At 52.9% G+C, this 111,680-nt stretch overlaps 3 protein-coding genes across 4 annotated transcripts; all 3 read right to left on the bottom strand.

Moving 5' to 3' along the window:
- Positions 1–778: 778 nt before the first annotated feature.
- Positions 779–50,235, bottom strand: Fat2 (FAT atypical cadherin 2). The gene is made up of 24 exons (XM_048333894.1): positions 49,930–50,235; positions 35,456–38,733; positions 32,505–32,819; positions 30,260–30,318; positions 28,073–28,384; positions 27,170–27,380; positions 25,830–25,969; positions 24,557–24,838; positions 23,689–23,899; positions 18,189–22,247; positions 17,265–17,461; positions 16,458–16,611; positions 13,464–13,697; positions 12,932–13,315; positions 11,675–11,889; positions 10,196–10,333; positions 9,929–10,072; positions 8,492–8,689; positions 6,199–7,012; positions 5,264–5,409; positions 4,002–4,452; positions 3,267–3,420; positions 2,393–2,853; positions 779–1,368 (listed from the first exon to the last, which is right to left on the bottom strand). The coding sequence occupies exons 2-24, from the start codon at positions 38,706–38,708 to the stop codon at positions 854–856; spliced, it is 13,047 nt and encodes a 4,348-aa protein (XP_048189851.1). The 5' UTR covers positions 38,709–38,733; positions 49,930–50,235; the 3' UTR covers positions 779–853.
- A 22,252-nt stretch (positions 50,236–72,487) lies between these two features.
- Sparc (secreted protein acidic and cysteine rich) lies at positions 72,488–88,331 on the bottom strand. Its single transcript, XM_048334384.1, has 10 exons — positions 88,183–88,331; positions 82,209–82,280; positions 81,495–81,560; positions 80,415–80,502; positions 77,451–77,572; positions 76,345–76,465; positions 75,440–75,573; positions 74,950–75,097; positions 74,276–74,423; positions 72,488–73,661 (listed from the first exon to the last, which is right to left on the bottom strand). Exons 2-10 carry the CDS (start codon positions 82,263–82,265, stop codon positions 73,517–73,519), a joined length of 1,029 nt encoding a protein of 342 aa, XP_048190341.1. The 5' UTR covers positions 82,266–82,280; positions 88,183–88,331; the 3' UTR covers positions 72,488–73,516.
- Atox1 (antioxidant 1 copper chaperone) lies at positions 84,322–110,468 on the bottom strand. 2 transcript variants are annotated; one of them, XM_048334385.1, is made up of 5 exons: positions 110,365–110,468; positions 106,833–106,908; positions 104,354–104,521; positions 99,081–99,084; positions 84,322–84,368 (listed from the first exon to the last, which is right to left on the bottom strand). In XM_048334385.1, the coding sequence occupies exons 1-3, from the start codon at positions 110,368–110,370 to the stop codon at positions 104,397–104,399; spliced, it is 207 nt and encodes a 68-aa protein (XP_048190342.1). In that variant the 5' UTR covers positions 110,371–110,468; the 3' UTR covers positions 84,322–84,368; positions 99,081–99,084; positions 104,354–104,396. The 2 variants fall into 2 exon arrangements, with proteins under 2 accessions (XP_048190342.1, XP_048190343.1); XM_048334386.1 differs by lacking the exons at positions 84,322–84,368; positions 99,081–99,084 and adding an exon at positions 103,705–103,798.
- Between the last annotated feature and the right edge of the window lie 1,212 nt (positions 110,469–111,680).

The following is a 111,680-nucleotide window of genomic DNA, read 5'->3' as shown; positions in this document are numbered from 1 at the left end:
CTGGCCCTGCCTCCCCTCGGCCCCCAAACAGCAGTTCCAAGTTGTCTGAAGAGGAAATTGTCCCCTTGGATCCAGACAGCAAGGCTGAAAAGTGCCTACGGAGTTTCAATGAACTTATGTCCTTCGTGCCTTTGGCCACCAAAAGTGCCTGAGAAACTTGGGGCGGGGGGGGGGGGGGGGTAAAGAACCCAGAGTCTCTCGTGAGGTCTTAAAACTGTTTCTTCACAAGAGGAAAGTTTGGACATGCGCATGGCAGACCCAGGCTGGCCCGGAGAGATGAAGAGATGAAGGGTATCCCTCTGCAGTTTGGGTCTAGAAGGAGTGGCACTTTGGGGAGACTGAGGCCGGTGGGGGGGGGGGGCGCCTCCTAGCACAGTCGCAGAAGGCCCGAGGCGCAGGTGGCTCGCCTGCTGTTCCCCGCTTGCCCACTAGGTGGCCCCTGGGTGGAGCCGGTGTCCCGGTTGCCTGTTGAATGAACATCAGACCGGCAAGCTGGTCCTGTCGTCCGGGCAACCAGGGTGGCAGGTTCAGGATACAGCCCAGCCCTTCCGGTCCAACCCGGGAGGGAGGCAGCGCTCCCCGGTTGCCTGGGTAACCAGCTCAGAGCATCCCTTCCCTCCTGGACCCCAGGCTACGCTTTGCTTTGCCTTGAACTCCCCCCTCAGCTTCCTTCCATCTTCAGTGACCAGCTGGGGGGCCCCCCAGGAGCACATTTCAAATGGGGGGGGGGTTGGACCAGGAGGGTGGTCCCTCCCTCCTTTCCCCAGTCACACCCCAGTCACTCCCTAGGAGACTGGAAGATACGGGGTGCCCCCCACCCCCCGACTGGCGCCTTCCTCTGAGAACATGAAGCCTAGAACATCACTTCTTCACAACTCCCGTAATCACTCTCCACCATGTCTGAGCCTTCATAGTTGGGGGGAGCCCGGGGTTGGCCCCGACCTGCAGGAGGTCCCCCCTCTACCTCACAGTCAGCGTAGGAGGGCCCAGCCCTGCTGAGCCGCATGCTGACCCCCTTGTAGCCCCCCTCCGCCACGCAGGGCCCCCCCACTCCCTGCCGGAACTGCGAGTGGTAGTAGCTGATGGCGGTGTACTCGTTGAGAGCCGGGGCCAGCAGGGGCTCCCCGGGGCCGGGGGCCAGGGGAGGCAACAGGTCGTCCAGGTTCTGGTTGCTGTACCGGGGCGGGAGGGGCGCCCGCTTGTTTTCCAGCTCCAGGGGGAAGGGGAACCCCCCGTACAGGCCAGCGGGCTCTGCGTGATGGGGGGGCGATGGTGGCCGAGGGTCCTGGGCCGCTTCGGAGGGCGGGTACTGCCAGCGGTCGCTCCTGGAGTACGTGGGGGGCCAGACTGCGGTTCTGCCGGGGTACACTGTAAGGGAACGGCAAGAGAGAGTGAGTCCCCCCCGCCCCCTCTGGGGAAGGTTCCAGAAGGCCCTGACACTCCTGGGTAGCACAGGGTCAATCTCGGCCTGTTGTCTTTGCCAAGCCTACGTAGAAGCTGGGGTGGGGTGGGGGGAGGGCAAAGTTCAAGACCTCAGGGGTGTGTGAGTGTGTGTGTGTGTGTGTGTGTGTGTGTGTGTGTGTGTGTGTGCATGCATGCTCTGGTCCTGGGTCTTAAAGTCAGGGCCTGAGTTGCTGTCCCTCTTTCGGTTATGGCTGGCGTTCTACCACTTGAGCCATAGCTCCCGTTCTGACTCTTCTGGGGTTCGGTGGGGCCTGGCTTGATGATCGAGCCTCAGCCTCCGGAGTGGCTGGGATTGCAGGTGTGCCCCTCCAGCCCCTCCTGAAGCCACAGGCACCTCCTGAGGCTGTCCTACAAAACCTCTGCCTCTCGACCCGAGACTGGGTGAATCAGGTAGGACTTTGTTCATAGCCTGACTCCAATGCTGGATCTCAGAGGGCAGAAATCCCCCCCCCCACAAAACCCAAGCGCGGGCTTGGAGATGCCACGGGGGTCTGTCACAGAGAGGGGTAACACGAAATGTGGTTTGGAAGAGGTGGGGAGCCCTTGGTCTGTCGGTTCTACGCCCGTCTCTGCTGCTGAGAAGCAGAGTTAGAGCCGAGTCACCGATACTGCGTAGACTGCTTGGAACCACTGGCGAATAGGCCAGAGGAATCGACCGAAAGTGCTTCACCAACTCACCTAGACCTCTTCCCTTTCACTCTAGGGACTCAGCCCCAACCCCTAAGCATTTATCTAGAAGATTCTGGAATGGAGAGCCTTGGAATCTAAGGGAGATGATCACGGTGCTGTGAAATGAGCCACAGACCCCGGCATCAGAAACCTGGCACGGAGACACCTTGAAGTCTAGTGCCCTTACCCCTAAGGATCCGATCGCGTGTGTCTCAAGGGTTATTTAGGGGGTAGCCCCGGAAGCTTGGGGTGTACTGACCCATCTCCTCGCCAGACCAGGCCCTTTTCATGATGCGCTGGTGGTCTGGGGGTGGAGGGGCGGCGGCGGAGGTGGGCAGCCGGGGCGGCACGCTGCAGACCACGGGCTGCTGCTTGGAGTTGGGCCCGAAGGTGACCAGTTCATTGGGAACGGAAGTCTTGCTGGGCTCCGGCTGGTTCAAGTTGGTGCAGGAGCTGGTGTTCAGAGGGTCGAGCTCGATGGCTGGCAGGGCTTGGGTGTCCACCCCAATGCTCCTGGCGAGGAGATCGGGGTCCTCCATGGCCACAGGCTTGTGAGACTTGCAACGGCGGCAGTAGAGGAGAAACCCGGCCATGCCGACCACCATGACCAAGATGGCCACTATGACGATCAGTAACTCCTGCTGTCCCCAGTCGCCCCGCTTGATGTTGGGCGTGATTAAGCAGTGTCCTTCCGAGCAGCCCCTGGCCTCCATTTCACACCTGTCGAGAGACAGAGGCATACTCAGGGTTCCCGGTCCCTGAACTGTTCCTTTCCATCTCTCCTTTTATGAGATGGGGCGGGGGGGGGGGGCGACATTATCAAACACACCAACTCTTTATCCTCCCCCAGGAAATTCCGATCTACATGCTCGTGGGTGACTCTTTAGGGAATGGGCGTGTCCATTATTTCCAGCCAATCAGATCTAGAGATGGAATGTTCTCTCCACCAATGAGGTCCCCCAGGCCATTGGTGTGGAAGCCATCAAGACACCCAGCTGCCCTCTCTCCCAGTCGCTGCCCGGCCACCGGGACCATGCTGCTTTACCAAGAGGTCAGGGTGCAAAGGTCACTTGCTAAGGGGGTCAGACCAAGGGGTGAGGAGCCCAGGGCAGGGGGTGTCCCCTGGGGCTTACCTGTCCCCTGTGTAGGGGTGAGGGCAGTTACAGGAAGTTCCCTCCGGGGAGGACAGGCAAGTCCCCCCTTCCAGGCACGGCGCAGATGTGCAGTTCTCTCTCTGTAGTTCACAGTGTCTCCCGGAGAATGGTGGGGCGCAGTTGCAGATGTAGCCTGTGGGGGAGACAGGAAGGGCACACAGAGGGACGGGCTAGTAATGAGGGGAGTGCTGGTGGGTTGCGTATCTGTGTGTTCATGTCCACGCAAAAATCTGTTTTCTTTTTTTGCCAATCCTGGGCTTGAACTCGGGGCCTGGGCACTGTCCCTGAGCTTCTTTTGCTCAAGGCTAGCGCTCTACCCTGTGAGCCACAGCGCCACTTCTGGCTTTTTCTGTGGATGTGGTGCTGAGGACTCGAACCCAGGGCTTCATGCATGTGGTTTAGCAGTAGAGTGCATGCCCAGCATGCATGAAGCCCTGGGTTCGAGTCCTCAGCACCACATCCACAGAAAAAGCCCCGAAGTGGAGGTATGGCTCACGTGGTAGAGCACGAGCCTTCAGTTAAAAAAACAAATGAAGAGAGAAAAGCTCGGAAACAGTGCTCAGGCCCTGAGTTCAAGTCCCAGGGCTGGCACAATTGAGAAAAAAGGAGGAGAAATAAAGGAACGGGTGTCAGGCTGCCACAGGGGGGCGGTGGAGAGGGGTGGGGGAGCCTGCTTTGCGGGCTGCACAGCTTTCCGGGGTCCCCCCCTCGTACCTGTGGCGGGGGCCGGGGAGCACGTCCCCCCGTTGAGGCACGGGTCCGGGCTGCAGACATCGCCGTGCGGGCAGCACCGGCTCAGCGCCCGTCTCTCCAGCACGCCCGCCGCCGTCCGCGCCGCCCGGCCCACCAGCTCCAGCCCCTCGCCGTCGACCACCACGCCGTCCAGGCAGCCTCGGAAGCCCTGGGCGACGCCGGAGGACGCGTGGGGAGGGCCGAGGCCGCCGCCCAGGACCAGGCGTCTCTCCTCGGGCCCCAGGCCCTGGCAGTTCCCTGGGATGCGGAGCGAGGTGTTGCCCGAGCTGTCGGCCAACAGGCGGACCCAAGAGTCGGTCACGTCTAGCCGCAGGGAGTGCCACCGGCCGTCGTTCACCGGGCTCCCGGAGGAAAGGTTGCCATAGAAACCACCCGGGCAGCGGTATTCCAGCTGCGGTACGCCCCCGGCCAGCTGTGGAGAGAAGCCATCCTGGTGACCTTGTTCACAGACCCAGCTCCAACCGCGTGCTTTGCATTTGCACGTAGTGTGCGTAGGTGCTTAGTTGGTGGTGGTGGTGGTGGTGGTGGTGGTGTGTGTGTGTGTGTGTGTGTGGTACGCTGGTACAAGGGCTTGAACTCAGAGCCTCACACTCTCACTCTACCATTTGAGCCACAGTGTCACTTTGGGCCGGTGGCTCCTGCCTGTCAACCCAGCTACTTAGGAGGCTGAGATCTGAGGACCACAGTTCGAAGCCAGCCTCGGCAGGAACGGGAGACTCTTATCTCCAACAAACTACTGAGAAAAAGCCAGAAGTGGCGCTGTGGCTCAAGTGGTAGAGTGCTAGCCTTGAGCAAGAAGAAGCTCAGGGACAGTGTCCATGTCCTGATTTCAAGCCCCATGACTAGACACACACACACACACACACACACACACACACACGGAGGCTGTTGGGGGGTAGGTAGGATACTGCAGATGAGGGGCAGGGAGAAAGAAAAGGCTGGCAGCAAGTAAGTATTGCTGAACTCATTAAATCTATCAAGCCACGTGATAGGTCTTCCTGATGTATCTTATTTGACACGGTTCGCTCTAGATCCATCCACTTTCCTGCGGATGACATAATTCCATTCTTCTTGATGGGTGAGTACTATTCCACCGCACACGGGTTAGCCCATTTGCTTACAGCGAGCATCCCTGTCAACCACACAGCAAGTGGCCCGACCTCCCCACCTCGTGGGTAGCCAGGGGCATTGACAGGAAATCTCTCTTGCTGGCAGCACCTTACCTTCAAGGAAACGGATGCTGTGTTGTTAGTGAGGAGGAGGAAGGCCTGTGGTTGGAGAGTCTTCATGTAGAACTGGACCTGCCAGTCCCGAGCTGGGGGCGCCTGGTACCGCACGTAGCTCTGCCCGTTGAACCTGGCGGCAGTGCCTGTGGAAGCAATCGCAAGTGTTTTCATCTATCATGCAGTTTTCTCTCTCACTGGACATGTCATGTCCTACCTGTGGCTTTAGTGACTTGTTATTAAGTACTTTCTGAGTACTTAGAGTACTTGGTTCTGAGTACTTTCTCTGGATCAGGCTCCTGCCAGCTAGCAGCTGGAAGTGGGTAAGTACTCTCTGAGTACTTAGGGCTCTCCGTTCTGAGTCCTTTCTCCAGGTCAGGCTCTTCTTAGCAGGCAACAAGAGGGTCAGACTCCATTCCTACACTAGCCCTGCCCACGAATCCTCCTACTTAAATGGGAGAGCTGAGATTTGAACCCAGGCAGTCTGGTGTCTCCGTCTAAGCCCCGAGCCATGCCGTGAAACTGATTTGCTGAACTGGAGAACAACATGGCCCGGTGCTGGCTTACTACTCCAGGACTCGATGAAACCATGGCACAGTGGCCGGGCACCAGTGGCTCACGCCTGTCATCCTAGCCAGTCAGGAGGCTGAGATCTGAGGATCGTGGTTCAAAGCCAGCCCAGGTAGGAAAATTCGTGAGACTCTTATCTCCAACGAACCACCAGAAAACCGGAAATGGCGCTGTGGCTCACAGTGGTAGGGTGCTAGCCTTGAGCAAGAAAGAGCTCAGGGACAGCGCCCAGGCCCTGAGTTCAAACCCTACAACTGACCAAAACAAAAACATGGCACAGAGTCAGGGTGGGATTCGAACCCCCCAGCGTTGGCGGACTTTCCCCGGGTGGGGGGTGGGGGTGGGGGAGGAAGGCCGTGTCTCACCGTTGCAGGAGCAGCTTCTCTCCAGGCGGTGTCGTGGCGTTAAGATGCTGAGCCTGGCTGTGCTGTAGGGGGGCCCCACATTGGGGTCCAGGTGCACCGTCGTGTGGCAAGATGGATCCTGGCAGCTCGGCCCCTGGCAAAGCCCCACGGGCACGGCCGACCTTATCTGAATCCCCACCGACTGCTCCATCTCCTTGGCTGCGTGAACGAGGCTGGACGCCCATTCTTGGAGGTGGTAGAATGTTCTAGAAGGCCCTTCAAAGACCAGGAGCAGATCCACACCGGGCCCCGCCGCCGAGGCAGGCTGCAGGCTGGCCAGGTGGATGTGGGCGCGTTTGACGTCTAGCTTGTGGCTGAGGAAACGCTGTAGGTTTCGCCAGTGATCGCTCACCAGCTCCTCCGGGGTGAGCTGGTGGAACCCCACCCAGAGGGCCTGGCGCAGGGCCTCGCGCCCCACGTGACCCACGTGGAGGTGGACCCCGGCGGTGGTGGCGAAGGTGCCGTCGCTGACTGTGACGTTGAAGGAGTAGCGGCCGCGTGGCAGTACCTGGGTGACCAGGATCTTGCCGTCGGTGGACCCCACGGAGAAGCCCCCACCCAGGGTCTGCTCGCCCGCCAGGCTGTAGGTCAGGGTGTCCTGAGGGTCTCGGTCCGTGGCGTGGATCTTCCCCACCACGCCGCCCTGGAACTCCTTCTCCCCGGTGGTGATGAAAATCTCCAGTGGGAGGGCCGAGGGCGGGTAGTGGCTCGGCTCTGTGACGTGGACGTGGACCCATGTCACGGAGGACAGGGACGGAATACCGCTGTCGGAGGCCTGGGGGGCAAAGGAGATGCTGCCCTTAATCCGGCACCTCTGCTCTGAGGCGGGGTCCCCCGACCGTGCCCACCCCAGGGCAGGCTGTGGCGTCCTCATTGAAGAGCACAGAGCTATAGATCTTTGCATATGTGGTGTGTGTGTGTGTGTGTGTGTGTGTGTGTGTGTGTGTGTGTGTGTGTGTGTGTTGGGGCTTGAACTCAGGGCTGTGGCACTGTCCCTGAGCTTTTCCACTCAAGGCGAGGGCTCTACCACTTTGAGCCACACAGCTCCACTTCTGGCTTTTTGGTGGCTAATGGGAGATAAGAGTCTCCCGGGCCTTCCTGCCCAGGGGCTGACTTTGAACCACAATCGATCCTCAGAGCTCAGCCTCCTGAGTAGCCAGGATGACGGGGTACAGGTGCCCTGTGAGATTTTATTTCTTTATCTTTTCATTGTCTCTAGAACAGGAGCGGTTCCTTTCGCCTCCCAGGCTGTAGTCCTGGGATCCATGGGATATGCAAATGAGAGACTGCTTGATTGGACGGGTGGAGCATGGGCTATGCAAGTGAGAGACTGCATGATTGGATGGATGGGGCATGGGATGTGCAGATGGGAGACTGCATGATTGGATGGTTGGAGCATGGGCTATGCAAATGAGAGACTGCATGATTGGATGGATGGAGTATGGGCTATGCAAATGAGAGACTGCTTGATTGGATGAATGGAGCATGGGCTATGCAAATGAGAGACTGCATGATTGGATGGATGGAGCATGGGCTATGCAAATGAGAGACTGCATGATTGGATGGATGGAGCATGGGCTATGCAAATGGGAGACTGCATGATTGGATGGTTGGAGCATGGGATGTGCATGGGAGACTGCTTGATTGGACAGATCCATGATGTCACCCTTGCCAGCCCTGGAGCCCATTACTCGTAGCCCCGTGGGATGCACTGAACTGGAAGTGGAGGGGTGGGGTGATGTGGGGGGATTGGAGAGGATTTGGGGGCGTTGAAGAGAGGGAGGAAGCTCTGACCGCCATCTTGGCCACTCCTGTGGCCAGTCCTGTCCCCCATCCCACCCATCGGGCGTCTGAGAGCTCACTTGGCCCCACACAATTCCGTAAGGTAGGCGTTGTGAGCCCCTCAGTTCCAGAGAGCCAATTCTGGCCAAATCCAAGGCGAAACGAGAGCCGCAGTGATGGGTTCTGCCCGGGCGCCGTGCTGGAGTCGCGTGGGCTCTGGACTTGGGGCGCTCCTTCCTAACAATACTGAAAGCCAGCTGCTTCGCCTCTGCGTGCCTCGGTTTCCTCATCTGTAACGTGGACCTCTATCGTACCTGCCTTAACGAATGTGCTATGGATTGAGAGCAACGTGGCTATTGTGGGGAGTCCCCCCCCCAAGCCCCCTGCCCAGCACGCCTACGGGGCCCTACGCCGCTCCCACTCACAGACACTGGCGGAGGGTGCGTGTCTGTGGGCTTCCGGCCGCTCTCACCTCGATCTGAAGCTGATACCACACCTGGGCCCTCCTGCTCAGGGCCCCCGTGGTCACCAGCCACCCGTCGGGAGTCACTCGGAAGGTGGCGGCCATGTTCCCCTGGGTGATCCGGAAGGAGTAGGGCGGGCCGTTCTCGGGGGAGTCCGGGTCGCTCACGATCAACTGTAAGACTTTACTTCCCGCGGGGGAGTTCTCCTGACACAGGGAGCCGAGGGGGAAGGGAGGGTGAGTCCCGCTCGTCCCCGTCCCTCTGCACCCCTCCTCCCACCCAGCTCTCAGCGATCTGCTCCAGGATCGGCCTGGACTACAAGCCGGCACTGCTCTGCTCTCATCCACCTGGGAGTGGTTGCTTTGCAGCTTTGGACCAGAGACCAAAGGTGAAATCCTACGAGGTGGGGTGGGGGGCTGGGGGGTTCCCTTCATCCAAGGCCCCCCCACAGCCAGGGAGTCGTGACTAGAAATAATGGAATCGCTGGGCTACGTATGGGGGATTTCTAATTCGACTGAACAGTCACGAGTGGTCTCTTCTTTAGAAGACCAGATGATACGGTAGACATCGGACAGGCAGATTCAAAGACGATTAAGAATTTAAGAAGAAAAAAAAGGGGGTGTCGGGGGACTCTCCCTATCATTCTTGTCTATACTGTGGGCATACCGTGATAAAAAATGTCCATGTGGTTTTAACTGTCTCTTTAGAATCACAACCTACAAACCTACAAACAGGACCTAGTTGTGGACAGACACTGCGAAATGCCAACCCAACGGATACTATCTCGCTTTCTTAGGAGCAAGATACTTCTGTTCAGGCAAAAAGTGGCACTCGCCTCAGAAAAGATGCCCCTCGATTACCAGGAGAAGGGCTAAGATTGGATGCAGCCAATTAAAATCATCTGTGCCAGTTGCTGGTGTAAGAAGAGTAAGCATCTCACCCAGTTCTGACCTGGTGGAGTGTCTGAAAAGTCTCTTTTGATAAAAACAACCCCTCTGACCCTTCAAAAGCATCCTCTCCTATTTGGGTTTGGTTTTGTTTTTGAAGATTATTGGTTGAGGATGTGATGGTAAACCTTTGGTAGCCACTTTGTGACTGTGAGGAAGGTGAAGGAATTTCAAGGAAGCTAGCCCAAATCCATGATAGCCTCTTCCTACTCAAATAACCAGTTCTGGAATGGAATTTTCCACCCTCCAACATCTATGGAATAATGAGTCTTTGTTACTTAATGAACTTTTCCCTAGGGAATCTGATACCTGGAGCCAAAGCCTGCTAATACATATGCAAGATATCTGCAAAGTAGAGCACACCTAGGTACTGACTTTGTACCATGATCCTCAGCCCTCAGCCTCTTGAGAAGCTGGGATGGCAGGCGGGAGGCACCGGCATCCAGCTAGCTATTTCAGTGGACTGAGGAGGGAGCTGCCGGGCAGTGGGATCATCACCTGGACCGTGGTGCTGTAGTTGAGCTGGAAGAATCGCGGGGGGTTGTCATTCACATCAGCCACATGGATGTCCATCTCAGCATCCGTGTGCAGTGGGGGCTGCCCGCTGTCAGTGGCCCGGAGCCGCAGGGAGTAGCTGGGTGTCTGTCACAAGAGACCAAAGCGGCAGTGACAACCAGGTCCCTTACAACATCTGCCCTTGGACCCACGGCTCCTGTTTCCAGAAAAGTAAAATGGGAGACCCCCCCCCCCTGTCGTGTGACTCACCTGCTCCCAGTCCAGGGCCTTAGCCACCTGCAGCTCCCCCTTCTTGGGGTGGATGGTGAAATGCTGGAGCTGGTTCCCTCCTACGAGGCTATAGGTGATAGCACTATTGAGGGGCCCGTCCTCATCGGTGGCTGACACCTGCAAGGGGGAGGAGGGAGACACAGGGAAGGGTGGCCAAGGATTCGCCAGTCGCCCATGGCAGCGTCTCTGTCCCCAGCCGTGGTCACCAGGCTGGCAGCCCCTGTACCACAGACATCGCTGTCAAGGGATAAAATCCATGGACCCCAGTGCACCATGCGTCCATTCATTCATTCATTCACTCAGGGAGCAGGTTAAGGGAGATGCCTGCCCCTAAATGCGCATGTCTGAAGAAAACATAACATCCGGGCTGTGTGTGGCTCATGGGTATAGAGCACCAGCCTTGAGTCAAACAGTCAAAGGACAGCCACCCAGACCCTGAGTTCAAGTCCCACTACCAGCATTTAAAAAAAGAAATAAGATGAGGAGGGATCTGGGGTGGAGAGATGGTTTCAGGCGGAGGACACAGTGTGTGCTCAGAGACAGATGTGTACTCAGGCTGCAGATGTGTACGTGCCGGGAAATGGAAGAGAACCGGAAGGGGTGGGTCATGGAGACACGGAAGTGGGGGGGGCGTGCGTATAAAGGCATGACGCCATGTCCCGCCCCGTCCTCCGTTGGCATCCAGGTCACATGCTGTAATCTAGAGTCTATCTCTTCCTCCATCTTCTGTCCAGCGCATTCTCTCCCAACCCAACCCCATCCGATGGCTCTGATGGCGTCTGTCGGGACTTGCCTGAGCAGCTGCCGTTTTGTCTCATGTGTGGTGTATTGATTTATTCTTATTTTTACATTTGTGAGCATGCCCTTATTCTGGGGCTTGAACTCAGAGAGCCTGGGCATTGTCCCCGAGCTTTTTGTGTTCAGAGCCAGTGCGACACCACTTGAGCCACAGCGCCACGTAGGAGCAGTTATCTGTCAGTCAAGGTGTCTCTTTCCTGGCCAGTCTTTTCCAGGATCTTATTCGAATCCTCCCCCCAAATCTTTGGTCTTATAGTCTATGTCTGCATTGACCCATCCTTACCCTCATTTATTCAGATTGGAGTCTGTGTGTGTTTATTTCCCCCCAGTCCTGGGGCTTGAACTCAGGGCCTGGGCACTGTGCCTGGCTTCTTTTTTCTCAAGGCTAGCACTCCACCACTTGAGCCACAGCAACACTTCCGGCTTTTCCTGAGTAGTTTATTGGAGATGAGTGTCACACACTTTCCTGCCTGAGCTGGCTTTGAACCTCCATCCTCAGATCTCTAGACTCCTGAGTAGCTAGGATTGCAGGTGTGAGCCACCGGCTCCCTGTTGTAGTGTACTGATTCGATAAATGCATCCATCTTCCTAGATGGCTGGGGAGGTGGGAAGGGGGGAGAGGGAGCCACACCCACAAAGAGCAAAGCTGGGGTTCCTTACTGTGAGAATGACGTCGCCCACGAAGGCGTTCTCTGGCACGCTGGCACTGTAGCGGTCCCTGGTGAATCTGGGATGGTGCTCGTTCACGTCTGTGATGTTGACCACAATGGTGGCCACGTCACTGAGGGAGGAAGAGCCCTGGCGGCTGCACTCGATGGACAGGAAGTACTTGGGGCTGGCCTCAAAGTCCAGGCTCTGGTTGACATAGAGGATTCCTGGAACAAGAGTTGTGAAGAGGAACTGGGTGCCGGTGACAAACGCTGGTCATCCTAGTGACTCAGGAGGCTGAGATCTGAGGATCATGGTTCAAAGCCAGCTCAGGCAGGAAAGTCCGTGAGACTCTTAACTCCAATGAACCACCAACATAGCAAGAAGGAGGTGGAAGTAGAAGTGGCGCTGTGGCTCAAGTGGTAGAGTGCTAACCTTGAGCAAAAGAGCTCTGGGACAGTGCCTAGGCCCTGAGTTCAAGCCCCAGGACCAGGAAATAAAAAGAGTTAGAGGAATAAGAGAAGTCACAAGAATCACAAGGGCAGAGGACAGGGGGGTGTGGGCTACCGGAAGCAGCTCCAAAGTCCCGGAAAGAGGAGGCTCCTTTATTGCCTCTCCTCATCACCCTCTTTCTTTTTCTGTCCATGAGCTTCTAATGCTCAAAGCTAGTGCTCTACACTTGAACCACAGCGCCACTTCTGGCCTTTTCTGTGTATGTGGTGCTGAGGAGTCGAACCTAGGTCTTCATGCATGCTAGGCAAGCACTCTACAACTAAGCCACATTCCCAGCCCTCATCGCCTTCTTTCTTGTCCCCTCCTTTCCATCTCTTCCCATTTACCTTATCGTTCCTGAGAGTCATCATGTTTCCCTGACTAACTTCTTGCAAGTGTGTGTGTGTGTGTGTGTGTGTGTGTGCACATTTGTGCATGCATGCACCAGTACTGGGGCTTGAATTCAGGGACTGTCCCTGAGCTTTTGCACTCAAGGCTAGTGCTCTACTACTCTGAGCCACAGCTCCTCTTCGGGGTTTTCTGGTGGCTCATTGGAGATAAGAGTCTCATGGACTTTCCTGCCTGGGCTGGCTTTGAACCTGGATCCTCAGATCTCAGCCTCCCAGAGTGACTGGGATGACAGGTGTGAGCCACTGGCGCCTGGCTCGGGAGATGGTTTCTTATTTCCTTCTCTCTTCGTGATACTGAAGAGGAACGAGTAAAGCTTCCCCCATGACCGGGTCCCCCGTTGGAATCAGGAAGCAGCCATCTTCTTACCTGTGCCGGCATCCAGGCGGAACCTGCCCTGCTCATTCCCACTCAGGATGTGGTAGGTGGCGTCCTCCACCCCTGGGCGCGTGAGGGCGGCCAGCTGCAGCACCTCGGCGCCCGTCGGGGCGTCCTCCCGCACCTGCACGCTGTGCTCGGGGCTCAGGAACACGGGCAGGTAATCCTCCAGGCCCACCACGGAGATGGTGACCGTGCCCAGCGTGGACATGGGGACCGGGGTGCCCAGGTCTGAGGCGCGGACGGTGAGCTCCAAGGCCGCCTGCGGTTTCGCTTGGAGGGGCTTCTCCAACCGGATCACGCCCGTGGCGGCGTCGATGGAGAACTGGCCGTCGGCAGAATCCGTCAGGGAGTAGACCACCTGGGCATTGGCACCTGCAGAGAGATTCCCCCAAGGGCGTGAGGCCTGTCGATGGCGCCCCTGGTGGCCGGGAGTGGGTACTGCAGCCAAGCCAGGGAAGGCCAAGGGAAGAATTATATATATATAAGCGGCGGGAGAGGGGGGCTGTCCTTTCTCACTCACCTTGGTCAGGGTCCCTGGCGAAGACCACAGCCACGGGGGTCCTCACCGTGGTGTTATCGAAGACAGCCACGGCGCAGTGGCTGGGGAAGAAGCGAGGGGCATTGTCATTGACGTCTTCCACGCGCAGGATCACGTCCACCTGGCACGAACGGCCGCCCCCATCTGTTGCCTTGGCAACAAGGCTGTACACATCCTTCTGCTCGCGATCGAGGGCTGTGAGGGTGGTCAGGACCCCTAGGTGGAGAAACGACGGCAGCTCAGCTTCCTGTAGGAGGTGTCAAACCTCTCCTCCTTCCCAAGCTGGTCTCTCTAGAGAGCTATAGGAAATAGCCATAGATTTTTCTTTTTCCTTTTTATTGGTCAGTCATGGGGCTTGAACTCAGGGCCTGGGTGCTGACCCTGAGTATTTTTTTTTTTTTTGGCTCAAGGCCGGTGTTCTATCACTTGAGCCGCAGCTCCACTTGTGGCTTTTTGGAGTTTAATTGGACATAAGAGTCTCAGGGACTTTCTTGCCTGGGCTGGCTTTGAACCTGGATCCTCAGAGCTCAGCAGCAGTCTCCTGAGTAGCTAGGATGACAAGTGTGAGTTACCAACACTGGGCAAACACAATGTGGGTTTGTTTCTTGCTGTGCAGTTCTGGGGCCTGAACTTGGGGTCTGTGTGCTAGCTCTGAATTTCTTTTGTTCAAGGCTGTACCAATCAAGTGGCAGCTCTACTTCTGCCTTTTTTTTTTTTTTTCAATATGAATCTCACTGACTTTCCAGTTTGGGCTGGCTTTGAACCACAGTCCTCAGAACTCATCCTCTTGAGTAGGCAGAATTCAAGGCATGAGCCACCCACACCCAGCTGTGACAGAGCTTTCTGTTCTGACCTTGACACTATCTGCAAGATACATAAAGAAAAGCAGGATCAAAAGGAGGATCATGTTTTCTTGAAACAGTAACCGAGAAGTTGGAAGATACATAGGGAAAAGCAGTCTGGCTAGGTGCTAGCGGCTCACGCCTCTAATCCTGGCTTACTCAGGAGGTTGAGATCTGAGGATCACGGTTCGAAGCCGGCCTGCGCAAACAAACCCATGAGAACTCTTATGATCTCCAATTAACTAGCAAAAAAAAAAAAATCAGGAAGTAAAGGCATGTTTCAAGTGGTAGAGTGCCTGCCTTGAGAAAGAAAAACAAAACAGCCAATAGACAGCATGAAGCTCTGAGTTCAAGTCCCAGTACCGGCACAGAAATAAAAGCAGAGCCGCATCAGTGGGGGGAATGTTTGTGATGCACCCTTCCCGGTTCTGCATAACACACACCTGCTTTGCTGGCTCTTCCTTACCCTGAGCCTGTTTATTTCCATTCTCTGAGCAAACAACAACAACAAAAATCCACCCAGTTTGCTTTCCTTTCAAGTCCACACAGAGGCTCCTGCAGCTGAACAAACCACAGCAGAGAGAAAGATACAATGACCGGAGTCACCCAGCAGGCTGGGCGGCGGTCAGCGAGTGCACAGAGGCCTCCCGTCAGCCCAGAGTCCTGGGGACATGGCTCTTGCTGGCCACCTCCCTGCTCAGGAATCTAAGCCAGGGATCCAAGCCAAGAGCTGGCAGCTGGTCCTTGTGACCTGAGTTGGCCTTGCTTTACCCGGTTATCAGAAGACAGGCGTCTTGCCTTGGGGGCAGGCCGCCACTGGCTACCCCATCTCTCCACTGGGCTCAGCCAGCCTTTCCCAGGGAATTGTGGCTTTACCACCCCTCCCCCCTCCCCCGGGGGCTCTCTGCTTCCTCCTCTCTATTCTGTCTTTAGGTAGTAGAAACCACTGTTGCAATGGATATAGAACAATGACACCGGCTGAACCCTGATGAGAACTGGGTACCCTCAGCATCCGTTATTGCCTGTGTGATCTTTACCAAAGTCCTAGGATTCTTGGACTGAGCATGGAAGTAGTCCTGGCTACTAAAATAGGTATGGTCTAAGACAGCCTATACAAAGTTAGCGAGAGCCCTAATTGAGAAAAAACAAACAAACAAACAATAACAAGCTAAAAGCAAAAGAACTTCCAGGAACTGGTGGCTCACGCTCGTCATCCTAGCTACTCACGAGGCTGAGATCTGAGGATCGCAGTTCAAAGCTAAGCCCTGGGCAGGAAAGCCTGTGAAATTCTTATTGCCAAGGAGCTACCCAAAAGCCAGAAATGGAGCTGTGGCTCAACATGGTAGAGCGCTAGGCTTGAGTAGATAAACTCAAAGACAGGGCCCAGGCCCTGAGTTCAAGCCCCAGGATTGGTGTGCCCACGTGTGCACACGCAAACACACACACACACACACACACACGCACACAGGACTATGATGTGGCTCAAGTGGTAGAGTGCTTGCTTAGCAAGCACAAGGGCCTGAGTTCAAATCCTAGGAGCTTTTACCCCTGTTGCAGCATAGAGATTTCACCCTTGATTGCGACAGCCACTGACTTGAATCTTCCAGTGGTTTTAAAGGTGTCATTTGGCCCCCGGTTCCTGACTGAGTCCTCCAGAGATATTTTCTTTAACCCTACTCTGTAACCTAAGTCAATTGCTCCTCCCCTTCCAGCTCTGTGCAGGTCAACTGAAGGTCAGAGTCTCATGAACTTTCCTGCCAGGGTTGGTTTTGAACCAGGACCAGTGTCTTGAGTAGCAAGGATTTACAAGCATGAGCCACCAGCGCATGGTTGCACCTTGCATTTCCAACTCAGCACATTGGTCACCACCCAGTCAGCAATCCAATTTCTCATTTGGTTATGATCTAGATCTTGAATTCTCCATCTGGTGTTTATTCGCCCCACCCTGCTCCACCAGCATTTAGCCCAGTGCTTGGCACATGGCACCATGTCTGTTTGAGGGACGCCTGTTTGCTGATGGATGGACAGATGGGTTTGTGGATTCCCCTGCTTCTTTCTGGCAGCACGGTACTGGACACTTAGTAGTTAACACATCAGCCTGTGGTTTTTTACCTCTGCAGCTCAGGAGACTCACCTGTGTGAGCGTCCAGCTTGAATTCGCTCGCCCCAGGGCCATGCAGAGAATATGTGATCTGAGCGTTGGCATCTGCGTCCGCGTCCGTGGCCGAAACTTTCAAAATGGAATGTCCTGGAGAGACATCCTCAGGGACCTTGCCAGTGTAGACAAGCTAGGATGGAAAGAGAAAGAGGGAGGTTGAGGGAGCTGTACTCAGATCCAGAGAGGGGGAGAGAGAGACAGGGAGAGCGATAGAGAGGCAGAAGCAAAAGGAGTGAGGAAGTACAACTGGACAGACACAGAGAGACAAAGAGAGACAGAAAAGCAGGGAGAAGAGAGAGGGCAAGGCAGGCATGTAGCACAGGATGAAAACACATCAGAAGATGGAGATTAAAATCCAGAAGTGGGCTGGGTTGCTGGTGGCTCACGCCTGTCATCCTAACTACTCAGGAAGCTGAGATCTGAGGATCAAGATTCAAAGCCAGCCCAGACGGGAAAGTCTATGAGACTCTTATGTCCAATGATGCACCAGAAAACCGGAAGTGGCGTTGTAGCTCACAGTGCTAGAGCGCTAGCCTTGAGCAAAAGACCTCAGGGACAGTGCTCAGGCCCCGAGTTCAAGCCCCATGACCTCCACCACCACCACCACCACCAACAGCAACACAAAATACCACACAAGGAATGGTTTCCTGCCTCCAATAGGAAGAAGCCAGGACAGCTCAGGTTAGTGACAGCCAGCCTCACAGACGGATCTGTCTTTCTCCTGCCCTTACCTGCCCACCCCTCCTCACTTCCACGTTCCAGCCCATCCCTCATCAGCCTCACCTGGGAGCACTGTGGGCTGTTATCATTGATGTCCAGGACAAAGACTTCCACAGGGACAGAAGTCTGGAATTTTCCATCTGACGCTGTGATTCGGAGCAGGTACGTGGCGGTGTGCTCGCGATCCAGGGTTTCTTTGGAGGAGATTCTCCATTCGTCGCCATCTTGATGGATGCTGAACTGGCCCAGAGGATCTCCCTCTGCAAAACAGAAGAACACGGAGGCACAGCTCAGAAGCCGAGGCGCAGGAACCAAACTGGGCTTTGCACCTTGCTGGCTGCCCAACACGTCGTTTTTGTTAAAGGATTGTTGAGAAACACACTCCACCCGCCCCTTAACGAAGAACCCACAATTCGACACCAAGTCCCTTTTGTGGGGGGGACAAGAAGTCTCTCCCCACTTAAGTACCTTCCCTTGCAGTGAGATGTTCACTGGAAGAAGTCCTGCCCCCAAATAATCAGCAGGAGGAAGGTTCCTACATTTTTTTGTGTGTGTATGTGTGCTGGTCCTGGGACTTGAACTCAGGACCTGGGCACTGTCCCTGAGCTCTTTTGCTCAAGGATAGCACTCTACCACTTGAGCCACAGTGCCACTTTCTTGGTGCTTAATTAGAGAGAAGAGTCTCGTAGACTTTAATGTCTGGGCTGGCTTTGAATCACGATCTCCGTATCTCAGGCTCCTGAGTTGCTAGGATGACAGGCGTGAGCCACCAGTGCCCGGCTTACAAGGTACTTTCTAAGAGCTTTTCCCATGTGGGTCTTCCAAGCCTCCCTGAGTGGAGAATAAGAACTGATTATCTAGAATGGTAAATGATTGGCTGGAAAGCTCCCGAGGCAGGACTTTACACCATGTGCCTTAGCGCTTTTCTGGCTAGACAGGGCTCAGGGCAACCTGTTCTTTCCTATCCCCGACGACACTGGTCCTTACCTGTGATGTAGCAGATGACCTGTCTGTTCTGCTCTGAGATGTCAGCATCCAAGGTCTTCAAGGTTGCGACCAGCTCACCCGGCTCACTATTCTCCACCACCGAGCCTCTGTAGTCTTCTAAAGCAAATCGAGGCGCGTTATCATTTTCATCGGTGATGGACACCTCAACCAGGGCCTGGGAAGATAACTGGACGGTCCGTCCATGGTCAGAGGCTACGACATAAAAGCGATAGGTCTGCTGGGCCTCGCAGTCAAGTTCCTGGAGCGTGGTGATCCAGCCACTCCCACTATCGATGGCAAACAGCTCGTGGATCTGGCTACCAGACTCAGCCAGAAGCCTGTAACTCACCTGGCCATCAGTGCCAGTGTCCTGGTCATTGGCTGTCACTTGGATGACCGTGGTTCCTGCGGGCATATTCTCAGTGAGGAAAGCCTTATAGGGATCCGCCTCGAATACAGGCTTGTTGTCGTTGACGTCTTCCACCTGGATGTTGACGGAGACCAAAGACACCAAGTCCTTGTCCTCGTGGGGGCAGTGCGCCATCAGATCAATCTGGTACCATTTAGTGGACTCGTGGTCGATGGCTTTCCTCACCTTTAGGACCCCGGTGTCTTGGTCCAAGGAGAAAACCCCATCCTTGTTGCTCTCAGGTGTGGTGCCTTCCACTAGACTATAGATAATGGGATCCTGTCCGGCCACAGCCTTAACAAACCCAATTTCAGACCCTTCTGGAAGGTCTTCGGATGCAGAGAAAGTATACAGAGGCTCCGAGAATTTGGGCAAAGACACTTCGTTAGGAACGACTTGAAGTCGGATCGGCACCAACGACTCCCAGTGAGGGGGGCCACCGTCCTGGGCTTTGATCTGGAAGTCGACAGCCCTGTTTTCCAACCCCACCAGGCTCTCTTTCACCTTCACCACTCCAGTGCTGGGGTTGATGGTGACGATCTCCTCAGCCAGGACTTCCGGGGAGTCCACGGAGTAGGTCACGTCTGCATTCCGGCCTTCGTCGGCGTCGTAAGCCAACACCTGGATGACCGGAGAGCCTCGGCTGACATTGGAAGGGATGGACACGGTGTACCCCGAGGCCTTGAACTGTGGGGCGTTGTCATTTTCATCAGTGACAATGATTTTCACCGTACAAAAGGCCACCTTCCCCCCTCCGTCCCTCGCCATGACCTTGATGGCGACCACTCTCTCGGTGGAATTTTCCCGATCGAGTTTCTGCAGCGTGGTGATCTGACCTCGGGGGTTGATGGCGAACTTCTCCCCGGCTAGCTTATTGATGATCGTATAATCGACCGTGCCGTAGGGACCACTGTCTTTGTCGATCGCCAACAGCTCGATCACCTTGGTCCCCACTTTGGCGTTCTCCGCCAATTCTGCCTCGTAAATGTGCTGCTGGAACTCCGGGCTGAACTTGTTGGCATTCGTGGTGTTTATATACACAGGGACGGTGGTCCGGAAGACCCCATCAGAAGCGCCTACCCTCAAATGATATGAAGAGTCCAATTGTTTCTTGCAAAGGTTGAACATAGAAATGACTCCTGAGGACCTGTTAATGGAAAAGTGGCGGTCCTGATTGCCGGAAAGAATCAGGTACTCTAGGCGGGAGGTATCTCCCAGGTCAGGATCGAGGGCCTGGACTTTAAGAACCAAGTGTCCGCAGGTCGCTAGCTCGCTGACGTTGGCTTCGTACTGAGGCTGTCGGAACTCGGGGGGGTTGTCATTGACATCCGACACATTCACAATCACCAGGGTTTCACCAGTGAGAGGGGGGTCACCTCTATCCACAGCTCTCACCTTCACGTGAAAATATTGCTGGACTTCGTAGTCCAATTCCTGAGCTGTGAACATCTCCCCGGTGCTCCCGTTGATCCGGAAAGCTTGGGAGCCCCCCAATCCATCTTCTAGGATCTGATACGAAATATCTTGATTCTTCCCAGAGTCTTGGTCAGAAGCTAAAAGTTGGATCACAGGGGTCTGCGCGGGGAGCCCCTCGGAAATCGAGGTGGTGTAGACCAACTGGGGGAACGTGGGGGGGTTGTCATTCACGTCGTCCACCAACACTTCCACCGTCGCTTCCGAAAAGGAGCCCAGCGCCGTGTCCGTGGCTCGGACCGTGAACATGTGCTTTCTCTGGGACTCGTAATCTAAAGGCCCCGTCACTGTGAGGACTCCGGTCTTGAAGTCGGTGGTGAACAGCATCAGGGGTTCTTCCTCTACGATGTTGTAGATTAGCCGGAGGCCTTCGGGACTCCGAGCTTGGGTATGGAGGATCGGGGTGTACAGTGTGATGTTTTCAGGAACTCTGACTTTGTAGTAAGGACTCTGAAAGAGGGGGTTGGATTTATTTCTCACGATCACAAGCACCTCTTCCTCTGTCTGCAGGGAGGGGGTCCCCCCATCCCGAGCGATCACTTTGAGGCGATACTTATTTAAAGCTTGGTAATCAAAGGGTTTCTTGAGGGTAATGTCTCCTACATAGGGGTCAATTCGGAAATAGGTATAATCTTCGGCCAAGGCAAACCTAACGGTCCCATTGGCTCCCAAGTCTTCATCTGTCGCGGATACCTGAAAAAGGACATCTCCAGGCTCGGTGCCATCTTGGATGGTTGTGTAATAGGGCAGATGCTGAAACACAGGAGGGTTGTCATTAACATCCCCCACAGAGACCCTGACCAATGCCTGAGCCACCCTGGGAGGGACGCGATTGTCCCTCACTTCCACGGCCAACACGTGAGTGTCCTGCTGTTCTCGATCCAAAGCCACGCCTCTCGTTTGCAACACCCCTGCTGATTGGACCATGCGAAACCTGTCCGTGCCGTTCAGGAGGAAGAAGGACAGGGTGTCATTCAAATGATGATCCTGGACATAGAGGATCACCAGTGCCTTCCGGTCCTGCCTGTTCTCGTCCACGCTTGCTCCGTACACCTCCCGATCGAAGCGTAAAGTCTTGTCATGGATCTGGGCCAAGGAAATTTTAACCAGTGCGGTGTCTTGATACAGACCATCAGAGGCCCGGATGGAGAGTTTCCGAGCTGCCCCTAGGAGAGCGGGGTTCAGCACAGAGAGACGGCCGCTCAGGGGGTGCAGGGTGACAGCTTCATCTGCGTTACCGGTTTTGATGCTGTAGTGGATTTCTGAGTCCTCATCGCTGGCTCGAACCACAAGGAGCTCCATCCCTGAGTGGGGGGGTCCCCTGAGCACCACTTCGTAGATCTGTTCCGAGAACCTGGGGGGAGAATCGTTCACATCTCTGACCTTGACGATGACCTTGGCAGGCCTGGGTGCAAATAAGATGGGATTTCCTTGGTCGTGGACATAGACGTTGAACTGGAAAGAGGGTGCGGTCTCATAATCCATCTCTGACGCCACGGTGAGGGTCCCCATACTGGGGTCAATGTTGAAAAACTTCAGGGCTTCCGGTGCTAAGATCCGATACACCACCAAGGAGTTGGCTTCTTTGTCGGAGTCGGAGGCACGGATGACAAAAGGCTGGTTGTTCTCATCCACGATCATGCTATGCAAGGGAGCCCCTTCACTGATAGAGCCCACGAAGGTGGGCTTGATGAACGCGGGCGCATTGTCGTTGTCGTCGATGACGTACACCAGGACCACGACGTCTGTGAAGGCCCCCGCCATGTTGCTGCCCCGGATTTTCAGGTGGTAAGATGAGATTTTCTCATGATCCAAGTTCTTCTGGGTGGAAAGGAGGCCAGAATAGGGGTTCATGGAGAACACGCCGTCCTTATTTCCTTCTCTTAACGCATAGGTGACTTCCGTGGGACTGGTGGCAGATACGAGGAGGATCGGGGAACCACGAGGGATGGATTCGGGGATCTCGATGAAGTACTCAGGTTGTGAAAAGACAGGGGCGCTGCTGTCGGAGGGGTAGACGTGAATGGTCACTGTAGCCAGGTCGTGGCTCCGTGGGGACCCTTGATCTTCTGCCTTCACGGTCAACGTGTACCGGCCGTGATTTGTCTGATCGAGTTTCTGGGCTGCCGTGATGATACCCAGGAGGGAATCGATGTTGAAGAAATCCTCGCTGTTGCCTGAAAGAGAAGATGAGACCAATGAAGTCCTCACATTCTCAAGGGACAACATTTTGATGATGGTGGTGATGGCCATGGGCTTGAACTTAGGGCCTAAGAGCTGTCTCTGGGCTCTTTTTTGCTCAAAGCTAGAGCTCTACCACTTTGAGCCACGGCTCCACTTCTGGTTTTCTGGTGGTTCATTGGAGATAAGAGTCTCACGGACTTTCCTGCCTGGGCTGGCTTTGAACCATGATCCTCAGATCTCAACCTCCTGAGTAGCTAGGATGACAGGTGTGAGCCACTGGTGCCCGGAGAATACTCTGATTTCTTGAAGATACAATAAGTAAACATTGTGTTCTAGGTGGTGGAGAGCAAACCCTGTTCCTCTTTTTCTTTCCATAGTAAGCATCTAGAAATGTTCCGTATTATTAAAGGTAATTATTATTGAATGCCACTAATTATGAATTACCATCATTACAAATTACCCTTAATCATTCATTGGAAACTGGGAATTGTCACTTTAGTTACATTAATTACTTAAAATTGACACTTATCAAGAATAGTAGTAGCTGCTGGAATGTGTATAATATTTATATGTATTAATGTATTAACAGACATTTTGTATGTGTACGCATGCACGCGTGCGTGTGTGCGTGCGTGTGTGTGTGTGTGTGTGTGTGTGTGTGTGCGCGCTGGACCTGGGGCTTGAACTCAGGGCCTGAGTGCTGTCTCTGAGCTTCTTTGCCTCAAGGCTAGAGCTCTAACCTCTTGAGCTACAGCTTCATTTCTGGCTAAAAAAAAGCCAGTTTAATTGTAGTTCAGAGTCTCATGGACTTTCCTGTCCTGGCTGGCTTTGAACCATGATCCTCAGATATCAGCTTCCTGAGTAGCTAGGATGACAGGTGTGAGCCACCAGTGCTTGGCATATTTTTCTTTTTGAATCTTCGCACCCACTTTCTAGCAAAGGTAATACTTCTGTTTTTGTGAAGCGGAAAACCATAAAACACATGCTAAGTCATTATGTGACCTAAGCAGAAAGTAAAAGTTACTCCTAAAAAAATAACTATAGCATACAACCTAATAAAATAAAGAACTTACACATCCCATCTAATGTACATACAGGAAGTTGCGTATTTTCAAATCTTGCACAGACTTGACAAGCATCTTTCACATATAGGGTCATTCAGTGGTTTACATCTTGTGGTATGTAAATTCTCCCACAAACAAGAGAAAAAGCCCAAGAGCCTCTATCTACAACTGACTAGCAAAATGCCAGACTGGAGGTGTGACTCAGGTGGTAGCGTACCCTCGACTTATTTATTTATTATTACTATTTCCATGTTTGGAAGTACACTAGCTCAGGTCATTCTAGTGTCCCAGGATGTTCTAGAACTTTCCTTGGCCTACACTTAGAGAGTTTGGTACTTGATTAATGTGATCATCGATTAGTTCGTCTCACCTTTCAGGAAGGAGTAACGGACCTCAGCATTGGCTCCCCGGTCAGCATCCACGGCCCGGACCTGGAGCAGCTCTGCGCCAGGGGCTGTCGTATCGGGGACCCTGGCCTCGTAATGAGGCTGCGTGAACTTGGGCGTGTGGAGGTTTCCGTCTTCCACGTGAATCGTCACCCACACAAAGTTCCTCTTAATGGGCATCTCTTGATCTCGAACCTACGGCCCCAAAGCAGACCAGGATGAGCTTCAAATGGATGGGAGGAGGCCAGGCTTCATAAACTCCATGCAAGAGAAGGAGAAAGGGAGAGGCAGAGAACCCGCATCTTCCAGGTTAGGCCTCGGGAGAAGTTAGTCCTTTGAGACCTTCGCATAGGACGCGGGAATGGAAAGCGCTATCTGGCCTTGTGAACTTGGGAAACACGCCATGAAATGAAGCGAAGACGGTTGCCATCATTCCTGCCTGAGGCCTCTCAGAGGCTTCGGGATACACTCACGTGTGGATCCTGGTGGGTGTGTCTAACACACTCCAATGTGTGTATCTAAGGCTCGACAGGAAGTGAGATGAACCTCGGGGGTTTCATCTGCAGCCAGAGAACCCGTATGGGGGGGCTCCTTGCTGGGATGAATGAGGTCGGTGTCTGGTGCAACATTTAAGGAGGCTCTCATCCCCAAGGCAACTTAAAAACACAGGCACGGGAATCCAGAGACAGATTCCTCCTTAAATGTTGTGTCCTAAAGACCTTCCTGACTGCCAGAAAATAACTGCCCAGAGTGTGATGGCTCATCAGGTAAAAGGCCCTTCCATACAGTCCCGCCCCCCCCCCACACCCCAGCAAGCAGATACATCTGCACCCCGTTTCCAGCCTTGCTCACCATCACTGTCAGCGTGTGCTGGGAGGGACCGGTGCCCGGGTCCAGCTTTCCCACCGTCACCAAGGCGCCACTGCCGGGGTCCAGCTGGAAGAGGCCGGCGCTTCCTGGGTCTTGGCTGCCCTGGAGGGTGTAGATGAGGCCCTTGCCCTTGTCTTCATCCGTAGCCTGGACTCGAAGGAGCTCCACCCCAGCGCGGGTGCCCTGAGGGGCCCGCACCTCATAATGGGGCTCCAGGAACTGAGGCCGGTGGCGGTTGACATTGGCGATCATGAAGATGTAGACCTAGAAAGATGGCGCGCGAGGAGGTGGGCAGTGAGCGGCATGCCGACCACATTGGGGGGGAGGGGTGCTGCACCTGTCTCTACCCTCCCCCCGGCCCGTCCCCAGGGCCTGGGCACAGGGCCTGGGATCCCCAGGAACTGCTCTGTGTAACAAATAACTGGCTGAGTGAAAGAGATGACTTCACAAGCAAAACCAGGGGCTTGCGAAAACAAATAAGAAATCATTCATGGGCCTTTCCTCCCTCCCTCCCTCCCTCCCTCCCTCCCTCCCTCCCTCCCTCCTTCTTTCCTTCCTTCCTTCCTTCTTTCTTTCCTTCCTTCCTTCTTTCCTTCCTCCCTCCCTCCCACCTTCCTTCCTTCCTTCCTTCCTTCCTTCCTTCCTTCCTTCCTTCCTTCCTTCCTTCCTTCCTCCTTCCCTCCTCCCTTCCTCCCTCTTCTTTCCTTCCTTCCTTCTTTCTTTCCTTCCTTCCTTCCTTCCCTCCCTCCTCCCTTCCTTCCTTCCTTCCTCCCTCCCTCCCTCCCGCCTTCCTTCCTTCGTCCCTTTTTTCCTTCCTTCCTTCCTTCTTCCCTCCCTCCCTCCCTCCCTCCCTCCCTCCCTCCTTCCCTCCCTCCCTCCCTCCCTCCCTCCCTCCCTCCCTCCCTTCCTTCCTTTCTCTCTCTCTGTAGAGTAGAACTGGGGAGCCCTCATCCCTGACAACCATTCTTTGTGGCCAGAATAGCTCCATGGCATCCCACGTTTAATTAGAACGGCTCATTTGGACAAATCTCATGTTTAAAAAAAAGTCTAGAGCGGAGCGAAGATTCTCCCATGATTGCAGACGTGGAATGTTATTAAAGCGAGACTGGAGCCAGAACGCGGACTTTAATCTGAGCGCTCCTGGAGGCGTGCCACACCCACCGGAGGCCCTGCGTGGCTCCCGTCCAACCACGGAGCCCTCCCTCCCTCCCTCTCCCTCCTCTCCGGGCAGGGGTTGCTGGCTGGGGCCCGTCACCTGAGTGGCAATGGTGTGGAATCCATCGGTCACCTCCACCGTCAAGTTGTAGCTGGATCTTCTCCTGGCATCCAGAGTCCTGGCGATGACAATGCTGCCTGTGGTCTTCTCGATGTCAAAGTCCATGTCCTCATCACCATCTGGGGGAGGAGGGGCCGAGGAGATCACATGACCTTGATGACAGGCCTCAGGCACCCAGCTTGAATGGGTCTGTGGCTGCCAGATTGAGAGCTGGAGATACAGCTGGTCACCTTGGCTGACCTTGGCTGATCAAGTCTCAAGGAAGAACCTGAGTCAGAGGAACCTGAGACTGTTCTAGAAACTGACCGGTGGGTGGCAGTCTGAAGTTTAGCTCCTTGGAAATCTTTAAAAGCTACAACGAAGTCGAGTGCTGGCGGCTCAAGCCTGTCATCCTAGCTACTCAGGAGGCTGAGATCTGAGGATCGGGATTGAAAGCCAGCCTGGGCAGGAAAATCTGTGAGACTCTCATCTCCAAGTAAACCCCCAGAACTCAGAAGTGGAGCTGTGGCTCAAGTGGTAGAGCAGGAGCCTTCAGCAAGAAGAAGCTCAGGGACGGTGCCCAGGCCCTGAGTTCAAGCCCCAGGATAGACACACACACACACACACACACACACACACACACACACACACACACACACACGAATGGCACGAATGGGAATGAGCATGGGGCTCGTGGTACTGCTCAGTGATAGAGCACGTGCTTAGCATTCTTGAGCCAAAAAGAAAGAAACTAAAATGAAGAACATAGTACACGGACTAGCACACTGAGCATGGCCACAAACTTATTTCAAATTCATAGTTGACCAACTAGTTCTAGATTGACTCTGGGACTTGTAGGACCATTCATCTTAGGTCTCCTGGGTATTTAAAGTAACTAGGACACTCCCCGGCTCTGACACCAGGAGTCACCAGGAAAATTGGGGAGGTGGTCCACCTGAGATCACATCCGTAATGGCACAATGGCTGGCATAAATCAGTTCCCTGGCACTCTGGTGCAATCCTAGCTGCTAATCAGGATAAGATCTGAAGGACTGAGCTTCAAAGCCAGCCCAAGGATGGAAAGTCTATGAGCTACCCCATCTCCAAAACAACCCGCAGAAAGCTGGGCTGGAGGCGGGGCTCGAGGAGTAGACTACCAACTGAGTGAGCAAGCAACTCCAGCGCAGAGCCTTGAGTTCAAACCCTGCTATTGAAAACCCCTACCTGAGAAAAAGGGTAAATGCCCCTTGGGGGCAAAAGGCATGAGCATGAGAGGGGGTATCAGAGGATATCCCCTGAGGACCAACGCTGGTTTATCCGATGGGAAGAATGGGGCTCACCTGAGATGTTGAACCAGAAGAGGCCGGGCCTGCCTTCTACACTGATCACCCCTAGCATATGGTTGACAGGGTCGGTCTCCATGACGGTGAAGCTGTACTGGGCTTCCTCAAAGACGAGGGGTATAGGTGACGGCCGGGGCTGGGGAACCCACTCAATGTGTAGCCGGACGCTGGTTGAGAGTGGCGGCTGCCCATGGTCGGTTGCCTTGATCTGAAAGGAGATGGGCACCTGTATTTGAGCCACCGCTGGAGCTAGCGTTCCCATCTGCTCCGTCATTCAGCAAGTACACACACGAGGGAGGACTGACCAGACACAGACACTAGGGCTAGGTCCTGGACGCACTGTGGGTGCCTAAGCTCTAGAACGTGCTGGGTTGACCACACTAATCAAAGCCACTAGTTTTTTGCTGTTGTTAATGGTGGTTGTGGGGCTTGAACTTGGGGCCTGGGCACTAGACCTGAGCTTTATTATTATTATTATTGCTCAAAGATAGGGCTCTACCACTTGAGCCACAGCGCCACTTCCGGTTTTCTGGTGGTTCACTGGAGATAAAGAGTCTCAGGGACTTTCCTGCCTAGGCTGGCTCTGAACCACTATCCTCAGATCTCAGCCTCCTGAGTAGCCACTGGCGCCCCACTTAGGCACATCTTGATCCCCAAACTCCCCACCTCACCCCTTCACTCAATGTTCATCTGGAAGGAGAGCGTGGATTCCCTACTTCATTACAGGATTCTGATCCTCGGGTGAGAATGAGGATTCCCAGTCTCCCAGGAAGGTGACTGACACGCGCACTGTACGGCCCGCCGTCTGTCTCTATGCCTCTCTCTTCTCACAGGAAACTTGCCAGTCCATTCTGCCCCTCTGACCCCCCCCCCCCACAGGCCTCGTCTGTCTCCGCTCACCGTGAGGATGTTGTATTCTCCGGCTGCAAAGGGGCTGCTGGATGAGACCACGCCAGTGCCCGGGTCGATTCGGAAGCCCTCCTCATCGCTCTCTTCGATACTGTAGGTGACACTGCCATTGAGACCCTCATCGGGGTCTGAAGCCACCAGCCGGTACACAGGCCCAGGAGACACGGGGCTCAGCCTCTCTGGGAGGCGGACATTGAGGAGCTTGTGGGAGAACACGGGTGGGTTGTCGTTGACATCCGAGATGCACACCACCACCCTGGAGGTGGACTTCAGGGGGGGTTCCCCATTGTCCAGCACGGTCACCTGGGAACGGAACCCAGCGGGGAATAGCTGAATTATCAAATGCAAACAAGTGCGTCGGCACTGCCACGCCCACAGGCGGACGAGGGCTTTGCTCAGGCAGGGGAGAAGGCCATTTTATTCACGATTCAGGATTTTCCCAGTGTTTTAGATCTGCGGGAGTGTAGTTTAGTGGTAGAGAACTTGCCTAACTGCACAAGGCCTTGGGCTCAATCTCTAGCACCACACATCTATATTTCCATTCACTTGTCATCTATATCTGTCAAACTATCATAATCATCTATCTACCTATCCTCTATCTCTATTATATCTATCATCACCATCTATCTATCTATAGATATACCATCTATTATCTATCTATATCTATTATATCCATCATTTACGTATTTGTCATCGATATCTCTCACGATCATGATCATCATCTGTCTGCCATCTATCTATATCCATCTGTTATATTTACCATCGTCTACCATCTATCATTTATTGTCTGTTATATTTATCTATCATTTATTTGTTGTGTCTATCTACCTGTCCGTCATCATCATCTATCTTTCACCTATTTATCTATACAGCTTTTGGATTTTTTTTTTTTTTTGTCGGTGTAGGGCTTGAACTCAGGGCCTGGATGCTGTCCTGGGCTCTTTGGGCTCAAGGCTAGCGCTCTACCACTTTTAGCCACAGTGCCATTTCCAGTTTTCTGGTGGTTCATTAGAGATAAGAGTCTCACGGACTTTCCTGCCCAGGCTGGTTTTGAACCGTGATCCTCAGATCTCAGCCTCCTGGGTAGCTCGGATGATAGGCGTGAGCTACCGGCGCCCAGCTTATCTATCTGTATCTACCTGTCATATCTACCGATCAATCTGTCTGTCTACATATCTATCTTAGTATTTCCAGGTAAATGTCTGTTATTGAACTGCGAGCAATGCTTCCTGCTTCTGTCCCTATGAGTCTTAGGAGGCCATTTAGCTCTTGCTTTCTAACAAGATCCGTTTCTTTTAAAGGAACAGAAAATTGCAAAGCTCACAAGCTTGGGAGGCAACACGGATTCAAAAATCTTCTAACAAGTTTGCCTCCCTTCCTGCTGGTGCCTCAGCATTAGAAGAGATGCCTGCTCAGCAAGTATGGATGGCTCGGGTGGAGAGACATAGCTAGATTTCCCACCTGCCATTTTCCTCTCCTGATTTAATCCCCTCTAGCTCACGGATGGACGCCTCTCAGAATGATGGATATGCGGATGCATAGGGGACCTTAAATATGTCCTAGAAAAAAAAACATGGGTGTGTGTGTGTGCGTGCTTGCACACACACACACATTCCAGTACTGGGGCTTGAATTCAGGGCCTCACCACCTTCGTTAGCTTTTTACACTCAAAGCTAGTGCTCTCTCAGGTGAGTTACATCACCACTTATATAGCTTTATTTGTTTTTTCTGATTAATTGGCCATCAGAGTCTCACTGGCTTTGCACCAAGCACCTCAGATCTCAGCCTCAAGACTAGCTAAGATTGCTGCTGTGAGCCCCCCAGCAGCCAGGTTCTAATCCTGACTCTGCTACAAACCTAGCACTTGACCTTGAGTGATTCTGTCTCAGAACACACAGCACACGGTATGTTCTTCCTCCACTTCCGGCGTTACTTCTCTACCTATGGCTCCTGCCCAGCCAGACATGGTTTCGCATTCCCTGTCTTCTCGGTACTGAAGAATTAGCAGAGACCTGAGGACCTTCGCCAGCAACTTCAGAAGGGCTCGGTTCATGTACGTTCGCTTCCTCGAGCCACAGCCTGAGTCAGAAATGTGGCCTCAAGGCTTACGTGGGAATCAGAAATGGCGTCGGCCTGGGCTCCCTTTCGAAGGCAGTGACGGGGCTGGCCGGCACTCACCTCCAGGATGTGCTCCTCCTTGCTTTCTCTGTCCAGCGGCCTGGCAGTAGATAGGAGACCTGAGAGCAGAGAGGATAACAGAATATGAACAAAGGGCTCCCAGGGACAATGATCAGCATTGCACTCAATGTCCAGAGGAGAAACTAGTATGTTCAGGGGAAATGGAACTCTGGATAAAGAAAAGGAAAAGTGAGAAAGGAAAAGGAGAGATAAGGTGCTCATTGGCGTTCCAGCCTTCACTAGAAAAACACTTGGTCACTGGTTTAGCCTCAGTAGCTTGCCCAATCAATTTGCTCACAAAATCAGATCCCTAACTAATCAGCAGCCTGCCCAATCAGATATCTGGCCCAAACAACAACCTATCCAATCAGCAGCTTCTACCGTCAGCCCAATCAGATGCCTGACCAATCAGCAGCCTGCCTAACCAGATACCTGGCCAATCAGTAGCCTGCCCAAACAGATGCCTGGCCAATCAGCAGCTTGGCCAATCAGCAGCTGGTCCAATCAAAGTCCATGCCATCAGAACTGTTCTACGGAGTCATGGTATCTATCAGCACATTGATGAAATCTGTTTGTGCTTGGGTAGCTTCTGTGGGGACGAGGGTGGGCTGTGGTGTAGGTGTGGCTGAAATAGTGGACGTGCCAACCTTGAAAGAAAAAGCGAAGTCAGAGTAGAGGGCCCTAAGTTCAAGTCCCAGTACCAGCACAATTAATTTTAAAAAAAAATAAAGTTCTTAACTAGTTCCTACTGGGTGCTGGGGAACTGAAGACAACTGGAGAGCAAGAACTAGTCATGGTCCTTATTCTGGGAAATCTTTGGGCAGATCATTCATGGACCAGTCAGAAATGAACTGTGACCCGGAAGTATATATGGCACCAGGAAACCAGGAAAGAAGGGCTGGGCCAGGCCCCTGAGTACAAGCCCCAGTATTGGTGTTTTCTCTCTCTCTCTCTCTCTCTCTCTCTCTCTCTCTCTCTCTCTCTCTCTCTCTCTCTCTCTCTCATTCATTCCTATCAGAAGATCTTCTCCATGAGAATGAAACAGAACATCTCTGCCTTTGAGGGCATCATGCCAGCCCTTGCCATCGGGGAACTGTTGATAGTAAACACAAGTGGGATTTAGAAGATCCTGAAAAGCTACTGCCCCAGGCAAGAGGTTTCTGAGCCCTTCTACAAAAGGAAGGACAGGTGAGCCCCAATGTTTAAAAAAAGCACCTTAGGCCTGTTTTCCTAGGAAAAAGAAACAAAAGCGTTGGTCCTACTAAGCAGACTATAAAAGAACCTTTGGGACTTGAACCCACGACCTGAGCATTGTGCCTTAGCTTTTTCATTCCAGGCTGATGCTCTATCACTTGAACCACACCTCCGCATCTGGCTTTTTGTTGGTGAACTGGAGGCAAGAGTCTCACGGATTTCCCTGCCCCAGCTGGCTTTGAACTGTGGTTCTCAGGTATCAACCTCTGAATAGCTAGGATGACAGGCGTGAGCCACTGGTACCTGGCAGAATTTGCCAGTTTTTCAGGTGGGAGACAGCGGCGCCCACCTGAAGCCTCTGTGTGGCTCACCGCTGCCCCCTGCTGGCCCCTGGATTGGCCTGTTTTCCCATGCCCTTGGGCCAAGGACAGATGCTGGTGAGAGAAGCCCAATTGGATCTGTGGACAGGACTGAGATGGGCCTGGAGCTGGGGGTACACGTGGCTTCGGGGGTATGGCTTATCACTCAGGGAAGGGGTCAGTTTGGGGATCGTAGCAAGTTGGAAGTTGTCCCCGCCTGACCTCTGGGTGTCTTGCTGGACCCTAAAGCGAGAAAACTCACCTCAGATGTGTCTCCTTTCTCCTTCCTGTGGAGATGCATTTTGTAGAAACGCATCTCAAACTTTAGCACTCCTCCAAAGAACTCCCTGAATGTGGCTTCGTGGTAGAGTGCTTGTCTCGCGTGCATGAAGCCCTGGGCTCGATTCCTCAGTGCCACATAAACAGAAAAGGCTGGAAGTGGTGCTGTGGCTCAAGTGGTAGAGCACTAGCCTTGAGCAAAAGGAGCTCAGGGACAGCACCCAGGCTCAGAGTTCAAGACCCAGGATTGGCAAAAAAAACCAACCAAACAAAAACCGATTGCTGGCACCATCCCAGAATCCTGATTCCCTTGGCCTAGGGAGGGGCCTAGTTGGCCTGAATTTCCCACAAGTCCCCAGAAGTGCTTGGGTACCAAACTTTGAAGCATCACGGTGGAGCCCCTGCATCCTTACCTGTGGAAGGATGGATGAGGAAGAATCCCGCATGGTTTCCAGCGGTGATGTTGAATGTCAGCTTCCCCTGCGAGCTGGAGTCTGGGTCCCAGGCATCCAGCTGTAGGACAGAGGTGCCCAGAGGCGCGTCCTCTGGGACGGAAGGATAGAATACGGCTTGGGACATTCGGGGCGGATTGTCATTCACATCCGTCACCTCAATGTAGACCTCGGTGACAGAAGACAGGGGGACCGAACCCCGATCCACAGCCAGCACTGTCAGCCAGTAGTGTGGGGCGAATTCTCGATCCAGGGGTGCCAGAGTCTGAATCATTCCTGGAGACAAGAAATCCCACCCCCCAAGTGCAAATTAGTACAACCACTTTGGAGAACAGTATGGAGGTTCCTCAAAAAGCTCAACATAGACCTACCCTATGACCCAGCCATACAACTCCTAGGCATCTATCCTGAACAACAGGTCCCAAGATATCAAAAAGACATCTGCACTTCCATGTTTATCGCTGTACAATTCACAATAGCCAAAATATGGAAACAACCCAGATGCCCCTCAACAGATGAATGGATCCAAAAAATAAGGTACCTATACACAATGGAATACTACATAGCGATTAGAAATGGTGAAATATTGGTATTCTCAGGGAAATGGTCAGAACTTGAACAAATAATGTTGAGCGAGACAAGCCTAGAACACAGAAAACAAAGGGGCATGATCTCCCTGATATATGACTCTTAAGGTTGGGGGGAGGGGGAGACAGTAGAGACCAGGTCTGCGAAACCAAAAACTTCTTGTCAAATGGTATTTCCCACAGGTTTGGGTCAGCGACCCAACAGTATGTAACTAAAACCAAACAACTACTCAACATATAAAGGTCAAAAATAGACCTCTCAGTGGATCACAATAGCTCAAAAGCTATGTATGTATGTTCATACAAGACAAGGATAAGCAAACTCTATTGTTGACATTACATTTAAAGCCCTAGGCGAATTTCCTTTGGCGTAGGCCACGTGGCTACTGTATATGTTCTTGGTACATTGTGTATTGTTTATATGTCTACCTGATCTAGGGAAGGGAAAGAAAAACAGGGTGTAAGATATCACAAGAAATGTACACACCACCCTACTATGTAACTGTACCCCTTTTGCACAACACCTTGTCAAAAAATTTGTTTAATTAATAAATAAATTATATAAAAAAAGAAATCCCCCCCCAATTCAAAGTATTCACTTTAGAGATTGTCCTGCCCCCAGCTCAGGCTGGCTTTAAACTATGATCCTCAGATCTCCACCTCCTGAGTGGCTAGGATGACAGGCGTGAGCCACAGAACAGTACAAAACAAAAAGGCCCAAGACAACAGAAGCAGAAGAGTGGTTCAAGTGGTAGAGCACCAGCCTTGAGTGAAAAATAACAACAACCACTAAAGGATAGCACTCAGCCCCTGTGTTCATGCCCCAGTTAGAGGCACAAAAATTAATTAATTAGATAATAAGTTGGTGTTGCCTTTTAGGAGAGCAAATTTGGAAATAGGCATTATGACTGGAGATGTAACTGAACAGGATGAAAGTTGTTGGAAAGTATCCACAAGACACGCATTGTGAAGCTCTGGGCATTGACCCCACGCACCCAACACTGACACAAATGCCCAGAATCTTTTGACTTAGAAATTCGCTTCTTAAGAGTTGTTATTGTTGAGAGAGAGAATCATTTAAATGAGTACAAGTACCCAAATAAGGAGGTCACATCTGCTTGATAGAATAATAATACGCAGCCCATAGAAGGAACAAAAAATATGTATGTGCTGGTAAATATGTTACAGGATGTAGGAAAGGTAAAGTTTATGATAGCATCTATTGTATTATGGTTTTTTGTAATAATAAAGTGAAGTCAGGTGCCGGTGGCTCACGCCTGTAATTCTACCTCCTCAGAAGGCTGAGATCTGAAGATACTGGCTTAAAGTCAGCCTGGGCAGAAAAGTCTACGAGACTCTTACCTCCGGTTAACTAGTTGGAAGTGGTGATGTGGCTCAAGTCTTAGTGCATTAGCCTGTGCAAAAAAGCTGAGCAAGAGCCTGAGGCTCTGAGTTCACATCCCAGCACTAGCACAAATAAATACACACACACGTGCACACACACACAATACAATAAATAGTGAAAATATACCAGATACACAAGTAAAATTTTAGATTATAAACTAAGTTTTTGGTAAAGACTATTTTTGAGACATAAAAGAACCTCCTCCTCCTCCTCCTCCTCCTCCTCCTCCTCCTCCTCCTCCTCCTCCTCCTCCTCCTCCTCTTCTTCTTCCTCTTCCTTCTCCTCCCCTCTCCCTCCCGTCCCCCTCCCCCTCCCCCTCCCACTTCCCCTCTTCTTCTTCCTCCTCCTCTTCCTCCTCCTCCTCCTCATCCTCCTCCTCCTCCTCCTCCTCCTCCTCCTCCTCCTCCTCCTCCTCCTCCTCCTCCTCCTCCTCCTCCTCCTCCTTCTCCTCCTCTGGTCCTGGGGCTTAAACTCAAGACCTGGGCACTGTCCCTGAACTTTCTGTGCCCAAGGCTTGCACTCTATCCCACTTGAGCCACAGCTCCACTTCTGGGTGTGGGGGGGAGGAGGGGGTAGTTAATTGAAGATGAAAGTCTCACAGACTTTCCTCCCTGGGCTGGCTTTGAACTATGATCCTCAGATCTCTGCCTCCTGAGTAGCTAGGATGACAGGTGTGAGCCACTGGCATCCAACTGGAACATTGACCTCTTATATATAATTATAGTTTAAAATGTATAACCTGCATAAATGACTTCATAATCAAAGAAAGAGAGGGAGACTGAGAGAGAGAGAGAGAGAGAGAGAGAGAGAAGGAGGAGGAGGAGGAGGAGGAGGAGGAGGAGGAGGAGGAGGAGGAGGAGGAGAAGGTATTTGTGTGCATGTGCATCTATTAAAGATACATTTTAAATCAGCCTCTGTACCTGTATCCTGGTCGATACTGAAGGCGTCCAGGCCGCTCCCAGCCCGCAGAAAGTACCGCAGCTCCCCGTCGGCGCCCTGGTCGTCATCCCGGGCTTGCACCTGCATGACCGGCGTCCCAGGCGCACTGTCTTCCTGCACGTGGCCCTGGTGCACGAAGGAGGCGAAGCGAGGAGGGTGCAGGTTCTCATCCACGTCCAGGACGGTCACCTCCACGTGGCAGAGCATCCTGCGGGCCAGGGGCTGGCCGCCGTCACTCGCCCACAAGCTCAGGTTGTACCCGGGCCGCCTCTCAAAGTCCAGCTCTCTCTCCAGACGCAACGCCCCCGTCAGTGGGTCGATCTGGAAGGTTCCGTGAACATCATCCAACAGGACAAAGTGCACTTGGCCTGCGGGGCCCAGGTCGGGGTCGAAGGCATCCAAGAATGTCAACACGGTCCCGGGGGGCAGGTCCTCGGGGACCCTCAGGCGGCTGGGTTCGGGGACACACTGGGGGGCATTGTCGTTGGTATCCGCCAGGGTGATGATCAAATCGGTGACCGAGTAGAGCTGATGGCCTTTCTTGGGTTGATCCCTGGCTTCTACCTTGAGCACATAGTGGGGTTCTGATTCCCGATCGAGGGGACCCGTGACCACCAGCACCCCAGTGTGAGGGTGCAGGGAGAATTTGTCCGTGGGGCTCAGCAGGGTGTAGCGAACCCTACCATTGTCCTCAGAGTCAGCATCGTGGGTTTGCAACTCCGCGATGCTGGTTCCAAGGTCTGTGTCTTCGGAGACGGTGAGTTGGTACCCCCCCGGGGGAAACTGAGGCGCGTTGTCATTCCAATCTTGTACGGTCACCGTCAGCAGCTTCCAGGATGACTTTTGAGGGGTGCCCAGGTCGTACACGGTCACATTGAGCACGTAGAAGCTGGTGGTTTCATAGTCCAGCGGGGCGGCCACCCTCAGCCACCCCGTCTCCAACTCAAGGTCAAAGCAACCTTCATCGTTGCCTTCTGCAATCCCGTAGACTAGTTTGCCCTGGAAGCCCTCATCCGGGTCAGTGGCAGCCAGGTGGGCCAAGGGCGTGTTGATGGGCACCTGCTCCGAGACGTCGATCGACTGGGGGAAATGGTCCTCGAATCGGGGGGCGTGGTCGTTGATCTGATAGGTGCTCAGGGACACAAACTCTTCCTCACTGAGCCCCTGGTCCTGGAGGCCCACGGAATGCAGGATGGTCTGTGTGAAATGCGTCAGCACCCCTGTTTTCTCGCAGGTGGCTGGGACTTCCACACGGGGGTTCTGCACCACGGTGAAATTCACGGTGGTGGGCGAGGCGTAGTGTTGGCCGTCGGTGGCTGTGATCTTCAAGGAATAGCTGCTGGGCTGGCCAGCTGTGAGATTCGTAAAGGACCGCTTGAGGGAGATCACCCCGGAGAAATGATGGAGATCAAAATACTCCCGCTCGTTGCCCGACACGATCTCATAGCGTAGGTTCTGGAGTTCGTCCACGTCGATGGCTGACATGGTCATCACCGACCTGCCCACCGGCGAGTCTTGGCGCAGCGACACGGTGCAGTTGACCTCTTCGAACATCGGCTGGTTGTCGTTCAAGTTCTTGAGCCGGATGGACACGGAGACTTCTTTCTCTTGGCGAAATGGAGACCCCCAATCTGAAGCCCGCACGCGGAAGGTATAAATCCTCTTCATGAGCTCGTAATCCATGGGTTTGGTGGTGGAGATGACCCCTGAGAAAGGATCGACGGCAAACGGCACTGCTTGGGGACCCACAAGGCTATAAGTGAAGCAACCATTCTCCCCAAGATCCTGATCGGTGGCTGTGACAGTCAGAACCGGGGTGCCCGCAGGGAGGTTCTCCTCCACCGTGCCCTCGTAGGAAGACCTGCTGAAGACGGGGGCGTGGTTATTACCATCCACCACCTCGATCACCACTGTGGTGGAGGCCACGCCCACCGAGGTCCTGACGTGCAACTGGTACTGGGCACCATCTTGAAAGTCCAGGAGCTTGGTGGTGGTGATCAACCCAGTGTGGGTGTTCAGTTTAAAGCTCGAGCTATCGGGGGATGGCTTTAGGACATACTGCAAGGCGGGGACAGCCGGTGTCACTTTCACCAGGGCCACCCGACTCCCAGGAGGAGAGGACTCGTGAAGTTGGACCCTGTACACAGCCTTCTCGAATCTGAGGGAGGCCAGCGTGGCCGGTGGGAGGTGGAAAGGCTTGATGTGTGAATGGAAAGGTCTGCTCACACTCCGGGCCTGGAGGCTGAGATTGAACCCGTGGCGATACACCACCCAGTCGATGTCCCTGGTGGATACCAGATGGAACTGGTTGCTGTGTGCATAGGACTTGACGGCTTTGAAGTGCTTTCCTGGGTCACCACCGACTATTTCCAGAGATTCCACCTCGGCCCCTGCGCCATCCACGGTGACCGTGGCATAGCTGGGATCGTCATTGCCGTGGGGAGAGGTCACCACCACCGACACAATGGCCGGGGGCTTCCTGGAAGAGGGTTCGACATGGATGACCAGGGGGGCCACGTTCCCAAAGCCATTGCCCTCCGTCAGCTTGCGCATGCGGTCCACAGCCAGGACCTGGAGCTCGTGCTTCCCCCTCCAGGTGACGTTGAGTTTGCCGGCCACGGTGACCACGCCGCTGGTGGGGTGGATGGCAAACACCTCGGATCTGGTGTGCAAGGCGTAATAGAAGTCAGCGTTACGGCCCAGGTCGGCATCGGTGGCCGTCACTTGGCAAATGGGGCTCTTGAGGGGTGCATCTTCGGCGATGGTGACTCTGTAGGAAGGCGGGGAGAAGAGGGGTTTCAGGTCATTCTGGTCCAGGATGTGCACGGCCACGCTGGTGAACGTCTCCATCTCTGAGGACTTCTCCCACGCCTGGATGATGAGGAGGTAGGCATCCCGCACCTCCCTGTTCAGGAGGGCCGTGTTGCTGCTCTTGGTCCGGATTCTCAGGAAGCAGAAGTTTCCCACCACGTGCTCTTCCGTCTTGAACACATTGGATGCGTCCCCCGAGAGGATCCGGTACCTCACGCTCCAGCGGGGATCCGCCAGGTAGATGCCCATCTTCACCAGGCTTTCCACGTACGTCTTGGGAGCCGAGTTCTCGTAGATGGAGACGTTGTAGAGGGGGTGCGTGAAGCGCCAGGTGGGGAGGGACGGGGTGCCCTCTGGGGGGGTTGCTTCGCTGCTGACCCATCGGATGGACCACACAGCCAACCCCAGCAGGACAACAGTCATGGTGGAAAGGTCTCAGAAATCCTGGCTGAAAGGAAAGGAAAAGGGTGAAGGCTCGGAAAGCAACGGTTCCTTGTGTGGGGATTTGGAGTAACGTCTGAGGGCAGCCTCCGAGAGAAGGGGGGTGTGCCATTGGAATGCAGGGCTGGCAAAGAGGGGTAGGAAGAGGTCGGATGTGCTGGCTGACCCTTGTGCAATCTGCAGGACAGTCCCCCAACAAAGAACCTCCCGCTGCCTCCCCTATGGCAGACGGAAGAGCTGGGTTTGGACCCATAGTGGCTGAGCAGGCATTTTTCCACCTGAGCCACGCCTCCAGTCCAGTTTGCTGGTGGGTTTGTTGTTGTTTGGGGTTTTTTTGGGGAGGGGTGGTTGTGAGGCTTGAACTCAGGGCCTGGGCGCTGTCCCTGAACCTCTTTGTGCACAAGGCTAGTGCTCTACCACTTGAGCCACAGCGCCACTTCCATTTTTTTTTTTGAGTGGTTCACTGGAGATCAGAGTCTCCCTGGGACTTTGCTGTCCAGGCTGGCTTTGAACTGTGATCCTCAGGTCTCAGCCTCCTGAGGAGCTAGGATTCCAGGCGTGAGCCAGCCATGGGTATGTGGCTTAAATGGAATTTTTTTTTTTTTTAAGGGAGAGGTTGCTCAGGGAATCACAGTTGGCAGGAGAAAAGGCAGGAGCCGACTGGAACGCAGCCAGCCCCCAGATTCCTGGAGTGTCAGAGCAGAGTCTCAGAGGTGACAGAGCATGCCCCCCCCCCCACTCCTCACGCACAGATGGAGAAGGAGGCCCCCGAGGGGGAACACGTTTTACCCCAGATCGTGCAGAGTGGGTGGACCCCTAAGAACTGGCCCATAGCTGGGTGCCAGGGGCTCACACCTGTCACCCAAGCTACTCAGGAGGCTGAGATCTGAGGACCGTGGTTCAAAGCCAGACTGGGCAGAAGAGTCCATGAGACTCCCATCTCCCACGAACCACCCAAAAAGCCAGGAGTGGCGCAGTGGCTTAAGCGGTACAGCGATAGCCTTGAGCGAAAGAAGCTCTGGAGCAGTGCCCCCAGGCCCTGAGTTCGAGTCCCAGGACTGTCGGACGTTCTACTTCAGTCGGTCTCGCGTCTGTCCCTATCTGCCTTCTCCCCTTGTCCAGTAGCACCTGTCCCTAATCCAGCCCGCACCCTCGTGAGACTCCCCAGGACCTGGGGGTGGGGCAGGGGTAAGGCTGAGTGCACCAGCCAGTGTCCCCCACCCCCTTCCTGGCAGCTTCCTGGCTGGGGGCCAGGAGTGCTGGAACATTCCTGGATGGGAAAGCCTGACTTGTTTTTCCAGTCGCCTGACTCTTCAAAGGCAGGAGAGAGTTAAACTTCTGGGGAGCAAGGGGGAGCTGAGCCCAATCTAACCAGAGGCCTGCGTGAACCCCCACCCCACGTCCCCAAACACCAACCCCCCCCCCCAAACCCAGAGGGGTGGAAACAACAGAAAGTCCAGCAGGGACAGAAACGCCTCGGAACAACACCATCCTCCTAGCTGCCTGAGCCCATCCAGCATGGCCTGCGCTTAAGACCAGTAGCTTTGCAAGACAGGAGGGACCCAGGCCTGCATCTGGGGTACAAATGCCACTGTCAGGAACTGCTATGAGGGAACATTGCCAATGACTGCAGATGTGTGTGTGTGTGTGTGTGTGTGTGTGTGTGTGTGTGTGTGCACGCCGATCCTGGGGCTTGAACTCAGGGCCCGAGTGCTGCTGTGGAGCTCTACCCCTTGAGCCACAGCTCCAGGTCCAGCTTTTTGCTGGCTAATTGGAGATGAAGAGTCTCACCGACTTCTCCACCCCGGCTGGCTTTGCACCACGATCCTCTGATCTCAGCCTCCCGAGTAGCTGGGATGACAGGCGAGAGCCATTGACTTGCAGCCCGAAGACAGTTTTGCTCTTGAAAGCCCCCAAAAAACCCTCCCCAACCCCCCCCACTGCACCCCAAGCCCTTCCTCGAGCTCCCGGGATATGGGCGCAGTGCGTGGAGCTGCATGCTGTCTGCCTGCCAGTGGCTCTTGCCCCGGGGGGCAGTTTCCTGCTCACCAGGTCAGCTCAACGTGGGCAGGCCCCGACAAGACACCCCAACCCACCAACCCCCCCCCTCCCAGCCCAGCCTGCACAGGCGCCAGGCAGAGCAAGCCGTTAAAATGAGCTGGAGGCAAAAGCCAGTGGCAGCCCCCTCCCTCCCCTCCCCTCCCCCCCCCACCACCCTCAGGAGGGGAGAGAGAGGGGAAGGATGCTGCCAGGCCACAAGGTTCTGGGGGTGCCATCCTGGCACTGGGCCTGAAACAAGAGGGTATAAAGACAAATTGCACCCCTATTCTTACCACCAATATTTGCTGTACCCATTTATTTATTTTTGTGCCCATCCTGGGGCTTGAACTCATGGCCTGGGCACTGACCCTGAGCTTCTTGTTCTTCTTTTTTTTTTTTTTTTCTTTTTGCTCAAGGCTTGCGCTCTACCACCTCTTTATCTTTCATTGTTTAGCGGAGATAAGAGTCTCACAGACTTTCCTGCCCAGGCCGGCTTCCAACCATGATCCTCAGATCTCAGCATCCTGAGCAGATCAGATGACAGGCACAGGCCATGGGTGCCTGACTTAATATTTTAAAAATACTTAATTTAACTAATTTATTAATGTATTATACATCCTGAGTCTTGAATTCAGAGCCCGGGTACTTATTTCTTAGCATTTTCATTCATGGTTGGTGTTCTACTACATGACCACAACTCCATTAGGGCACTTTTTTTAATTTTTGGTGATTTCATCAGAGATAAGAGTGTCACATCTACCTCTGAGTCAGTCAGTGGCTGTCCACCCCTGAGCCTCAGTTTCCCCATCTGTAAGCTGAAACTTTGAATTCTGAGGATGCCAGCGAGAGGTGACGTACGCCCGTGCCTCCCATTGGGCCTGGCACCCCGGCAGCGCTGGATAGATACGAGTTATTTTTAGTTCTCAATGCCAAGGTTGAGTCAAAGCCTGTTTTGGGGTGAGGGTGGGGTCCACACAGCTCCCCAGAAGCAGGAAGCTGCTCCAGTCTAAGCTTGCTGGCCCAGCTAGCGGCGGTTCTGAGTCGCTACAAGCAGGCGCTTGTCCCAGGCTGGGCCTTCTGTTCCTTGGCTTGTGCTGAGTGTGAAGATTTGCACTGTGTGTGTGTGTGTGTGTGTGCGTGTGCACATGCGCACGCACACGTGGGTTCTGAAGCTTGAACTCAGGGCCCGTGTGCTGTCTTTTAGCTTTTTACCTCCAGGCTGGTGGCTCTACCACTTGAGCCACAGCTCCACTTCCGGTTTTCTGGTGGTAAATTGGACCTAAGAGTCTCACAGACTTTCCTGCCTGTGCTGGCTTTGAACCGTGATCCTCAGATCTCAGCCTCCTGAGTTGCTAGGATCACAGGTGTGAGCCATGGGTGCCTGGCTGAAATTTTGGAACCTAATATTGTGTGCAGCTGTGTGCTCATGACTGTATTAGATAATGAAATGAATGGGTGGGTGATAAATGCATGGATAATAAATGATAGGTAGATAGATAATGAAATGGATGGATGGATGGATGGATGGATGGAGAATAGATGGATGATAAATGATGGACGGATGGATAGATGGATGGGCAGATGGATGGATAGATGAATAGATGGATGGATGGATGGGTGAATAGATGGATGGATGGATGGATGGATGGATGGATGGATAGGTGGATGGATGGATGGATGGGTGGATGGATGGATGGATGGATGGATATCTTAGACTGCCTTCAAGTAATATCCACCACACATCAGAAGGAAGCTGATGATTTACACTCTGGCTGTGTGGCCTTGGACTGATGGCTTGCCTTCTCTGAGCCTCAGTTTCTGGTGCCAACATGGATTTCCCAATGACAAAAACTATTCTGTTGGTATCCGTTATGGTAGTGGGAAATATTTTCATCGGATCTGATGGCCCTCCTTGGCCTTTGACTAGGGAGAGAGAGGATTGAAAGAAGTGGAAGTTAAGGAGGATTGTGGTTCTGAGGTGCCTGGGCAAAGCAAGAGACCCAATGTCACAAATAAACTAAAGCAAAAAGGCTAGGGTCATGGTTCAAGTGGCAGAGCACCTGCTTAGTGAACAGGAAGCCTTGAATTCAACCCCTAATACTGGAGAGAGAAGAAGAAAGAAGAAGGAGGAGGAGGAGGAGAAGGAAAGAGGAAGAGGAGGAGGAGGAGGAGGAGGAGGAGGAGGAGGAGGAGGAGGAGGAGGAAGGAGAAGGAGAAGGAGAAGGAGAAGGAGAAGAAGAAGAAGAAGAAGAAGAAGAAGAAGAAGAAGAAGAAGAAGAAGAAGAAGAAGAAGAAGAAGAAGAGAAAAGAAGGAGGAAGAGGAAGAGGAGGAGGAGGGAAAGGACAGAAAGGAGAAGGAAAAGGAAGGGGTAAGGAAATGGAAAGAGGAAGATGAGAGGGAAGAAGAGAGGGAAAAGAAAAGAAGGAAGAAAGAAGGAAAGTTAACAGATACAGGAAGAAGTGCCTAGCATTCTTAGCCATAAGGCTGGATCCACACTAGCATCCCGTTTACCTCTATCAGGATTGCAGCCATTAAGAAAACAAAGCCCAGATCCCGAGGCAGGGGTAGCCACTGCTGGTGGGGATGTAAACCAGCACAGACATTGTGGAAATCAGTGTGGAGATTCCTCAAAATACCAAAGACAGATCTTCCTATGACTCCACCAAACCACTACTGGGCATCTTGAAAGATGGTAAGAGCCAGGCATCAGTGGCTCATGGCTGTCATCCTAGCTACTCAGGAGGCTGAGATCTGAGGATCACGGTTTGAAGCCAGTCAGGGCAGGAAAGCCTGTGAGACTCTTATCTCCAATGAACCACCAGAAAACCGGAAGTGGTGCTGTGGCTCAAGTGGTAGAGAAAAAGGAGCTCAGGGATAGCACCCAGGCCCTGAGTTTAAACCTCAGGACCTGCACAACAAACCAACCCTACTGTGAGTCTAATCTGCATCGAAACCACATGAACATCCATCACACAGGTGTACTGGAAACAGACCTGTAGCCAGAGCCCAGTCTGGATTTCCTGGGGTTCTTTCCCCTAGCGAAGCTGCTTTCTGCACCCTGACTCTTCTCCTACTCTGGGGGCCCCTCAGGAAGCCACCAACCCAGAACCTGCTTCATCATCCGCTAAACGTTCAGTGCAGGGGACCCGAACCAGACTGTGGTTCCACTTCCAGTGCTGCCTGGGACTGCGCCCAGCCCAGCCTCAGTTTCCCTCTTCTGAATCAGACCAGCAATATATATCCTTCCCCGGAGGACTGAAGGGCCAGCACGTGGAAAGCATTTGGCACCATGCCAGGAGTGCCGAAAATAGCACATGGGTTGTAGTTAATGTCTTTACAGAAAGGTGCTCAGAAAATGTGTGGAATGCAGGGACTCTGTGTGTGTGTGTGTGTGTGCATGCGCGCACACGTGTGCACACACTCTGGCTGTCACCATGCCCAGGACTGCCTTGTAGGACCCTCCATCCTCCATCCTCCAATTCTTGGGGCTCAAACTCAAGGCCTGAATGCTGTCCCTGAGCTTTTGTGCTCAGGGCTCTAGCTCTCTACCCCTTGAGCCACAGCTCCATTTCCAGTTTTGTTTTGTTTTGTCTGTGATCCCTTGGCTAGAAGAGTCTCCTGGACAAACTTCCAGGCTGACTTCGAACCGCGAGCCTCAGATCCCAGCCTCCTGAGTAGCTGGAATGACCACAACCCAGCCGCGTGTGTTCACTTAGGAACTGGGGAGCCGGATCCAGACAAGAAGATTAAGTGGTGAGCATAGTATCCCACTTGGGAGGAGGGTGCTAAAAGGTTCTACTCCTCTGGGGGCCATGGCAGGACCCAGAGCCCAAGGCTCATTTCCTGGGAACTTGGACCAGCGGTGCCTTGCTGAGTGCATCCTCCCTTGCTATCACCGACGCACGCCCGGAGGACCATGGGAATGTGAAATGCCAGAGGTCCCGGCTGACAGCTGTAGAACATCTGCTCGGCCTTGGGCCCTGGGGGCAGTGGTTGGAAGTCTGAGCTCACCTGTAACCCTGTAATTAGCCCCGTTCTGTCCATGCTATAATGAGACTATAAATGAGACTATAAATGAGACTGGGAGAGGATTCCTAGCTTTTAAGATCACATAGCCAAGGTTGGATTCCATCTCCCTTGGCAACTCAGATCTCAGCCAGCTACCCGGGGCCTCATGCCTGGCATCCGAGCTACTCAGGGGCTGAGATCGGAGGACTGAGGTTCAAAGGCAGCCCCAGGCAGGAAAAAAAAATCTGTGAGCCTCTTATCTCCAGTGAACCCACCAGAAAACCAGAAGTGGAGCTGTGGCTCAAAGGGGTTGTACCTGAGTTCAAGCCCCAGGGTGGCACAAACAAACAAATAACCTCAGCTCTCTTGGGTGACTGACAGCTCCCTGGTCTGCCTTTCCTCAGCCCCTAGGTTGGAAAGAAAAGTTGGGCAGTGGAGGGGGGGGGTTGGAAATCCCTCCCTCACACCAGCCAATAGATCCTCATCGAGGCTCCATTTCCAATACTCTCTCCCTTCAATTTCCTCCAGCAGTCTGTCTGTCTGTCTTTAGCCCTGTGAACGGGAAAGCCGAGGATAAAACTGGACAGGCAGGCAAGCAGGCAGGCAGGCAGGCAGGCAGGTCACGGCAGGTAGAGAGCAGTCAGTCTTTCAGGAGTGGAGTAACATCAGGAAGCTTTGCTTTCAGAAGCAAGCCGGTCCTGCCACTGAGCTGGCTGAACATGACCAGAGAGGCCCAGGAGGGCTCTCAGAGATGGTTTGGGAGCATCCTGAGATGACCCAAGGTGGCTGGGCTCCTGGCCAAGGCCCTCTGCTTTCTCGTACCTCCGGGGGGCAAACCCTGCCATGCCCAGCCCTTAGCCCACACAGCTCTGCCAGACCCTCTGCTGTCCTCGACAGAGCTGGTCGTTGCGTTAACCAGTGGTGTCCCTGCCCCTGGGGAATCCCTTAAGGAAGAGGGGAAGGGGTTAATGAATATTCCTCACTGTACTCCTAGATCTACTGAATCAGAGTTCTTAGAGGTGGGGCCCTGGGACTAGCAGCAGAGCCAGTTCTCTGGTCTGGCTACTGAGCAAGGGAACCACAGTTCTTCCAGCACCTTCCATTCTATGAGGCCTTATTTCAAAGGCACAGTTCCCCCGTGGCCTGAGTGCTGGGTGCTCAGGCCTGTCAACCCTAGCAACTCAGGAGGCTGAGATCTGAGGATCGCAGTTCAAAGCCAGATTGGGTAGGAAAGTTCTTGAGAGTTTATCTGTTTTATTTTTTCTTCTTTTCTGGTGCTGGTTCTGGGGCTTGAACTCAGGGCCTGGGCTAGTGTTCTACCCTATGAGCCTCATCTCCATTCCACATCTGGATTTTTGTGGCTCATCAGAGATAAGAGTCTCAGGGACTTTCCTGCCTAGCATGGCTTCGAACTTGGATCCTCAGATCTCAGCCTCCTGAGTAGTTACGAGTATAGAGAAGTGTGAGCCACCAGCACGCCGGGCTGCTTGAGTCTCTTATCTCGAACGAACCACCGAAAAGCTGGAAGTGGAGCTGTGGCTCAAGTGGCAGAGCACCAGCTTTTTGTGGGAAAAACTCGGGGAGAGCGCCCCAGGCCCTGAGTTCATCATGCTTCCCTTGTAGGAAACAGAACTGAGCCTGAAAATAAAGAGTTCTACCCAAGGGAAGTGCTCACTAGATGATCAAGAAGGCTCACTAGGGTTTTCAGAGCATTCACTGTTTTATTCATCTCCATTAGGAGCTAGCTATCAAGACCGGAGTGCATAAGTAAATAGTGACTGGCTGTATAGTAGGATAGTATACAGTATATAGTAAAATACTATACAGTGAAGAACTGGAATTATTGTGCTAGACAACGGTATGGGTGACTCTCCCTCGTATATATAAGTAGATGCAAGGCAACTCCAAACACAGAAAGCGTAATTAAAAAAAAAAGTCTAGGGATTAGGTTAGATGAGAGTTCCTCTTATAGTTTGGGCTTGATTAATGACGGAGGATGGAAAAATGGAGGTTCTGGCTGTTATGCTCCATTTGTTTGTCTTGGAGTTGGTTAGTGTCTGGAAAGTTCACTTGCATATTTTCTGTATGTACCTTATATTTCATTAGAAAGGTTTTCCAACACTTTTGTGTATGTGTGTGTACGTGTGTGTGTGTGTGTGTGTGTGTGTGTGCCAGTACTGAGACTTGAACTCTGGGCCTGGGCACTGTCCCTGAGCTTCTTTGTGCTCAAGGTAAGCGCTTGACTACTTGAGCCACAGCTCTGTTTCTGGCTTTTTCTAAGTCGTTTATTGGCGATAAGAGTCTCATGGACTTGCCTGCCTGGACTGGTTTTGGACCTCAGTCTTCAGGTCTCAGCATTTGAGTAGCTAGGATTACAGGCATGAGCCACTGGTTCTTGGCAAGACTTTAATTTCTTTTTTTTTCTTAATAAGAAAGGCATTCTGACTGCATGCACACAGAAGGAGAGTTCATAGCTAAGGGATGTTGGACTCTTCCCGTCTCAGAAGCCAGGAGAGAGACATTTGCAGGCTCGGGAACCGTGCCCGGTGGCCCCCAGAGCTGTCCCTCCCTCCCTGCCTGCAGTACCCTTCCTACCCACCACAGAACCCCGAGGACAATGGCAGCCCTGCCTGGCTAGCTGAGCTCTAATTTATTGGGGAACTTACTTCATAGGTATATTCCTGTTCTCAGAGCAGCTTCCTGGTCCATTTTCTTATTTGAGTCCCTCAAAAACCCCATGGCGAGTCAGATGCCGGTGGCTCACCTGCAATCCTAGCTACACAAGAGCCTGAGAAGTGAGGAGCACGGTTCAAAGCCAGCCAGGGCAGACAAACCCGAGAGACTCCTGTGTCCCATTAACCCACACAAAAAAAGCCACAAATAGAGCTGTGGCTTAAGTGGTAGAGCACCAGCCCTGAGCAGACAAGTCTATAATCGACAGCATGAAGCCCTGAGTTCAAGCCCCAGCCTGGGCGTACACACACACACACACACACACACACACACACACACACACACACACACACACCAGTCCCAACTTATAATTTATGCATTCTGTTTTTGAACCGTTTCCCAAGGCAACTACAAAAGCCAAGCAGGCTGTTGGTCAGAAGCTTATCAAAAGAACTTTTCTGCAAAATAGAAAGTAGAGCAGGGAGCCAATGAGATTCTTCCCCAGGGGCGGGGCTTCTAGAACTCAAGTTTTGCAAGACCTGCTCGGATTGGCTGAGTTAATGCCTACCACCTCAAAAGTTCCCAGACCCACTATGAACTCCAGGTCCCCAAAGAAGAGACACTGAACATCGTGGAATCAGAGATCCTCATGCGAATTCCTCCCCATTTCACCAAGGAGGAAACTGAGGCCCAGGGCTCAATCAATATCTCATGAGTTCTGGATCTTCCTGAAAGAAGCCTGCTTAAGAACAAACTGTCTGTGGTGGCTCATGCCCTGATCAGTGAAGAGAGTAAGGCAGGAGGATCACAAGTTCAAGACCAGCCTGGTTGACACCTTCTAACAAAGAGCTGATGGCTCACGCCTGTCATCCTAGCTACTCAGGAAGCTGAGATCTGAGGATTCAGGTTCATTAAGCAAAGCCCAGGCAGAAAAATCTCTGAGCTGCTTATCTCCATGGAACCAGGCAAAAGTCAGACATGGAAGTGTGGCTCAAGTGGTAAAGCACCAGCCTCGAGGGGGAATAATTAAAAGCCAAGCAAGCAAGAGCATGAGGCCCCGAGTTCAAGCCCAGACACTGACACCGAAATAGATAAATAAGTGAACAAGGAAACAAATAAATGAACCGGAGCAAATCTGAATAACCCTCCTATATACCTTTACTTGATTCTGTAGAGAAACGAAGATAGCATCTCATACCATCTGGGGCCACACAGCTGGTGACTCAGAGCCATGATGACATGAATTCTCTTTTCACACTTCCTGGCCATAAAACCTCCCAAATCCCTGATAACAGACCCCCGGGAGCCAGGCACACAGGAAGTGCTCCCGGTAAGGGTGACTGTCAGCTTGGCATTGCATGCAGAGGGGAAGTTCTCCGGAGGGGAAGTTCTCTGGCGTAGCCTCCCACTTCCCCCCTGAAACACCAAACCAAGGGCTGGGAGCTCCTACCCCGAGCCTGTCTCCACCCCCCACCTCTGCCCTGAGACCAGGTGCTGGTTGGGAAATAGCCCCATAAACCTCACGGGGCCTTCATCTCCCCACGTGGAGACAGGGAGGACAAACCACACTTCCTGCCCTGCTCGCCTCCCCCAGCACCAACACCCCGTGGCAGGCCCCCACGGGACAGCCAGGGAAGCTGAGGATTGAACCCCACAGGGTGCCTCTAGAGAACCCCGGTGGCCCACGCCTGCAATCCTAGCTGCACAGGAGGCTGGGATCTGAGGCTTGGGGTTCGAAGCCAGCTTGAGCAGGAAAAGTCTGTGAGACTCTTATCTCCAATGAACCTCCCCCGCCCCACAAATGAAAGCCAGAAGTGGAGCTGTGGCTCAAGTGGTAGAGCACTAAGCCTTGAGCAAAACAAGCAAACAAAAAGCTCAGGGACAGCACCCAGGCCCTGAGTTCAAGCCTCGGGACCAGCATGAACAAACAAGCTACAAGTGATCCAGGGCTTGCCAGGTCATCTGAGTCTCCCTCAGGCCCCTGACCTCCCTAGCAGGTGTTTTTATCCACTATGGGGCTCCAGTGTCTCCTGAACACACTTAGGTACAAGCCGCCAGTTTCTCTCTCGCTCTCTCTCTGCTCCCCAGCCCACCCCCCTCCCCTGCCCCCCAATGAAGCTCTGAAGGGCTTCTCTGCTCAGCACCAGGCTTTGCACATAACCGAGCCACTTCTAGAAGAACAAAGTCCCGCGCTGGTCCACTCATGGGCTCTGCTGGACGGCACCCAGGCCCAGCCTGGCCATATCATCGCCGCCAGTGCCCAGGAATGGGCAAGCGATCGGGGGTGTATGGGGGGGGGCTCCAGGGGTCCCCCGTCTGTCCGCATGCCTTTCCCTGCCAAAGGCTCCCCAGCTCCCTTTCCACTTCCCAGGTGTGCCCCATGCCGCCCCAGCTCTGGGAACAGGTACCGAAGTGCAGTTGTCACAAAGATCCTACAACCCTCCCCGCCCTGTCCCTTCCTGGCCCCCCATTAGGTCTTACCTGTGTCCTTCAAGGGGGGGCAGGGCGTCCCAGGGGTGCCCCCTGCGTCCACCCCCTCTCCCAGGGCTGAAGTGCCCGGCAGGCTGGTGCTACAGGAAGGCTCTGCCCGGAGCTGGAGTAGGTGTGTCTGCCTCCTGGAGGAGGAGGAGGGGGAATGAAGCAAGTTGGATCAGCCCCCTCCTGCCAGGGAGGGGGGAGGGAGGGAGGGAGAGAGAGAGCTGACTGGTTAGTGGCGGGGGAATCAAGTTATGGAAAAGGAGGGCTGGAAGGCTGAGGAGCAGCCTGGCTCATGGCTGGCTACCTATCTCCTGGGTGGCACAGAATGAGAAACTGAGACTTTTTTTTTTACCCAGAAAGCAGTGGGGGGGGGGGGGGGCGGGGGGACGGGGCTGAAAAAAGCAGACTTGACTCTGGGGGGGGGGGTGCAAATCGTCTGTCTCCCTGTTCCTCCTCCCCCTCCTCCTTCTCCCCCCTCCTCCTCCTCCCCCTCCTCCTCCTCCTCCCCCCTCCTCTCCTCCTCCTCCTCCTCCTCCTCCTCCTCCTCCTCCTCCTCCTCCTCCTCCTCTTCTCCTCTTCCTCCTCCTCCTCCTCACTCTAGAGCTGCCATGAATAACCACAAGTCACCAGGCTGCATGAAGCCTTAGCTCTTAGACCTCCGGCCATGGTCACTGCCCCCACTTTTGCAGCTTTCAGGGCAATGGCGGGGGGGGGGGCGCTATAAGAATCTGAGCCTCAGTTTCCTTTTCTTGGAAAGATGGGGTTTCATCGTAGATGTCACCTACAGGGCGGAGAAGGAGATATAAGTGATGGAAGTCACTTTGCGCAGAAAAATCCCCCCAGCAAGGGAATTCTGGGGGTGAGGGAGAGGCAGCCTGGGCTTCCCCTGCTATGGGAAGGAGGGCAGAGGAGGGCGGTTTGCCAGCGCACAAGGACACAGCAGCGCCTCAGGAGGCGGTGGGGTGTCTTTTGGCTCAGGACCCCAAGTCATTTCAGAGTACGCCCTGTGTAGGAAGCAATAAGGGAAGGAAGGGAAGGGAAGGGAAGGGAAGAGGACAGAGAGGGCAAGAGGAAAGGAGAGGGAAGAGATGGGAAGGAAAAGGGAAGGGAGGGAAAAAGAAAGTGAAATGGGAAGGGAAGGGAAGAGGAAAGGGGAGGAAACAGAGAAGGGAAGGGAAGAAGAAAAAGGAAGGAAGGGAAAAGGGAAGAGAAGAGGGAAAGGAATAGAAGGAAGGGAAGAGGGAAAGGAAGGGAAGAGGGAAGAGAAAGGGAAGGAAAGGGGAAAGGGAAGGAAAGAAGGAAAGGAAGGGAAGGAAAGGGAAAAGGGAAGGGAAGAGAAAGGGGAACAGAAGAGAAAGGGAAGGGAAGAGGGAGGGGAAGGAAGGGAGGCATGACCCTCCTGTGTGGTTTATTTGCCGGGAGACCCCATACCTCCCCTTTGGTGATCTACAGGCTCACGACAGAGTCCCCGCTTCTCATGGCTCAGAACAGCTCTGCAAACAGTCTGCCAGCCCCACCTCTACCTGCCCCCCCTCTGTCACCCCCCTCTGCCCACCCCCTGTTCTCCCAGTCCCGTGCCTTATCTCTGCCACATAAGTGAGTCTTGGTGTGCACATCTAAAGACAGGGAGTTCAAACTCAGCCTTCTCCCCTGATGTCGGTTCAGCTGAGCAGCAGCCCTTCAACCTGGGCTAAGGAGCATGAGTTCTGCATAGCTTTCTTTTTTGTTTGTTTGTCAGCCGTGGGGTTTGAACTCAGGGCCTGGGCATGGTCCCTGAGCTCTTTTACTCAAGGTTGATGATGGTGATGATGATGGTGGTGGTGGTGGTGATGATCTTCAGGGATCCACGGAACATGTCTTCAGCTGTAGTCTCTGCTCCCCCCGTCTGTTACCTGGGCTTACAGCTGCCATGGGTCACCCAGGACTCAGACCCAGGACGGATGTGTTTTCCTTGTTAATTCAGCAACACCAAGGCCTGGTTCTGTGGCTTGGGCTCGGCTTTCAGGGAGACCACGGAGGCACAGAATCTTTTCTCCTTCCCGAGAACTGAGCTTTGAATTCAGGGCTTGCTTCCTCGGTTGGCGCTCTGCCACTTGAACCACACCTCCAGGCTAGGTGGGGTTTATTTTTGGCTGCTCGTTCTGGAAATGGAGTCTTGATGACTTTTCTGCCCAGGGTGGCTTTGAACCATTATCCTCTAGAGCTCAGTCTCCGGATAGCTGGGGTTACAGGCATGAGCCACTGGGACTACACAGCCACCTGGGCCTGTATGATGACTTGTCACGAGGGTCCAGCCGACTGTGCCCACCAAGCTGGCTGCCCAGCGCATCTAGAACCTTCTGTTACCGGGAAGGTCCCCTGAGATCTTGCCCTGCCAGCTGCCTTGGCCCCCTGCAGAAGGCCTAGGGGCTTGAAGGGTGAAGTGGGGGGGAGGGGCGTGACTTGGGTGTGTGTGGGGGGGGTGTGGGGGTGTGGGTGTGTGATCCATTTGATGGGATTACACATTAACCAGGGTGAAGAGGCTGGGAGGGAGGGGGCTGATTCCTGTGACTACTCATGTGCAGAGGTTCAGGTAACTGTACCCCTTCCCCCCATCTTTACCTCCCCGGGGAGGGGACCCCAGCTGGGGACAGTCTGTATCCCAAAGAGGAAGGAAGGGAGAGTGGGAGACATAACAAGACTCTACATTCACCCATCCTTTCAGCTTCCTAGCCATTCTCTTAGACCCAGGGCTGATCCTCCCCTACTGCATCCCCCCCACTGGCCCCAGGAACTTTGCACTGGCTATTTTTAGGCCTCTGGTTTCCCATGCACTGGAGGAATTGGACTCCTCCGAGTCTCCCCAACATGCTGGCAATCTTCTTGTTCTTGAAGTCCTAACCAGAGCTTCGGGATACCTCAATTTCCCCCTCTTCCTGGTGAAATCTTGGCACAGTCTGCATGCCTCTCTCTCCTTTGAGTACCAGACTATACTTCTGATCTCTGAGCAAGAGGTAATGGCAGAAGCTGATACCTCAAGCCAGGCATGGGGCGGGGTGGGGGTTGGCTCACACCTGTCACTCTAGCTACTCAAGAGGCTGAGATCAGAGGACCACAGTTTGAAGCCAGCCCAGGCAGGAAAGTTCGTGAGACTCTTATCTCGGATGAAGCACAGAAAACCGGAAGTGGAGGTGTGGCTCAAAGTGGTAGAGCACTAGCCTTGAGTTCAGGGACAGTGCCTAGGCCCTGAGTTCATGCCCCACAACTGACAAGACAATAAAAGTAAAAAGTGTCTAGGCTTCCCCTGTAAAGGCTTGGGGCTCAACATGGCCACTTGAACAATGATTAAAAACTTCTCACCCCAGGTAGAATTGCAGGGTACCCTGGACATCTGGATGTGTGAATAACATCGTTTTAATCCTTAACAGACAGAACCCCTTCTCTTTCTTCCAGGGCATGCTGAAGGCAACAGGTTCGTTCAGGCATCATCAAACACAAATCAACAGCATATGCGTATAAACTGGGCTGACCAGCAGCCAGGCTGGTCAAAGATTTGAGGGGGTGCTGGAAGTGAACCTTCGGTCCTGAGTCTTGAACTCAGGGCCTGGGCACTGTCCCTGAGTTTTTCTTGCTCAAGGCTAGCACTCTACCACTTTGAGCCACAGCACCACTTCCAGCTTTCTGGTGGTTCATTGGAGATAAGAGTCTCATGGACTTTCCTGTCTAGGCTGGCCTTGAACTGTGATCCTCAGATCTCAGCCTCATGAGGAGCTAGGGTAACAGGCACTCAACGGGGTCGGTCATGGTACCTTTAAGGAGGATGAAGCCATTGGGGGAATGAGGCGACCTGCCTGGAGGTGGGCTGAGCCACAACCGAGATGGAGAAGCAGAAGGCGGAAGGCAGGTGGGCTGGGGGGCTGGACCTGGGCTGCCGGCTCTGTGACTGACAGATGGGCCCCCCGGCAGGAGTGGGCACAGCCAGCCCCTGACATCACTTGGGGTGCCCGGGAATGTAATCAGGCACTCAGCAGACCTGCTGCTCTGGGCATCTGGGCACCGCGAGGCCCTCAGCTCATCCTGACCCCCAGCCGGCACTTCTGACAGGTTCCTGCCAGGAGAGGCGTCCGGCCTTGCTGGTCAGGCTGATGGCATGAGCTCACCTGCCACCAGTCCCATCCTGGGTCTGCCAGCTCCAGGCTGGTCCTGCCGGCGGAGGCTGGTTAGTGCTCGGGCCTTGGTGAGGTCACTCCTCAAGAAGCTTAGAAGCTGCTCAGAGGACCTGAAGCCGAACCTGTGTGTGTGTGTGTGTGTGTGTGTGTGTGTGTGTGTGTGTGTGTGTGTGTGTGTGTGTTGATCCTGGGGCTTAAATTCAGGGCGTGGACGCTGTCCCTGAGCGTTTCCACTCAAGGCTAGTGTTCTATGCTGGAGCCACAGCTCCACTTACAGCTTTGGGGGGCTCTTACTTGAGAATAAGAGTCTCACAGACTTTCCTACCCGGACTGGCTTTTAGCCATGATCCTCAGATCTCAGCCTCATGAGTAGCTAGGATATGATATGTGTGAGCCACTGGCACCAGGCAACCTGAAAGTGTTGAGCTAAGTGTGCTAGACCAGAACCAGGCTGTGGCAGAGGTCATCCCACCACCCAGGATGAGCAGTGGCTTGTTGCCCCGCCCATCTGGTGGATGCCCCACCCATTGGGGGTGAAGCCACACCCCTCTGGCTGGTGTCCATGCCCAGATCTTTGTAACACCCAAACCCATGTTGAAGATATGAGGCTGCGGGTGTGAACTAGAGCTTCTATATTCCCGCAGAAAGCCCAGGGTGCTTCCATCCGTTCTTCTCAGCCTTCCCTTTTCACTGGGATCTCTGTGGGATTCAGAATCAGGATTACTGTCTGCTCTCCCCTCCCCCAGATCCCAAATTATTGTGATGAGGGTGAGATACACAGCTGGATGTTGGGTTAGGCCTCACCCTGGTGATGCCAGCCAGCATACGGCCAGGGTTAAGGAAGCAAAGCTTAAAGGCAGCTCTTAGCCAGGGGGTTGCTGTGTTTTCTAACTGGAGAGACAAGCTTAAAAGTTGATATCCCAGCCTGGGAAAGTGAGGCTGAAAAGCTTGTGACCAGCTACACGCCAGTGGCTCACGCCTGTCATCCCAGCTACTCAGGAGGCTGAGATCTGAGGATCCTGCTGTGACCCCCCCCCCCCCAAAATCTGGGCAGCAAAGTCCACGAGACTCATATCTCCAGTTAACCAGCAAAAACCCAGACATGGAGCTGTGGTTCACATGGTAGAGGGCCAAGGGGAAAAAAAGCTCAGGAACAGTACCCAAGGCCTTGAGTTCAAGCCCCAGGATGGGCACAAAAAGAAGACAAGAAGCGTGGATCAGGACAAGGGAGGCTACCTCCCATTTGGGGGTCCTAAGAGCAAGGGACCACCTCCAATTTCCTCCCTGGGTGCCTCAAACACCTGACCCGGCTCATAGAGAGGATGTGAGGCGACCTTCTACTGATTTGTCATCATCTGTCTGCTGCATGCCTTCCCATGCCCCCCAAGATAATCGGGGTGCTGTTAGCAGCACCGCAGCCCAGCAGTTAATGACGTGATTTGGGTTGGATGACTGTGTCATTAAAATCCAGGGTCTCTTCTAGACAGGTGAGCGTGCCTTGAGTGTTCAGCTTGCTGGGCCGAGTCTCCATGGGCTGGTGGGTAACACAGCACTGGCAGTGTTAGGCCGGAGACGCCAGGTGTCCTTATCTCAAGGCTCCAAGCCAGAGAGCCTTGGTTCACAAACACCCCCGCCTGACCCTCATAGCCTTGACCGGCTGTCACCTATTTTATGGGGGCCAGACCGGGGCCCTGAACAGACACCCTGTCCTATCACCTCCCCTTTTGCCAGCTGGGACCCTGTTATCTACATCGCACCATTAGTTACTTTTGTACCAATCTCCACCAGAGAATTCTAGCTTTTTTTTTTTTTTTGGACAAACCCACCATAAATATCCTAGTTTTTCTCTTGAATAAACCTGCACTGATGTGGAGCTCTCTTTTTTTCTTTTTCTAGTTTTGGCTCTTCTCTGACTCCTTTGAGCCTGACCTTATTTTCAGGCTTATCCTTTCATGCACTGATTTTCCAGGGAGGGCTCCTGACCACAAAAGAGAGAGGGGGGGCTATTGCCCGTGGCAGAGACCCCCCTTCCCCCACACCAGTCACTTTTCACAGACACATACACCACACACAGCCAGCAAGTCCACTCTGAGGATATTCCCAAGGAAAAACAAAATAAAAACAGTGCTTATGTCCACAAGAAGATATATGCACTTATGTAACTTTAATAATTGTTTTTTTAAAGAAGATGCTGGCAGGGACGTTGACACAATGCTCTACATAAAGCCCCCACACGGAGCCAGGTGCTGGTCTCTCCTGTCCATCATCTTAGCCCCTCAGGAGACAGAGACCTGAGGATCCAGGTTCAAAGCTAGCCAGGGGCAGACAAATCCAAGAGACTCTTATCTCCAATGAACCGGTTTTAAAAAAAAAAAGAAAAAAGAAAAAGAAAAGCTAGGCATGGAGCTGTGGCTCGAGTGGTAGAGAGCCAGCCTTGAGTGGAAAAAGCTAAAGGACAGCACCCAGGCTCTGAGTTCAAGCCCCAGTGACTGGAACACACCTAAATAAATAAATAATCTAGACATAACCTCAACATCTGTGAACAGTAGCTTGGCTAAATGAGCAACGCCACAGAACAATGAGAGCTAACTTACTACCGCTATTGATTCCCCCCCCCCCCAGGCTGGCTTTGAACCTCAATCCTCAAATCTCAGCCTCCTGAGTAGCTAGGATAAGCCACTGTTCCCTCTGAACACAGAGAATGGCACTGGATTTTGCTTGGCTTTCTGTCGTCATTCCCCCCACCCCCTGCCCCCCACACACACTGAATGACATGGAAGCTTCTGGAGAGGAGACTGGCAGATTGTTCTCACTTTCTCCCCCACTGCCTGGTGGGAGGTGCAGGAGTGGGGGAGTCAGGCACACTGGTGCTGACTTGGACTGAGAAGATGTAGAAAAGATGAGGGATTGTCTCTGAGCATAGGACGAGGGGCAGATGAGTGACTGCAAGCTGTCACGTGGCCACGTGACACGTAAAGCTCCCCCAAACTTGCCATAATCATTCCACTTAATTCATTATAGGATTATCCCCGAGCATTGAGAAGGGGAAGGGGAGGGAGTGCTACCTGGGAGGTTTGAGGCTCTGCACAATCTTTCAGTGAGATGGAGGTGGGAGGGGGAATCTAGGGACACACCCCACCCCAATCGTGGTAAAAGAGCAACCAGATCAAGAGCCAGGGAGCCTCAATTCCAGCCTCATCTCTTGCCCCCCCAGTGACTCTGTGACCTCCTCCCTGTCTGTGGCATGAAGGAGATTGACAGAGAGAAGAGATGTCAAAGAAGAGTCTCATGGATGTCCCTGCCTGGGCTGGCTTTGAACTGTGATCCTCAGATCTCAGCCTCCTGAGTCCCTAGGATAACAGGTGTGAGCCACCAGCACCCAAACCTATGTTGTCATTACTCTTAGATACTCAGTAGAATGACTAATCCTATCAGAGCTGTAATTGCTGATGGATTGCCACACTCGTTCCCAAAGCAGCTGTGCCATTTTGCATTCTCCTGCCTAGATGCTCTTATCTATCTTGTTATTGTCTGTCTTTCCCACCGTAGCCATCCCAGTGGGCGGCAGCTGATATCAACTTGTGCTCTTGATTTGCATTTCTCTAATGACTATAGATAATTCATATTTCTTTTCTTACTCATTTGTGTACTTTCCATGGAGAAATATTCTAATATTGTGTGTGTGTCGGGGGTTGGTTTGCTTTCATTTGTTTGTTTTGTTTTTGAGACAGAGCCTTTGTTATGTAACCTAGATTAAACTTAAACTCTTGATCCTCCTACCTACCTCAGCCCCCTGAGAGTTGGGATTACAGGTGTGCATCACCACTCCCTGCTGAGGCATGGTGCCATTTTTACTTGGCTTATCTGTTGATGTTGTTGATTTGTGAGTGTTCTTTATATATTCCAGTACAAGGCCCTTAGGATATGTGCAGTTTAAAAATGCGTCTCTTATCCAGTGGGTTATCCTTTCACAAGCTTCATGATGTCATTTCAGACATAAAAGTTTCATTTCAGTGATAGCTGGTTTCTCAGTTTTCCTTTTATAACACATGTGTTAGGTGATATCCAAAATACCATTGTCTAACTCACTCTTTCCCAGATTTACCCTTATATTTTCATTTTTCCTTCTCTTTCCTTCTCTTCAGCTTCTTTCTTTCCCTTTCTCTTTCTCCTCCCTCCCTCCCTCCCTCCCTTCCTCCCTCCCTTCCTTCTTTCTTTTGTGTCAATCCTAGCTTGAACTCAGGGCCTGGGAGCTGTCCCTGATTTTTTGCTCAAGGCTAGATTTTTACCAACCATTTGAGCCACAGCTCCACTTCCATCTTTTTCATTGGTTCATTGGAGATAAGAATCTCACAGGCTTTCCTGCCCAGGCTGGCTTTGAACCAGGGTCTTCAGATCTCAGCCTCCTGAGTAGTTAGAATTACAGGCCTGAGCCAATGAAGTCCAGCTATATTTCCCTTAAGAGTTTATAACTCTTTAAGTTGATGGCCTCCTCTAAGCTGATTTTTGTGTAAGGTCTGTACAGGGTCTCCCTTCATTTGCATATCCAATATTACAATGCCATTTCTTGGAAGACTGTTGGTTTTCATTGCATCGTCCCTGCACTGTAACAAACTCAACTAACCACCAGGCACCACTGGGTCACGCCTGTCATCCTAGTTACTCAGGAGGCTGAGATCTGAGTGAGGATGGTGGTTCAAAGCCAGCTTAGGCAGGAAAGTCCATAAGACTTTTATTTCCAAATGGCCACCAGAAAGCCGGAAGGGGAACTGTGGTCTTGAGTGAATAAGCCAGGGACAGCACCCAGGCCCTGAGTTCAAACCCCAGAACCAGCACAAAAAGAAGGAGAGAGAGAGAGAGAGAGAGAGAGAGAGAGAGAGAGAGAGAGAGAGGAAGGAAGGAAGGAAGGAAGGAAGGAAGGAAGGAAGGAAGGAAGGAAGGAAGGAAGGAAGGAAGGAAGGAAGGAAGGAAGGAGAAAAGAAAATGCCTAGCTGAACGAAGTCATGCACACATTGAGCTGATGAACAAACAAATAGCTATTTTCATCCCAGTCTGATAGATGGAGAAACTCAGATTCAGAAAAAAAAAAAAAATCAGACCCAACGAAGCCAAATGCCTACAGCTCGAAAGTGGCCAGGAAGGTATTCAAAGCCAGATTGGATTTATTCCAAAACAAAAAAACAAAAAAGAAAAAAAAAATCCAACCCTCTTGGCTGCCAGAAACAAATGTGGGCATAGGAAAAGAAGGCCAAGGCCTGGGCCACTGAGCCAAGGGTCACCAGGGGGTCTCGCCCCTGCCAGGCCTCTGTGGGCTAAGCTGCTGCCTCAGCTTCCCCCCTCCCCGCCCCCCGCAGACTCTGGGGCTTTTCGGGGGGGGGGGGGGCAGTGGCCAGCGGGGGGGGTGGTGGGGAGTGGCCGGTTGATGCTTTTGATGGCAGCTGACCCCGCTGAGCACAGGGGAAGGGCCTGCCTGCCTACACGGACAGACGGCCCGCGTTTGTCTCGCGATCTGCGCAGCTGACCTCGTACCTGGGCACACGCATCACGGGACAGGCCGGGACCGGGGCGAGAAGCCAGGGGAGGAAACTCAACGCTGGTCACGGGGACTTTTCGAGTTGGAAAAATGGCTTCATCCAGAACAGTCAGTTTCTAGATAAGGGAAGTAAGACTAGGACACACAAGGACTGGGTAGGGCGAGTGTGCGCGTGTGTGCATGCACGCTAATACTGGGGCTTGAACTCATGGCCTGGGTGCTGTCCCTTAGGGTTGTTTGTTTTTGTTTTGTTTTGGTGACAACTAGGGCTTGAACTCAGAGCCTTGCACAATCCCTTAGATTTTTTTTTTTTTTCACCCAAGATTAGTGCTCTACCACCTGAGCCACAGTTCCACTTCCGGCATTTTGGTGGCTCATTGGTGATAAGAGTCTCCTGAACTTTCTCCTGCCCGGGCTGCCTTCAAGCCATGATCCTCAGATCTCAGCCTCCAGCGTCGCTGGGATGAGCCCGCTCTATAACACCTGGGCCTGCTCTTTTTGTTCTGGGTTCTTGCTTTTTGTGGGTTGTTGTTTTTTTCTTTTTTCATGTGTTTCTTGACTTCCCAGCAGGGCAGAGGGGACGGCAGGCAGGTTGGGTTGTGAAACTTGGAATGGATTCTGTCTAGCCCGAACTCTTCCCCCACTCTGGGCTTCAAGCTGGGGGGTATTCAGAGACTCCCTAGGAGCTGGTTTTGGGGGGGGTGGATTCATTGAGCTCATCGTTCATCCCAGATGGCCTGTCCCCTAGGGCTCACCATTCAAGGTTATTACTTGGGGTTCCCCTTGCCTGCTGTACTCTTGCACAGCCCAAAGAGGCTGTGACAGACAGAGGCAAAGACAGACAGACAGACAAACCCACACCAACCTGTTCCATACCAGATACACACATGCACAGACACATTGCACCCAGGCAAGGTTGAGGGTGGACACGCGTGCACACGCAAGCGTGAGCACACGCATAAACAACACACACAAAGTCTTCTCCTCCTCTGCCAGGCACCAACGCCCATCTGGGCAGCATGGAAGAGGCCTTTGCACACCTGTGTGAAAAAAAAACACCAACTTCCTAAATGGTACCCCTGATTGGGGGGGGGGGGCTCCTGGCCCCCCACCCCCACCCCAGCCTTGCCACTGTCTGCATTTGCAGGCCTGAGCAGCTTCCTGTGTGATTCACGCCCCCTCACCTCCAGGCCCAGAGCTCCTTTTTCCCAGCAGCCCCTGGGACCCAGCACCCCGAGTCCCGCCCCTGAGTCACCATGCCTCAGCTCTGCACAGAGGCCTGCGGTTTGTGCAAGTTGGGGCACAGTCCGAGGCAGGGATGGGGTGATGGGTTTTTTGGCGGGAGGGAGGAGGTCAGGATCAGGTAAGGGGCCAGGAAGAGGTGTGATGTGGGGTGAACCGTGTGACTGGGCAGATAGGCAAACAGATCTTCTCATCAGCCCGGCTGGGAGGTGAGCTATGGGGTGGGGGGGAGGGGGCGGGTCTAGCAGCCGACCCGCTGGTTACTTGTGATTAAGAAACCCTCCGATTGGAGCCCTTGGGCCCTGCCCTGCCCTTCCTTCGTCTCTGTAAGGTGAAGGGTCCATGCTTACCCAAGCTGGTCACTCCCATTTCTGGATTGCCCAGACTTTTAATTATTATTATTATTAGTTCTGCGGCTTGAACTTGGGGCCTGGGTGCTGTCCCTGACCTCTTCTGCTTAGGCTAGTGCTCTACCACTCTGAGCCACAGTGCCACTTCGGTTTTCTGGAGATAACAGTCTCTCAGACTTTCGTGCTCAGACTGACTTTGAACCTCGATCCTCAGATCTCAGCCTCTTAAGTTGTTAGAGTCCTGGGGTAGATGACCCTGAGATCAGCTTTGATGTTCCGTATCCCAGGCCATTTCTCTCTCTCTCTCTCTCTCTCTCTCTCTCTCTCTCTCTCTCTCTCTCTCTCTCTCTCTCTCTCTCTCTCTCTCTCTGTCTCTCTCTCTCTCTCTCCCAATCCTGGGGCTTGAATTCAGCACATGAGCACTATCCCTGAGCATTGTTAACTCAGGGCTAGTGCTCTGCCACTTAAGTCATAGCTCTACTTCTGGATTTGGGGGAATGGTTAATTAGTGATAAGAGTCTCGCAGACTTTCCTGCACAGGTTGGCTTTGAACCTGGATCCTCAGATCTCAGCACCCTGAGTAGCTAGGATTACAGGTGTGAGCCACCAGCATCTAATTGTCTTTCCATTCTAATGGCTAATGTCTTTCCATTCTAATGACAGCATAAAGTTGCGTGCCAGGAATTTTGGGTTCTGACCAAGTCCCCCTGACAGGAATGTAGGCTCAGGGTGAGCTCCCCAGATTTCAAAACTTGGGGACTTTCTGGCTGGCTGGCTTCAGATAAGGTCAGCCCAGTAAGCCACAACATTTCTGTCTGATTCGTGAGGCTGGTCATTGCCTCTCTTTTTTTCTTCTGTCGGTCATGGGGCTTGAACTCAGGGTCTAGGCCCTGTCCCTGAGCTCTTCGTGCTCAAGGTTAGCCACTTTGAGCCACAGCTCCACTTCCAGTTTTCTGGTGGTTCATTGGAGATAAGAGTTCTCATGGACTTTCGAGCCCTGGTTGGCTTTGAGCTGTGATCCTCAGATCTCAGCCTCCTGAGTAGCTAGGATGACAGGTGTGAGCCACCAGCGCCTGGTCATTATCTCTTCTTCTCGTGGAGCAGCAATGCACTTTCCACAGCAGATGAGCCAGAGACTAGACTGGCACCTGACAGATCTGATGGTGTATAACTGTGGTTAAGCTGCCTTCTTTCTTAAGCCTTTCAAATTTCAGTTTCCAGCATCTTTCAGAAAAGGTCTTAGATGCTAAATTCAGTGATTCCTAAATTTGCTTCATTCCAGGTTTAGTCTGAAGTATCTGGAGATTCAGAAGACTCAGTGCCCAGCAAAGCAGAGCAAGGGGCAGCCCAGATTCACTGGGGGGGGGGGGGGGGACACCAGAAAATCCTCATCGAAGGACTTGGAAAGCCAGTCCTGGGGGCTCATGCCTGTCACCTTCACTACTCAGGAGGCTGAGGTCTGACAATCAAGGTTAGAAGCCAGCAGGAATGTCCATGAGACTCTTATCTTCACTTACCTACCAAAAAGCCGGATGTGGAGCTGTGGCTCAAAATGGTAGCGTGCTAGATTTGAGCACAAAACCTCCGGAAAAAATACCTTTGTGGATGCTGGAGGCTCACATCTATAGTCCTAGCTACTCAGGAGATGGAGATCTAGAGGATTGAGGTTTGAAGTTAACCTTCAAGGAAAAGTCTTTGAGACACCGTCTTCAAAATCACCAGCAAAAACCAAGGCTGGAGGTATGGCCCAAGGGGTAGAGGATCTATCAAACAAACTGAATGAGTATGAGGCTCAGAGCTCAAAGCCTAGTTCTGAAAAATAAAAAATAAAAAAAGATAAAAGGAAGAAGGAAATAAAACCACAAAAACAGCAAATGGACTCATATGCCTGAAAAGTCCAGGAATAGCAGGGCTTTAGGGAGAAGCTTGGTGACAAGAGACACCTTTCTGTACCTTGGGGCTGTTTTTCTTTGGTTGCCTTTGTTAAATTCACAGCTGGGTCCTCTGGTGGTCCTGGAGCTGGAAGCCTAGCATTTCCCAGTCACTGGTCCGGCCACGTAGACCATGAATTCTTTCTCCCAGTGACTATATGCAAAGTCCCAGAACACACACGATTGGCTGTGATTGGGTCACCAGGCCCCCCCCCCCCCCCCTCCCACCCCAGCCAATCACAGCGACTACAAAGAACCCAGTGCACTGATTGGCAGGGTCACGTCCCACATCCAGCTTCCGAGCATAGGTTGGGTTGGCTGCCCCTGAAACCATGGCTTAAAGTCGAAGGGAATCAGGACAGACCAGGAAAGAGGGAATAATAGACACTGAGCAAGCTTTAAAAAGCTTTACGTTTTTCCAAGTACTGTGTTTTTCCCAGGTGCCTGTCAACTAGGAAAAGCAGGAATTCTGGCCCCATTTTGCAGGACGACCAATTCTCAGAGAAGTGACATAGCACTCAGCCCCACAAATTTATGCTCCCAGTGAGGCCTCAAGAGCACCCGGACAACTGGTCAACCCAGGGTTTATCCAGGGTCCAGAGAGCCACAGGACAAATCAGACAGAAAGGGCCATGGCTCCCCACTGCCCGTTGTCTCCCGTGCGAAGGCAGCTCAGAAACAGAGCCCTCTGTGGAAAGACAGGAGGAGGGAGGGACCGAAGGAGGAATCCACTTGGTTGGAATGATCTTGAAGGCAGGGAAGGGCTCATAACAAAGGAGTGACCGTGGCCTGCTATTGCTCCAGCCTTTACTTTGTGCCCCACCCTGCCGTTCTCATTAGTCTCTCAACAGGGCTGTGGGAGAAAAATGCTCTTCACCCTATCATTTTACAGACAGGTAGCTCAGGTTCAGAAAGGTTGAACCACTTTCTCAGGGTCACACCGCTACTAAGGGAGAGAGGCAAGGGCTTGAAAGCCAAACCTAGTCACCCCCCCCAATAAAATAAAATAAGAATGCTAAGCTCTGACATGGAAAGGACCCCCCACCCCCCATCAGAGTGGAGGGTTCTTAGGGACAATGGGCTTGCCCACTAGCATCCAAAGATCCAGAGCAACATTTGGGGTACCACTGTAGCTGCACAGGAAAGCTGAGAGCTGAGAATCAAGGTTCAAAGCCAGCCCAGACCAGCAAAAAGCTGCCAAGAAAGACATGGTTCCAGTAGTAGAGCACCAGCCTTGAGTGAAAAAGCTAAGGAACCATGTCCAGGCCTTGAGTTCAAAGCCCAGTATTGGTGATGGTGGTGTGTGTGTGTGTGTGTGTGTGTGTGTGTGTGTGTGTGTGTGAATGACAGCCCCTCAAGCCATCTTCATCTTGCTTCATCTTGCTTCTCAAGCACCTAGCATTAAGTACCCCTCTTGCTCTAGTAGTACCTACCTGAATATTACCTAGTATTTCCCACCAAGGGATCATCCACAAACCCCACAAGCTCAACCAAGGAGAAAGCACTCAGCTTTGGCTCTGTGACACCTGCATTTGCCGGCGGTCCCTCACTTCACCAGCTGAGGAGACAGGGTTTCTCTTTGTGCCTCAGTTTCCCTATCTGCTTATGCAGTCCTGGAGGATGTCTCCCTCCCCCCCTCCCCCAGGGAAAGAGCTAGGGCAGGTTGCTACAGTTCTGCGCTCTCAGCTCGGCAGTGGGCATGGCTCCCAGCCCTCGGGAGTCCAGGCTTGCCTAACCCCAGCAGGGCCCAGCAAATCCCCGAGAACAAAAGGAAGAAGGGGACTTGGAGAAGGAGGGGATTGGGCCACTCTTCCTTCCTTGTTTTGTGGCTTTAACCCCCTCGGCACGGCTCCCGGCCGGTGGGGTGGCAGCAAGTGGCACCTCACACACTGCCAGGCCTTGTTCCAGCCTGCCTTGGGTCAAAGGGGGGGCTCCCACGGGGGCCGCCAGGCCTCGCATGGGGATCATCCTTCCCACCCAGGCCTGGGGCCTCCTACTTTGTGCCCAGAGACCCGAAGACACGTCCAGAGGCAGGCACACTCACGTGTATACACACACACACACATATATATATACATACACACAGTGACCCTCCCTCCCTTCCTTTCTTCCTCCCTCCCTCCCTCCCTCCCTTCCTTCCTTCCTTCTTTCCTTCCTTCCTTCCTTCCTTCCTTCCTTCCTTCCTTCCTTCCTTCCTCCTTTCCTCCTTCCCTCCCTCCCTCCTTCCTTCCCTCCCTCCCTCCCTGTCTCTTCTCCTCACTCTCTTTCCCTTTCTTTTTCTCTCTCCTTCTCGCTCTCTTTTCTCTCCCTCTCTCTTTCTTTCTCTCTCCTTCTGGCTTTGTGGTGGGTCACTGAGAGAAGACTCTCCACCGCCTTTCCTGCCCCGGAGGGCTTCCAGCCACGATCCTCCGGTCTCAGCCTCCTCAGCTGCCAGGATGTCGGGCGCGAGCCCCCATTGCCTGGGCTCAGAACTCCTCGTTACCTCTCCATTCCCACGTTCCAGAGGAATGGTTGCAGCCTGTCCAGAGATTCTTCCCCCATCCTCCAGTGACTACTTCTTCCTCCGGGTGTGGGATCGTTTAGCCCCAGGCCCTGGGGCCCCGTAGCTGGCTTTTTGTGATCCGTGGAACAGGAGGGAGGGGGGGAAAAGCAGCAGCGATGGAGGGGCCGGGGGGGTGGGGGGGAGGCTGGGCTGCTGTAGGCAGAGGGGGTGCAAGTCACCCATCGGGGGGGGCCTCAGGGTAACCCAGCGGGGGCCAAGGGTGAGCCGGCAAAGCTGTGCTGAGGTAGATAGGACTGTGGGAGCAGTTTTTGTGCTTGTTTTTGTGCAGGTACTGGGACTTGAACTCGGAGCCGGGGTACTGTCCTTGAGCTTTTTCTTTCTTTAGTGCTCTACTACTTACCCCGCACGTCCACTCTGGCTATCTTAGTGGTTCACTGGAGATCAGAGTCTCATGGACTTTTCTGCCCTGGGCCGATTTTGAACCCTGATCTTCAGATCTCAGCCTCCTGAGTAGCTAGGGTGACAGGCGTGAGCCCCTGGCACCTGCTGGCGGCTACTTCCCTGTCCTGCCTGTGGTCCACGCGGGGACTGAGTGGCTTTGGGACAGCCCGGTGTGCTTGGGCTCTTCATTCACTCGCTTGGTAAATGAGGAGCTATTGAGAGCCACGCTCCTTTCCAGAACAACGTTCCATCTCTCGCCATTGTGCCAGGCACTCCAGGAGGTTGGGGGGCTCCTGGCAGCTCCACTGGGCCCAGAATGCTGATGCCAGGGAGAACACAGCAGGGAAATGAACCAGGGGCTGGGAAGGTGGCTTGGCGGCAGAGTGCTCGCCTAGCATCCATGAAGCCCTGGGTTCGATTCCCCAGCACCACATATATAGAAAAAGCCAGAAGTGGCACTGTGGCTCAAGTGGTAGAGCACTAGCCTTGAACAAAAAGAAGCCAGGGACAGTGCTCAGGCCTTGAGTTCAAGCCCCACAACCAGCCAAAAGAAAAGGGGGATGGATAAAGGAAAGGAACGGAAAAGAAAGAGAAGGAGAAAAGAAAGGAAAGAGGGAAAGAAAGGAAAGGGAAGAGAGAAATGCACCCCTGGGGTTGTGGGGGACAGTTAGTGCCAAACTCCTGGGCTGGAACTGCAGAGACAGTGGGCAGGGACCAGAGAGAGAGAGAGAGAGAGAGAGAGAGAGAGAGAGAGAGAGAGAGAGAGAGAGAGAGAGAGCCCCCCAGACTAGCCAGAGCGCCCCTCTGAGACCCAGCTAGCCATACAGGGCGTGATCGCCCGCAGCTGGGACATCAAAAGCACCCGTGGGAGCCGCACCCAGCGCCGCCCGCTGAGCTCCAGGACAGCGCCCTCCGCCTCTCCCGCACAGTTAGCTCACCCAGGCCGCAAGCCGCGCCCCGGGGAAGCGAGCCAAGGAGGGGAGAGGGCCGAGCGCAGACGAGCCAAGCTCATAATGACACCCGAGATCTCCCTGAATGCAGCTAAGCCCGGGGTGCGGCCGGGACAGGCGGGAGCGGCGTGGGGGTCCCCCGGGGGTGCTCTGTGCGGCTTGACCCCCACCCTGGGGCTCCTGCCACCCACCTACCTCGTTCCCTGCTCTCGAGACACCTGCTTGCTGAGCTCGCTCTGTCTGTCTGTCTGTCTGTCTGTCTGTCTGTCTCTCTCATCTTGTGCCGTGCCAGGTTTTAAGCACTGGGATTAGAACAGAACAAAGCCAAATTTCAGCTCTTAGGAGAGCTGGCATGTTTTCAAGTCAGAATAATCCACAGGCAGACCCGTGACCCCCATCCTGCTCCAGGTGGTCACAGGCACCCTAATAACCCAGAGGCTGCCGGGCACCGCCACTCACACCTGTCATCATCCCAGCCACCCAGGGGGCTGAGGACTGAGAGGACGGAGGTTCAAGCCAAGCCCAGGCAAGGAGAGTCCGTGAGACCCTTAATCTCCAATGAAGCACTGAAACGCTGCCCGTGGCACACCGTGGCTCCAAGTGGTAAGGAGCGAGCAGGGAGGCAGGACCAGCACACACACACACACACACACACACACACACACACACACACACACACACGCATGCGCACAGGTTCCGGGCGGGTGCGGGGGGGGGGGGGGCAGCCGATTCAAGCTCTCAGGAGAGACGCAAGGGCGTCCTGGGGTTTGTGTGGCTGTTGTTATTGCGGTTTGCTTAATTTGCAGTGGTTATTGTAAAGGGGAGTTACAATGACACGAGTCAGGTCAGGAGTCCAGGACCTGAGTTCAAACCCTACAACCAACAATGACGAGGGCATTTGGCTGGCGTTGGGGGGAGAGGCTAAGGAGCAGATGGGCCATCTTCCTGGCACCCCCAAAACTGGCTCCGTGGGTGGCAGCGTGGTTCCTACATCTGCGCCAACCCTCGCCCAACTTTCTGTGGAAGAATGAGACAGTGCCAACAGGCAAGACCCAAGGCCCAAGGTTCACCTCTGTGTGCGCGTGTGTGTGTGTATTGGGATTTGAACTCAGGGCCCTGTGCTCTCACTTGCTTTTTTTCCACTCAAGGCTAGCGCTCTGCCACTTGAGCCACAGCTCTACTTCCAGCTTTTTATTTTATTATTATTATTATTATTTTGCTGGTCCTTTGGAGCTGAGAGTCTCACAGATGCGTCGACCCCGGCTGTCTTCAAACCGAGAGCCTCAGATCTCAGCCTCCTGAGTGGCTGGGATTACAGGCGTGAGCCACCAGCGCCCCGGCTTCGTCGGTAGAGCGCTCGCCAGTGAGTGAAAGGAAGCATCGGGTCAGGGAGTGAGTTCAAGTCCTGATCTTGGACTTAAGGAGCTGAGGCCATTCGGGGGTGTCAGCACGAATCCCCAGAAACACTCCCTGAACCCCAGCTCTTTTACCCTGGAGTCCTCAGCCAGGCCAGGCGGACGGACGCCCCCAGCCCGGCTGGTGAGCACGCCCCAGATGAAGCGATTGGGGATTGGGGTGCAGAGGAATCCAGGGCCTCTCAGATTTCTTGGCAAGCGGAGAGGAAACATGCTGAGACTCTTCTTCACAAGGGACACCCATTCCTTCCAGGGGCAGGAGGGAAAAAAAGGCGTGCTTTTGGCAAAGGACTTTGTGAGATGGGACCTCAGAGGGTCCCGCTAGGCACCTAGGAGGGGAGGCAGACGTTGTCCAACCAGAGGGGGGAATGGACGGGGGTCCCACGAGGATGGCCCTGGGCAGCTCCCCATTCCCCCTCCCAGCTGACCCCAAGGGCAAGGGCTACACACAGTGGGTACGAAGAAAGAGGGAGGCCTGGTGCCGGTGCTCACGCCTGTAATCCCAGCTACCCACTCTGAGATTCAAATGAAGGATTGGAATTCGGCCCCTGGTTGAAGTTCAAAGCCAGCCTAGGCAGGCGAGTCTGTGGAACTCTTTATCTCCTGCAGAAAGCTGGATGGAGAGCTGTGTGGTTCAAGCGGTAGAACACCAGGCTTCAGTGAAAAAGCCTTCTCCTGAGACCAGCAACCGTGCTTGGGGCTCAGGAAGTGCCTGCCACATCTGTCTGCTGTCTGTCCTTCCGTCTGTCTGTCCCATGGTTCAGAACTGCCGGGTGTAAGGTTTCTCTGTCTCTTGAATTCCTTCTCCGACTGTGCCTCTTACAGCCAACACTGGTGTCAATGGGTCACACCCGTCATCCCAGAGACTCAAGAGGCTGAGATCTGGGGCTCAGAGTTCAAAGCCAGCCCCAGGCAGACAAATCTAAGAGATTCATATCTCCCACAAACCAGCCCAAAAGCCCAACATGGAGGTGTGGCTCAGGGGGTAGAGCACCAGCCTTGAGCACATATACACACACGAAGGTAAAACAAGAGTACAAGGCCCTGAGTTCAAGCCTCAGTACCGGTTCCAAAAATGTGGTGGTGGGGAGGCAATACTGAACACATCACAAAGCAGAGACTCAGTTTCTCCCTGTGTATAATAACCCTGAGATCCAGTCTCAGTCCCCATTGGCCTAGGAGGCTCCCCATTCCTTGTGTCGGTCTGCCCTCTGCTGGTTAGTGCAGGTAGTGCGGAGGAACTAGAAACCCCCCCCCAGTGAACGGTCTGCCCTCCTGCCTGGATCTTGAGCAAAAGCAAATGTACCAGGGCAGGAGGCGTCGCTCAAGTGGCAGAGCACCAGCCTAGCCAGCATGAGGCTTGGCGTTCAAACCCTAGCACCACAATTGTTTGTGTGTGCGTGTCAGTGGTGGGGCTTGAACTCACGGCCTGGGTGCTGTTCCTGAGCCTCCTTGTGCTCAAGGCTAACACTCTACCCGCGTGAGCCACAGCCCCACTTCCGGCTTTTGAGTGGAGATAAGAGTCTCATGGGGACTTTTCTGCCCAGGTTGGCTTCGAACCACCATCCTGAGATCTCAGCCTCCTGAGTAGCCAGGATGACAGGTGTGAGCCACTGGCATCTGGAGATACGCTGAGTTATAATGATGCTTGAATACAGCTCTGCCCAGAACTTTCCAAAGACTTGTTCTCCATCTCCTGTCATCAGTTGGGCGCTGCTGGTTCACGCCTGTCATCTTAGCTACTTGGGAGACTTGACCAGGCAAGAACATCAGTGAGACTCTCGGCTGTGTGCCTCAAGAGGGAGAACGCTAGCCTTGAGCTAAAACAAGAAGCTCAGCGCCCAGGCCCTGAGTTTAAGCTCAGGACTGGCATTTACACACACACACACACACACACACACACACACACACACACACACACACTGTTCCTTCCCCTGTGGCTGGCCTGGAAGATAGTGTTGTCAATCGAGCAAAGAAGAAAGTATAAACATGTGAATTTCAGATATTCCATGAATCCCACTGTAGAAGAGGTATGCCCTAAAACTTTGCATGAGACATGTTTACGTAACTGTCCAATTTATATACTCAAATTATATATATATAATATATAATTTCTATATTGTTCATATATATTTGATTACCTAAGTTATATAGTCTGTGTTTGAAATATGACTTTAATTGGGAGTTGTCTATTTTAATTGGCAATACCGTTGGGGGGGGGCGGGATATCTTCCGTGGCTCTGAGCCTTGGTTTACCCTCTAATGCCCGCTGACTCCCACAATTCCCTCCTGGCCTTTCTCCCCGGCTCCACCAGGGGGCGCTCTGATTCCTCCTATGGCCTCCCTTGGTGCCGACAATGTTTGGTCCTGCTGGCTCGGAAGAGGCACCTGGAGATCAGGTTGTAGTGGTGGAAGGGTCCAGAAGCACCCACGCTTAGGACAGTCTACCCAGCAGGATGGATTTCCGGATCTGTGACGGCAGGACTATCTCAGCTGGAGTAATTTCCACTGTTCATCTATGGAATCACAGGAGGAGAGAATGAATGATTGAGGGAGTGAATGAATGAATGATCCTTAGAGGGGAAGGTGCTTGTCGAGGTTCACCCAACGGAGGCTCGGGATTGTCACTCCAGCTTCTCTGGCAGGTGAGATCAGAGGATCGTGGTTCAAAGCCAGCCTGGGCAAGAAAGTCCATGAGACTCTCATCTCTAATGAATGAGCAAAAGAGCCAGAAAAGGAGCTGTGGCTCAAGTGACAGAGTACCAGCCTTTTGTAAAAATCAGCCCAGGGACAGGGCCCGGGTCCTGAGTTCAAGCCCCGGGACTGACACAATCAATCGGTCGATGGCTGGATCAATGGATGTACCCTCACTTTGCCAGTTTCACTTGGCCATATTTAACCCTGTAACAGCCGCCATGGTCCTCAGTCTCCCCCAAGATGGAAGAGCCGGGAAAGCTTCCATTCTTAGGCTGTGTGTGTGTGTGTGTGTGTGTGTGTGTACATGGTGGGACTTGAACTCAGGGCCCGAGTGCTCTCTCAGGCCTGGCACCCTAGCATTTGGGCCCCACCTTCACTTCCAGTTTTTTGGGGCTTTATTGAAGAATCTCAAGGGCTTTCTTGCCTGGGCTGGCTTTGAACCGTGATCCTCAGGTCTCAGTCTCGAACCTAGGGCATCATGAATACGAGGCAAGCACTCTTGCCACTAGGCCATATTCCCAGCCCCAGGCCTGTTTCCTAATACAGTCAAGTTGATGATGCAAACTAACCACCAACAGCATAGCAAGAGTTGTATTTATTTTATTTTTTATTTTGCTGGGCCTGGGGTTTGAACTCAGGGCCTGGGCACTTTCCCTGACCTGTATTTTCTGTCCAAGACTGGCATTCTATCACTTTGAGCCACAGTGCCACTTCTGGTTTTTGAGTGGTTCGTAGGAAATAAGAGTCTCATGGACTTTCCTGCTTTGGCTGGCTTTGAACTATGATCCTTAGATTTCAGCCTCCTGAGCAGCTAGGATTACAAGTGTCAGCCACTGGCACCTGGCTTGTATTGTTTTCTTTTTAAAAAAATATCTTTAAGGCCTCTGTCTGTGATGAATAAAACTATCTGCCATCAAAGGGAATGATAAGACTGCACTCGAACGGATCTGTATGTTTGTTTTGTGTTTTTAAGGCATTTCTTTACAGGGAGAGGAAGGATGGGGAAAAAAAGAGGGTGCAGTTGGCATTCAGGACAGTGGACTGGAGCTGGTGGCTCACGCCTGTAATCCCAGCTACTCAGGAGGCTGAGACCTGAGGATCGTGGTCATGGTTCAAAACCAGCCCAGGCAGGAAAAGTCTATCATGAATGTCCTGAATGTTTTCTCGGATGAAACCAGCAAAAGCTGGAAGTGGAGGTGTGGCTCAAGAGGTAGAGCACCAGCCTTGCGTGGAGGAAGTCAAGCAAAGGTATTTGACCCTAAGTTCAAACCGCAGTACCAGCACACCACACACACCACACACACACCACACACACACCCTCACAGAGACATGTGCAAAGCCACCCCGGAAGGCAGTTTCTAAGTCGTTATTTTTTATTTAGAAAGATTGTCAAACCCTGCACGCCGGGGCGTGAGTTTGCGTGATTAATGAGAAGCAGCTTCTTCATGAAATGCTTGGAAGGAAACTCTTGTTCTCAGCCTGTGGGATCCAACCGGCCCATCGCCTTCGAAATGTCTCCCAATGCACAGAAGATGGGAAAAGGGTGGAACATGCTAGAAACCTGACTGACAGATGTGGAAAGAGAAAGAAAAACACCACCTGCAGCTTGCCCTGTTCCAACGTGTCTGTTTTACAACCTTCTGAGAATGTCTTGCTCTGGCCCTGTGGCTTCCCTGCCTAAAAGAATCTTCTAGTCTCCCCTGGAGCCCTGGAGGAGAAGCCTGAGACTCCCTTCCTCCCCCCCACCCCCAAAATAAAAGGGGTGAAGCCCCACCCCTGGTGTGTATGGGGGAATGTGTGGATCTATACCCCTGAGCCATCAGCCCCATGGCTTCTGGAAGCTTCTACTAAAGTCAAGATGGCGACATCCCAGCTTCTAGGAGTGCTGCAATTTCAGGGCACCTCCAGGTGAATCAGGACTTGCTTTCTGCCATTCTGGGAGGCAGCCACCCACCCCCTCCTTTGCAGGAATCTCTCCCACCACTGCTCCTCTAGTTCTAGAACGTTCTTGCCTCTCTTGTGTGTCTGTTCCTTCCTTGTTGTCCAACTCCCAGACTACCTAGAAAGAGTGCCAGGCGAGTGACTCCCTGAAATGAACAACAGAGTCTGACTCAGTGAGATTTAAGGAGACAGAGAGAGAGAGAGAGAGAGAGAGAGAGAGAGAGGAGAGAGAGAGAGAGAGAGAGAGAGAGAGAGAGCTGGAAGATGCCAGTCAGCTGATGTGTAGTGTAGACTTGGAGAAGTAACTCGAAGCCGGAGGTCATGACTTGGGTCGCCATTTCCGTGTTGTTTGTTTGCTTGTTTTTAGCACCATTAACGTGTTCCTTGACATCTATGTTAGCACCTTGTCCCCAGGCCGAACTCCGAACCATCCAAACAGTTAAAACTTAGGAAGGAGGTGGGGGGGGGGGGGGGGGGAGGCTGGGGAATGGGGGAGAGGGGAGACATCAGAGAGAAAGAGAATCCAGGAGGGCTGCAGGAGGAGGCGGGCCCGACTCAGATGACCAGGTCTTTGTTGACATCCTCTGCAAAGTTAAGAGAAGACACGGTTACCAAGGAGGCCCACGCTGGGAAGGTGGCCTAGGGGGTAAAGTGCTCGCCTCGTATACATGAAGCCCTGGGTTCGATTCCTCAGCACTACATACACAGAAAAAGCCGGAAGTGGTGCTGTGGCTCAAGTGGCAGGGTGCTAGCCTTGAGCAAAAAGAAGCCAGGGACAGTGCCCAGGCCCTGAGTTCAAGCCCCAGGTCTGGGGGTCAAAAAGTATATGGATCTCGGGAGCTGTTAGATCTCCCCCCATCCCAGAAGCAGGTGGAAGTGACCAGCCCAAAGTCCCCAAGGAGTAGGTGACACAAACTTCCGTCTCCCCGTTTCTGGGAAGCCCCAGTCTCTCTTAGCCACGTTGCCATGTTGATTTCCTCTTTCCTCCCCCCACGGCCTCCTGGTTCCCCCAGGATAGACCAGGCACGGAACAAAGCTAAAGGCGCGAGGTCAGGGAAAAGGGACAGAGAAGGATCTAGAAGCCCCCCCCCCCGCCCCTCCGGGAGAGCCACAGCCACCCCAGACAGACACAGCAGGCCAGCAGAGGCCGAGGGTGACGTCGAGGCCCCCCCCCAGGTCCTCCCCGCTGGACACTCACGCTCCTTGATGCCGAAGCAGCCCGCCCACTCGTCCAACGCGATGTACTTGTCGTTGTCCAGATCGCAGGTCTGGAAGAGCGGGTGGTGCAGTGCTCCATGGGATGAGGGGGGCCCGCAGCGGAGCCAGCTCGGTGTGGGGACAGGTACCTGCAAGGGAGGGAGGGAGGAGGAGGAGGGGCCCTGAGCAACCCCAGCACGGGGCTCGGCGGGGAGCCTGCCGCCCATAGCAGGCCGAGGGATGAGAAGCTCACAGGCTTCACAGACTTTCTGGGCGGGGCTGGCTTCGAACCACGATCCTCAGATCTCAGCCTCCTGAGGAGCTAGGAAGGATGACAGGCGTGAGCCCCCTCCCCCCCCCCCCACAGCGCCTGCTTGATTTGGACTTGTTTCAGGGCAGTGGCTTGGACACCCCCAAGCGGTGCGCTGGTCTCGGTGTTGATGCCCCCCACATGGGGTCTGGGCTCCCAGGGTTTCCGATGCCCACTGGCTTCGTCCTGGGTCACGAGAGAGCCCCCTTTTTCTCTCCACTGGGTGGTTTCCTTCTGGATGTTTCCAGCAAGACCTGGAGGTCCAGGGCTGGGGCAGCCGACATTACCCGGAGGCTTTCTGGCTGTGTCTGGGGATTCTGATGGTCGTCCCCGGGGCGGGGGCCTGCTCGGGGTGTAGGTCTTACCCATCGTTGGGGTGCTGGGTCCAGCTGGCCGAATTGCCAGTGCACAGGAAGATGTACATGTGGTAGTTCTTCTCGAAGTCCCGGGCCAGCAGCTCCACGGGGTGCTCCCCGCCTCCAGGCGCTTCTCGTTCTCGTGAATCTTCTTCACCTGGGGGCACGGAGATGGGGGGGGGTGCATGAGGTTTGGGGTGTGTGGGGGGGGGGACTGGGCAGGCCACTCGGGCCTCTTCCCTCTTGCGCCAGAGCTGGCGCTCACGCCTGTCACCCCAGCTCCTCAGGAGGCTGAGATGGTGGGGATCCCCGTTCAAAGCCAGACGGGGCACCCCCAAAGTCCGTGAGACTCTAATCTCTAACCACCAAAAACCCCACCACCATGGATGGAAGTGGTGGAGCTGTGGCTTGAAGTGGGTAGAGCTCAGGGACAGTGCCCAGGCTCTGAGTTCAAGTCCCAGGACCGGCACCAAACAAAACAAAGGAAGAGAACCATTACCCGCAGCTTCTGCTTCTCGGTCAGAAGGTTATTGTCCTCATCTCTCTCGTACAAAGTGACCAGCACGTTCTTGAGCCAATCGCGCATGCGCAGGGGGAATTCGGTCAGCTCCGTGTCCAGGCAGGGGGCGATGTCTAGGGTCGGGAGGGGGGACACAGAGTGGTCGACCTCAGATCCATTCCCCTTTCCCGCAGCCCACCGTGCTGCCCCACGCCAATTCCCAAGGCTGATCTTCCATCCGTGACCTTGTCACGGCGTCAAGGTCATCTCTCTGAGCTCGCTTCACGAAGACCCATGAGCCAGGAGACGTAGCAAAGGACAATGGTTTCTCCACTGCTTGCTTGCTCAGATTTGGTCGGGGCAAAGCTCACCCCAGTTCGCCCCAATGGCTTCCACGGGGATGGGCCTGGCAGAGGCTGGGAGGTCAAATTCTGGGAGGTGGGGGCTGGGATGGTGGCTTAGCGGTAGAGTGTTTGCCCAGCATGCACGAAGTCCTGGGTTCGATTCCTCAGTTCCTCAGTACCACATACACAGAAAAAGCTGCAAGTGGCGCTGTGGCTCAAGTGCTAGAGTGCTAGCCTTGAGCAAGAAGAAGCTCAGGGACAGTGCCCAGGTCCTGAGTTCAAGCCCCAGGACTGGCAAAATAATACTAACAATATAATAATAATAATAAATCTGGGAGGTGTTTGAAGGTGAGAACTGATATCCAGGAGCTGGAGACAGGGGATCAAAAATGCTAACCAGGAGTGGAGCCGTGGCTCAAGTGATAGAGCAAAGCCAGCCCAGGGAGAGTGAGAGGCCCTGAGTTCAAGTCTCAGTGCCTCAGACGCAATGAACGGCGAGATCGCGGCCAGCCCTGGTGCCCCGCGCTCCGTGCCCGAGGCAGGGGGGAAGGGCAGACTCACATTTGCAAGGCCCGATGTAGTCCAGGTGGAGCTTGTGGCCCTTCTTGGTGCCCTCCAGGGTGCATTTCGTGGCAAAGAAGTGGCAGGAGGAGTCAAAGGTCTTGTTGTCGTTGCTGCACACCTGTGGACCACACACAGAGAGCACCCCAGGCCTTCAGCGCTAGCACCCCACGCTGGCCCATTTCACAGCTGGGGATGCAATGAGCCCAAGGTCGCAGCTGCGCATGCGTGAGGGGCTGGGACTAAGCGCCCACCCTGAGCCCCGTCGCTTAGTCCCTGCAGAGAGGAGCCATTGGCCTCAGAGCAGAGTCAAGGACACTTCAAGTTCAAGATGGCGATGGTACCAAGGGCAAATGGCTCAGGCCTGTGAACCTAGCTACTTCGGGGCTGAGATCTGAGGACTGCAGTTCGAAGCGAGCCCAGGTAGGGAAGTCCATGGGATTCTCGTGTCCAGTGAATCACCAAGAAGCGGGACGTGGAGCTGTGGTTTAAGTGGTAGAGTGCCAGCTTTGAGCAAGACAAAATAAAAAAGGCTCAAGGACAGTGCTCGGGTCCTGATTTCAAGCCATGGTACCAGCTCCAAATACAGACATAAAAACTAGAAACTGAGTTTCTCCTGGGCTTTTCTGGGCAGACACCATCCCTCCCCACGTGGCTGTGCTTGGGGAGTTTCTGCTGATCTCTTTGTCTTTTTCCTGTGTGATCCAGTTGTGTCTCCTCAACATCACTGCAGGAAACCTTAGCTGGGATGACGAGTAAGTTATTCCCAAGACTTAGTTGGAGAATGGAGGATGGATGGATGACTAGATAGATGATGGGTAGATAATGGATGAAGAATGGATGGATAAGGGCTGGGCAGGTGGCTTAGCGGTAGAGTGCTTGCCTAACATGCATGAAGCCCTGGTTCGAGTCCTCAGTACCACATACACAGAAAAGGCCGGAAGTGGTGCTGTGGCTCACGTGGTAGCGTGCTAGCTCTTGAGCAAAAGAAGCTCAGGGACAGTGCCCAGGCCCTGAGTTCAAATCCTATGATTGACAAAAAGATAAGACAGTCGTTGGCTGTGATTCCCTGCTCTGAGCTCGGAACCTCGTCAATCGGCTCTCACCTTCTCGAACTCGCCGATGGGGGCCGGGCAGCTGGTGGGGTCCTGGCACACGCACATGGGGGTGTTGCTCTCATCCAGCTCGCACACCTTGCCGTGTTTGCAGTGGTGGTTCTGGCAGGGGTCTGGAGGGAGCAAAGGCACAGAGTCAGCAACAACAGCCATGCACACCCTCAGACAAAGCCCTGAGCTGACCAGACAGTCCTTGGAGCTGGGCACTGGTGGCTCACGCCTGTCATCCTAGCTACTCAGCAGGCTGAGATCTCAGGATCGTGGTTCAAAGCTAGCCTGGGCAGAAAAAGTCCCGTGAGACTCTTACCTCCAATAAACTACTCAGAAAAAGCCAGAAGTGGATCTGTGGCTCAAGTGGTAGAGCAAAAGAAGCTCGGGGACAGCGCCCAGCGCCTTGAGTTCAAGCCTCGGGACTGGCGCACACACACACACACACACACACACACTCTAAGGCCCTACTCTGAGCTTTTGAGTCCTCACAACGCCTAGCAATCTACAATTCACGAGGCACAAATGGCTGGGTTTAGGACTAGAAGTTCAGGTCAAAATCAAAACCAGGCACGTGTATGTGTGTGTGTGCACATGTGTCCGCATGCACCAATACTGGCACTTGAACTCAAGCCTGGGTATTGTCCCTGAGTTTCTTTTGCTCAAGGCTGGCACTCTACCCCTTGAGCCACAGCTCCACTTTGGACTTTTTGGTGGTTCGTAAACATTCTTGCCTGGGCTGGCTTTGAACTGGGGTCCTCAGATCTCAGCCTCTTAAGTAACTAGGATTGCAGGTGGCGTCCAGGCACATTGAGGGGACCAGAGGCCCAGTGGGGACTCAGAAACACGGGATGCTCCACTATGACCCCACGCCCGACACCCAGTGAGCAATCTCCATGAAGCATTTCTGGATTCTAGAACAGACTTTTTCTTTTTTTGCTTGTTGTGCCGGTACTGGAGCTTGAACTCAGAAAGCCTCATGCTCTATCTTCACTTTCCTGTGTTCTACCCCTTGAGCCATACTCCCACTTCTGGCTTTTTGCTGGTGAAGTAGAGATCAGAGTCTCCTGCATTTGTCTGCCCAGGCTGGCTTAGAACCATGATCCTCAGATCTCAGCCTCTTGAGTAGCTAGGCTGACAGCCGAGCTTAGAATAGACTTTCTAAAGTGGCTTGAAGCTAGCCACCGCCATGGATTTAAGAGCTGGGAGGGCTAATAATGCCAGACTTAAATATCTGGCCACTAGGCCATATCCCAGCCCCAGACTTAAATATCTGGAAAAGGAAAAGGAAAAGGGAGAGGCCACAGGGGCCCACACTGCACAATGGAGCCCAGCTGAGTCTTGTAAACACCAGAAGAAAACAGCAGGAAGGAGGAGGAGCGCCTGTAACTCAAGCACACACTTTTCTGCTTCAACAAAACCTCTCCACTTAGTTTGGTCCCTCACACTCCTTAGTTATCCTCTATGGTCACAGTCACCCAGCTATTTTCTCCCTTGTGTTTATTATGGGGTATTTTTGTTGTCCTATATTACATGTCTGCTCTACAGACTTTTTGTTGTTGTTGTTGCCAGTCTTAGGGCTTGAACTCTGGGCTTGGGTACTGACACTAAGCTTCTTGCAGCTCAAGGCTAGCACTCTACTCTGGGAGCCACAGCACCACTTCCAACTTCCAAGTGAGTAGTTAATTGGAGATAAGAGTCCCACGGACTTTCCTGCCCCAGCTGGCTTTGAACTGTGATCCTCAGATCTCAGCCTGCTGAGTAGCTAGGATGACAGGTGTGATCACCGGTACCCCACTGGCCAAATCTTTCATATTTTCAGTCACAACCCCCTCCCAAAATCAAGTGGCAAAGGGCTGCCATCTTTTACTAAGATGAGGAAGCTCAGGCTTTGAAATGCTGAGCCAGCTTGTGGAGAAAGCAAAATGCAAAGCTTGGTTGGTTTGCTTCCAGCGTCCATGTTGTCAACACCTTGAACACCTCAGCCCACAGGCTGAGCCCAAAGGCTTAGAGGGCATTTCTCTCCTCTGTCATTATCTCCATAGGAGTATGGGAAGGTTGTCAGGTTCTATTTCCTTAGGGCCTGTTGTCCTTAGGCTGAGTGAAAACCAGATGGTCTAGTGAGTGTGGAAGTTCCTGAATTCAGGTCGGGTGCTGACGGCTTAGACCTGCCATCCTAACTACTAGGGAGACTGAGATCTGAGGATATCAGTTCAAAGCCAGCCGGGGCAAGAAAGTCCATGAGACTCTTAGCTCCAATAAACTACTCAGAGAAAGCCAGAAGTGGTGCTGTGGCTCAAGTGGCAGCATCTTAGCCTTGAGCACAAAAGGGCTCAGGGACAGCCTAGAGGCCCTGAGTTCAAGCCCCAGGATTGGCAAAATAAAAAAAGAAGAAGAAAAAGGAGGAGGAGGGGGAGGAGGAGGAGGAGGAGGAGGAGGAGGAGGAGGAGGAGGAGGAGAGGAGGAGGAGGAGGAGGAAAGAAGGAGAAGGAAAAAGGAGAAAGAAGAAGGAGTAGAAGGAGGAGGAGGAAAAAGAAGAAAGAAGAAGAGGAGGAGGAGGGAGGAGGAAGGAGGAGGAGGGGGAGGAGGAGGGGGAGGAGAAAGAAGAGGAGGAGGAGGAGGAGGAGGAGGAAATCAACCATGGGAAATCCAGTGACCTCCAAGGAAGGAGATACTCAGCTTGGATTCATGACAGAGATGGGGGAGGCGACTTCCTACTTCCGGTGAGAGACCTTCCTCTCTCTAGTCACAGGATGGTGGCTTGGCTATAAATACATCATTCCCCAGAGTGCAGATTCCAGAGGAGGAAAGGCCAGACTGTTCCAGCTCTCTCGCTCCACAGTCCCACAGAGCCCCACCCAACATTTTCCTTGCACAAAGTCCTCACACTGGCTGACCTTCGTTAGGCTTAAGCCAGTCAGCCAAGGGCGGCCTGGATGTGGGCAGTCCAATCATGGAGGGACTTACTGTCAGCCACCACCTCCTCCACAGCTTCTTTAGCGCCATCCTCGAATTCTCCTACTTCCACCTGCACAGGGTTGGCTCCGACGGGGACCTGAGATGGAAAGGGGGAAAAAATAAGTCAAGACAGTGGCTGCTTCCAATCCTAGATCTTGTGAAGATGGTGAGGACTGAGATGCTGGGCCCGGCATTCAGCACATATGCTGGGGTCAAGAATGTAGACCTAGGCTGGAAGGTGGCTTAGCGGTAGAACGCTTGCCTAGCATGCATGAAGCCCTGGGTTCGAGTCCTCAGTACTACATACACAGAGAAGGCTGGAAGTGGCACTGTGGCTCAAGTGGTTAGAGCATTAGCCTTGAGCACAGACAGGCACAGGGACAGTGCCCAGGCCCTGAGTTCAAGCCCTAGGACTGGCACAAATAATAATAATTTAGACTGAATCTTATAGATATACTTAGTTGATTCATGCCTATTCATCTTTCATTGTGTGTTCTGGTAGTGGGACTTCATGTTCTTAGGGCCTCATGTTCTCATTTGGCTCTTTTGCTCAAGACTAGCGCTCTACTACTTGATCTACACCTCTACTTCCAGTTTTTTACTGGTTAATTGAGATGTGAATCTCAGAGACTCTTCTGCCTGAGCTGGCTTTGAACCGTGATCCTCAGATCTCAACCTCCTGAGTAGCTAGGATAGCAGGTATGAGCTACCGCTGCTTATTAATCTTATACAAAATGTTTTCCAGTGCCTTGGGGTTCCCTTGAGATACCCCGGGGGCCTTCAACGGCATCAGATAAGAGATGTCCAGCCCCCTCGGCCTGTCCGGCACACCTGAGCAACTTCCCTTTTCTTCAACCTGTCTTTGGCAAAGGAAGAGTGCAAAGGATCATGGGAGAAAGATGAAATATGGAGAATTTCAAAAATCTAACTTCAGGGGCTAGTGAGAGTTTGGGAATACGTGGGGGACACTCAGGAGGAAGGGAGGGGAGGACAATATGATACTTGTGTGTAGTATAGCAGGGAAGGAATGGTGGAGATGAGCTAGGAATTACCCTCCTCCCTTCCACACACCCCGAACCCCACACCTACCTCAGTCACCTCAGCCACGGTTTCCTCTACCACCTCTGTCTCGTCAGGCAGAGCTTCCTGCTGTTGCTAGAAAGAGAGAGTGATAGGTCAAGGTCAAAGTCAAGACACGCCTCACCTCTGAAGTGCCTCTGGCTTGCAGCCCGGGCTGGCTTTGAACCGTGATCCTCAGATCTCAGCTTCCTGAGTCTCTAGGATGGCCCTAGAGAGCCACCGGTGCCAGGCTGGAGTCTGTTACTTGCACCCAAATAACCTGGCTGATCCAAAAGCTACCCCAATCAGTCCTGGGGTGGCTGGATTCCCTCCCATTGGTTTCCCTTCCTTGTCAGCATCCTGTCTAGCAAGTGCTAGCTGTGTCTGTAAAGCTCTTGCTTAGCAAGTGGGAGGCCTTGAATTCAAATTCACCACCCCTTGAGCACTCCAGGAAGAAGGCCCAATGAGAGCGGCAAGGAGTAAGACCAAAGAGACGGGATTGGGTGTTTGGGATTTGTTTGCTTGTTTGGTAGCAATCAGGTTTAGTACTCTACTAGGCAAGTACTTCCAACACTTGGCCCGAGCCAGCAGGTTCGCTTTAGTTAGTTTTCAAAGAAAGTCTTGGACTTTTTGCCAGAGGCCAAGTCAGGACCACGATCCTCTTTCTCATGCTTTTGAAAGAGCGGAGATGACAGGAGACACCACCAAACCCAGCCCCAAAGGGTGAGATCTTGAGATACTTACAGGGGCAGCCAAGGCCCTGCCGGCCAGGCAGAGGAGGAAGAAGAGCCAGGTTCTCATGGTGATGGTAGAACTCTGTGGGAAAGAGAGAGAGAGAGAAACCTTGAGTGTTTTCAACCCAAGGCTAGCACTCTACCACCTGAGCCACAGCTCAACCTTTGACTGTTCACGGGTTCATTGGAGATAAGAGTCACACGGACTTTCCTGCCATGGCTGGCTTTGAACCTCGATCCTCAGGTCTCAGCTTCCTGAGTAGCTAGGATGACCGGCGTGAGCCTTGAGGGCTGGGAACACCCATTCTTCTTTGTCTCAGCAGCCCTCTGGCTCAGAGCCACCACTGGAAACTGTAGACAGCTGGGACTCAATAGAGCTGTTTTGCTTGCTTTGTGTTTAGTTTTGCCATTTCCTTGAATTGATGCGAGCGGTCCCTGGGGTTCTCCATGAATGACTCTGACAGAAATGTCTCTTTTCTAAATAACACACATATGGATCTTCAAGAAGTGAGTCAAGGGAGCTGAGGGGCTAATGAGTCACGAAAGAGCAGTCAAGGGTAGAACTGGGCCCCGTTGAGCTCGGTCTTCGAGGTTCTAAGATTATTTTCTGTGTTAGTCTCAAATCTCTCCCCCCCCCCCCACTCCACCCCGGGAGAGATTCTGCAACAGAAGACGCTAATGGGCCATGGTAGCCTCTTGCCAATTTGAGACAAAGGGATCCACAGTGAAGACAAAGAACAATAGTCTTGGAATAGGAAAGTTTCCATGGAAATTTGCGGGCAGCCCGTGTGTGTGTGTGTGTGTGTGTGTGTGTGTGTGTGTGTGTGTGCATGCGCGTGCATGTGCTGGTCCTGGGGCTTGAACTCGGGGCCTGGGTGCTGTCCCTGAGTTCCCTGAGCTTTACGTGCTTGTGCAAGCACCCGCATAAAGCCCAGCAGACACATTTTACTTTGCTAACTAAACAGACGTCCATTTCCAAATGTCTCTAGAAAGTTCTTACGCTGCTTCTTTATACAGATCTAAAGTTGCCTCCCTGAGAGCTTCTGATGGATCCTTCCTCTCCCTTCCCCCCACCTCTGCAAAGACACAGAGTAAGTCTGTTCCTCTACCCTCAGACAACGTTTCAGTCAGGGTCAGGAGCCCCTATGTCATTCCTCCATTGTCCTTCCAGATGCCCTGTCAGGCTCGTCACCCCTGCTTTCTTCTAAGACCTCTCAGCTGATCGAGGCCACCACTGGGCGGGGGAGGGGGGGGTCAAGGCATTGTGGAAAAACCACTAAGCTTAGGCTAGAATGCCAGGCTTCTTCTTCTATCCACCTCAGTACTGCCCAGTGTACTCAGTGAATCCTTTGTCCTGCCTAGACATTGCTTCCTCCATCCATCCATGGGAAGATTACGAGATGGATCGAGTCCTTATGACTCTTAGAATATCACAGGCAAGGCTGGAGGTGTAGCTCAGTTGGTACAGTGCATGCTTAGCATGCACAAGGCCCTGGGTTCGATTCCCCAGTCCCCTCCACCCACCCACATACACTAGAAGCACAGACTGGCCTTGACATACATGGTCTCTTCTGCTGTTATTACCCATCTTCCCTTGGAGGATGATATTAGGGTAGCAGAAACAGGCCAGAGGAAGAACCTTCCAGAATAATCTTTTGCTGGGCTAGATGAGACATAAAAGCCAACCCTCAATTCCATGGGATATGCATGGATTAAAAACAAACAAACAGACACCCTCAAAAACTAGCCAGGCACCAGCGGCTCCTGCCTATAATCCTAGTTACTCAGGAGGCTGAGATCTGAGGATGGAAGTTGGAAAGCAGCCCGGGAAGGAACATCTGTGAGACTTTTATCTCCAGTTAATCACCGAAAAGCCAGAAGTAGAGCTGTGGCTTGAGTGGTGGAGGGCTAAGGAATGGTACTCAGGCTCTGAGTTCAAATCCCAGTGCTGGAGTGGGCAGGGCAGGAGGAGGGGACAGGCAGATAGGCAGAGAGAGAAAGAAAGAGAAAGAAGAGAAGAGAAGGAAGGAAGGAAGGAAAGAAGGAAGGAAGGAAGGAAGGAAGGAAGGAAGGAAGGAAGGAAGGAAGGAAGGAAGGAAGGAAGGCTGCAGAAAGAATTAGCCAACACCTGAGTACTGGCTCCCTTTTACCTGCATGGGGCCCCATGAGGCTGAGCTGGCCCTGGGGTGCAGGAAAGGAAAAAAGAAGCCCCAAGCAAGAGAGGAAATGGAGACATATTTCCCTTGGCTAGGTGACCACCACACATAGACACCCCTTGCTCAACCCCGCCACCATCATTGCCTTGGGTTCCGGACAAGACGTCCTTTCCTTGGGCTTTTATTTGCTCTGGAGAGAGCTGAACACTAGTCTTGCCTGCCAGGGAGACCTGAAGCTGAGCGCTCTCTCTCTCTCTCTCTCTCTCTCTCTCTCTCTCTCTCTCTCTCTCTCTCTCTCTCTCTGGCAAGATTCTGGAGATGGAAAAGTACAGCTATCCTCACTTACCCACCCCAGCTCACCTCCTTTTTAACATAAAGGATCTCCTCGAGTTCCCCTAGGTGTGGAAAAGCCATTGGATGCCACAGGTAGGGGAAAAATCTCAGAATCACAGAATTTTAGACCGCGAGTCTCAGGATTACGGGCTCTTAGAAAGAGCAGCAGCGGGGCTGGGCAGGTGGCTTAGCGGTAGAGTGCTTGCCTAGCATGCATGAAGCCCTGGGTTCGATTCCTCAGTACCACATACACAGAAAAAGCCAGAAGTGGTGCTGTGACTCAAGTGGTAGAGTGCTAGCCTTGAGCCAAAGAAGTTCAGGGACAGTGCCCAGGTCCTGAATCCAAGCCCCAGGACTGACTTGCCAAATCAATGCAAGAAGAAGCTTAGCTTTTTGGAATACCCCCCCCACACACACACACACACTACCACTGCCTTATCACTCAACACCCACTTCCACGAGTAATATTTCCTGCTGGAAAGGTAAAAGTTAAAAAAAAAATCTGACAAGGATTGACAAGGTGGGGCGGGGGGGGGGGGCGGGTAAATTAGAGACTCCAGGGTTTTGTGGCTAGACTCCACCCAGCTGAGATTCCACCAACACCAGACATGGCTGCCACGTTTCGCTGTGGCTAGCCCAAACTTGGGGTGGGGCTTCCGCATCCACAAATAACATCCGAGTGTCCAGGTTGTCCCAGACACCCTGGACGTGGCAGTGCATTGCTCCTTCTGTGCAGACATTACTAATCCATCACAGGCTCATAAGAGCCCAGGGCTCTTCCTGGGCAGCCATTACCAGTGGGATTACGGTGAATGGGCCAGGAGAAAGTTCTTGGCTATGCCTCTTCTTCTTTTAAAGATAGAGAATAAATGCAAGGCCCAGAGGGGGGAAAGTGAGTCACTTAAGGATCCTAGGGCAAATGGGTGGAGCCAAACTTCCAGATGTTCGGAACCTTTTGTCTGTTTGGTTCCCACCCCCCCCCCACCCTTTTCTTCATCTGAGATCTTAATACTATGAAGAGCTTGGTGTGACCCAAAGGGATTTCCCCTCCCTCCAAAAATAAAAAATAAAAAAGAAGTTGTTACTATATTTCTGGAAGAATCCAACTGCGGGGAGTTGTTGTCTCTGTCTAGTTTCCCTACAGACATGATGCTAGCGTCAAGCGTCCATGGCCTGAGTGCATGCGTGACTGTTGAATATATCTCAAGGCGAAGGAGGAGGCTGTTTTTCTAGAGGATTCTGTCTGTACGTGCTGCTTCTGGCCTGGAGGGCTCACCTGCTCCTGGGGTTCATTATTTAGGATGGGAGGGAAGGAAGGTGGGGAGGAGAGAAGGGAACAGGGAGATGACTCCCTTAATCCTCAGATCTGCCTAGATGCTTCTTGCTAGCTTTTCCTTCTCTCCCTTTATGATGGAGGGTTGGAGAAAGGAATCAGCTAGAAGAAAACTAGTGGCCACTTTCAAACCAGCACTGGATCGAATGATGAAGCCATATAGGCTGGGCTAAGCCATCGCAGACCAGCAAAGAGAGAGTTTTTATTTTCTTTCAGTGCCAGATCTGGGGTTCGAACTCGGGACCTCGGCTCTGTCACGCAGCTTTTTCCACTCAACGCTATTCGCATTCTGCCGCTTGAGAGCCACAGTTCCACTTCAGGCTCTTGGAGTCGTTCATAGGAGACAAAAGTCTCATGGACTTTCTTGCCCGGGACTGGCTTTGAACCTTGATTCTCAGATCTGAGGACCCCAAGTAGCTAGGATGACAGGCAGGTGCCACAGATGCCTATCTAAACAATATGGTCATTAAGAAAACCCCAAAAACAAAAACAAAAAAACCCAAACACCCACGTGGGCACTTTTACAAACTCTCAAATAATGGAGCTGCCCTAGGAGGGGAGGGGGGAGGAAGCAAGGAATGAATGATTTCATTGGCAATAGGATGCATTAAGTTAAATCCATCTGATCAAAGCACTTCCGTGTGTGTGTGTGTGTGTGTGTGTGTGTGTGTGTGTTGTCCCCTGTGTGTTGGGGGGCAGGGTGGAAGGAGTGAATGAGGGCCTGATGTTGTTCTCAAAGTGTTCCCAAAGTCCCCTCCCAGCCAGCAAGGCAAAGACCCTGGAGAAAAAAAAATAGAAAAAGGTTACCATGGCGACTAACATTCCTCTGAGAGGGAGTCACACAGCCCAGAAGAGCTTCTACGTCTATGGTAGGCGGGGGCTTGGAGAAAGTTGCAAAAGTTGACTCCTTCTGGGGCAGCCCCCATCCTCCCTTCACCCCTCCTTCTCCCCCTCCCTTGCTCCCTCCCTCCCTCCCCCTTGCCGATGTGGCAACTGGTGTCTGAGTTTAACTCTTGGCTTTCCCTAACCTAAAAAACTCCGACTGTAACACGCTTGTGATCTCATTGAAGAGACTTCCTTTAGAAAGTTCTACGGGGATCCCGGGCACCCTAAAGACCAGAGTCCTCTTCTATCACAGACAAGGAGGCTAAACCAAGGGCACGACCCCCAAAGATTGCCCCTAAGATGACTCCTAAATCAAGTCACAGACCCTTGCAGATGATAGAAACAGAACACCCAATGCTCTTTCTCAGAGGAAAAAACACATACCTCCTTGATGATGATTCATCTTTCCCCTTGGCCTCCCCCCACCCAGTCCCCCCAGAGGACACAGAAGACCCCCCCCCCCCCCGCCCTGGACAATCCTCAAAGAAGCAAAGAAGCCATCAGAAAGTGAGCCGGTGGGTGTAGATCTCTTCATGCCTTTCAAAGCCAGTGAGTATAGAAGCCCCCCCGCCCCCCAAATGTATTCCTACTGGTTTTTTGTTTTTTCCCCTCCATATCCTTGCTTGGATATCTGCCTTCCTAGGTTCTTGAGACCCCGTTCCCTTAAGAGCTACTCCTGATGTAGGCCTTCTCCCAGAAACCCGGGAGACAGAGGAACAATGGCCAGTCTACCACCATGGCTCAGGGCAGGTGCCATTGCAGGCAGAAGGGGCCAGACGGACTGGGTAGAGTAAGGGGGATATTGGGGGGAGGGTCCAGGCTGAACCCCCGCTTTTGCCATTCAGGGATTCGTCGGTGTCTCATGGGTGCTTCTGCCCCAGATCTTTGGGAAGTGAGTCAAGAAAGACTGTTCTGGAAAACAGGATCAACAGCCAGCTGGGGCAATCAGTAGTGGCTGTGTGATGGGATCGGATTCCCAGAATGGAGGCCAGGTTGGCAAAGAAGCAAGAGGCCAGGCAGACAGACAGACAGACAGACAGACAGCTTCTGAAGGCCGGAGAGACAGAGAGAAAGCATTCTATGGCCACTGCAGGATGGTTTTGTGTGCTTGTTGGTTCTCCGGCAGATCTAAAAGCTAAACTGAGCGACCAAGTCTTGAATTGCCCTCTGCCAGGCAAAAGGCAGTGGGTCAGGACCGGGCAGTGTTGGGGAGGGGGGGTGGCAGGCTAGCAGGGCCGATGGGGTGCAAGCTGAGATGTGGACTGGGGCTTGCTTACCTCGGCGACAGGCAGGCAGGCAGGCTGAGCAGTCCGGGCTGGTGTGGAGAACTGCAGGAATGTGCTGGGGTTTTGAGACAGACACAGGAAGCCACTCGGGAGCTGGGGGCTGGGTCTGCCCTCCCCCTCCCCCCTCAGTCCCTCCTCCTCCTCCTCCTCTGTCTCCTCCTTCTCTCCACTCTGCCTCCCCCTCCTTTGCCCCAAAACTACCTCTGTCTCTTGCTTTCTTCCTTCCCCCTTGCCATCCTGACCTGACACCCCCCCAGTCCCCCATCAACCTCATCAGGAATGCCAAGGCTGGATGGACCCCAGGAATCATCTAGAACAGCTTTGTCCTTGTTCAGTGGGCCTAGAGACCGAGAGGGATTACCCAAATATCCCCCTGGGGCAGAGACAGGACCCGTGTCCTGACTTGATGGCCAGTAAAACTCACTAGAGTATCCCATTCTAGTCTATTAATTCTATTAGGCAATGCCAAGAAGAGCAGAATAATTCCAGATGAACTCTTTTTATTTTTTTGTTTTTCTTGCCAGTCCTGGGGCTTGAACTCAGGGCCTGGGTGCTGTCCCTGAACTCTTTTTGCTCAAGGCGAGTGCTCTAATGACTTTGAGCTGCAACATCACTTCCGGTTTTCTGGGGGTTCACTGGAGATAAGGGTCTCATGGCCTTTCCTGCCCAGGCTGGCTTTGAACTATGATCCTCAGATCTCAGCCTCCTGAGTAGCTAGGATGACAGGCGTGAGCCACTGGTGCCCAGTTGAAGTCTGCACTTGGCAGACAAAACGAGCTGGCACCGGCAGCAGCCTTGATGAGTGGGGGGGGGGGGGGAAGTGTTCACTGTAAGCTTTAGTTGTATGTTTGATCAGAGGAGAACAGGGCTCAAAGGAGGGGGGGGCAGAGCAATGGAGAGAGAAAGGGTGGGCAAACACGGTCATAATATTCAATGCCCATGTGTGAAAATGGAACCAGGTAACTTTGGGGGACAGAGAGAGATGGGGGGAGAAATGAAAGGGGTGACGTGGATCAAAATGCGTGGTGCTCGAACACTGATACGCGAAATGAAAACCTCTTTGTACAGCTACTTACAGGTAATAATATCTTGTTTGTTCTGTGTTGGGACTGGGGCTTGAACTCAGAACTTCTGCTTTTGCCTTTGCTCCTTTTGTGTGTGCGTGGGGGGGGAACTTTGACCCTCTGGCTTCTAGCTTCTGATGACTCAGGATTTCCTTAGGGCCCTGTGGATAATCTAAGTTTATCCCCGAAGCCTTAACATAAGCCACAAAAGCCCCCCTTGCCAGGTCAAGTCACGTCGTTGCAGCTGGGGCTTGAACAGCTGGAGGCAGGGGGTTATTTTGTGCACCAAAGGTAGGCACAATAACCATCTCCACACTTAGAACTGTTTCCTCCCTACCTCCTTCCCTCCCTCCTTCCCTTCCTCCCTCCCCTTTCCTTCCTTCTTTCCTTCCTTCCTTCCTTCCTTCCTTCCTTCCTTCCTTCCTTCCTTCCTTCCTTCCTTCCTTCCTTCCTTCCTTCCTCTTTTTTTTCCTTCTGTATGAGCAGGTACTGGGGCTTGAACTCGACCTTAACCTCTCACTTAGCTTTTTCACTCAAGGTTGCTGCTCTACCACTTGAGCCATACCTCCAACTCCCAGCTTTTTGCTAGTTAATTGGGTGTTTGTCTTCCCAGGCTGGCTTCAAACCCTAATCCTTAGATCTCAGCCTCTTGAGTAGCTAGGATTACAGGTGTGAGCCACCAGCCTCTGGCTGACCATCCCCACTTTAAAGATGAAGAAATCCAAGGTCAGAGAAATGAATGATGCTACAGCTTAGAGCCCATGCAAGAAGCTCAGGGCTGGGAGTGTGGCTTAGCGGTAGAGTGCTTGCTTAACTAACACGCATGAAGCCCTGGGTTCGATTCCCCGGTACCACATAAACAAAAAAAGCCAGAAGTGGTGCTGTGGCTCAAGTGGTAGAGTGCTAGCCTTGAGCAAAGGAAGCTCAGAGATAGTGCCCAGGCCCTGAGTTCAAGGCCCAGAACTGCCCCCATCCAACACACACACACACACACACACACACACACACACACACACACACACACACACACACAACTGGCTAAAGCTGCTCATCTTCTTCTAGTCACTCCAAACCCATCCATCTATCCCTCCCCCTCCTTCTCCTCCTCCTCTTCTGGGGTGTGTGTATGTGTGTGTGTGTGTGTGTGTGTGTGTGTGCCAGGACTCAGGGCCTGGGCACTCACACTCACTGTCACTTAGCTTTTTGTGCTTGAAACTAGCACTCTGCCACTTGAGCCATACTTCTGCCTTTAAAAAAAAAAAAAATCAGTTCCAGGGCTTGAACTCATAGCCTGGGCGCTGTCCCTGAGCTCTTCAGCTCAAGGCTAGTGCTCTACCACTTTGAGCCACAGCCCCACTTCCAGTTTTCTGGTGGTTCATTGGAGATAAGAGTCTCACAGGCTTTCCTGCCTGGGCTGGCTTTGAACCATGATCCTCAGCTCTCAGCCTCCTGGGTAGCTAGGATGCCAGGCGTGAGCCATCCACGCCCAGCTCTCTCCTCTTCTTTTAGAGCAGCTGGATCCTATCCAATCCTACATTCTCCTTGCCTAGTTCAGTGCCCCCAAGTTGCAGGCCTGAGCTAGGCCTGAGCCTTGGTCTCCCAGCTCTAGGCTCAGGGTAGAGTCTGCTCAGCCTCTTCCTCAAGCTCAGTAGAAGTAGGGTCCAGGTTTATGCATGGCAGCCAGCAATGTTGCACCTTTGTGTGTCTGGCTCAGAGTCAAGGCTGCGGGGCACGCAAGACTGATTGAGTCAGTGTTACTGTATCTTTCCCTGGGGCAGAGCCCCCCCCCCCATCCCAGCCCTGCCATTGGCTGCTGTGCACACAGAGACCCCATTGTTATCTGGCCCTCAGTCCCTGGGCAGAGAGGCTGCCACCGGGGCCAGGCCAAACATAGAGGAAGCTAAAGACACTCCTTCATGAGTGTGTGTGTGTGTGTGTGTGTGTGTGTGACAGAGAGAGAGAGAGAGAGAGAGAGAGAGAGAGAGAGAGAGAGAGAGAGAGAGAGACAGTCCTGGGGTTTGAACTCAAGTGCTGGGCGCTGTCCCTGAGCTTGTTTTTCCATACAAGTCTAGCAGTGCTCTACCACTTAAGTCACAGCTCTACCTCTGGCTCTTCATGGCGCTTAATTGGAGATAAGAGTCTCAGGGACTTCCCTGCCTGGGCTGGCTTCAAACCATAATCCTCAGATCTCAGCCTCCCCAGTAACTAGGATGACCAGCGTGAGCCACAAACACCCAGACACAAAGGACTTTAACCTTGTAATTTCATGGAGTGGTGCTTTTATTTGATCTCTAATGTAGAAAAGTTGGGATTTTCTAGGCACCTCGTGGGCTTGGAAGACAGAAGGGACTTGCCAAAGTCCCAGGAGAGAGCTGCAACTACATTTTTTAGAGTCCTAACAAGAGTGTTTCCTGGGGCTGGGAATGTGGCTGAGTGGTAGAGTGCTTGCCTAGCATGCATGAAGCCCTGGGTTCGACTCCTCAGCACCACATAAACAGAAAAAGGCAGAAGTGGCGCTGTGGCTCGAGTGTAGAGTGCTAACCTTGAGCAAAAGAAGCTCAGGGACAGTACCCAGGCCCTGAGTTGAAGCCCCAGGTCTAGGGGAGAGAGAGAGAGAGAGAGAGAGAGAGAGAGAGAGAGAGAGGAGAGAGAGAGAGACCCCACTGCCGGAGCCTAGTGGTTCTCCCATGTAATTCTAGCTATTCAGGAGGCCAAGATCTGGGGGTCATAGCTCGAAGCCAGCCCAGGCAGGAAAGTTTGTGAGACTCTTATCTCCAGTGAACCAATAAAAAGCCAGAAGTGGGAAGCAGTGGCTCAAGTGGTAAAGCACAAAAAGCACTCCTATCTAGGATAGCACAGGAGCCAGGAGTGTGGAGAGCTGACGGGATGGGCTACTACCACTAGATCTGAGGCTAGCCTGGCCTTGGGAAATGGACCCCCTGAGATGGTGGAGAGACTGAGCTGTCTAATCTGAAGCTCTCCATCCCCATTTGTGCCTGCTCCAGCCCCAAGACTCCCCTGGCTGCCTTGGGAAGACACAGGGAGGCTCTGGACTGTGGCTCTGGGTGGTGGGGTGGCAGCCACAGGGCTGCCACGTCCCTGGGCCATCATTCCTACATCACTCCTGGCTTCACGGCTGTGGAGGCTGAGCAGAGAGGTTTGGTTTGTAGGTCACATGTGGGAACACTGTACTTGCTGCCACGTTGTTCGGGTTGGGCTTTCTTCCTGCCTTGAGGAAAGAGATGTAGGCCTGCGGGGTTTCCGAAGAAAATTGGTGCCTGCGTGTGAAGTGTTTGCTGGCCCTGGACCGTTACAGGGGATGGGAGGAGGCAGAAACAATCGACTGTAGAGCTCCTCCAACTCCGCCCAGGGTGGCAGTAGATGGGTCAAAGGCAGCTGGGCACCGCCAGTGCCACAGAGGCAAGACCCAGGAGAAAGATGGAAGGACTGGGAAACTCTGAATAGGAATCTAACATATTTTCATCTTTATTTTATTACTATTGGTTGATTTATTTATTTATGCCAGTTGTGGGGCTTGAACTCCAGGCTAGGGGCTTGAACTTGGAGCCCAGTGCTCTCCCTGAGTTTATTTTGCTCAAGGCTAGTGCTTTACTGCTTGAGCCACAGCGCCACTTCTGGCTTTATTTTTTTCCTGAGTAGTTTATTGGAGATAATAATCTCAGGGACTTTCCTGGCCAGGCTGGCTTTGAACCATGATTCTCAGATCTCAGCCTCCTGAGTAGCTAAGATGACAGGCGTGAGCCACTGGCACCCAGCCTCTCTCTCTGTACTATCTCTCCTCTCTTCCATCTCTCTGCTCTCTTCTTTCTTTCTACTTCCCTCTCCAACCCTGTCTCACCTCTCTCTCTCTCTCCTCCCTCTCCTTCCTCTCCCCTACCCTTTTTTTCCTCTCCCTCTCCACTTCCCCTTCTTCTCTTCTCCCCTCTCCTCTCCCCACCCCTTCCCCTTCCTTTCTCTCTTCTTTCTTCTCTTCCCCTTTCCTTCCCTCATTCCTCTCTTCTCTTCTCCCCCTTCCTTTCTTCTCTCTCCCTCTCCCCCTCCCTCCGTCCTTGAACCTCCCACCCCCAGATCTCAGGAATGCACTATTCTGGTGCTGGAGTTTTGTTGACAGAGGCCCTGGCATCCCTTGTCCCAGCTTCTACCCCCCCCCACGCCTCCTCCCACCATGGGAGAAGAGTTCTTTGCTCCCCATATCCCAGAACCATAAGGGAGACCCTAGGGTGGGAGGAATCCTAGCCAGTTCCCAGGTACACACCATGTCTGTCCTCCCCCCCCCCCACCATGGGCCCCAGCTCCGAGGCCTTCCCCTCCTCCCCACCAGCCCCGCCCCAAGTTCCGTTATTCTCCTGATTCAGACATTTTTGTGGTGTGAAGTCACCTCGGCCCAGCCAGCTGGGCAGGCACTGGCCCGGGGCCTCTGCAGCCTGGCCGGCCTTCTGCCACGTCCCTGTGCCCGCAGCAACTCACCGGCCAAGGGGCCATCCGATCCCCAGCCTCTTCTACAGAGAAGGGCAGGCACAGAGGGCCTCGGTCCTTACCCCAGGTCCCAGGCAGCTCTGATCACCGCCAAGACCCCGGGGAAGGGAGTCCTTCCATCAAGACAGAGAAAGAGGCAGTCTCAGGGAGCAGGAGAGAGAGAGGCAGACACAGGAGAAAGGCAGACAGATCAGGGTATGCCGAGAAGAAGAGGGTCCCATGTGGAGAAAACTTACTGAAACAAGCTTGGGGGTGTGGCTCACGGGGAAGCACATTTGTCCAGCAAGCATGAGGCCCAGGGATCAAATCCCAGTGTGGCCTCAATCAAGAAAAGAAAGAGACAGGAAGGAGAGAAAAAGAAGGAAAGGGAGGGAGGGTGGGAGAGAGAGAGAGAGAGAGAGAGAGAGAGAGAGAGAGAGAGAGAGAGAGAGAGAGAGAGAGAGAGAGAGGGTATGTGACCCGTGGCCTCCATGGTTGGGCTGGAAGGCTCCTTGTCTGGGGTTTGTCTTTGGGGCTGTGGACAGTTGACTGTTGATGACAGCCCTGACTCCAGGGGCCTCCCGAGGGGGCAGCTTTACTGCCTGGAGGATGTGATCAGCAAGGGGTGTGAGCCAGCACTGCCCCCCTCCCCACTTCTTCCAGAGCCCATTGTCACTGTCAACATCATAGCTCTCCTGGGGACATTTATCATCCTACTGATTTCACTGACAGGATGGGTTTTTTATTTTTATTTTATTTTTTATCTGTGTGAGTCATGCTTTGAAAGTAGCCAAAGCTGAACTTTGTTAAGAGAGGAAGAATGAGAATGAAAGAGAGAAGGAGAAAGAGGGAGGGAGGGAGGGGAGGAGGGAGGGAGGGAGAGAGAGAGAGAGAGAGAGAGAGAGAACGCAAGATTGAGGTATGAAAACCCAGTCAAACCATATATGTTTGTCTGAAGAGGAGAGGGGAAGAGAGGAAGAGAGAGAAGAGGGGAGAGAGAAGGAGAAGGAGGAAGAGGAGAAAGAAGGAGAAGGAGGAGGAGGAGGAAGAGGAAAAAGAGGGAAGAGGAGAAAGAGGGAGGAGGAGGAGGAGGAGGAGGAGGAAGAAGAAGAAGAGAAGACGAAGAAGAAGAAGAAGAAGAAGAAGAAGAAGAAGAAGAAGAAGAAGAAGAAGAAGAAGAAGAAGAAGAAGGAGAAGGAGAAGAAGAAATAATACTTCTTTATACTTCTGTATTGAATTTCCTTTTTTTTTTTGGTCCCAGACCAGGACTCAAACTTGGTATCTGACTCTTGCTTTTGCTCATTGGCTGGCACTCTGTGAACCTGAGCCACATCTCCAACCCCTTGCTTTTCTGATAATCATACAATCTTGTGTTATTGTGTATGCATAGGTGTGCACCCACATGCTTGGTACTAGGGTTTGAACTCAGGGCTTGGGTACTGACCTTGAGGTTTCTTTGTTCAAGAATGATGCTCTACCATTTGAACCACAGCTCCACTTCCAGTTCTTTCTTGGTAATTAATTGGGAGCTAACAGTCTCACAGACACTGGGTGCCGGCGGTTCCCGCCTGTCATCCTAGCTACTCAGGAGGCTGAGATCTGAGGATTTTGGTTCAAAGCCATTCTAGGCATGAAAGCCCATGAGAATTTATATCCAAATAACAATCAGAAAACTGGGAGCGGAGCTGTGGCTCAAAGTGGTAGAGTGCTAGCCTTGAGCAAATGAGCTCAGGGACAGCGCCCAGGCCCTGAGTTCAAGCCCCACAACTAACAAAAGTAGAAATTAAAAAAAAAAAAAAAGTCTCACAGACTTTTCTGGCCAAACCTCGATCCTCAGATCTCAGCATCATATAATCCTAGCTAGGATTATAGCACGAACCACCAGCACTCTACATTTTTTTGGGGTGTGTGTGTGTGCAATTTTCCATTCTTTCATTCTCATAGATTCATATGAGTACCTCAGTCCTATTTCTCCTCCTTCACCCTCTCCCACTCTCCCCTCCCATTAGCTCCTACAGTCTCACATTTTACACTGACTTCCTCCCTTCATGTCTTTCAGGCCTAGATTTCATATATGTCACATTTCTTTATCCATCTGTCAGTTGAAGGTAAGTGCTATCAGAGCTTCTATAAGGAAAGTATGGGACAAGGTAACAAACAGTACAAGTAATGTATCCAATGCCTAACGTATGAAACTGTAACCTCTCCATCAGTTTGATAAGAAAAATTTGAAAAAAAAAAAGGAAAGTACGCCATGTCTCTGTCATATGCAAAGCTCTCCATCATATGTAAATGCATCCATTGTATGCAAGTGTCTCTTTGTATGCAAATGTCTCTGCTGTATGTAAATGTCTCCGTTATATGCAAATGTCATCATTGTATGGGTCTCTGCTGTATGTAAATGTCTCTATTATAAGCAAATATCTCTATTGTATGTGACTCTGTTGTATGCACATTTGCTTTCCTTCCTATAGTGCCCAGGTGAGATGCTCAGCTTTCAACTCCTGACAGTAGCCATCATTTAACCACCTACCTTTTCTTTTGGTCGGTCCTGGGGCTTGGACTCTGGGCCCGGACGCTATCTCTGATGCTCTGTGCTCAAGGCTAGTGCTCTACCCCTTGAGCCACAGTGCCACTTCCTTGTGCATTTCCTTATGGACTTTTTCTGGGCCCCCTATGTCCCAGGAACCTGGGCCAGGCCAGCAGGACTTTGGCCTTGGGTCACTGCTCTGGCACTTCACTTCATGCCTGCAATCCATGCCAGCCATCATTGTTTTGTTATCAACAACTCACCACAGGGGTTTTAGGAGACATCTGCTTGGCTACCAATACAAAGGAAAGAAAGGAAGGAAGAAAAAAGAAGAGCGTGTTCTGTCAGGTGTGGTCTCAGAGGCCAAAGAAGCATGAGTTGGAGGCCAGTCTGGGCTATCGGGAAACAAAACAAATTGTTGTCAGTATTTGAAAGCTTAAGTAAAAGTATTGCTAATATTGTTATTGTTGTATGTGTGCCATTCTTGGGACTTGAACTCAAGGCCTGGGAGCTGTCCTTGAGCTTTTTTGCTCAAGACCAGTGCTCTACCACTTAAGCGACAGCTCCACGAGTGGCTTTTTTAGTAGTTAATTGGAGATGAGAGTCTCACAGGCTTTCTGGCCGCGCCTGGCTTCCAACTATGATTCTCCGATCTCAGCCTTCCGAGTAGTTAGGACTACAGGCGTGAACCACGAGTGCCCAGCTTGAGTTCTCTGCCTCTTGAGCTACACCCCCAGTCCTGGGCCTTTCCTTCCTTCCTTCCCCTCCTCTCTTCTCCCTCCACTATGCATATAGCCTAGATAGGCTTCAAACTCACGAGCCCTTGGGCCTCACTGCTGGGATTACAGGCGTGCACTACCATGCTGAGCTAGACATCCAATATCTGATCAAAGGAGGCGCTGTCCCTTTTGTGGCTGAAAAGGAACGTGAAGGCTGGCAAGTCACGAGAAGGGACAAGAAGGAGGCTTAGTTGGAAAGACGGTTCCAGTTTCTGGAAGGAGTTGCAGCTGTGTCTGGAGTTTGCTGTCTGGGTCACAGGGATAATTGAAATGACTCCATACCCAGCTATGCAGGGCAGGCTGCTCCAACTCTTAGAGGAGTTGGCCTTCCTCCTTCTTTGGGGGCTGGGCCTCTTCTGGAGTTTTCTTCTTTCCTGGAGAGGACCAGGGAGGGGTGGGAGGAAAGGATGGGGCTTCGAATGGGTGTCAGTAAACCTTAGAGGCAGGAAGACCGGAGGGGAAGTTCTGACTCTCCACTAAACTGCTTCCAACATAAAATAATAATGATTATAGTATTCTGGGGGTTGGGAAGGTGGCTTTGCGGTAGAGTGCTTGCCTAGCATGCATGAAGCCCTGGGTTCGATTCCTCAGTACCACATATATAGAAAAAGCCAGAAGTGGCGCTGTGGCCCAAGTGGTAGAGTGCTAGCCTTGAGCAAAAAGAAGCCAGGGACAGTGCTCATGAGGAGCAATGGGGGCCTGACAGAGCGCCTTGCAAGACACCAGGCTGGCACCGGGTTCTCCATCCTGCTGATAAGAAGCTTGCTTGTGCCTGGAAACAAAGGGCTCTCAGCATAGCTCGGGAAGGGGTAGCCAGATGGGGCAGAGCATTCCAGAAGGGCAACACTGAAGTACTCTGGAGGGAGGCTCTAGTTCTGCACTTCAAAATAAGAAACAAATAAAGCCACATTCCAGGTCTCCCAGCTATTCGCATGCTCCTCACTGGGTGTGTCCTGAAGCCACATGCAGAATTGTGCTGGAAGCCAGGTGTGGTGACTCGTGCCTGTAATCCCAGCACTCCAGAGGCTGAGATGCACGAGGCAGGAGTTTGAGTTCGAGACCAGACTGGGCCACATAGTCAACTCATCTCCACAAAAAAAAGATTGAGCCAGGCACCGACGCCTCCTGTCTATAATTCTAGCTACTCAGGAGGCTGAGATCTGAGGATCCTAGTTGGAGGCCAACGCAGAAAGACAAACGGGAGAGACTCGTATCTCCCATGAATCAGCAAAAAGCTGGGAGTGGAACTGTGGTTCAAGTGGTAGAGCACCAGCCTTGGGTGAAAAAGCCAAGCAGAGTGTGAAGCCCTGAGTTAAAGCCCCACAATGGACAAAGAAACAAACAACCATGCCATCAGAGACCACTTGTTTCTGTTCCTTGTGTGGTGGGGTTGAAGACTGTGTTTGACAGAAGGCTTCTTCTGATCAAAAGTTGGTAGGTGGTAATCCGATCATCACGCTGCTTCTGGCTTTTGGGTGGTTCATTGGAGATACGAGTCTCATAGATTTTCCTGCCCACGCTGGCTTTGAACCCTGATCCTCAGCTCTCCGCCTTCTGAGTAGCTAGGATGACAGGCATGGGCCACCGGCACCCAACTCTCAGTAAGCAACTTTGCTTGACTTGGACCAACCTGGCATTTCCTCAACTTCTCTTTGTGTGTATGGGGAAGGGGATGGGGGAGGAAAGGGGGAAGCAGGAGAGCTAGGCAGGCATCCCTGCAGCCCTTTTGTGCCACGAAGGACACATTCATCCATTTCCTCTACTTTCCTTTACAAACATGGCTGGGAACATTAAAAAAAAAATCCCATTTCTGGACTTGAATAAAAGCCCATTTCTTTGGAAAAATACTGCCTATCCCACACATGCTGTAAAACTCCATTCCCTGTGAGCCCCCCAGAAGCATGGGAGTGAGGGAACTAGCCCAGCCCAGCCTGGTGTTGTGGTGTGTGTGTGTGTGTGTGTGTGTGTGTGTGTGTGTGTGTGTGTGAAGGGTGGATGGGTGGAGGGGGAGCTGGCTGAGCCCCACGGGTGGGCTGGCACCAGCCTTAGGGTACCCAAGGTCCTGGCTAGCCAGCAACCACCCAGTGTGCATCTGGGAGTTGTTTGTGTTCCTGCTGCCTCTCGGAGTATAGAATGGGCCCAGTCACACGGGTCCAGCTTCCAGCCATGGCCGGGGCCCTGCAAGTCTAGCCGGCTCCTTTCCCAGCCGCCTCCATCAACAGCCCCCTGTGCACCGGGGAGCCACGGTTATTTTCCCTCTTGTACCCCAGGAAGTCTGGGCTGTGCTCCCAGGGGCTTGACTGCCAATTGAGCCTCAGCCTGACCACCCAAAGGAAAAGAAGCTCCCAGAAACTCCTGGATGAAAGAGCACGGAACCCCGTGGCTTGGGGAGTTTTGTGTTTAGCCAACACTCTCCCTCTTCCGTCTCCCCCCTCCTTTATTTTCCCCAAGCAAATTATTACATAGAATGTGCCCATTTATAAAAAAAGAGATAAATAAGTCCCATTTCTGGCAGGCTTGTTTCTGGCAGGCAAAACACGTGGAAAGAAATGGAAATGTCCATTTCTACAAACCAGGATAAATAAAAATACAGTGTGGCTATACAATGGAATACTATTCAGTCATGGAAAAGCACGAGGCATAACCCAAGAAGAGCAAAAGTGCTAGAGGGGAAAAAAGATCCTTCTTTTTCTACGGACAGTATTTGGTTCACAGTTCCATTTCAGAGCAAACACCACGATCACTGGTTTGTTGTCTTGTTGAAACTTTCCAAGTCCTATTTAAATTTGTCTGATATTTATTTGGTATTTATTAGGGCAACCAAAACAGCTTGCTGTATCCTCAGTTGAAGGAGTTCCTGTGATCATGACTTTAAATGCTCAAATAGAAAATTCTAGGCAAAATTTAGACGAGTTGATCAGCCCACACTTTTAAAAGGAATGGAAATTTTCTTTTAGCAATAATATGGTTACTAATTTCAGCCCATGTTAATAAGCCAATAGGCTTATAATTTCATCTATTTTTTCTAGACTTTTTTTGGTACCTTGCCCTTGCTTGGCTTCATGGTGGGTGCTCTAATACTTGAACCATGATTCTGGCCCAGCATTTTGCTAGTTAACTGGCGATAGACTCTCCCCAGAGTTTTCTTCCTTGGCTGACTTTGAGCCTCAATCCTTTGGATTTTAGCCTGAGTACCTAGGATTTCCATGACCAGCACCTGGCAAAGCCAGTATTTTTATTTTAAATAACAGACCGAAATTGTATGGACTGACACAAAGATGAAAGGGGAAAAGTTGGGCACAGAAAGGCACTAAATGGTTAATTTCTCTCCCCCTTTCTCTCCTGTCTCTCTCTTCCCTCTTCACTTCAGATCAGGGAGGCATGGAGGATTTATTGATAATAAAATAAATCTTGCAAAGCCTTTTCTATTGATGTATCCTGTCATAAGAAAATGTCCAGGCTGATTTCCACCCAATTTTGAAGGCTATAGTTGGGTAGCCAGGTCCCAGTGGCTCACAGCTGAAAGCCTAGCTACCCAGGAGGCTGAGATCTGAGGATCACAGTGCAAAGCTGGCTGGAGTAGAAAAGGTTGTGAGACTCTTATCTCCAAGTAACCCCAATTAACTCCACAAAATGCCAGACGTGGGGCTGTGGCTCAAGTCATAGAGCACTAGCCTTGAGCCAAAGAAGCTCAGGGATAGCACCCAGGCCCTGAGTTCAAGCCCCAGGATTGGCAAAAATGAATGAATGAATGAATAAATAGCCAGGCCTGCTCTGATTTAAGGTGGGCCCTTGCCCACAAAGGCTGTGATACTTCACTGCGGGGCTGAAACCACTCACGGATTCCCAGAGGGACGTGCCGTCTTGTTTCTGTCCCCTAAACACAGTGGCCACGGCTTCAAAGCCATGGAAATCTAAAAAAAGGGTTCCAGTGGACACTCCCCAAGAAATGACAGGTTTGGGCTTTTGAAGAGTCTGGTGTTCATGACAGAATGACCCAGGAGGGGTGGCGGCCGGACTCACAGCCCCCCCCCCCTAGCGCCACCCTCTCCTCTTCGAGGTGGGAGGATGGTGGTGTGAGCACAAATCCAAAAGACGCAGGTAGGGTCCAGGCCCTTCCAGAAAGCCGGTGAGCCTGGAATCAAGTTCAAGGGCGAGTCCCAGTGACTCAGCACCCTGCAGCCATAGCAAACATCACTCCCTGTCTCTGAGCACAGAGGCAGGGTGCCCGGCTTGATCCGTGAGGACCGAAGGCATGGCTGGGCTGGGACTGTGGCTTAGTGGTACAGCGCTCGCCTAGCATGCATGGAGCCCTGGGTTCGATTCCTCAGCACAGGAACAGCAAAAGCCAGAAGTGGCACTGGGGCTCAAGCGGTAGAGTGCTAGCCTTGAGCACATGAAGCTCAGGGACAGTGCCCAGGCCCTAAGTTCAAGGCACAGGACTCCCCCCCCACAAAAAAAAATGCATGGTTGACAGCTGTGGTCCAATACCACAGGATGATGTTCAGGTCCAGAGGAAGGAATGACTTGCAGATGTGGAGAAAGTTCTGGAAAGCTGTGCTGGGCAAGGGAGAGAGGTTCACATGTGTCTGTGTGTGTACGTGTGTGTGCCAATCCCGGGGCTTGAACTCAGGGCCTGAGCGCAGCCCCTGAGCTTTTGTGCTCAAGGCTGGCGCTCTACCACTTGAGCCACGGCGCCACCTCTGGCTTTGCTGGTGGTTCACGGGAGGAGCCATCTCACAGGATGGTTTAGTACTGCGATCCTCAGGTCTCGGCCTCCTAAGCAGCTAGGAGGGCAGGTGTGAGCCCCTGTGCCTGGCTTGAGGGAGACAGAGGGTGGGTGGGGGGCATTCCACTCACAGGGGTGAGAGCTGGAGACCCAGCCCCACGCTGCTCTGGAATCTCCATCATCCCCCACACAGCCCCGGGGCTCCTACTGGGCACAAGAAACTCCGCCAGGCCTTGCAAAAGATGGAGAGCCTCCACTGGAGCCAGCCAGATGCCAAGGTTCTTTTATTTTACTTTGCCAGTCCTGGGGCTTGAACTCAGGGCCTGAGTACTGTCCCTGGCTTCCTTTTGCTCAAGGCCAGTACTCTACCATGTGAGCCACAGCACCATTTCTGTGTATGTGGTGCTGAGGAATCGAACCCAGGGCTCCATGCATGCAAGGCGAGCACTTTACCACTAGGCCACATTCCCACCCCTGCCAAGGCTCTTTAGAAGAAACTGAAGGGGCAAAAAATTAAATGAAATGCTTGTCTCAGAACTGCCCCATGCAATGCTCCTGACCCCACACCGCCCCCTGGTGGCCAGGAGGCTTCCCAGGGCCCTTGATGGAGTCCTTTCCCAACAAATCTGAGCTGTGGGCGTCCTGCGTGGGTCTCTGGAAGAGGTTAAGGAGTTCATGGTCATGGCTGGCGAAGGGCAAAGCTGGGTCTCATTCTAGGCCCAGCAGCGTTGGGTCCCCAGGAAGTACCAAGAAAGTAGTTAAGCGGTGATTTTATTGGGGTTTTATTTGTGTGTGTGTGTGTGTGTGTGTGTGTGTGTGTGTGCCGGTCCTAGGGCTTGAACTCAGGGCCTGGATGTTGTCCCCGAAGCTTTTCCATGTGTGCCACAGTTCGACTTCCAGCTTAAAGCAGTGCTTTTTTCAATGTCTAGACCTTTTGGAGGTATACCAGTAAAATCTTATAATAGATAAGCTATTTTTTTTTTTTTGCCTAACAATTCTATGGAAATACCGAGTGTCTGAACCATACACAGCGACCCAGAGCTCATCTTCTCCTGGAGGGTTCCCAGTTGCTGCTCTGCCAGGGATCAGTGGCTCAGGCCTATAATCCTGGCTACTCAGGAGGGAGAATCACCATCCAAAGCCAGCCTGGAAAGGAAAAATCCACTGCCCACTTTCATCTCCAATGAACTAAAAAATGGAGTGGAGCTTTGGCTCAACTGGTAGAGTGCCAGCCTTGAACAACAACAACAACAACAACAAATAAAAACTAGGTAAGGGACAGAGCCTACGCCCTGAGTTCAAGCCCTGGTATCAGAACAAAAATAAGAAGAAAGCATTTGAGAGGCAGAAGTTTGAGAGCTGTTGTTCAAACAATTCCATCTCCACATCTTCCTCTGGGAATTGCAACTGTCCTAGCATTTGAGCTCTCTGAAATGTCTGTTCACTTGAAACACTCTTTGTTTTCATGTGTGTGTGTGTGTGTGTGTGTGCACACGCATGTGCACTGGTACTAGAGCTGGAATCAGGCCTGGGCGTTGTCTCTGACCATTTTCACTCTGGGCTGGCAACGCTACCTCTTGAGCCACAGCCTCACTTCTGGCTTTTTGGTGATTCATTAGAGATAAGAGTCTCACAATCTTTTCTTGCACTGGGCTGGCTTTGAACCGCGACCCTCAGATCTCAGCTTCCTGAGTAGCGAGGATGACAGTCTTGAGCCACCTGTACCCAGATCTGCACATTTTTTTGCTTTATTCTTTTTTTTTTTTTTGAGTCTAAGAAAATCACCGGCCCAATGCTTCCCTTCATGGATGAAGAACAATGAGACTCAGAAAGAGGACGGGACACAGCAAACCCTCGGAAACCACAGGATGCTGGACTCCTGCTAGAAAGTTCTGGAGATTCCCAATTACCTAAGTAAGCAAGCCACCCAGACGATTTCTTCAACACAAGCAGTTTGACTTTATTGCAGACTATATTGGGGCGCAGGCACTGAGGAATCCGCGGGACCTCCACTGCTGAACCGTGCAGCCTAGGAGAGAGGAGAAGTTAGGTGGAGCGATGCCGCCCCCTACCGTGAATACGGCAGCACTGCAGACATGGCCGAGGCAAGACCCTCGCTACACCCTCTTCCTGAGCCGGCTGGGTAGCAAGCCCATGGCGTCTGGTTCATGACAGAGAGGTAATGAAAGGGATCAGAAGCTGATCTGCTGGGTGACCAAGATGACTTTAAAACCAATCGAAGCCACTCCGAGGGTCCCAAACTCCCATTTCCTCCTCTTCTTTTCCCTTCTTCTGCTCCTCCTCCTCCTTCTTCCTCTTTCTCCACCTGCTCCTTTTTTGGTTAGTCATGGGGCTTGAACTCAGGGCCTGAGCTCTTTTGCTCAAGGCTAGTGCTCTACCACTTTGAGCTACAGCACCACTTCCCATTTTCAGGTGGTCCATTGGAGGTAAGAGTCTCACAGACTTTCCTGCCTGAGCTGGCTTTGAACTGTGATCCTCAGACCTCAAGTCTTCTGAGTAGCTAGGATGATAGGCGTGAGCCACCCTTGGTTCTCTGCCCAGTTAGAGCCAGAGCGACACGTACCTGGCCACCACAGCCCATCCCGCGGGCCAGGACCGGGCCTGAGCTACTTGGAGCCCAGGAAGGACACAGCCTTTCCTGTTTTGTTCAGCGTGGCCAGCAGGGTGTCTGTACTGTGCTCAGATTCGATGCTAACCTTCTTGTTGGGTAGGTCAATGTTAAACTCCACACCTGTGGGAAGAGGAAATGGGGTGTGGTGGGGGGAGGAAGGAGAGACCCTCCTCCCACTTACAGAAAGAAACTCCTAAAATATCGGTCATCTCACCCTACTCCTCAAGATCAAGGATTTTTCAGACTTTCAGGTCACATATAGGCTCTTTTTTTTTTTTTTTTTTTTGGGCCAGTCCTGGGACTTGAACTCAGGGCCTGGGCACTGTCCTTGTGTTTCTTTTGCTCCAGGTTAGCCCTCTATCACTTGAGCCACGGCACCATTTCTGGCTTTTTCTGTGTGTGTGGTACTGAGGAATTGAACCCAGGGCTTCACTCATGCTAGGCAAGTGCTCTACCACTAAGCCACATTCCCAGCCCTCTGTTCCATGTTCTTCTGTGTGTGTCTGTGTGTGTGTCTGTGTGTGTGTGTGTGTCTGTGTGTATGTCTGTGTGCCTAGGGATTGAATTTAGGGCCTCATACATGCCAGGCAAGACTGTGTCAATGAGCTACCACCCTCAGATTTCTGTGTATCTTTTCTTTGTTGTTTATTTGTTTTATTTCACCCATTCATTCATTATTTAATTTTGTAATGCCACTACTGAGGCTTGAACTTAGGATCTGCACACTGTCCCTTAGCTTTTTTGCTCAAGGGTAGTACTCTACCACGCGAGTCACAGCTCCATTTTGGGCTTCTGTGGTGGTTCATTGGAGAGGAGACTCCGTCTCATAGACTTTCCTCTCCAGGCTTTTGTAATGCCACTACTGAGGCTTGAACTTAGGATCTGCACACTGTCCCTTAGCTTTTTTGCTCAAGGGTAGTACTCTACCACGCGAGTCACAGCTCCATTTTGGGCTTCTGTGGTGGTTCATTGGAGAGGAGACTCCGTCTCATAGACTTTCCTCTCCAGGCTGGCCTTGAACCACAATCCTCAGATCTCAGCCTCCTGAGTAGCTAGGATGACAGGTGTGAGCCACTGGCACCTGGGCTTTTCTTTCTTTCTTTCTTTCTTTCTTTCTTTCTTTCTTTCTTTCTTTCTTTCTTTCTTTCTTTCTTTCTTTCTTTTGTAGAGCTGAGGATGGAACTCAGAGCCTCTGCCTCCAGCCTGAGTTTCATTTGGGAAGCATACCCAACACAAGCTCATCATGGATGTATATTTTCCTACTGTGGCTGGGGGAGCCCGGGACCCCCAGGGAGAAGAGCTCATGGTCACGCGGCAAGCCAGCAGACAGGTTCTTTCCACCATGTCAGTTTCTTTCAAAGTAAGATCCTATTTTCCAGGGCTTGGAGCCAGCCACTGACTCACTGTGGGGCTCTTGTCTGTTCCCCTCTGGGGAACTTGTAGACATGGAAAGTTCCAGACTGACACTGCTAATGGAGACTCTATCTGAGACTGTTAGCCTTAGCCTGGGTTTTATTGATGAGTGTGTGTGTGTGTGTGTGTGTTCCTGGAGCTTAAACTCAGGGCCTGGGTACTGTCTGGAGCTTTTTCGCTCAGGGCTAGCACTTCCAGTTTCCCGGTGGTTCATGGGAGATAAGAGTCTCACTGATTTTCCTGTTCTGGCTGGCTTTGAACTGTGAGCCTCAGATCTCAGCCCCCTGAGTAGCTAGGGTGACAGGTGTGAACCACCCACCAGCACCTGGCTTTAAAAAGAAAGAAAGGAAGGAAAGAAGGAAGGAGGGAGGGAGGGAGGGAGGGAGGGAAGGAAGGAGGAAGAAAGGAAGGAAGGAAGGAAGGAAGGAAGGAAGGAAGGAAGGAAGGAAGGAAGGAAGGAAGGAAGGAAGGAAAGAAGGAAGGAAGGAAGGAAGGGAGGGAGGGAGGGAGGGAACAATCTTCTAAGATTGAGCTCTGGCACCCCTGACGCTCTGGTCCCAATTTAGTTGTTACAGCCCTAGGATCAGATCTTGGGCTTCTTTGGTCGTCAGTTGTGACTGGGGGGCTGGCTGGGTGAGAATAATGACTTCCTGAGTATATCCGATGGAGGTGTAAGAATTATAGCTGGGGGACCAGAGGCGCACGCCTGTAATCCTAGCTCTTCAGGAGACTGAGATCTGAGGAACTCGGTTTGAGCCCAGCTGGAGCAGGAAGGTCAGAAGGTCAGTGAGACTCTTAACGCCAATGAACGAGCTAAAGAAGCTAGAAGCGGAGCTATGGCTCAAGGGGTAGAATGCTAGCCTTGAGCGGAAAAAGCTAAAGGATGGTGCCCAGGCCTTGAGTTCAAGCCCCGGTACTGGCACCAAAGAATAAATAAGTAAAAGCAAGCTTCTCCTGCTTCACCTGGTGCATTTGAATAGGACATCAAACGCAACACTCCCCCTGTCCCCCAACTTACCTCCCAGCTTATTGAGGACTCGAGACACAGCATCAGCACAGCCTTGGCAGGTCATGTCCACGGAGAATTCATGTTTCTGAAAGACACCGGGAGCAAAGTCCTGCGGTGACCCACACGTGGGCCCGGGCTGCTCAGCAGGCAGAGTAAGGTCTCTTTGGGAAGCCCGTTTCTGATCTTGCAAGCCCATTCATTCATTCACTCACATGGAGAAATATATTTCTGTACATATTCTAGACATTTTGGAGAATACAGTTGTAGCTGTGGAACTCTGTCTTTAAAAAATGTGGTTACCTCATTCTTTTAAGAATTATTAGCACAAGTCAGGCCCCGCTGGCTCACGCCTGTCATCCTAGCTACTCAGGGAGGCTGAGATCTGAGGATGGCGGTTCAAAGCCAGCCGGGGAAAGGAAAGTCTGTGAAACATGCATTTCCAATCAATCACAAAAAGTCCAAAGTGGAGCTGAGGCTCAAGTAGTAGAGTGACAGCTGGAGTGAGAAAGTTCAGGGGCAGCGTCCAGGCCCTGAGTTCAAGCTCTAGTACCAGAAGCAAAAAAACAACAACAACAACAAAAACTAAGCCCATTGCATATCAAATTCTATGTCTAGCTTGAAATGGAAATATCTTTAATTTAATTTACTGATGTTTTTGTGCCATTCTTGGGTTTTGAACTCAGGGCCTGGGCACTGTCCCTGAGCTTCTTGGTGCTCAAGGCTAGCGCTCTACCACTTGGGCCACAGAGCTACTTCTGGCCTTTTTTAGTTGTTTATTGGAGATAAGAGTCTCACTGGGGACTTTTCTGCCTGGGCTGGCTTGGAACTGCAATCCTCAGATCTAAGGGTCCTGAGTAGCTAGGCTGACAGGCGTAAGCCACCAGCACCAACTTAATTGCAGCTTTTTGTGATGAAAGAGCCACACTTTTTTTTTTCCTCCCTTGCCTGGGCTGGCTTCAAACCTCGATCCTCAGATCTCAGCCTCTTGAGTCGCTAGAACTACACAGGTGGGCCACGGGCACAGTGATTGCCTGGTAGTTTTAATTTAAGCAGGAGAACTCACCCGCAGTCAGTCCGTGGAAGAGGAAGGGAATGGGAAGGGGATGTGAATGAAGGGATAGTGTTTACACCCAGGGAACAGCAAAGCCCACCACCCCCATACCCCTGGCCCTCAGAGGAAGAAGCTCTGAAAGGGGGCAACACCTGGTGAATGAGCCTGGTTTTTGCAGTCCAAAGATCTCAAGTCAACAAATACGGCTGAGCACAGGGCTGGCTGTTTCTCGTGATCCACACTTAACAGAGGTCAAAAGGCAAGAGGCTGACCCACATTACCACGCAGAGCTCGCCTCCCCCACTGTAGAATGGTATTCTAAGCTTAAGGGCGATGGAAAGTCCACCTAAGAGACAGTGTGAATGAGGCTTTGCTTCTTGGCTAGCATGCCAACAAACAGCCATGCCTCCCAACCTCATGGGCCACTGTCTTGTCTTTATAGGTGAGGAAATCAAGGCACGAAGAGATGAAGTCACTTGCCTGATGTCATCCAGTTGGCAAGCGAGGGCACAGATTTTTTTTTTTCGAGAGGTTTCTGGGTTACTAAACCCTGTGCTATTGTTAAGCTTTTGTTTGAAAAATTATCTCAGGTTACAAACCTAACTCTTTCCTGTCTGGTTTTGAGGCTGTCCCTTGACAACAAATCCTTTCCAGGCTTCGATTACTGTTTGTGTGATGGACCATTGGTGGATCCCATTCACACCATCTATGTCTGGGCCCCCAGAAGTGGGGAGGGGCCCCCTGCTGCCTTTCCTTCACTGCTACCACCAAACACAAGCGTGTGTGCACGTATGCACACACACGCGCGAGAAAACACATACACACACAACCTGATAGCCTCCTCTCTCCCAATCCCAGGGTGATTAAACACTGCCACAGGTGAACTGGCTCAACCAGTAAGGCTGAGTCCATATATTCTTTGTCCAAACCTGGGGTTCTTTGAGAAGACCCACAAGAAATGACACCCGATGATGCGTTGAAAACTCTTGTCAGATCCTCCAGAGACAGGCTGCTAAGACACAAGGCCCCTGGGGCACACCTCTGGGGCCGACATGACACGTGGTCATTAACTGATCACCCAGGAGGTAAGCAAACATGGCAGGACCCCAACCAGTACCTCAGGAATGCAAATGGAATGGCTTCTCCCTCCCTAGCTAGTAGGACAGGTTCTGTCCACGGCTTATCCTGCAGGCCTAGCCAAGATAAAGACTCACAGATCCAGGAGATAAAGTGCTTAACTTGTGCCTGATCCTCCACAAAAAAATACTACCAATAAATTACTGCCCCACCTTTTTTGTTTGATTAGAAACATAGTACAAGCGGGAGGTGGGGGGAACATGGCAGTGCTCATCTGTAATCTTAGCAGTGGGGAGACTGAGGTAGGAGAGAATTCCAGGCTAGCCTAGGCTACATAGAAAAACCTTATTTCACCCAAGACAAACAAACAGCAAACAAAAGGAAAACAACCAACACCAAAGGCCTCCATTTCTTATGGAAGCAATGAGCCTACTTCTGGCACAATGCCAGGCTGCAAAGACCAGATAAAAACCTGGGTCTTCCAAACTCTGCTGAGCGAGCTTTGGTGACTTGGAGCCCCAAGTCCCCCTGGACTCAGGGCTTCAGACAGGAGAAAAGTTCTAGCTTGGAAAGGGTTGGAAAGCACTGTTTCCAGTCAGTTTCCCAGCAATGACTTGGAAGTAGGCCAGAGTGGGCAGGGGAAGTGAAAAGTGGGGTGGGTGGGGGACCAAAAACCACTGAGGGGACAGACATTCTTCACCTGTTCAGGGCCACCCCACCCTTCTCTCAGCCGGCCTGGGGATCTCAACATCCCCCTCTCTCAGGGAAGGGGGGGCTCAGCACCCCCCCCCTCTCAGGAGAGGCCTCAGGAGCTCAGCACCCCTCCCTCTCAGGAGAGGCCTCAGGGGGCTCAGCACCCCTCTCTTAGGGAAGGCCTGGGGGGTCTAAGCACCCCCTCTTTCTCAGGGGAGGCCCGGGGAGGTCTGCACCTGCTCTCTCTGCAGGGAAGGCGGGGTGGGGGTGGTGGTGTCTCCACACATCCACCCCCCCAACAGGAAAGGCCTGGGGGGGGGCTCCGCATCCCCTTTGCAGGGAAGGTCGGGGTCTCGGGACACCCACCCCCTCTGCAGGGAAGGTCGGGGGGGGTCTGGGCACCCCCGCACCCCCTCTGCAGGGAAGGTGGGGGGGTCTGGGCACCCCCGCACCCCCTCTGGAGGGAAGGCCGGGGGGGTCTCGGCACCCCCTCGGGGGAGGCCAGGGGTCTCGGCACACCCACGCCCCCTCAGGGAAGGTTCGAGCTTGGCAGTCGCCGCAGCCCGTCTCACGGCAGCTGGGGATCAGGCATCCGAGCCCCGTCGGCGCCCGGTTTTGCTGGAGGGCGAAGGGCGAGGGGGAGGCCGGGGGTCAGCAGCTGCTCTGAGGCTCGCCGGAGCCCGGTTAGGGCAGCATAGAGCCGGGGACCGCGCCACTCACCGGCATGGTCGAGGCGGCAGCGGCGGCAGCGGGCACGGCGGCGGAGACGGCGACAAAGGCGACGCCTCCCCAGGGCCGGGGCGGCGCTTCCGGGAGTGCGCGCCCGAGGCCACGCCCCCGGGGGGCGGGGACCACAGGCGACGTCCGGCCACGCCCCCCGCGAGGCCCCGCCCCGACGGGAAACAAGCGATCTTCGGCTTGGCCACGCCCCCTTCCGCCTTCACCCGCTGCCAGCCCGGTCCCCGCGCGCTCATTCCTCAGCCGGGCTCTGGGCCCGCCCCCCATCAGAGACACGCCCCTTCCGGGGCGCGGCCTGCTGGCTGGGCTCCCGCCCATTTCCGGCCACGTCGGCTGGCTGGGTTCCCAGCGCTGCGGACCGTGTGTGCGGGACTGCGAGGCGGACGGAACCCGGCCTTCCCTAACGCGGCCATCATCGCTCTCTGTTCACTCAGGCCTGGGCAGGGGTGGGGGTGGGGGTGGGGGTGGGGGTGGTGCAGGTGATGCCACGGTGGGCCCCGAGGAAGCAGGTGATGGGGGGGTGGGGTGGGGGGGAGAGGGGTGACGTCGATCAAGGTGCATTGTGCATGGCAACCCCTTTGTACAGCTACTTAAGGAGAATAATACCCTTGGAGGGCAGCAGCCAGGGGTCCTCAGGGCACAGGGGGGCACCCTGACTCCCGCTGGGGCGGTTGGGAGATCGTTTTTTTGGGGGGGTGGGGTGGGGGACATCCGCAGGGAGGGATGAGCGTGTGTTATGATGTCTGGCTCGTGGGGTGGGGCGGGGTGGGGGGGGGACGGAGAGGGGGAGAGAGAAGAAGCAGGGAAAAGAGTCGCCTCGGGCGGCGTGTGCATGAGCTGGGACGCAGAGATCATGCAGATTGAGTTTCAGCGGACACGCTTGACAAATGCTGGGACACACGTGAGATCTGTCTGCTCCAGGACACCTAGACAGACAGGTGAAGATGCGGACGGAGCTTCACACACACACACACACACACACACACACACACACACACACACACACAGCAGCAGCAGCAGCAGAGTGATTCTGTCCTTGGTTAATTCCTGCCCAAATCTTGCTAGGGTGGCTCAATCCAAATAGTTCTGTGGGGGGGGTGTGCCGTGCCATTACTAAGAATTTGAACTCAGGGCCTGGGTACTGTCCCTTGCTCTCCCACTTGAGCCACAGCTCCACTTCCAGCTTTTCGTAGCGGAGAGGAGTTTTATGTTCTTTCCTGTCTGGAGCCTGACTTGGAAGGGCAATCCTCAGATCTCAGCCCCTCCTGAGTAGCTAGGTTACAGGCCTCGCCTTTGAT

This window comes from Perognathus longimembris, chromosome 25 (assembly GCF_023159225.1).
Source record: "Perognathus longimembris pacificus isolate PPM17 chromosome 25, ASM2315922v1, whole genome shotgun sequence".
NCBI lineage: Eukaryota > Metazoa > Chordata > Mammalia > Rodentia > Heteromyidae > Perognathus > Perognathus longimembris.
Note: the sequence above shows the minus strand (reverse complement) of the source record. Positions and strands in the feature narration are given on the sequence as shown.

Bases quoted from the DNA above. Each gene is read 5' to 3' on its own strand.
- Fat2 (XM_048333894.1), bottom strand. From the start codon at position 38,708: ATGACTGTTGTCCTGCTGGGGTTGGCTGTGTGGTCCATCCGATGGGTC. The intron at 10,073-10,195 runs GTGAGTCACACG...CTCTTGTGACAG, and splicing joins AGGCCCTGGACTGGGAGCAG to ACACCCAGCTACTCCCTGCG. The intron at 3,421-4,001 runs GTACGAGGGGGG...TCTCCCCCACAG, and splicing joins CTCCCCGGCCCCCGCCACAG to GCTACATCTGCAACTGCGCC.
- Atox1 (XM_048334385.1), bottom strand. The intron at 104,522-106,832 runs GTAAGTTGGGGG...CTCTTCCCACAG, and splicing joins AGTCCTCAATAAGCTGGGAG to GTGTGGAGTTTAACATTGAC.
- Sparc (XM_048334384.1), bottom strand. From the start codon at position 82,265: ATGAGAACCTGGCTCTTCTTCCTCCTCTGCCTGGCCGGCAGGGCCTTG. The intron at 76,466-77,450 runs GTGAGAGCCGAT...TGTGGTCCACAG, and splicing joins CCATCGGCGAGTTCGAGAAG to GTGTGCAGCAACGACAACAA. The intron at 73,662-74,275 runs GTGAGTGTCCAG...TTAACTTTGCAG, and splicing joins CTGCTTCGGCATCAAGGAGC to AGGATGTCAACAAAGACCTG.